General features: G+C 44.9%; 13 protein-coding genes and 1 long non-coding RNA gene across 31 annotated transcripts in view; 8 read left to right on the top strand and 6 right to left on the bottom strand.

The window, feature by feature from the left end:
• The window catches only part of LOC120663700 (CBS domain-containing protein CBSCBSPB3-like), a 5,741-nt gene extending 5,519 nt beyond the window's left edge, over positions 1-222 (top strand). The window contains exon 14 of the mRNA XM_039942593.1: positions 1-222. This exon is cut by the window's left edge and continues 315 nt beyond it. The gene's annotated coding sequence lies outside the window, so the exon portion shown is untranslated.
• A 7,583-nt stretch (positions 223-7,805) lies between these two features.
• LOC120666972 lies at positions 7,806-26,621 on the top strand. The gene is made up of 25 exons (XM_039946968.1): positions 7,806-8,332; positions 9,584-9,806; positions 10,770-11,097; positions 11,315-13,695; positions 13,866-14,215; positions 15,828-16,124; positions 20,368-20,422; positions 20,620-20,992; positions 21,147-21,256; positions 21,591-21,651; positions 21,765-21,958; positions 22,095-22,224; positions 23,898-24,123; positions 24,208-24,320; positions 24,417-24,492; positions 24,587-24,658; positions 24,763-24,805; positions 24,911-24,982; positions 25,064-25,144; positions 25,258-25,361; positions 25,443-25,535; positions 25,641-25,709; positions 25,856-25,920; positions 26,051-26,208; positions 26,327-26,621. The coding sequence occupies exons 2-25, from the start codon at positions 9,690-9,692 to the stop codon at positions 26,387-26,389; spliced, it is 5,631 nt and encodes a 1,876-aa protein (XP_039802902.1). The 5' UTR covers positions 7,806-8,332; positions 9,584-9,689; the 3' UTR covers positions 26,390-26,621.
• A 411-nt stretch (positions 26,622-27,032) lies between these two features.
• LOC120663698 lies at positions 27,033-30,654 on the bottom strand. 6 transcript variants are annotated; one of them, XR_005670585.1, is made up of 5 exons: positions 29,930-30,654; positions 29,211-29,322; positions 28,932-29,072; positions 27,627-27,731; positions 27,033-27,341 (listed from the first exon to the last, which is right to left on the bottom strand). It is a non-coding gene; the product is annotated as an uncharacterized LOC120663698 (long non-coding RNA). The 6 variants fall into 6 exon arrangements; XR_005670584.1 differs by lacking the exon at positions 27,033-27,341 and adding an exon at positions 27,421-27,456; XR_005670583.1 differs by lacking the exon at positions 27,033-27,341 and adding an exon at positions 27,421-27,451.
• Positions 30,655-32,201: 1,547 nt separating this feature from the next.
• Positions 32,202-35,218, top strand: LOC120663697 (V-type proton ATPase 16 kDa proteolipid subunit-like). The gene is made up of 3 exons (XM_039942592.1): positions 32,202-32,640; positions 32,951-33,236; positions 34,730-35,218. The coding sequence occupies exons 1-3, from the start codon at positions 32,217-32,219 to the stop codon at positions 34,860-34,862; spliced, it is 843 nt and encodes a 280-aa protein (XP_039798526.1). The 5' UTR covers positions 32,202-32,216; the 3' UTR covers positions 34,863-35,218.
• A 4,949-nt stretch (positions 35,219-40,167) lies between these two features.
• Positions 40,168-42,108, bottom strand: LOC120663696 (suppressor of ferric uptake 1-like). 3 transcript variants are annotated; one of them, XM_039942590.1, is made up of 3 exons: positions 41,946-42,104; positions 40,504-41,824; positions 40,168-40,473 (listed from the first exon to the last, which is right to left on the bottom strand). In XM_039942590.1, exons 1-3 carry the CDS (start codon positions 41,973-41,975, stop codon positions 40,424-40,426), a joined length of 1,401 nt encoding a protein of 466 aa, XP_039798524.1. In that variant the 5' UTR covers positions 41,976-42,104; the 3' UTR covers positions 40,168-40,423. The 3 variants fall into 3 exon arrangements, with proteins under 3 accessions (XP_039798524.1, XP_039798525.1, XP_039798523.1); XM_039942591.1 differs by having other exon boundaries at positions 40,222-41,832; positions 41,946-42,108; XM_039942589.1 differs by having other exon boundaries at positions 40,222-41,824.
• A 1,288-nt stretch (positions 42,109-43,396) lies between these two features.
• On the bottom strand, positions 43,397-48,604 carry LOC120663695 (long chain acyl-CoA synthetase 9, chloroplastic-like). The gene is made up of 12 exons (XM_039942588.1): positions 48,450-48,604; positions 47,311-47,830; positions 46,953-47,033; positions 46,433-46,705; positions 46,123-46,254; positions 45,867-46,040; positions 45,558-45,787; positions 45,352-45,469; positions 44,897-45,028; positions 44,663-44,797; positions 44,390-44,596; positions 43,397-43,856 (listed from the first exon to the last, which is right to left on the bottom strand). The coding sequence occupies exons 2-12, from the start codon at positions 47,758-47,760 to the stop codon at positions 43,692-43,694; spliced, it is 2,097 nt and encodes a 698-aa protein (XP_039798522.1). The 5' UTR covers positions 47,761-47,830; positions 48,450-48,604; the 3' UTR covers positions 43,397-43,691.
• A 1,000-nt stretch (positions 48,605-49,604) lies between these two features.
• LOC120663694 (chaperone protein dnaJ GFA2, mitochondrial-like) lies at positions 49,605-56,587 on the bottom strand. The gene is made up of 18 exons (XM_039942587.1): positions 56,447-56,587; positions 56,274-56,352; positions 56,129-56,179; positions 55,283-55,374; positions 54,819-54,902; positions 54,682-54,720; positions 54,391-54,486; positions 53,220-53,258; positions 53,049-53,136; positions 52,903-52,967; positions 52,537-52,611; positions 52,263-52,335; positions 51,769-51,860; positions 51,577-51,648; positions 50,504-50,560; positions 50,341-50,389; positions 50,089-50,155; positions 49,605-50,002 (listed from the first exon to the last, which is right to left on the bottom strand). Exons 1-18 carry the CDS (start codon positions 56,498-56,500, stop codon positions 49,909-49,911), a joined length of 1,266 nt encoding a protein of 421 aa, XP_039798521.1. The 5' UTR covers positions 56,501-56,587; the 3' UTR covers positions 49,605-49,908.
• Positions 56,588-58,704: 2,117 nt separating this feature from the next.
• Positions 58,705-61,446, top strand: LOC120663691 (RNA polymerase II subunit A C-terminal domain phosphatase SSU72-like). The gene is made up of 4 exons (XM_039942585.1): positions 58,705-59,048; positions 59,356-59,501; positions 59,620-59,738; positions 60,886-61,446. Exons 1-4 carry the CDS (start codon positions 58,816-58,818, stop codon positions 60,988-60,990), a joined length of 603 nt encoding a protein of 200 aa, XP_039798519.1. The 5' UTR covers positions 58,705-58,815; the 3' UTR covers positions 60,991-61,446.
• A 638-nt stretch (positions 61,447-62,084) lies between these two features.
• LOC120663690 (magnesium-chelatase subunit ChlI, chloroplastic-like) lies at positions 62,085-64,207 on the top strand. Of its 2 annotated transcripts, XR_005670579.1 has the most exons (4): positions 62,085-62,252; positions 62,342-62,430; positions 62,548-63,687; positions 64,030-64,207. XR_005670579.1 is itself a non-coding variant. In XM_039942584.1 (3 exons), the coding sequence occupies exons 1-3, from the start codon at positions 62,129-62,131 to the stop codon at positions 63,604-63,606; spliced, it is 1,272 nt and encodes a 423-aa protein (XP_039798518.1). In that variant the 5' UTR covers positions 62,085-62,128; the 3' UTR covers positions 63,607-63,863. The 2 variants fall into 2 exon arrangements, 1 of the variants encoding a protein (XP_039798518.1); XM_039942584.1 differs by lacking the exon at positions 64,030-64,207 and having other exon boundaries at positions 62,548-63,863.
• A 2,831-nt stretch (positions 64,208-67,038) lies between these two features.
• Positions 67,039-69,620, top strand: LOC120663689 (signal peptidase complex catalytic subunit SEC11A-like). The gene is made up of 8 exons (XM_039942583.1): positions 67,039-67,197; positions 67,763-67,875; positions 68,401-68,472; positions 68,613-68,648; positions 68,760-68,805; positions 68,949-69,036; positions 69,132-69,189; positions 69,376-69,620. Exons 1-8 carry the CDS (start codon positions 67,119-67,121, stop codon positions 69,424-69,426), a joined length of 543 nt encoding a protein of 180 aa, XP_039798517.1. The 5' UTR covers positions 67,039-67,118; the 3' UTR covers positions 69,427-69,620.
• Positions 69,621-76,013: 6,393 nt separating this feature from the next.
• LOC120663688 (ethylene-responsive transcription factor ERF110-like) lies at positions 76,014-78,763 on the top strand. Its single transcript, XM_039942582.1, has 2 exons — positions 76,014-76,441; positions 77,414-78,763. Exons 1-2 carry the CDS (start codon positions 76,114-76,116, stop codon positions 78,205-78,207), a joined length of 1,122 nt encoding a protein of 373 aa, XP_039798516.1. The 5' UTR covers positions 76,014-76,113; the 3' UTR covers positions 78,208-78,763.
• Positions 78,764-83,533: 4,770 nt separating this feature from the next.
• Positions 83,534-88,129, bottom strand: LOC120663686 (60S ribosomal protein L3-like). Of its 4 annotated transcripts, none has more exons than XM_039942578.1 (6): positions 88,023-88,129; positions 85,958-86,067; positions 85,267-85,377; positions 84,605-84,909; positions 84,106-84,515; positions 83,534-84,003 (listed from the first exon to the last, which is right to left on the bottom strand). In XM_039942578.1, the coding sequence occupies exons 2-6, from the start codon at positions 86,040-86,042 to the stop codon at positions 83,733-83,735; spliced, it is 1,182 nt and encodes a 393-aa protein (XP_039798512.1). In that variant the 5' UTR covers positions 86,043-86,067; positions 88,023-88,129; the 3' UTR covers positions 83,534-83,732. The 4 variants fall into 4 exon arrangements, with proteins under 4 accessions (XP_039798512.1, XP_039798514.1, XP_039798510.1 ...); XM_039942580.1 differs by having other exon boundaries at positions 85,499-86,067; positions 88,023-88,061; XM_039942576.1 differs by having other exon boundaries at positions 85,267-86,067; positions 88,023-88,061.
• A 732-nt stretch (positions 88,130-88,861) lies between these two features.
• LOC120667401 lies at positions 88,862-90,911 on the top strand. Its single transcript, XM_039947482.1, has 2 exons — positions 88,862-89,072; positions 90,216-90,911. The coding sequence occupies exons 1-2, from the start codon at positions 88,959-88,961 to the stop codon at positions 90,738-90,740; spliced, it is 639 nt and encodes a 212-aa protein (XP_039803416.1). The 5' UTR covers positions 88,862-88,958; the 3' UTR covers positions 90,741-90,911.
• A 492-nt stretch (positions 90,912-91,403) lies between these two features.
• LOC120663679 (60S ribosomal protein L3-like) lies at positions 91,404-97,507 on the bottom strand. Of its 7 annotated transcripts, XR_005670571.1 has the most exons (6): positions 97,406-97,507; positions 97,189-97,298; positions 96,416-96,685; positions 92,140-92,258; positions 91,959-92,053; positions 91,803-91,848 (listed from the first exon to the last, which is right to left on the bottom strand). XR_005670571.1 is itself a non-coding variant. In XM_039942573.1 (3 exons), exons 1-3 carry the CDS (start codon positions 92,756-92,758, stop codon positions 91,518-91,520), a joined length of 726 nt encoding a protein of 241 aa, XP_039798507.1. In that variant the 5' UTR covers positions 92,759-93,362; the 3' UTR covers positions 91,404-91,517. The 7 variants fall into 7 exon arrangements, 2 of the variants coding, with proteins under 2 accessions (XP_039798507.1, XP_039798508.1); XR_005670572.1 differs by lacking the exon at positions 92,140-92,258 and having other exon boundaries at positions 91,807-91,848; XM_039942573.1 differs by lacking the exons at positions 92,140-92,258; positions 96,416-96,685; positions 97,189-97,298; positions 97,406-97,507 and adding an exon at positions 92,459-93,362 and having other exon boundaries at positions 91,404-91,848.
• Positions 97,508-102,040: the final 4,533 nt, after the last annotated feature.

Genomic DNA, 102,040 nt, shown 5'->3' with positions numbered 1-102,040 from the left:
AAGGAAAATACGGAAATGAATATCACATCTGTGGTCTGTTGAACGCGCGGTCCACGGTCCAGACAGGTCATGGGACAAGATTGTTGCTTTTGGAGTAGGTGAATTTCTGGCAGAAGAGCCTGCCTATCCTCGTTCATTCTGCACGAACGCGAACAGTTTCACGACTAAGGTGTAATGTATGAGCATTACATACCTTACATATACGTTGACTGTTCATACTTATGTGCACTTGTTTATATAGATAAACAGATGAATTGAGCTCGTTTCGGAGGATGACACTGCTGTCTTAGATTCAGAGGTAACACTGACAGACGTTCATGCTGAGTTAGGTAAATCTGCATTGCATAATTCTGAGTGGTAAGATGACTTAGCACGCAGCATCACCCCCAAATCACCACACACCTGCATCAGTTGAGCAGTACGCACCTGAAGAGCCTATTTCACTACAGCAATACTCATCGTTTACTTGAAACGATCTAACTCGAGCAGAGTATCTTTTCCTCGCGGATGGGGACTATTAATCGCTATCCCAATATTTTCACAAACCCCCTCATGTTTTACAAAAGACCTCCTGTTTTGATCGGGATCAACAATACGATCTGATTTTTATATAAAAAAAATGATCTAGACTGCGACTTGGGAGGATTGATAACCTCTGCAAAGAAATATTTGCAGCAGGCACCACTCGCTATCTGAAGAAATTTTTCCCTCCCCCATTGCACGCCCATAATGAAAAGGGGATGGAGGAAAAACAAGGTCGCATGGCAAATGTCAAAACTGAATGTTCAGAGATGGCTGATTTTGTTAACTGAATTTCTTGCACCAAGCATTCAGAAGCCCATCGCCACGAGTTGCGTAGAGTTCCTACCTGGTTTGTTAAAAAAAATACAAGTCGCTTAGAGTAAAAACAATACCAGAAACGTTCCCCCTTCAAAAAAAAAACAGAAATGTTCCTAGTTCGTAGTAGTATACTATATTGTAACTTGTTTGCCGTCGAACAGAGGATGCGTTAACTGAAACTCATTTCAGAGGGCGATAAGGTGTTGAGGTTGTGAGGTTCAGGTAAGGTTAGTTGCTGTTACGTAATCACTTTAGCAGATAGATATACGAATACGATTACATTTGAGAATAGCATCGCACTGACAACAATCATCAGAATATGAATGACGTCCCTTTATTATTCACACAATAAAGATCATACAAGAGAACAACAGATCACTTGACTCGACACATCTACCGTAAGGAGAAGAAGTCAGAGCAGAAGCAGAAGTAGAGAAGGGAAAGCAGGGGGTGGGTGCTCTCATCCGTTCTTCCGCGAGCAGCGAGAGGCTTAGAATCCGGAATGAATAATCGTTGGCGTCCGGCCAACGGCGACGCCACGGAGCTCCATTCCTCGGGCCCCATGGCGTGGAGTCGTGAGGGAGAGAGACAGAGACGAGCTGCGTACGTCCCGGCCTTGCCCCCCTTCCGGGACGGAGGAGCGGGGCGCCGTGTCCTCCCTGGTCGGTCCGTCGCCGGTGGACGCGGACGGCGGCTCCGTCGTCTTCACTTCCTGCTCGAGCCGCCGGCGCTGCTCGAGCTACGTGGTGAGCTCCATGCTCGCTCGTCTTCCTGCGGCGGGCATGGGCTGCCTCGCTTCGTCGCCGAGCTGCCCCATTTATAGCCTCGGATCCGAGACTCGATCGCGATGCATGCAGTGTTCGTTGAGGCTCTCTGCCGAGATGATCGGAGACGCGCGGCGCGGCCGGGCGGTTGGCAGCGACTTGACCGAGCACTGCGGGCTGGCCGGGCTCCGCGAGCTTTGGGCGCCGCGCCGGCCACCGGCTTCCATGCGTGCCGTTGAGTTGAGCACCCTGCACTGAGCGCGCATCTAGTTGACCATTTCCTTCGCCTTAGATTTATCTATGGCTCTATGCATGCGAGGACCGAGGAGTTTATTTCCCCCACGGCCAAACGAGCCAATCAAATCAGTGCCATACCGCGCCACACAATACCAAGCAACAACAATCCAACATAGAGTTACGTACATTTTTTTCTCCCTTTTTTCCCCTTTAAAAAAGAGTGATCTTGAACAATGTTTCTCGGGCTACTATTAGATTGGTACACTAATTCTTTGGGTATGGATCGATAATAATGAAAACAAGATTGATACCTATTTGATAATTTGAGAAAATTAAATGGTGTGTGGTTGCAGCTACGGACACCTTAGTGGTGGAGCTTTTGGGTGAGCTCTTCTTTGTGCGGTTAGTTCGCTTCTCCTACCTACTATAGTATCTAGTTATTATGATTTTCCCATCCAGCAACTCGTGTGTAGCTTTATTGAATTGAAAGGCATGCACTTCTTGGATTATGCAATCATGTTAAATCTTTTTCGTACGTCATGTGAAGCACCTACAAGTCTCATCACCTTTTTAATATAGTATACCTACGTAGTATTTTTTTTTTGAAAGAAGATATAGGGCAAGATAGAATGTTTGCACATACATGTATTACAAGAATGAAGACTAAATTATTATTTTCTTTTGTAGCCCTTGAAGGCCCCTTTTTTTTTCCAATATATGCTTTTCAGAAAACATTCACCTATATGAAACTCCTTATTTGTCCCTACCTGTACGTAGGCCCACCATTTTTCCCCCTCAAAAAGTTGCTCTGAGCAAATTCCTTATTAATCTTACTATTACTAATTGGAGGCTTCTTTGGAGCCTCCATGTGAAGCCATCTAGGATTACTCTGAAAAAATAGAGAAATTCTATAAATTCTCACAAAAATCAGAAACATCCGGCCATCATCTAACAACTCTAATTATAATAACCATCGGATCTGTTATCTTTCCTAATAAACTACTCACCTCTGCCATTATGAAAATAGACTAAAATAACCCCCTAAATATGTATCTAAATTACCCACCTCTGTCATTCTAAAAAAATCTAAAGTAACCCCTAATCTGTGTGTAAATTACCCACCTATGCCATTATAAAAAAATATAAATACCCCCTAAATTTGCATATAAATTTTCCAATTATGTTATTATTATTACAAGTTAAATTACTCGTAAATCTGAATCTAAATTATATAATTATAATATAAAGTGCACTAAATATAAAATTTTTAAAATACTATTTCTACCATTACTAATATATTGTTTATATAAAAATACTATACACGATATATGTCACCATATATTCATGTATGATGAAAGAGATAAGGATACAAATTTACAAACAAATAATTCAAAAACAAATAGTTCAGCTAAATATATATTGAATACATATGGAGGTGCACAAAATAAAATCTATTGTAACTAAATAATGATAAATATGTATTTTAAAGTATGCATTAGAATATTTAATAGATGAAAAAGACGTGTGATAGATAATTATAACTATTCACCTTATTCTTATATTAATTCTAATTAACCTGTGCGGGAGCACGGATTGATAGATTAGTTTGTTCATAAATCATAATAGGCCATTTTAGCAACCACATGGCATGGATATTTTTAGATTCCTTTCCAAAACCCTCGCGATCCACAGTAGATGAGTAAGTTGGTCCCTAATCCTGGAAAAAATGGTAGTAGTAGTAGTAGTGGAGCTTTTGGGGAGCATGAGCCCTTGGTTGCTTGGGTGCAGTGTTGCTTCCTCGCTGGATGACTTTGATTTGGAACAATCTTGCACTTCTCCTGCATGCCTGACAGCTAGCTACTAGTTACTTTGCGTGTCCCTCCCCCGTGTCCCAACTATATCACTTGGGTATAGCTTGAAAGGCAATTATTTGATACGCAATAATGGTTCCAAACTTTCCAATCTTTTGCATACGGCATGTATTTTTGAATAAAAGGTCACCATTTACATAAGATTTATAAAATTGCATATATACTGTGAATATAAACATCGAGTCGATGCATGAGCTTGTTTTATTCTTTGGAATGACACACGTTTTTCTTATAAAAATATACTCCGATGATGCCATGATGGAGATATTATTAGGCACTTATGTTGTAAACTGTATGGTGATGATCAAGAGCCGGATCAACCGGAAACCTGCCAGTAGTTGGCGTGGCAACGACCGCTCCTCTAAGTCCTACAGCCAACAATAATGCAGCTGATTCTAGAATCATCAGGGATTGTAAATTGTAATGGCATGCTCCAGCGGTTCCATACAGTACACATGTCGTCTGAGATGCATGGTTGCGATGCGCATGGGAAGCTAGATTGCAGGTTGACAGCAAGGACTCCAAGATACATGCATGGGACCCTGTGAAGCAGGATGGGGGTTGCAATTGAGTGAGCTTAAAGGGACAGCCATGTATGTGTCACCTAGCTGGTGTCCGCTACTCCACTCCATCGTGTGTCTATCTTACTGTTAGCTGCAAGATCGATGGCATAGCTAGTGCTGCAACAAGCCTTCAATTCAAGCATATGATTGATGTGCGATTTGCAACCGGAGGCACAAGAGCTAGCACAACTTCCCGTGATGAGCACTCCAATGCTGAAGAAATTTCTTGTTCATGGAAAGATTCTCGGATCGGCGGCGTCGGCGCCATCAGGACGATCGAGTACCCAAAAATGAGCGGCACATGCTGCTGTGATGGATCATGGATGAGATAATTGCGCGTGCGGCGGACCGACCATCTCCGATGACGGCCGGCCGGCCGGCCAACGACCTTACCTTGTGTGCAACCGACAGCTGACAGGTGGGCCAGCTGCCTGCAGATGCTGCCACTGCTTTTAACTTCCTCGCGGGATGACTTGGATTGGAATCTTGCTCATCTCTTCTTCTTCATTTGTTTTTCCTGAGATGCATGGGAATCTTGCACACTTAACTTTGCATGCCAAGCTGCTAGAGTGCTAGCTACCACTATCTTATCTTATTAATTAATTTCCTTTTCTTTTTGGCGAGGGATCTTCTCTTAATCTCTTGGCTTGCGATGCAACTACCAACAACTAACGCTTGTGTAGCTTGGAAGCACTATCTTTCTATGTTTTGCACCTACGAGTCGCAACGGTTTTTTTTTTCTTGAAAGAAGTTCGAATTTAGATTGTATATTCACTCTGTTCGCTTGGTTTGTCAGCCAATCAACCAATCATATTTTTCTCTCACACCAAATCAGCACCAACCACTAACCAGCCAGTATTACTTTTCTCTCATAACAAATCACCACCAGCCACCCATCATAACCAAACGAACAGAGCGTACTCTGTATAAAATTGTAAAGTGCATGCAGATACATATCCAGACGCGCCACGTGTCTTGCAAGACCCGACTTGTGCTGACACCTGTGAATGAATGGATGACTCGCATGCAGATGCAGCGCAGAAGAAAAAAGACAGACCCGCCTTGCCTTGTCTGACAGGCGCGGGCCGCAGCCGCCACATGTACATGCAGACGATATGAAAAAAAAAAACGAGGCGGCCAAGAGCGAGCGAGAGGAACGTTAGGGTTGTTACTCGACGACAAGCAGACACGAAGCATCGTCGGTTCACGGGAACAGCCAACGAAACCTAGCGTACACACACAGGATCAATTCCTCCGATCCGATCCTCAATTTCTTTTCAACTCCCTTCATTTTAAATTGTAAATCGTTTTTGACAAATCTATATACATAATTTTCGTCATGTATCTAGACATAATATTTATCTAGATACATAGCAAAAATTATGCATCTAGATTTTGTCAAAATGATCTAGTACAATTTGGAACAGAGTGAGTAAGAAAGGAAGAACGTGTAGTATTCGGATCAGACCGTGTGTATAGGAATCATGCATCATCATTATCAGTGACAAACTTCTGACAATAGAATGAAAGGTCCGGATGGTACCATCAGCATGCATGATAGATACCGCGTACACGGGACAAGTCACAAGTACCATCAACGCAATAATGCAGGTACTACTTCTACACTAGTACAAATCATTAGCTCGTAATGGCACGTTGCTAGCTCGGATACGCTGCTGCGGCTGCTTCGCGATACTGTCGGCAGGCCACGATTTTGGACACGGTCAGTATAGGAAGCTAGGGATTGGCACGTGCAATGTTGATGCCTTTTGAGCTACTGAACGGGCGTGGAATCGATTAGTGTGCTAGGCCCTAAGCTAACCTCCTTATCATGCACTGGGCCATACGTATTAGAGTAAGGTTAATAATTTAACCGGCTGCTGGCTACAATGATCTTTAATTTGCAATCTATCTCCCAGCTTATTCCTATAGTAGTTAGTCCTTCATTATTAATATATGATCTATTTGTTATTCTCATAAGTTTTTTTGTTCTTATGTCGAAGCCGGCTGTAAACTTACAGTTTGCTGTTTCTCTTTTTTTCTCTCCTCTCTCTTCCACCTTAGCATTCAGCCTGCTTGTAGTTTGTTAATACTTGCTCTTTTTTAACTAAAGGATCCCACTAAACTACAAATACTAGGCTAGATATGACGAAATGTGGGATTTAGAAGAATTTCTGAGTTTTACAGAATAACTAAAAGTGATAAAGTAATTAAGTACCTTTAGTAATATAATTCAGGTGGGTTCTTCATCATATGGTGCTACTAGTCATGATACGTGAAACTCGACCAAGTCGCGCGCCAAGAAGATGTTTTCGTAGCGTTGCCTTTATATTTAAATGCAGTGTTTATTACAACAAGATAGTTATTAATAATCTAATAAATAAGAGAATTAAAGAACACAGGGAGTACTAAAAGTACCTAGTACTAACAATCATATCCTTCTAAAATTTGACCAGTACATGGAAAATGCCAGATGATGTGCAAAAAGGAAAAGGTTCGATCTGTTACCAAAAATAGTTTTTAATGGCTTTAATTAAATGCATAATTTAGGAGTAATTTGTAAAAGAGGTTCCAGGAGAGTGCAAACTAACAGTTTTATACGGGTGATAGGGGATGTTTTATTTTTTATCTTTATTTTGTAGTTATATGGTCCTTTTTTTCCCTCTTTCTCTTATTGAGGCCAACGGCTAGACGCAGAACGGTGCCGTCGCAGCTTGGAGGCAGGCGCTCCGTTCCGTTATGTTCTGTTCCCATGCTTGGGGCCGGCAGGGGCGCGACCGCCGGACACCCACGGCCGCCCGTACCGGCTGCGCAACCGCCCCCTCATCCTCCGGGATGGGCCCCACCCGGCACATGCGCCGAGGAGGAGGCGGGAAAAGGTCGCTGGGGCCCGCCTGACAGACAAGCGGACAGGAACCGTCGTCAGGGGCACGAAGAAAACAGCCAAAGCCCAACGCTCCTCCTCCAAAACAAGCTTTACGTCTCTCCTAAAAGATTAGCAAGGAAAAAACTAAAATTATTTTTTTGAAAATGATTGCATAACAAAAGAAGCCGGCGTCCCTAATCCGTCGCTGCAATCTCGCAATCAAGCGCCAGAGGCTGGAATAATCTTTAACGGCTAATGCAGCGGTGGTTATTATGGTAGCACCTAGGATTAGGATTAGATTAGGAGCACTAGTACTTTCACCCAACAATCAACAATGCACTATGCTAAATCCTATTTGAACTACCAGTCCACCACTGTATGAACTAGTTGAGGCTGCTGTGAGCTAGAGAGAGTGAGAGAGAGAGAGAGAGACGGAGCGTGGTAGCCAGAGGTAGGGGACCGAAAGGGCAAGGAAACCAGAATAGGTGGCCTGCGGGCTTGCCTGTCGATTTGAGCCCCCCCGCGCGGGAAGAAAGAACAAGAGCGAGCTGCTGATCAGAGGGAGCAGGAGGAACAAGACGCCAATGGCGCCGCGCCCAGTACTCCCCCTGTACTGTATGACTACTAATTACTCCATTTACCTTTTCTTTTGCATTTCGGAGGGGTGAAAAGGGCGGCCTTGGATCCTCGCATTTATCGCTCCCTCCGACGCATCGCACGCGCGTTGGGCAGGCATCACCATTCTCCTCGAGGCCCGAGAGCATTCGAGGAGGAGATCCGAATCCCAGCTCCTCCCACACCGACCAGTACCTGCGGGCTGCGGCCTCCCCACCTCACATGGCGAGAGAGCCGCAGGCCGCAGGTGGCGCCCGCGGCTAGCTAGTACTAGCGGTGGTATCCCCTTTCGCCTTTTCAGCTCGTGTTCCTGCGCGCCTTGTCCGCTTTGCTTGTTCGCCTCTCCCGGTCGAGTGAGCTGGCTGGCCGGGTCGGGGGCCGCCGCTTTCCCGATCCCTCCCACCTGCTCCGCGCTGTCCTACTGCCGAGCTAAAGCGAGGAGAGATAGAGGGGAGAGAGAAGGCGAGAGGCCATTGCTTGCTGGGCTGGCCTTCTTCAGTTTTCTCACGGAGAGCGAGTGTGTCCTTGTGTGTTCTTGTGATGCGCGGCAGTCTCCGTGCACCGGTTTAATTCCAGGTATCAATGCTCACATTCATCGCTTGCTCCCCACTTCGTCATTGACTCCTTGCTGGTACAAACAACGCCGCCATGGAGGAGAGCATTGTGTATATTTTCTCCTCTTCCTTGCTCCTCCTCCTCGTGGGTTTCTCTGCCCAGATTTCTCGGATTGAGTTAGGCCTCTGGATTTCCGGACTCGGAGGTGGGGTTCTTAGGGGATTGCTTCCGGATTCCTCCCTCGTCTCATCAGGGGTTTAGGTGAATTAGCTAGGAGGAATCAGATTGCGGATTGCCTTGCTTCAGGATACAGATTTTCCGTCTTCGCGCATCGCGCGCCTCTTATTTTTCCCGCCGACGGGTTTTGATTCCCCGGGTGCGTTTCTCCTCTCTTGGGGAATCGGGACTACTAGTCGGTGGCTATAATTTATTTATTTATTTTTATTTAGTCGTGCCCTTCAACTGGAAAGATAAAGGGGATTTATACTTGCACACTCTGTGCAACTATTTTTCAAAACTTTTTTTTTGGTACTACTATTCCTCCGATGCGACAAGGGCATACTCGACTGAATTTTGTGTTCATTTCTTTCAGCACAAAATTCTCCGCAGCAATGCTTGTTGCTTGCACATTGTGTTCATTTCTCTGTCGTTCTTGGTTGCTGGAACCCTAAAGAGGACCTGGTTGATTTGTCGGTGATAAAAAAAAGAACTTGTACTCTCGGTAGTTCTGCCCTTCAGCACTTTGGTTTTGGGTGTTGCCTGTTTTTCCTGAGATTCTACTCTACCGTGGTCGGATTTGGTGTTGATGATAACTATAGCGTGTGTGGAAGTGTTGCCAACTTGCGCTAAAGAAAGGAACCGGTAGTTTGCTGCACATGTTGACGGGGACCAATTTTCCCCTTTTCTTGCCGTTGCTGAGTTGAATCATCCTAGGCGAGATGTCATTTTCTTTTCCAACAGATGTGTGGAGCACACATATTAGTATCCGTTTGTCCTGATTCTATCAGGACAGAGGAATTTGGATGCTAATGCTCGATCAATGTGTTAGTTTTCAATGGGAAATTAGTCTGAGAGAGAAAGATCAGCTGCTCTCTACCTTTGGACATCATGCTGACAGTAGTTATATTAGTCTCTCCAGCTTTCACTAATTGTTTTTGTTGATGTTGTTGGAACTGCATCTTTCGCAATTTGTTGCTATCATTCTCAAGTGACAATTTGTGCTGCATGCCGTTTAATTCAGACTAGTGATCAGCATCTTTGCTTGTGGTGCAGAGCTGTCTCTCCAGTGCCAATGTTGATATCTGAAACCTGCACATGGTGGTAGCCCTCCAAAAGAGGCAGAAAGCAGAAGAGCCACTTTTGATCTCTTGAGTGGTTCATGGTTATGGATCGTGCGGGTTGGCTCTGGAGGCGCAAGTCATCGGATAAGAGCCCCGGGGGTAGCGACAGCTCTATGTCTGTGTCGTCGCATTCCGAGCAGTGCTCTGACGATCAGGTTCAGAACCCTGCCATAATTTTGTATCCTGTGCATCTTTTCATTTCATCACGGCAGCTTGGTTGCAGCTTATGATTAACTTCATGATCGATGTATTCTGAATTTATCATAATTTAAGCTGTGTAGTGCTCTTTTCAGTTGTGGGGGCACTGAAATTTTCTTAGGAAGAAGTTTCCTAATACTTGGCTGTTGTCGATTCGAATCTTACTCAGGAATCATGTATTTTTTACAAGAAAAATCCAAACTGGAGTTCTAATGGTGCTAGCTTTTCACCCTGTTGTTTGGTTGATTCATACACTGTTTATTCAAGTCCCATGTGTTTTCTAACTATAGAAATTCATATTTCGCTACTCTGGCTTCAAGTGAGAAGCTATTAAGGCATTCTTCTCAGATTATTTTTTGTTGTACCCCCCCCTCCCCCCACCCACCCACCCACACAGTAAGCAACCGATACATTTAAGGGATCCATGCTGGCTTAGCTTAAACTTAATTTTTTGGGCTACTATCTCTCTTAGCTTCCAATGAGAGTGTCAGGTGTTCTTTTGAATGGAAGTATGGAATTAGTAACATCTGTTTTTTTTACCACATGATGTAGCCTGCTAGCACTGGCAAAAAAAAAAAGAAGATAAAAATGCATTGCTAAATAAATAGATTTTACATCTGTGAAGTTATATGTGTTGAAACTTTGAATTCTATCTTCCAAGGGTATTAAGTTACTTAAAATTAATCACATTAAATGTAGCTTTTTGTTAACAATCTACATCTTTGTGCATTCATCGGAAGAAAGGTGAATGATTTTACAACTCAAATGGAGAGTATGGTAACTAACGACTTCTTAACATGGTCTAGACATACACAACTTCTAGTGCTAGCTCTGGACACAGTTTGGATACTGCAATGAATTATTTGCTCTTTCTATTGAAAAATAGTCTGTCTATATTATTTGTACCCTTGTAAATCCAGGAGATCCCGAGTCCCATCTCAAATAATGCTTTGCCCTGTCAGGGTCAATCTCCTGAAGCCTTTTCAAGAGATAAATATGATTACAGCCAAGAAACTGGAACCGCAAGGTCCTTGAACGGCAAGCTAGCAGCAGGGGTGAATTTAAATGGTTCCAGTCCAGAGCATGGTCAATCAGTAGGACCACATGTATCCTCCAATGTCAGAGACGAAGAGATCAAGGAGACCGTGAGGATTTTAAACGAGAAACTCTCTGCTGCACTTCTGACAATTAGAGCAAAAGAGGACTTGGTGAAGCAGCATGCTAAAGTCACAGAAGAGGCTGTTGCAGGTATCTTTTGCTCCTTAGTGAATTCACTTTAAGTGGGTGAATAAATTATTTTCCTTTAGAATTTCACCTGTAAAGTCACTGTGAGAGAACAATTTGATTCATTTCATTTGTTTCTCTAGTACCGAATGGCAATATTAAGTTTGCATGTGTGTGAAGTTTGCTTTCATCCTTCAATGTAGTTGTTCTCTTAGTCTTGTTTTGAAAACATCTTCTGTAGGTTGGGAACAAGCTGAAGCTGAAGTTACTGCTCTGAAGGGGCTACTTGAAGCTTCTTGTCAGAAGAATACTTCTCTCCAGGATCAAGTCAACCACTTAGATGAGGCCCTCAAGGAATGTGTCAGGCAACTGCGGCTGGCGAGGGAAGAACAAGATGACAAGATCCGTGAAATAGTTTCCAAGAAGTCTCAGGTGCCACAGTCTGAAAACTCTGAGCTCCAAAACCATATCGCAGAGCTAAAAAAGCGTCTGGCATTGACCAGATCAGAAGCATCATCGTCCATGCTATTACAACATAACCTACCAGAAAAGCTTCAGGTAATTGAGAAAGAGAACTTGGACCTTAAGGCCAAGCTTCAGGCAATTGAGAAAGAGAATATGGATCTCAAGGCCAAGCTTCTTGTACAGTCCAAGGATCTGAAGATACTAATGTTGGAAAGAGACCTGAGCAACCAAGCAGCAGAGACAGCAAGTAAACAGCACTTGGAAAGCGTTAAAAAGATTGCAAGGGTTGAGGCAGAGTGCCGCAGGTTACAGCATCTAACTCGGAAAGTAACATTGATCAATGATTCTAGGCCTACGCAAAACAATGGTTGCATGGAATCACTGACTGACAGCCAGTCCGACCATGGGGAGCATATGGTGGCTGTAGATAATGATCTGCGAAATTCTGACTCGTGGGTATCGGCTTTGATTGCGGAGCTTGATCAGTTTAAGAATGGCAAGGATGGTTCAAGAAATCTTGTGAACAATCCTGTTGAGATTGACATAATGGATGATTTCCTTGAGATGGAAAGGTTAGCTGCATTGCCTGAATCAGACCGCACAAGCTCTAACTTTGAAATGGAAACAGATTCTGACAAGGCTGTGGCAAGAAGCTTCTCCTTGAAAGTCGAAACTGAAGAATTGCAAAACCAGGTCACAGATTTGCAGGAAAAGTTTGGTGCCATTGAAAGTGAGAAAAGGGAGCTTGAGACAGCACTTATGGAGGTTAGAAATCAGCTTGACATTTCCTGCGATGCACTAGTGGCGGCAAAGAACAGGCTGGTCGAAATGCAAATGCAGTTGGACTTGGCAAATAGCTCCAAACTTGCAGCTTTGGAAGATGTGGAGCGTCTGGATTCTGAGAAGAAGGCTTTGGAGTTGCAGTTGGAGTCCAAGTCTGTAGAAGTTGAGGAACTACTTATGGCTGTAACTTCGTTGGAAAAGAATGCAGGGCAGAAAGAGTTAGAGTCGCAGTTAGAACTGATGTCAGCACAAGCCACAGAGCTTCGCCTTACTATGGCATCATTAGAAGAGAGAATTCACACTAAGAGGGTTCTTTCTGTGCAGCATAAAGAAAAGGAGGAGGCTGCGTTGAATGCTAAGGAAGAACTGGAAGCACAGCTATGTTTAGCAAACACTGAAATGGGGAAACTGCATGACATTGTCAAAGCACTAGAGAATGAGGTCAAAAAGGAGAAGGCATTGCATGAGGAACTAACAGCACAATTACAGGTGAAGATGGAAGCAACTGTTGATGCAGTTAAACAGTCATTGGAGGCGCAGTTATGTTCAGCAAATGCTGAGGCAGGTAAGCTGCGAGATGTTGTCAAAGAGCTTGAGAATGAGGTAGAAAAAGAGAAGGCATTGCATGAAGAGCTTGCAGCACAAATAGAGGTGAAAACTGAAGCGGCAAGAACTGCTGAGGCTGTTAAAGAATCCTTGGAGGCAAAGCTGTGTTCAGCAAACGCTGAAATACAGAAACTGCAAGATATCATAAAAGCACAACAGAGTGAGTTAGAAAAAGAGAAGGCACTTTGTGAGGAACTCTCAGCACAGTTAGAGATGAAGATTGAAGCAGAGAGAACTCATTCTGTGGAGTCTGCTAAAGAATCATTGGAGGAACAACTCCAGTTAGTGAACTCGGAAGCTGCAAACCTGTGTGATATGGTGGCTGCACTTGAGCACGATGTGGAAAAGGAGAAGTCATTTTCTGCAGAGCTCCAGATGCAACTAGAAGCTCTAGAGGCTGTGAAGAAGGTTTTGGAGTCAGAAGCAGAGTCTGCACTTCAGGATGCCAGAAATCTCAACCAGAAGGTAGGGTCATTGGAAGCAAAACTCAAGGAGCAGATGTCATCAGCTGAAGAATTCACTATCAAGGCAGAGGCTTTACAATCAGAGAGGATGGCTATGGAGCATAAACTTAAAACAGCAGACAGGGAACTCATAAAACTGACAAACAAGGTGAGCTTGCTCCATAGGGAGATCGAGCAGGAGAGATTGCTGTCAGAAGAATATGAACAGAAATGTCAAAAGCTGGAGGCTCAGCTGTCAAGAGATAGTCGGGACGCGAAGCTCTGGCGGCTTGCAAACTCAAATGGAGATCTGAAGGTTAAAAAGGTAAATTTCTCTTGATACCTATTTCCCCTTTATAACACCTGAGCTTGAAACCCTTATGAATCTATAGTCTTTGAAGGAGTACTTGAAACCCTTATGAGTCGTATAACTCAGAGGATAAATAAGAGTAGTAACATCACTGAATCCAAGTCGAATTGTTGTCACTGTTGTAGGAGAAGGAGCTTGTCAACGCAGCTGGGAAGCTTGCAGAGTGCCAGAAAACGATTTCTTCTCTAGAGCGTCAACTGAAATCACTGACAGACCTCGACAGTGTGGTGCTGGAGCCTGAAAGGCTTGAATCCAGCAGGGAGATGCCATTGCCACTGGACTTCGGAAATGGCGATGCTGAATTCGCAATGTTTGCGGATGACTTGTACGACTTTGAGCTTCCGAACAGCAACACAAGCTGCTTTTCTCCGCTGCCGTCGATCCAGCCCTCGCCCCCACCCTCAGAGATGTCAGTGTTCGCAGGGGGGCTCTCGACCCTTAGCAGTTACAGAAGCAAAAGAGCAAGTAGGAGGTGACCGAAAAGGCTGCCCAGATGCCATACTAACAAACAGTTCATGGATGCGGTCATATGTAGGTAGGTCGATGTACATTCACAGAAACTGATTGTTAGATTCGTGTGCTAAATTCCATCCATTCCAGCAAGCTCAGTTTTTATAGCCTGCTTGATGAGGTCTTACTGTATCCGTGAACAGTGTGATTGTGGTTGATTGCCGCAAAATGAAAACCTGGTATCTGTGTGTGATCCCTGACGCAGGAAAGTGCAGAGCAAAGTACAAATTCAATGTTCATCTGGTTTTTGCATGTATTGCTGTTGAACTTAATTTTCTTTGCAGCAGTGAGCTGCGATGAATATTTTTGGGGAGATCTTGTGGGCGCAGCGTCGACATTCAGTTATTTTGGAAGCTGTGGAACTGATCTTTTGCTAGCACAACAGATGGAACACGGCCTCATAGATTGAGCTGTGTACAAATTGGATCTTTCTTGCCTGATGGCCTCATACTTTTGGGGAGATCATTTCATTCGCAAAACAGGCGCCATGGTACGAATAAATTTGATTTGGTTGGTTGATTATTTCCTGACTTGTACCTAGTAGTGTTTTAACGTGAGTAATGTCGCATACAAATCTATGTTGAAAGTAAAATTCCTTTGATGCGATGTCCGTTTCTGTAAAAATTCATCAACTCCTACTAGCTAGAGTAGTTGAGTAGCAGAGGCACACCTGCGCTGCCAACAGGAACACCTACATCTACATGATTTAGGACAGGAAACGTGGAATGGCAATGCTTATGTTGAAGCTTTAGAAACATAAAATAAAACCTCCCATTGAGAATAACCTAGTAGTGACACTGTAGTATTACGAACCACTATATTATATTAACAGAATTCCTAGGAATCTGCTCGAGAAATGATGTGTGCATTGAATGATCTTTTTTTTTTGCCTAATTATTGACAATGTCGTCTCCTTATCACAAAGTCAGTGCATCTTTATCCGAGGTTGTTTAAAAATTGAAAAAAAAATCAAATTTCCATTTTTAGAATTAGACTTTAGAAATGGTAACGAATATTTATCCTAGTACACGATCTTGAACGAAACATTTGTCAGCTACAAAGTTTTGAATCTCATTGAACTCTATAACTTAGAGAGTTTTGCTCCGGTGGTCCCTTCCATGAATAGATAATAAGTTTTGTTTTCATCCTAAGTTGTCTATGAAGCTGGGCCATATTAGGACCGAGAACTGGAGCTGGATTCATTGTTTTGCATTGAAGGAAGCTAAAATCTGCATCAACCGTTGGATGGAGAATGAGTGGCATCCGAGGAGGAGAAAGTTACCTGTGATTTTGCTTCAGCAAGTCAGAGAATCCACGCCGGTGAGCTGGAATCCCATCAATTGTGTGATCGATGGATGGCAGTTGCCAGAGCAGCTAGCTAGCATTCTTAATGATGTTATTTGGATTTCAGTAGGCACGCCGTAAGGCGTGTATATAAGCAAAGCAAGCAACTCCTGCCTCTCACTCTCTCTCTCTCTCTCTCCTGTCCTTCGTTCCCCAGTAGTGAGTGCTACTTCTAGCTAAATGGCAATGGCGTCCGCCTTCATAGTTGCTACAGTAGTCTTGCTATGCTCCAGCACCCTCCTCTTCCTCTGCACCGATCCATCATCCTTGAGGGGCCTACATGCCGCCGCACCTTCTCCATCATCAAAATACAGGAAGTACATCGTGTTCCTCACGCCGCCACCGGACGCCGCCGCGATGGACGACGACGCTCGCCGGAGTTGGTACCAGTCTTTCCTCCCTAGCAATCTGACCGAGTCCGGTGAGCCACGCATCGTCCACACTTACAAGACCTTGTTCCAGGGCTTCGCCGCCTGGCTGACCGAGGCTGAGCTCGACGCCATGTCCAAGAAGCCCGGCTTCAGCTCCTGGTACCCTGAGATAATAATCCACCCAGCAACACTCTAGTTCACCAAACTGGAGTTGGTGGCAAATTCAGGGAGGATGATCCATGATATGAATAAAGTTGATGTAGTTGGTTGATTATTATTTCCTATTCTTAGCTAGTGAATCACTGACACCAAACCCGCGGCCACATTTCCCGTTCGTCAACATGCACATCCCGCGCGGGCATCTCGTCGAACATCCTGCGCGCGCTGGAGAGCAGCAGCGTGGAGCTCGAGGCCCTTGTCCGGTCGCTCCACTGCGGCGGACAGCCATCCGGAATTAATATTTACATATAGACTCCTAATTTGGATCGCGATCCGATTATTTGCAAAATGCCGCCCCTTATATATTAGCATAATACCCCTTAAAATGTTCATATAACACCCGGGTCTCAGATTGGGTAGCTCCACCCACCAATCCCCCTCGCTCAAGAAGATTCAAGCGATATCTGACAGCTGCTTTCTCCGCGCGACCGAACTCGCACCGGTGGGGTATGCAAGGCCAGCTCCGGCAATGGCGGACATGAACGCGAGCCTGCAGGTGGACGCAGCGTTGGCAGCTTGCGGGGTGACGAAAACGAATTAATAATCGCAGGCTCCAAAGTAAGTGACTGAAACCTTCCTACTGCTACACGATTACTGAACTGACAGAAACCTCCCGAATTTGCCAAGCGGTGAGTGAGTACTAGTATCAATTCCACACTCTCAAAGCTGCAGAGACTTGCTCCTTTCATTTCTTCATAATTGATCAAGGTTTCACAGCGACAATGCAACTCCTGTCCAGCAGGCACGTCCTCAAATGCCATTTACTGTGACCATGACCATATCTAAAAACAATGGCAAACCATTGAGCAAATTGTGACAAATAAACAATGGTGATACATACTCTCACAAACTTTGCTCAACTCAGGATCAGGCACCCACATATCTATATATAGGACAAGAAACGCGGAAGGGCAATGCTTATATGTGGAATTTTTAGAAACACAAAAATGAAACCTCCCTTTGAGAATACCTACAGTGATACTGTAATACTACACGCAACTCGCTAGTGGAACTACTACATTAACAGAATTCTTAGACTAGTCTCAATAGGGATTTCATGAGGAGTTTTATGGGCATTAATTACCATGCCACATCAGCAAATTTGCTGACATGTCGAGATCATTATGAGAAGAGAGGAGGGAAAGTTTCATGGAACATGAGAAGAGTTTCATCATTATGAAACTCATCTGTCACAGTTACCTAGTTTCTACTCTTGGAAACCGTACGATGAAATGTGCACTGAGACTGACCTTAGGAGTCTGCTCAAGAAATGATGTGTGCATTCAATGATCTTTTTTTTTTGCCTAATTATTGGCCATGTCGTCTCCTTATCACAAAGTCAGTGCATTTTTTAATTTTGGGGAGATTGTGCGCTGTTTCAATTCTACCACATTTTAAAGCCACTCTTAACTCTTTTAATTTTGACCTAGTCTCACGTGGTATGTCGACTTCTTTAGTTGAAAAATTAAAAACAGAGTTTGTGCACCATTGTACCATGTTTTCAAAGTCAGACCTTAAACTAGTCTTAATTTTGACCTACTTTTGCATAGTATGGCCAACTCAACTCTTTAGTTGAAAAGCAGAGTTTGACTTCCATGACTGTATTGTTTATTTGGAACTTTCAATATTTCTCTACTGATTTGAAGTTCCATTTTCTTGGGCATAGTATCTATTTTTCCATTTTCCTGGACAGCCAGACAGGCATGGTATAAAACTACTAGTACAAGTAATTTGATTTTGGAAACTAACTTCTAGTGTGACTTCATCCATAGAGGCAGTTATTAACTCCAATGATATGTATATAGTGTCCTTTTTGCTTACTAACAAACATTCACAACAGGAATATGTAACCATATATACCCATCAGTGGCTTTTTAGTTTACACCATAACATGCAAATAAATGGCCCCTGATGTAGCACATACAGTGTCACTCCATCATACAACATGCGTTGGTTAGGGTACACATTATGGAAGAACCACCACTCTTGAGCTATAAAGCCTTAGATCTGCCTGCCAAAAAAAAAACTTGGATCTGCTTGCAATCAATGGTCAATAGCACAACCAGATCACATACAGGAGAAAGAAGCTGAGCACCACAAGAATAAATTAGCCTCCGTTTTGGGTGAGCACTGCGTGGGGTTTAGTCATGGGAGGCAAGTTAATGCTCAAGGACTAGGAGAGGCGCATGGAGTGGTTTTGGGTTAACCATCTTGCAAGTGATGGGTTTGTGGAGGAGGACAATTAAATGGGCATGCAAGCAAGCCCAATCAATGGCTGGAACAGTTGGTTGCCAGCTTTCCTTTTCCACAATTTGTTCTTTCTTTTTTTTTTTGTATTGTGTATATAAAGCTTCTAGAATCCTTTTTTGTATGCTTGTGACCCTGGATAGAAAAATCGGCGACATTTATGGGCGATTGTTGATTCATTTGGAGTGTGAGAGGTGCTGGGTTGAATGTGCACACTTTTGGTGAAGTGACAAGTTGGAATGAGTTTGGTGGGGGAGAGGTTGTTATATACTATATATATTGCTCCATGCACACGTTGTGGGTGGTGGATGACGAAGACATCTAAGGTCTTTCCTTAATTATTTTTTGAGGCCCCTGTAAATCTTCAATCTCCTATTATAATCTAATATTTTAGTAATGCTCATTTAGGTTCCCTTGGAACTCGATATTCAGCTACCACTTCGCTTATTATTACAGAGGTCCGTCATTGATCAGTGCACTCAAAATATCAAGTTGTTTAAGGAAAAAAGCAAAATAAATATGCTTCAACAGTTCCACTATTATAAGAGCCTGTTTGAACTTTGAAGGAGCTGAAGTTGAATGCTAAACTTTAACACCAGTTAGCACTCCTACCTTTGCTCAAATTTTTATAGTCTTAGATAAACTTTAGTCCACCATATTAGCACTCCTAATTGGATACACTAGTGCTAAACTTTAGTCCACCATTAGCACTTGGGTCCAAACAGGACGGCTCTACCAATCTTTAGATGTAAAAATCGATATGGTTGGCATACTATTTCTTTTTTATGAAGTTTATTCGGGTGCAGAGAGAGACAAATCAAATTAAGACGAAAAGGATTTTGGCCCACTAAATAACTCTCTTTATCTAGGTGATTAAATTCTGCATACACTCTACCCTCATTTTATTGATGAAAAACGAGCGTGCATCTTGCTTCAATATTGGTCTCTGATAGGGAACAGAAATAAAAGGTTTAATTGCCCAACTGTTTTGCCCCATGAAATTAGTGTACGAAGCTTTGGTTTGACCTAAACAATCAACTTCAAAAAACAACAGGGCATAGTTTTCAAAGTGACATTATTGGTGCAACCTGATCCTTCAAGTACATAGTATTTCTTCCACACATTTGGTTGAACTCCGTTGCCCCTACGTCTCCCTGAAATGTAATACTGCCTCTGGTCATCTTTATAAGACATTTCGGACAACAAAGTATAGCTACATGCAAGCCAAATCTGGTGTCTGTAATTAAACGTCTTTTGGATCTGACCAAAGGGAGTGCCAGTCTCAATGTTTTATTTCCAATTTAACTAAACTACTAGGCTAAAAATTCAAAAATTCGCATGTCGTTATATCCTTACTTAGAGATTATACTATTTTTTTTACCATATATCACCCTATACATTATCGTAAATCATGTCTTATTGTTGGTTAAAACAATTTCAAATATGATCTACCTATAATAAAAATTTGATTTGTTGAGCTTTAATAATATTATGCATATGATTAATTTTATTTTCATTTTATTTTGATTGATTGTTGTTAGCTTTAGTTTTTATTAATAGTATATATTTGTAAGTGATACATAGTTAAAAGGTATTTATATTTAATTTTCATAATGATATTGGTGGGTGATTTTTAATTAGACACAGGGGTATTTTAGGCTAATTTTTATCATAATGGCAGTGGTGGGTAATTTTTCTTTTTCTTTTTTTCTCTGATTAATGTGGAAATTTCTATGTCTTGAGAGCGAACGTGGAGGCTTCGTTTGTTGGCGAAATAATAAGATAATAGATAGATTACCTTAGTTGCAGCGGAGTTTTATTTCATCAAAATGGTTCGAGTTTTCATCTAGTTACAACTTTATTTAATTTGAAATAGCAATCGACGCTGAAACTCCTAAGTTTCGATAATCATGTTTACAAATACATGCAAATTCAGCTCTACAGTTGGCAGTCTTCAGAGGCCTATCTTGCAAAACTGGACTTCAGGACTTGTATACGCAAGAACAGATGAATTGACGTCGATTAGATTACTGCATCGATATAGGCATATAGCACACAAGGCAGAACAACCTCGTGCCGGAAGACACCGTTGGAAACTCCGCAAGAAAGCATAGCCTGATTCCTCCCCCCGCCAAAATCGCAACAAGAAAACCAGTAGAGAGAGAGAGAGGATCAGTCCAAGCCTTAATCCTCTCTCTCCTATGGCAATTCCCCATCATCTTCTATCCTTTTGTCCTCTGTCCTCCGATTAACTCTGAACCAAGAAATCAATCACCTTCAACTCGTCCTTGTTCTGGTCGTCGCTCTTCTTCTTCTTCTTCGCCGTTACCGGCGTATAAAAGCAACAACCCTCGGCCTATTCACACAACAGCTGGCGACAAGCAGTAGTCCCTTCCCACGCTTTGAGAGTGCCCTGCTAGCTGTGGCTGTCTGCCTGCCGCTCTCATCGTCGCCGTCCTCCATGGGCCTCTTCAGCTCGCCAGCGAAGGTCTACAAGCCGGCCGCCGACGTCGACCTCGGCCCCGGCAGCGACGAGTTCTACATCAGCCCCAATGTCAAAGGTCTGCTACCTTGTTGCTAGTTACCAATTCTGTGAGGAATTTTTGCGAGAATTCTGAACCCCTCTGGTCTGAATTCAGTTCTTGGAGTACATAAGAGTTCTGCTGGTCCTTGTTTTCAGATTTTTTTTTTTATCTCTTGGTGTTTGATATTTAGCTCCTCGAGTTGCTGGGCTCCTGGTGAAGATCTTCGTGTGGATCCTGGAGATGCCGATCGTCGGGCAGATTGTACTCTACATCCTGAAGAAGGACAATCTCATCAACAAGGTGAGGTTCATGCGCCAGAGCCCTACTCTTCTGAAAATTCCATCTCTTTCTCTATAGAAAATGATTTTTTTCTCAATTCAATCAATCAAAATATATTCTGACAATGTTTCAGTCAAACGCATAGCAGTCACCATGTATTCGCATGTAAAAAAAAGGTGAAACTGGAGTTTGACCAAAACACTTTGAGCACAGCAGCCATCGGAACAGGAAACGCACTTGTGTTCCGTTTCGAACTTCCCTTGGCTGCACTTTTGCTAGATCAGTCAGCAGCCGGTCAGAGCAAGAGATTCAGAATTCACATTTCAGTCTCTGACATCTGATCCAATGTTGGCAGCTGGTATCTGACGCCGACATCCCGGAGCCGCCGTTGTTCACGGCAACCCACAACTGGGAAGGTTCTATTCTGGCTGACTGCTGCGCATCATTCTGTCTGGCGCGGCCTCTGACCATGCCAAACTCTTTACTTCTGAACTCTGAACCGACCAAACACACTGTTGTTTCTGTGCAGACATTCCTGAGCAGAACGTGGTGCTGACCAAGCCCGACCTGTCGGCGGCCGAGCGGGTCCAGGAGGCCGTCGGCTGCCTCCCGGCGCGGCTGGAAGCCACGCTCGCCGCCGACGCGCCGTTGTCGGGTCTGAAGCGGTGGACGATCCGGGACTTCTACGACGCGTACAGCTCGGGGGAGACGACACCTGTTCAGGCGAGTGACTCTCAGGTTGCATTGTTCTTCGATAAGAGCAATGATCCACGCCGGGAATCCCTTGCTGGTTACTGAACATGATGGTTGCAGTCAACGGCCTGTCCTGAACCATCTGAACTGTCGTGCACGCGTGCAGGTGGCGACGAGGTTCATGGCGGCGGTGAAGGAGAGCTCGGGGCCTGGCCTGAACATGGCCTTCTTCATCAGCTGCGACCCCGAGGACGTGATGAGGCAGGCCGAGGAGTCCACCCTGAGATACCAGAGAGGTAATGGACATCTTTTTTTTTTGTTGGAGGAGGAAGTTGCCATTCTTGCTGTTGCTCTCAGCCATCAAACACCTCAGCTCCTTTTCGGCGGATCTGAAGGTTGATGACGACCTCTCAGCTGTGACGCCTAGCTAGCTAGCCTACCAAACTCTAGTTTTGTCTGCAGCCCCTTGCTAGCTGCAACTGCAACCAACCTTCATTTCCAGTAGCAGTAGTAGCCTGCAGGCGTAATGAGAAGGTGTCCAGAAAAAAACGCGGCCGGGGGTGAACGGACCCCACCGTTTTTCATTAAGAGGAAGCAACTACGGCTTCATCTGGCCGCGGAAAAACCCTCGAATCCTGGTCCATGCCCGAGAGGGCGCGGAAAAACCCTCGAATCCTGGTCCATGCCCGAGAGGGCCAAGCCTGCGAGGGGATTTTTTTACCCACGAGCAGAAATTCGTCCCAATTGAGATTCGAACTCACCACCTCGTGGGAGCGACGCTACCAGACTGGACTAGCCAACTGGGCTGCCCAACCTTTCGCAGAAGGTGTCCAAGAAAGAGACTAACTGACTAGTAGTAAGAGAGTTCGTGACTCCCGAGTCCTCAGCACGGCAGCATGGGCATCTCAAAAGAGAAATGATTCAGCACTTGGAGGAGGAGAAATGAAGCCTTTTGGTTGTGGTTACATCACTACTAAAAAACAGCCTTTTGTCCCGGTTCCATATGGCCATTTGTCCCGGTTTTGGAACCGGGATTCGGCCGCCGGGACAAAAGCGCTGGAGGCTTTTGTCCCGGGTGGTAGAACCGGGACAAAATGTCCCTCGTGCTAAAAAATATTTGCGCCCTGCGGGATTGGAACCCAAGACCTATTGCCTAGCGCATGGCCTGCTTGCCAACTCACCTAAGTAGTACATGTGACTCAGTAAAGAATAACTCCCTTTTGAACTATCACGTAGAGGGGCCTTTTGTCCCGGTTGGTGGCTCCACCCGGGACAAAAAGGGCCTTTTGTCCCGGTTGGTACCACCAACCGGGATAAAAGGGTCACCCTTTTGTCCGGGTTGGTGTTACCAACCGGGATAAAAAGGGTTGGACCTTTTGTCCCGGGTGGAGCCACCAACCTGGACAAAAGGGGGGCCTTTTGTCCCGGTTGGTGGCTCCACCCGGGACAAAAGGCCCCTGTCCCCCCCCCCCGCTCCTTTGGACCCGGGACAAAAGCCACCTTTTGTCCCGGGTCCAAAGGTAACCGGGACAAATGACCTGGAACAAAAGCCTATTCTGTAGTAGTGCATGTTGCTGTCAAGACAAGAGTGAGACCCGGTCACACGAGGGGCAGCAGCCAGTTTTTTTCTCTTTTGGTTGAGCAATTGCAGCAGTCAGTTTGGCAGTTGTCACGTTCGTGTGAATTTTTTTTAAAAGAGACAAAATTGCAGCAGAGTGAATGTGTGAGCGTTAGTGAACACTGAATTGGTAGGAGAGGACAGAGGTATAAACAGACAAGACAGATGGTTGCCGCTGTTGGTGTCTGACATCGACACTGACAGACGTAGATACGGCTTGCTATGCCCCAGCTCCCTCCACCGGCATCTGCCGCTCTCATTCATTGCGGCGCCGCCGCCGCCGGCCGGTTAGATGTCAGCTCGGAATCTCTGGTCGTAACCGTACACACTGATGGTCTGAGCCTGGTGCAGGTGCGCCGCTGTCGGCGCTTGACGGCGTGCTGGTGGCGGTAAAGGACGAGATCGACTGCGCGCCGTACCCGACGACGGGCGGGACGCGGTGGCTGGCCGCGGCGCGCCGGTGCGAGGCGGACGCCGCGTGCGTGGCGCAGCTGCGGGCCTGCGGCGCCGTCCTCGCCGGCAAGGCCAACATGCACGAGCTCGGCGCCGGCACCAGCGGCATCAACCCGCACCACGGGTACGTAGTACCGTATCGTATACCTGCCCACCCAGTACGTAGTTGTATTCGGTATGTAACCTATACCACTGTCTGCCTCTGCAGGTCCGCGAGGAACCCGTACAACGCCGGCAAGATCGCCGGCGGTTCCTCCAGCGGCTCGGCCGCCGTCGTCTGCGCCGGCCTCTGCCCCGTCGCCCTCGGCGTCGACGGAGGCGGTACGTGCTGCGGCCACGCGGTCCTGCGCAGAATTTTTTTTTTCTTTCAACTTGCAACGACGCTGAACGATGCCGCCGTGCGTGCTTGTGCCGCAGGTTCCGTCCGGATGCCGGCGGCGCTGTGCGGCGTCGTGGGGTTCAAGCCCACCGCCGGCCGCCTCTCCAGCGCCGGGTACGCGCCGACGATGCACCCCTGTTCTGTTGCCACCACCAAACGTAATCCATGGCCACGTCAGATTTCTGAACACCATTGCTGCTGGCTGCAGGGTGCTTCCGCTCAACTGGACGGTCGGGATGCCGGGGATCTTGGCGGGGACGGTCGAGGACGCCCTCGTCGCGTCAGTCACCGTGCTCAGCTTCTTTACAGCACCAACAGCATTGCGAATTACTGCAGATCGTGGCCTCAAATCTGAGAAATCTTTTCATGTTCTGCTTCTTTCAGATACTCGGCGATCGTCGATCAGTCCCAGCCGTCCTACTTGCGGGTAAACTCGCTGATTAAAAGGCCTGGCCTACCATTTCTGAACTTTCTCTTGCTGCTTTTCTGTACCCAACGAGCCTGAATTACTGAAAAGCTTTTTCATCCCCAGCCTGAACTGAATCTGCCTCAGCTCAAGTCCAGCATGTCCATCAACAACATCAAACTTGCAAAATATGCAAAGGTCAGTGTCTGTACATTTGTACAAGCGTCTACGGTAATTCAAATACAGCGGTCAAATCTCAACAGTTTGCTGCATCCGCAGTGGTTCAACGACAGTGCCGAGGACATCAGGAGCTGCTGCGACAAGGCTCTCAAGACGCTGCAAGCGCACTACGGCTGGCAGGTGAGGCGCCCTGCACTTGCAAACTTTTTTGTACCGCACTGAAACAGAGACTGAATTCCGTTCGAATTTGCCAAATTTTGTTTTTGCGACACCGATTTTGTTTCACCACAAAGACCGTGGACGTGACCATTCCTGAGATCGAGGAGATGCGGCTGGCGCACTACGTCACCATCGGCTCCGAGTGCACGACGTCGCTCGCCAAATACCTCGACAAGCTGTAAGCAAGTTTGAATTCGTCGATGCTATTTTGAAAATTTCATGCGAATGTGGACAAATGGCATCCTGTGAATTGTGGCAGGAAGAGGTCTGAGATCGGCTGGGACGCCAGGGTCGCGCTGAGCGTCTACGGTTCCTTCAGCAGCAGAGCCTACCTGAACTCGCAAAGAATTCGGTGAGTTCCTGACAAATAAAGATTCAGACAGAGTAGTACTCTACATGTGTAATGTCAATATCTTAAACATGACATGAATCTGAAAACAAAAAACCTTTTTGACAGGAACCGGCAGATGTACTTCCACAAGGAGATCTTCAAGACCGCCGACGTGATCGTCTCGCCGATGACCGGGTGAGTACCCTTCAACTCTACCGCCGCCATTTCTCGTCCGATTAGCTTCATAATTAAGCTGAGTACCATCACATGTGTAAGATGTAGCCTACTAGCTCTGATCCGACCTCCTTCTCCTCCTCCTCCTCCTCCATTGTCATTGTCAGTGTGACCGCCTACACGCTGCAAGACGACGCGTTCGACACCGGGGAACTGGACTACATAAACGGAGGTAATAACTAATAAGAGACCAAGGATTCATCGGCAACATTTCCATTGACAGACTCCAAATCCAGCGCCATTTATGTTATGTGATCCTCTGCTAACTCATCGTGCTGTTTGATACTTGAATCATCAAACAGCCGCGCTGGTCCGCTACTCCATCGCAGGGAACTTCCTGGGCCTGCCGGCCATCACCGTCAAGGTCGGGTACGACAAGGGCGGGCTCCCCATCGGGCTCCAGTTCATCGGCCGGCCGTGGTCCGAGGCGACCCTGCTCCACATCGCGTTCGCGATGCAGGCAAGGGGGACGATCGATCTCTTCTGTTTCTGAACTTGCTGCTGAGACCTGAATCTCTGTGGCTGCTGTGTCTGTGTCTGTACAACTGAAACCTGACGGGCTGCAAACTGTGCTGCAGGAGGCCTGCGCCAAGGGCTACAAGAAGCCGGCGGTGTTCTACGATCTCCTCAAGAAAGAGTGACAGCGACCGACGAGCGCGGAGGGGATCTCCAGCTCCGTCCGTTGCCATTTTTCATGTTTCTTCCATCTGTTGCCATTTTGCGGGTATTCTGGGGAAACAGAGGCGATCAGCAGCTGCCATCATGCGATGGTATTTCACTGCTTCTTTGTTTGTCTCGTCATCAGAAAAAAAAAAGTGGCGGATGAGGCTGCATGTGGAGGCGTCTGACGTCGCCACCAATCGTGTTGTTCTAGTTCATATCAGAGCAAGTATTACCGTTGGCGGGGAGCACGCTGAATCCTCGCTGGCGGAGAGAGAAAAGGAGAGAGAACGCGCAGCGAGCGTTTTGCGAGACGCCGGCTTGAAGCGGGCGAAGACGCACTCGCTGTGCTCCCATTCGTTGCTTTCCTGCTGCGCTTCTTTCCTATTCGCTGCTTGCGCTGCTGGAAAGCTGCTGCCGCATTTATTGAAGGCCACGCTGAAGTTTATTCGCCGACGAACAGCTGTATCATAAACCATGCTCTCAGCGCCTTGAGCGCGCGGTACACGTGGGTGCGGGCGGCGAGCCACAGACGTGGGCCCGGTGGATACGTTCTGTCAAAAAAACACATACACACACCAGCGCATCTACGTACCACGCCACTGAGAGTTTCCACCTGAACTAGTGCATGACGCGTGCTATCGCACGCGGACCTGGAAAACAGACATCATTTTGTGGAACAATCTAGGCATCAACCCGATTATTAGAAGCGTGGTTAACAGATCGAGCAGGTAATGGTGGCAGGAGACATGCTATGTGCAAAAAGAATTGGAAGAGCATAGTAAATAAGAAATTAAGCATGGGCGTTCAATGGTGTTGATGCGCTTGGTTGGGGACTGGGCGTTGCGTTTTGCGGCTCTTCCAATGCTTGGAGTTCCTTGCCGAGATGGGAGGTGGTGGATCAACGAGGTGGTGGAGGAGACAAACAGGAACCTGGAGTGGGGGAAGAAGCACAGTAGCCTTAGGGACTTACTTGTAATTCTTGATTTTTCCAGGGGTCTGTTTGTAATGTGGGGGATGTATTGTGCTGCTGTTTAATACATCTTCCCTTTCGAAAAAAAGAAAGAAAGAAAAGAAATTAAGCATGAAGTACAGAATCATTCTAAGGTAGTTTTATCTGTCACATTTTACAATACTAAGAGAACAACGAAAATAAAGGGATTAGCTGACCGCATTGGATGTACAGAAAACAGGTTCAATCATAAATCGCACGCGGACCTGTGAGAGATGCGTCAGTTTTTGAAATGATCTAGGCATCAAGCTGTCTACGACAAGCGTTGTATAGAGTCAAATGATGTAAGAATGGCAGAGTAGATTTATTGTCTGCAAAGGTAACAGGAAGAGCAGGTTAAATAAAAAACAAAGCATATTTTTTGAAAAGGATCAAACCTCTACATCAGTTTATCTGCGATGGGCATTCTGGATGTGTGTTCCACATCAGTAGCAATGAGTAGGTCACAAACCATGTAATTGAAAGAGCATAATATTACAGTCTACTAAATAGATAAGATGCTAGATTGCTTCATCGGCGATAGTAACCTACATAGGTTATAGTAGCATTTGGGTGCTTGGCAAAACACTGGAGTCAGCTTCAATTCCTGTTGGCTAAAGAAGCCGCAAAGGAATATGTATGCCAGAAGTGAGTTCTTATAGTAAGTCTTAGGAGGCTGTAGTTCTTATAATGAAATGACTTTGTCTGTTGCAGTTAATGGGTGAGATATGTAGTTCAAAACAATTACATGTCGGTAGAAACTGGAAATGTAAAATTGGAAGGCATGCTAAGGTGCCATTAACGAAGCAATGATAATTACTTCATATCAATATTATTTAGACAGAGGTGCTATAAATATTAAATCTTCATACTGTTTTTAAGAGATTCCTAACCTGGATATATTTGACCAAGAAGAGCTATGTCCCAACTCCCAAGGAAAGGTATGTACTTTATACTTTTCCCCTGAGGAGCTAGTTCCTTATTGTGTCGCAAAAGTTCTGATGTATTTTTATTTAAACAGGTTGTTTCATAAAGCAGCAGTTTTAATATATCTTTAACGATTTAGTTGTGAGCAAAAACATGAACTGGCATAGTAAGTAGTAATACACAGGAGCACCAGAATAAAGTAAAGAGTCATTTACATATGTGAAAAGCTCAGTCAGGTACGCCTCCCTAGTCCCTAGCCTTGACGTATGGCTCTGAAGCAGAGTATAGCGTCCACATTCGAATAAGAGCTTGGCAAGATTGATAAGGACATTTTTTTTCTTTGTGTTCATACGTGAGCCAGGCGCTGTTGTGGAAGGACTATTTTTTTTTCTATGTGTTCATACTTGGATCAGGGAGGCGGCGTACCCAATATTTTTTTCTATACTTGGATGGACCCAATATTTTTCTATATGGTCATACTGTTTGTCTATATGTTTTTCTTCTGTGTTCATACTTGGATAGACCCAATATTTTTTCAGAGGATAAGGAAATAAGTAGTAGCAGTTAATGGTCCTAGCATAATGCATGGAGTAAGCGAAACTTACCGAGGCAAAGGTGCTGCATATATACTCTAGTTAGCAGGGTTGAGGCAATATAAATGTTGTTTTCTGGGCATCACTGCTTTGTGATGCGGAAATGAGGGTTTCTGCTTCCTTAATGGTGATAAGCTTGGCATGATGCGGTGCCTGCGAAGGTAAGATAAACAGATTTAAGATTTTAATAGTGTAGCCCCCATTTGGGGTTGAAATCACAGTTTGAGTGATGGCTATTAGGAGACATGCTGATGTGAATGAAATTATGCTAATAATCTGAAAGAATCGCACCAAGATGTGTTCCTTTATTCACCTCAGCAGCACCACTCTAGTATCTCTTCCGTCACTTTCAGAGCTTCAGCCCCAACCACCAGAGCATCTCTGTGAACTTCCTACTGAAGATCTGCCCAGAAAACAATGAAAGATGAGGCTAAACAAATGGTCTTGGTCGGAGATCAAGTTATCTTCTTTTCAAAGCACACATTGTTTCTTGCCCTCCAAAGAGCCCAACAGACCGCAGCTAATCCAACCATATGGTATTTTCCTCCCTGACCCATGAACCTCTGAGCAAAGACCCAGAACTGATCCACCGAGCAGGGTTTGCAGTTAACACCCACAACCAGGGCCACAATGCTCCGGGCATATTTGGCTAGGGAGCATTCTAAGAACAAATGACTAACATTATCATTGTCAGATAAAACTTGGCAAGTAGCACTCCCATGCCATTTCCTCCTTAACAGGTTGTCCTTAGTTAAGATGTAATTTTGCTGGGCTAACCAAACATTTTTTTTTGGTTTATCTTCAGAGGTAGATTAGCTTTCCACAGTATTTCATTAGGCCTGTTAATGACTGAACTGGACAGATGTGAATAAACAGGTTTTACAGGGAAGGCAAATGCATACATTAAATTTAATTCCTAGCTTAGAATCAATGGTATAAAATATAAGCAAGGAAAGGTATAGTTCTTAACTGTATTTGCAACTTTGGAATGGGTGGTTTGTATTGTTTACCTGCAACTGTAGTGTTGTTGTTGCAGACACCGTCAACCACAGCAAACGTAGCAAGCAAATTGTAATGTATCTCTGAGAAAACAGATGAGGACTGGAATCATACAAATCTCAATTCAGCCCGCACCAAAGGAGGCACAATGAGGAGAAACATCAGATCGAGATTAAAATCAAAGGAAGAAACAAATCAAATCTGAAGGCACGACCATGTATTCAAAAGGTAAATCAAGCTAATAACCATATATGCATAGGTATATTGTACAGCTAAGTTGCAAAAGCTGCAGGCAAGAAGATAAGAAAGAAGAGGGGAGAGGAAAGCAAGCAGCGACAGTATCACCAGATTAATTAGAAAAGTACAAAACCAGTCTAAATGTGAAGACTCCGTGAAAAAGAAAAGAACATGAGCAGAAGCAAAATTGAAAGGACGAAAACTTGATCTGATCTTGAGCCTCCAATGATACGAGCGTGAAGTACACATTGTCGAGCGCCGGAATCAATGTTGGAGCTACAGAGGAGCAGCCAACTGAACGGAGAAACAAATCACAGAGAAGTGAAAGAAGAAGCAAAGGAGAAAGCGATAGTAGTAGAGAAGAAGAGGGAGAGGGATCCCCGGCCCACTGGCCACTGCAGTCGTCGGCCACGCACGGCGTGGAGGCGGCAGCTGCAGAGGGCAATGGTGTGTAGGAGAACGCGGGTGCAGCCGCGGCAGAGGGGCGGCTGAGGCACGGAATTACCTGCAGCCCGCGCATCACGGCGGCGGCAGCGCACAGGGAGAATAGACCTAGCTCGTGGGCGTCGTGTCCCAGGCCACGCCCTCGCCGGTCGCCGCGGAGGGGAAGCGGTGGCGCGACGGCAGACACCATCGGGTTCGCGCGTGGGTAGAGCACAGCGGCCACCTCGTCAGGCGTCGGCGTTCTTGACGGCGACGGCGGCGACGCTCGTGTCCGCCGGCCTCTGCGAGGGATGGAGCGGATCGGGCCGGTGGGCGGGCGGCGGAGGAGAACGTGCGCGACAGTGGGCGGATCCGCGAGGGATGGAGCAGATCTTGTTAGGCAGCGGCCGCGGGGCCGGCTCTTGTGAGGCTCCGGCCGCGGGGCACGGCGGCCGCCGGAGGCCGCAACCGGCGCGCGTGAGGGCGGCGGCCGGAGGACGCAGCCGTTTCGCGGAAGGTGCGGTGGGAAAGGCGAGACCGAAGGCCGGTACAGAAACACACATCCACACCGTAAAAATGAGATCGAACGTTGTAATTTTTTTTGGACGACGTGGACGGCCTCCCCTTACGCCGTGGGAACGAACTTTCATCTATAGAAATAATTTTTCATTGATACCGGCAAAGTCGGAAATGAAAGTCGCGAGACACCAATACATAGTCAGGGCACAACCCTAGATACATTAGAGATTTAAAAACCTTATTTCAACTAATATTATATCGTCATAAACAGTCACATAGTTGCATTTCGACATGCTTATTTGTAAAAATATGTAGAGTTTGTGAAAAAAACAGTGAACTGTAACAAAGATCACAGGTCCAAACATAAGATGTTGGAGCTGCCACTAAGATTTGCATAACAAAGATCACAGTCCTTTTTGTTGTATAAATCAATGTCCTATGAAAATGGTTGTAATCGGGTGCTTTTTACAAACACAATCGAATAACCATCGTACTCAAAACAACGTAATTTGGCTGAATTTATCAGAAGCCAATCTAATTTTAAACCAAAATTGCCTCACTCAAAAGTCACATGTCCGGCTTGTCCCGCTATGGATGGGAATGGGTCGGGTCGTCCCATTGGGTAGTTGACCCGACCCACAAAAATAGGGTCAATCGGTTCTAGGGGGCGACCCTAAATTCTAAAATGGGTCAATAAGGCCGGAACCTATTGACCCAATGGGTATTATGGGTCGACCCACTTATCATATTAATAATTTTTTATTTAATTTATTGGTTTTCTTCATTCATTTGAATAAATACAACTGGTCATAAGTTGTTAGATTCTATATACTTCAAAATATAGTGAGGAATATCATAAGTTAGAAGTGAAAATGGATAAAATTAAAATCATGGATTGCTAGTAAACATATTTAATTTGATGCATTGCTAACTATTTTAATATATTATTGTGATATGTTTTAATCTTGAATCTTATCTTTCCTAAAAATGTTGATAGTATTAATGGTTTAGAATTATAAAAAAATATTTGGATCGACCCATAATACTCAATAAACCATCAAAACTATAACATCTAGAAAAATGAGTCGATCAATGACCCATAAAATTGGTCTCGAAGCTATGGGGCCGAGCCAGGGCCGGGTCGGCCCATTCCCATCTCAATGTCCCGGCTCGAGACGGACGGTCCGGCCCCTCCCCGGACGCAGGGGCAAAATCGTCCACATCACAAATCTCCCCATCCCCCCACCCCTCGCAACGCCGTGGCCCTCTCGTCTTCTTCCCCACCCCACCCCCGAGCTCCTCAGATCAGATCGGCGAAAGCCCAAATCCCAAGCAGAGGAGCGAAATCTCGAGCGCTCGTGCCGGCGAAGACCACGAGAAGGAGGCCGCGGCACGAGAGCTCCCCAGGCATCTGTTTCTCTTCGCAGCACCAGCGGCATCGGCGTCAGCAGCGGCAGCAAGAGGGAGATGTCTGCGTTCAGCGGCGATGAGACCGCCCCCTTCTTCGGCTTCCTCGGCGCCGCCGCCGCGCTCATCTTCTCATGTAAGTACCTCCCCTCCCCCCTGGCCGCCGCTCTGCTATACTTTCTGTTCCGGTTTCTCGAATTCGGGTGGGGAAAAGGTTGGAGCATGCGCGACCCATTCTCCTAATCTCTGATCCATTCGGGGTACTGAAGTGTCTGCCTCCTGGTGCACTGTTCGTTCGATCCGAGACGCTCTGATACTTTCGTTTTGCTCCGATCTGCCGCGATTCATAGTCTCCATTGCTCCACTGGGCTCAGATCAGATTGGCAATGCGCGGGCGAAATTCCTGATGGTGAATAACGAGATCTATCTCTGTGTGTGCCTTGCAGGCATGGGGGCGGCGTACGGGACAGCCAAGAGTGGCGTAGGCGTAGCGTCCATGGGTGTCATGCGCCCTGAGCTCGTCATGAAGTCCATCGTGCCCGTGGTCATGGCTGGTGTGCTCGGTATCTACGGCCTCATCATTGCCGTCATCATCAGTACTGGGATCAACCCCAAGGCCAAGCCATACTACCTCTTCGACGGCTATGCCCACCTGTCGTCTGGCCTAGCCTGTGGTCTTGCTGGGCTTGCCGCCGGCATGGCCATTGGCATTGTCGGTGATGCTGGTGTGAGGTAAAGACGCTTTGCTTGCTCTATCTTACCTGTGATGCGATGCACACGCTTGATGGTTTAGCAGCTAATTTGTTGGTTATGGTAGTCACTTCTAAATTGCATGTTGTCAATACCTGTATCTAGACAGATTTCTTCTCTATTACGATACTGCATTTAAAGCTGAGGTGAATGCTCCATTTACATCTTAAAGTGTGTATATGCTGGTTGTTGGGACTTTTTAGGAATTAGTATTTCGATAGGACTAACATCTATCACATGACCTGTTGTGGATTTGCATAGTAACGACTTTCTAGTTAACATCGATAACGTTAAACGCTACATTTTTGTTTTGTAAAAGGTGGACACCATCTTTCAAATAGTAAATGACAGTCACACCATTGACATAAACCAGCTTAGTTAAGGTGAACTATGACTGCTCGTCATTACTATTCTTAACTGTTCTCTACTAATGTCATGACTATCACAGCAACTAAATTAGGAAGCTTCTCTAATTATGTGGTAAAATGATAGTGATTCGCCTCAATATATTTATTTAACTCGTTCAGAATGAGATTAAGGGCAACATGTTCCTGTTTTTCCTTGTTTATTATTCATAAATCATAATGGTGCTCCACTCATGCCCACTATCATATTGTTTATCTTAGGAAATTATCCTGATCCTTTAAAAACTGATGATGGTGCCATTTCTTGTTTTTCATTGTTTATTTTTCATAAATCATAATGGTGCTCCACTCATGTCACACTATCATATTATTTATCTTAGGAAACTATCCTGATCCATTGAAAACTCATGATGGTGTCATTTCTAATTCAAGACAATGATGCCATTTCTTTCAGCAGTTGCTATATTTGGGAATGTACCTTGTGTGAGAACATAATTATCTACCTTGTCAACTTACTAAACATATCAGAGCGGGGCAGGGAGGGGGGATATCATTTGCTGATCTCTTTTATGATTTCATCATTATGCTCTGTTTGTCTTGGGCCTTGGTAGTTTCCTAGTCAGTAGGATCTTCTATCTGCACATTGTTGTGATTTCTGTTATGATTTCAGCATTCTTGTGAGTGAACCCTATGCTAAGCCATGAACCCAATAGAATGTTGGTTGCTTTTCATAGCTTGTATGCAGATCTAGTGCTTTATTGAAGGAATTTCTGAACTTTGGGAGTAATTATATAGCTATATACGGTAGAAAATTGTTTCTTGTAGTGTGTAAAGATTATATGGTAAGTGTTAGTGTTTATTTTAAAATTCAAAGCTTCAAGTGCTTATCTCTGTCAAAATGGTATTTTCATTTTAGTATAGTAATTTGATTAGCAAGTAATGTTGATAGTTATTTCCGGATTAAAACAGTCCTTGTAGAACATAGTTTTGTTTTCACTTCTACTTTTTTAGGTCATTTCAGTGTTTTAGACATGTTCCATTATCTGTGCTGCATTGAAATTGAATTATGTCACACAAATTTCTAATCCTTACTGTTTTCCATTCCCACAGGGCTAACGCTCAGCAACCTAAGCTGTTCGTGGGCATGATCCTCATCCTCATTTTTGCCGAAGCACTTGCCCTCTACGGTCTTATCGTCGGCATCATCCTCTCATCCCGCGCCGGCCAGTCCCGTGCAGACTAGGCACGTTCCAGATGTCGATACCATGCCTGGCCCTGGCTGGGCCCTGTTTTATATTCATGAGACAAGAAGCTGGAGCTCTTTAGAGGGTTATTTTAATTCTGTCTAGTTTTCGCTCTTCTGTTTGGGTCTGAGAAAAAAACGTGTGCAGCCAAGGGAGGACTTCCCCTTGTGGTGCCGATGCCATTCTTTCTCCAGTCTGTGGTGGTGGTGGTGGGCTGTGGTCGATGCTCATTATTTATGCACAGTTTCTTCTTTTTGTTGGGGTGTGGTATGGCTGGACGGCGTTGTAATCTGGTGAATAAGAATAAGCAAGGGCATGCGATGCGACTGAGTGTCGAGGACACCTTTTGTTCATCTGTTTCGTTCTTGTGATGGTGATGTTATGACTAGCTAGGGGTGTCAATTGGTGATCTCCAATTCTCTTTAGTTCAAAATTTTGTATTAATTCTTCAAAATGAGATCTCATTTTGGATAATTAGTACAAAATTTTAAATTAAAGATGATTGGAGGGGGGCCTAAGGGTTATTAATTTGCACCCCTATGACTAGTGCTGGGCAAATTATGCATTCGTGGCACTATACCCGGTTTAGTGCTAGATCTTTGGCAGGGGTTTTGGGGTCTGGTAGTACTTTTCTAGCTTAAATATGGGAGCACAGTGCACACAGCACACTTGTAAGACAGTGTGGATGATTTGCACAGTTTGCTGACCAGTGGATTGTGCCCAACAGGCAACTTGCATGCCAGCATGTATCGGTGGGGGTTCCTATTTGTTTTTAATCGACCAACAGCCCAACAGATATATACGTAATATGCCCAAAATAGCCTGCATTATGTGGAATTACAGGTTCTGCGTATTGTATATTCAAACAGGCAGCGTATGGGAAGTCTGAACTAATTATGAGTTGATTAACAGGGCACATCGGTGAACTGACGTGGCTAATAAAAAGATTATGAGCATATCATCACGTGGGGTATGGTACAAGTGATATTCATCGTTCTTTCATTAAACATTTTCTTATAGCAGGCTCAACATCTCTTGACAACAAATTTAACATTTCTAATAAATTAGTTCAACATATTATACGGATATATTATACAGCGTTGTAATCTCTTTAAAAGAAGAACACTCCTGATTTTCAAACGCAAATTACTCACTCAAAACTTCATGTATTTGAACAAAACTTCCAAAGAAGTGCAACCTCAATATCTAACAGAAAAAAAAAAGTTTGCAAAAAGATCAAGTAAATCTCTGGAATTGAAAATCACACGAAAACCCACCCTAAAATCACAGAAAAAGAAAAACGCTCGGGATGCAAAGATGATACACGAAATCAATATTTTGATTACTCCATGAGGTCCGGTTACAAACCACTTCTAGCCAAAACAAAGCATGGATGGCAAAAATCTCAAACAAATAGCCACTCTTCCTCTCTCTCATGCCCTAGCGCTATAAGACAAAAGAGAGGATCTCCAAATGAGAGATACAAAAAGGTGGGCTGCCCACAGTCACTCCGCACATACTACAACTTTAGTTTATAAATGCTATGGTATAATGCCAAATCTAGGTGTTTTAATTAATGCACTATATTTTTTGTACCTATGGCGAATGTCACAAAACAAATGCTATAATCTACTATTTACTTGATAAGCCGGAGAAGCGGCTCACCAAGACGAAGCTGTCCAAGGAAGGATTCGAGGTCCTGAGCGGCCTCCTCACGTGCAACCCGGAGAAGCGGCTCACGGCAGCCGCGGCGCTCAAGCATCCGTGGTTCGCCAAGATCGGCGCGCTGGAGCTGCTGCCAAAGGAGGAATTGGCACCGCAGATTCCCAAGAGACGGAGGCTGCATGCTGTGTGCGTGGCCTGACCGCCTGAGACTCGCTTTGATCGTCGTCTGATGTAAAGTTAGTTGATCCTTTCGGTGTAGAGCTTGCAATGTCTATAATGTTGTCAGTCAATATTACTATGTAAATGTGGATGTAAAAATATTAGTCTACTCTTCGGAACAGAGCTTGTAATGGTAGCATTTTAACCTAATCCTTTTCAACGTGTTTTTGTGAATGAACCTTAGCCCTGTGGTGTGTTCCCAAGCTCTGGGAAAAATTTCCCCTTTGTGTGATGGAGGCACTAACCACTTGGTCCTCGTTAGCCACCATGAGTTCATTGCTGGCTTGCTGCAGCCATCCATAATGGCGTATCACCCAGATGGCCTCGCCGGCCACAGCTGCAGGCTGCAGCTCAACCTCGCTTAGCCATCGCAGCTCGGTCACACTAAGCCACTAACAGTTGAAGAAACAGTTCTTCACGTGCTGGTTTCTCTTTTTATTTCTTCTTCCACAAGTTTTTATTCAAGCTCAAATTTCATGTTTACTCAGTGGAGCCAGAAGTAAGCACCCAAAAAAAAAAAATCATTGCAGTCCACCACCTACCAGTGTTGAACTCACCAAGAAATAACTCCCTCGATCCCTTGGGAACGTTGAATTTCTTGTAGTATATCTAGAATTTTAGAGTGGTATATCTGAATTGTTGAACTGGAATAATTAAAGTGTTGAATCTATTAGAAAATAAAAGTATAGGCATATGCGATCTTATTTTGTGAAGAAAGTTCAAAGAAACATTATGGTTTAAATGGAATTGAAATTGGATGAAGAATTAGAGAGAAAAACAAGATTGAAGTTTGAAACCTCATGACGGTAAACAAGCTGATCCATGTCCACCAGGTCGCACGTGCACCAGGTCCAAGACAGCTGCTGGCTTGATATACGGAAGATCCATAGGATTTCCGTGTATCGGTCGGAAGATCCATCCGGGTCCGGCGCGGCGAGCACCCGTGAAGATTGAAGGTGGCCCGTTTGCCCAGGAAAACCGGACGCGTGGAACTGGGCCGCCGGCCCATTCACGAGGACGCCCTTTTTTTTCCTCTCTCAAAAAAAAAAACTGCGCGCTCTATGTTAGTCCAAGTTTTGGGAAGCACAGCTCCCTCCTCCCGTCCTCCGTAGTAGATCCGGCCTCGTGGGGCGTGCAGCCCTTGCGCGTCACCCCGCACCTCGCATGGCCACAGCGTTGTCCCGGGCGGGGATGGCATTCTTTTTCCCAAAATCATCTTTAACGAGCCGGTTCGGCTCGGCTCGATCGAGCTCCGTATCATAACTTAGCTCGCGTTAACATAACGAGCAAAAAAAAACTAGCTCGGCTCGTTATTGTAATAAGACGAGCCAAGCCAAGCCGGTTGTGAGCCGAGAAAGTTAACAAGCTACGAGCTATTTGTCCGGCTCTAGTTAGTACTACTACTACGGAATATGGTTGTGATCCACCACTGACTAGGCCAATTTCAAGGAGGATTTGATGGAGGGTTTCATGTCATTAAATATCATCATTTTTTGTGACATGGCAAGCAGAGAGAATGATGGAGTTTCGTGGGATGTGAGAAGAGTTTCATCACCATGAAACTCATCTGGCACAGTCATTAAATTGTGTCATGAAACTGTACACTGAGACTGACCTACTGTCGTTGGGCTCAGGACCAATGAGATCTTTAGTCCCAGGTCCAATGACTAGCCGGAAGGCAGGGTGCAGGGGCCTTTGGTCCTAATTGGAGCCACCATCCGAAATAAATTAAGAGTCTTTGGTCCCGATTGGTGGTTCCAACCAAGATAAAATACCCACAACCCCTTATCCTCTTTCTTCTCATCCTTATCCCCTTTCTTCTCATCCGTATGATTGGTGGTTCCAACCGGGACAAAATACCCACAACCCCTTATCTCCTTTCTCCTCCCCCGCCCGAGCCATTCAGCTCTTGCCCATTTCCTCCATGATTTTTGTGAAGGCTCTTGATTCTCATCTTTCATTGCTTGTGTAGCTCATTTTATGGTTTAGAAATAGAGAAATGCGAAGTTTTTATTTAGATTGTGAAAGTTGGAGTTTTTTTATTTATACAACATTTAAGCTCAAATGTGGTATTTAAGGTTTGTATATGTAGATGCAATTTACTTGTATTAGTTGATCTAAATGAGTATAGAGAGTTGATATAATTTACTTGTATATATGATCATATATATTGTAAAGGAGTGTAGTATATTTTTTAAATTTTTAGAATGAGTGTGTGTGTTTGACCATATGTGGATCTAAATGTGAAATGTTAAATTGAATAATCATTGAAAGTAAAAAAAGGTATACTTGGTATTTATTTGTACCACGAATGAATTATTCAAATAAGTATAGTAGAATTTTTTATTTTTAGAATGATAATTTGTAAGTATGACCACATGTGGATTTAAAATGAAATGTTAAAATGAATAATTATTGAAAGTGAAACAATGTATACTTGGTAAGTATTTTGTATTACGATCGAAGCTTTGAGATCTGAATTTAGCCCGCATTATTTTGAAGGTGTCAATAAAGCACGTCGTTTTTTAGAGATGTACTTTCACTTTCTTTTAGAGACGGGGAGGTGCTTACAAGGACTAGAATGTACTTTCACTTTCTTTTAGAGATGTCTTTGTAAGTTTTGGACTGTAATCACCAAAATATGAATGAAATATAAATCTGGTTCGTCTAAAAAAACACAAAGTTAAGGTGCCAATACATGCTGACTATTGAGGACGCAATAAAAGACAATTGTGGCAGAAGTAAATCAAGAGATTGCTCACAAGCGCAGTGTATCCTGGTGAACCACTAGTTGGAGCTCAGAACAGGGACACGGTTTCCTCACAGTTCGGTGAAACATGGCAAAGAATGATCGCAAAGAATGATCATTTCATGAAGGCACGGTTGCAGGCAAGCATGCTCCTGCAGTCCTGCTGCATATATGACCTCTGTTGCACCATCACTGCCATGCACCATCACCTCCCAATTCGGTGAAACATGGCAAAGATTGGTGAGGTCATAGCAGGTGGCATGCTTTTCTGTTCTCTCTTGCTTTTCGGTGAAGAGAGAAGCATCACCGACCCAATCTGCATCTGCAAGCCTATGAATAGGTAGGTTTTGTAGGCCTCTGAGTCGGAGGGATTCAGAGGACTCCACCGGCACATCGTCTTGCCCAATTCGGCTCACTTCACATCGACAAGACTGGATGGAGTACCATTTGTGTTGTGAGTCATGAAAAAGGCACAGTTGCAGGCAAAGCATGCTCCTACTGCACGTATATACTCCCTCCATTCTAAATTATAAGTCTAAATTATAAGTTGTTTGATTTTTTTAACACTAAATTTGATCACTCGTCTTATTCAAAAAATTTATAAAAATATAGTCAAATTTAACTCATTATTGAAGAATTTGTATTGATGAAGTAAACCACAACAAAAAAAATTTGATATTTTACACAAATTTTTGAATAAAACGAATGGTCAAACTTGGAGCGAAAAAAATCAAAAGACCTATAATTCACGTATATCTCAGAATTGGCTGGAGCGTTGCTGCAAATCCTGCCACGATCAAATCCTACACGAAAATTTTCCGAGACAAACTGGTACACTCAACCAAATCGATAAAAGTTACCGGGAAAAAAGGTCGAAGAAGATTACTATTCTCATCTCAGCTGATTTTCTCTAGTTGGATAGGCTAGCTAGTCGACGAAGGGATCGTCTCCGTCGACGATCAGCGGCGCCGACGGCCCTTCGAGCAGCAACGGGTCCAGCGAGCGCCCTTCGAGCAGCAACGGGTCCAGCGAGCTCGGCGCGTCGTTTGGGTCATTATTGCTGCCGCCACGTCCTGGGGCCGGCTCGTCGACGTCCCCAACGTGTTGGTCGCCGGCGAGGCTGTCCGCCGGCTGCGGCAGAGGCTGGTGCAGCGGTGTTGGCGGGTACTCGTTCTTGTTGTGCCATCGCCGGGGCAGGAGCACGTTCATCGGGTCATCGCCGCCGCCGCTGCACGGTGGCGCGCCGGTCGGGTGGTCCACGGGTCGCGGCTCCTCCGTTGGCAGGGGTTGCTGGTTCTTCTGGTGGCCCTTCCGCTGTCGGTGAAGCTGGAGCACCTGGCTGTGCCTGTTGGCGTGCTCCGACGGCTCGAAGGTGGGGCTCACCAGCGGCCGGTACTCCGGCAGCAGCCGCCCCTGCCTGTACCGCACGCCGCACGCGTTGCACAGCGTGCTGCGGCCCATCGGGCCCTCCCGCCACTGCGGCGTCGACGACGACCCGCAGTGCAGGCACCGCTTCGCCGACTTCCGAGGCCGCCACGGCTTCTTGTTCGGCGTCTTCGGCGCCTTCTTCTTCTTCTTCTTGACCAGGAACACCGCCGGCGCCGGCGGCGACGCGGGCTCCGTCCTCGGAGGCGGAGACCTGCCCCGCTTCGGCGGCTTCTTCCTCAGCAGGTACACGTCGGGAACTGACCCGGGCTCCCAGATCGGGCCGTCCGGCGACGAGTCTGCCACCGGGCTCTCCGGCGGCGGCTCGGCGACCGTCCTCGCGGTCGCCGGCGGGGGCCGGTGCACCTGCTCCCGCAGCGCCCCGGCCGCCTTGAGCCGGACCCCGCAGGCGTTGCAGAGCGTGCCCGACCCCATCGGGCCCGACCTCCACTGCGGCGTCTCGATGGCTCCGCACTGCAGGCACCTCCTCGCCCTCTTGGCCGGCCTCTCCATGGCTGGCGCGGGGGTATGGGGGTCGTGGGGCGGGGCCTGGCACACGGGCGGGCGCGAGCGCTGGGGACGGGGAGGCCTCGCCTCCTCGGTCGGATTCGTGGCCGCCGGCGCTGTGGGGGCTGGGGTCTTCGCCTCCTCCGGCGCGGGGACGGGGAGCTCGAAGGTCCACCAGGAGCACGGCTGGGCGTGGAGGCGGGGGCGGCTGCGCGCCTTGCGCGGGACGGTGGCGTCAAGGCAGGAGACGGCGACGGGCAAAGGCAGCGCCGCCGCCGGGAGCGAGAGGATGTATCCGAGGGCCCCCTCCCGCTCCCCTTCCCTGCCGCCGCCGGCCAAGTCGTCGGTCGCCATGGTCGCCGCAGATCGCCCGGTTCTTGGGCCTAATCCAGGCGGCTGCGCAGCTAGACAAAAATGCTATCTTTAGCAGGCTCCCGAGCTGAAAGATTAGGGGAGATGCGATTGCGAACCCTTCACCCCCAACCACCAAAAGTAAAGAGAAATTAATGAATCGCACCTCTGTCTTGTACCCTTCCACCGTCGCCATGGCCGGCGGACGGACGCCCTGCGGACGAGGCGGCGGCGGGTGAGGGAGCGAGCAAGCGGCGACCGCCGGGGTGGGGCGCGTCAGCAGCAGGAGGCCGGGAGGAAAGAGAGTGCGGACGGATGACGAGTCATGCCTCTTTTTTTTTTGCCGTATTTTCTTGGGTTGCCTCGAGGGTCACGAAAACCGCAAAATCTTTTCACGAATTCCGGCAAACTTTGTCGGAGCTGAAAACGCGATCTTTGTGTTGCGTGTGCCCCTGGCTTGAATTTCCTTCCGTAAATACGAAATCACGTGGTAATGGCGCAAAGATGTGCTGAATATGGATTGAATAAGTTTGAATCAGGTTGCTGGTATGAAAATGAAAGTGCGCAGGTGAGACGCAACTCCGACTGAACAAGTCAATTTCGTGACGGGAGCATATATATAACCATCATGGAACTTTTGGCAGGATTTAGTACAGCTTTTAATAATTTGATTATTATAAGTAGCTTCAAAAATATTTTATTTACAAACATAAAAAGTAATAAGAATAATTTTACGACATATTTTTGGGGCACACGACTTATTTATCTTACAATATAGGGAACGAGATTTGTGCTAAACTCCTCCGCCTCCGTCTTAAGCTTGACAAATTCAGCAAGATTTAAAGTTAGAGTTAAGAAAAAATGAATGTTTTTTTTTCTAACCATGGAAGTACCACAAGATCCTCATCTTCTCAACCAACCGTCGACCTTCACGGTACCATCAACTGCTAGTTCAAAGGAGGTCGGTGTTGCAGCCATCGTCACCTATAACTTTATAACCTTCGGTGTGAATATAGCCTTGTGATTACAAGAAATTCGGTAGCACATCAGGTGAGGTTCGATTTCTTGGAAGCGAATATTCTAAAATTTAACGGCATTGTGCTTTCAGTGGTAGACAATGTTCTTGTCGCCAGCGAGATGCCTGTGATGACCTCGTCAACCTTGAGGATTTGTCGGCTTAATCTTCGAAAATGCAATTTGCGTTCATGTGTTCATAGCGTGTGTTATGAGTGTCTGAATTGTGTAATCTAAAAAATCATATAACCTTGGGTGGGAGCAATATCCTTTCCAGTGGTTGGCAAAGAAGTGGCAGGGTTTATCCAAACATATAGCCTACTGTACTTGTGTGTTTCTTTACGACTTAGTATGTATTTGAAATGTTGTATGTAACTTCCAAATTAAAAATACAACTCTCTATAATGTTGAATATAGCCCGACAAGCATGGTTCAAAAGATTTACATTTTGTTGTTGATGTCTTTTGCAGAGTTAAATTTACATCACGTACCTCTGCAATACGAACGAATTCAGCGAGGATTCCGACAGTATTTTCATGAAACCCGGTCGACCATATTGTTTAAAACCTCGGCGAACTCAAGAACACAGGCACCACACCATTCTAGATAAAAACCAGCAGCCAACAGTTATCTCAGGATAAGAGAACAAAAGCAACAAGAATCCAATGCCATTTTATTTAAACACTTGCAGGAAGCATCATATGAGGCTACATCGAAGTGCTCTTGAAACGGCGGGATAGCTTCTCGGCATCAAGAGAAGCCACAACTTAAAATTCAAGGGTACCTCCTCCATCGGAACAAAAAACACAGTCCTCGAGAATGGTCCCCTTTAACATCGACAAATTGGCCCTCTATACCATCTCCACAGCTGAACGTGTCAAAAAGAGTGGCAGAACCCTTAGGCATACAACTGAGCCAGATCATTCTCGTTCGTCTTCCTGATCACCTCCCTCTTGAGCTTAAGGGCAGCAGTGATGAGGCCCGACTCGGGGGTCCATGGCTCTGGCATCAACTTGATTTTGGCTGGGACCTCAAACTTCTCAAGTCGAGCTTGCTTTGCAGCCTGTGAGTGGCAAGTGCATCAGTGCTCAAACTACATATGATTTGTATTGCCTAACATGCTTGTAACTTTAAGTGTACATGAGTACGTGGATATGATCGTTGGCCTCAGGTATAAAGAAGTGTTGCCAATGACGTCAACATATATGAAACTACAGTCATGACTTCGTTTGGATCAAAAGTGGGAATAATATTCCTTCCTTCACTACTTTTTGCTTAAAAGAGAGAAATATCATGCTGCTTCAGAAACACACATAGATAACATGTATGGCGTTATTGAGAAATTATAACTGAGCACAATATGAATGAATGTGATGTATGCATACTTGTAGAGATGAACTTACAAATAAGTTCTGTCATCTATATGGAAGATAAAAAATGAATGCGTGTATGAGTGAAACCATGGTGGTCCATGGATGCCTAATCCTTTATTCCATATAAGTGCATATGCAAAAGCATTGAGCCTAGCATGAGACATCTGTAGTGATCCAACCACAGTATAGCAACCATATGTTAACAGGGATAGAGAACACAAACCTTTGCTAAAGATCCAAGCACTTCCTTGACAGCCTCTTCCTTCTGGCACAAATCTGAGAAATCACTATATTTAATTCCTTGCTGTGAAGCCCAGCTCTCCAGCTCGTTGTGTGCAGCTACCACAAGTGCAATGCAGAAGTTGTGGAAAGGATCAGCGTAAACCATGATGTTCTCCACATATGGGCTCACAATCAAAGCAGCCTCCACCTGTAATCGTCCAATCAGTTAAGCAGTCCAATCAGCCAGTCTGACTAGAACTTCAATATTGCTTACCTTCCCCAGAGATACATATTCACCATGTTGAAGCTTCACAATATCTTTCTTACGGTCAATGATTTCAAGGCAGCCATCTGGATGGAAACGTCCAATGTCACCAGAATAGAACCACCGCATACCTTTTTCATCATCCTTCACAAGATATATGAGATTTATGCTTACATGAATTGTGAAAGAAAAACTTATTAGTGCATTTCATGAAATATCCTGTGGAAATATTGGCAAGCATACCTTGTAGACTTCATTTGTTTTGGCTTCATTCTTGAAATAACCTTTGGTTACATTAGGACCCCCTATGACTATTTCTCCCCGAGGCATAGGTGAATCAGTTGTTAAGTATCCACCTTCAGGCCAGTCAATCAACTGAAAATACAATGGCCTATATGTCAGGAATTGCGTGAGGTTAACAGTTAACAATGACTATACAATCATGAGAACTAATCTCCACTAAGAAATAGGATCAAGAAGCCAGAAAATTTAAAGCACAAGCATGGACCTCAACTTGAAAACAAGAACAACAAACAACTTATTCCCCAATTAAGGAAGATATTCAATATAAAAACCTTCTTAGGTGTTAAAAAGATTATAAATATATCCACACAGATCACACAATGGGACAAAAGCAGCTTTGATCTAAAAAATCAATCCACCTCAAATTGATATATGGGTAACAAACCAAAGCTGACCTTAATATACGAACAAGGTAGTGGAGCACCAACACGGCCAACAGATGTATCATCATACTCAGAAAATGTACCTCCAGCACAAGTTTCAGTCAGACCATACCCTTGCCCTATTGGAGCCCTGAAATTGCACGAGACTGTCAACTTCAGACTAGGATAACCAAAACAATTGCCATCAGAGAACAAAATGAGGATTTAAATGATCTTACCCAAGGCATATATTGATAAATCTCTGAGTATCCCCAGATAGAGGTGCTCCACCTGAGAGAACAAACCGAATCTTTCCTCCCAAAATTGCACGCACCTTTCCAAAAACAAGCGTATCCCACAAGAGTTTCTCTAATCCCCAGGCACCAAGCCAGCTTCCATTGATTGCTGCAAGCCGGCGGTTATAGCCAATGTCAAACAATTTCTTTGCCACACCACCCGTAGCATCCACCTGGAGCCACCTCAGCACAAATCATAGCAGTCAATAACCAATAAAGAACACTGGACCAGAACAGTGTAAAGGGCATTACCTTTTTCCTCACACCATCACGAACGCGGTCAAGTATAGCAGGTACAGCGGTCATCAATGTTGGCTTCAGTGCAGAAGCATCACCTAGAGTTCCCTTTTTTATTTTGCTCGACGTATCAGTCAGAGTCAAAGGTGATCCGTATCCGATGGAGGCCCCGACAGCAGCCATTAGTGCCTAAAAAGCAGTGTAGTGAATGAAGATTAATAAACAATAATGTGACCAGATTTGGCCCATTCAGATGCTAATTGAAATCTACCTCAGCTGCCAACTCAAGAATGTGTGCAAGTGGGAGGTACGCCAAGTATATATCTTTACTACCAAGTGCAGGCACTATGGTCATAACTGCTGAAAGTGTAGCCAGGACATTGCCGTGGGTCATCATAACTCCCTACAAAAAATTGAGATACATGTCAGTTCAGCAGAAGAGATATAATTACAGAAACTGCACTTCTTTGTTTATTTAAGCATGTTATGAATCAACTCCCCTCGTAAATTCTAGTATGCAAGAAAAAGAATGGTACAGAAAGAACAACAAGATGAAAAGAACCATGATGTATAAAGCAAACCTTGGGTAATCCAGTGCTACCACTTGTGTACATTATCACTGCAACATCAGATGGGAGGGGCATGTTTGCTTCAACAGGTGCTTCAGTTCCTAACCTACCCACTTCATCAAATGTCTCAATTATCCAGCTAGTGCTGTTTCGAGCTAAAGAAACTTCATCCGAGATGCCTTCCTCATTGATATATACAATACGTGTGACAGTGTCAAGCTGCCCACTTATATGAATCAACTTTTTCAGTTCTTTCTGATCACAAATTACAGTAGTGACCTCAGCCTGGAGAGAAAAATGGACAAAAGAGTTAAACATAGAAGCACATCAAATAGCAGGCAGGTGTTAATTACTTGAAAAACAGCGGCATTAGGAATGGCACATACATGCAACTGGCACAAATTATTTTCTGATGTCTATTAGAAAAAACGCCACTAATAGTATGAACTGATTTGTCTTGATCAACCAAGAGAATCAGATCACATGGAAACTTAGCAATTAGAGATAACATGAGACAAGTGACAGTACTGACCTCATTTAGTGAGTGGCACAATGCTTCCTCTCCCAATGAGGCATAGATGGTGACAACTGAAATATTTTGTCTGAAGCATGCCTTGCAAATGAAAAGAATGTGTAACTCAGAATTTCAGGGATGAAAGGGTTTTATAACACAACATTAAGATGAGAAATGAGGCAAAGCAAAAAAGGATAACTTCACACTGATATGACTTAACACAGCCATCAACCATGTCCTTCCGTATTTGATGTGTTATAAATATAAAGTGGCCAGTGACCTTGGTTTATTTCAGTATTGCAAACTGCTAGTGAAGAGAACAAAAATGCATTCACTAGTCTATCTTTGTCTTGGGAGAGAAGACAGAAGAGGCTACCTGCAAAGCAATCTGCCATTCAGCTTTCGTCTCGGCAAAAATGGCAACACGCTCATTCTTCTGGTGACCTAATCGAATTAGGCCAGATGAAAAGTTACAGACGCTCTTGAAGACCTCAGCGTAACACTTCCACTCATACTCTCCCAGATGAAGCTTCTCAAATGATCTGCCACCAGGTGCTGATTCGATTTCCCTCGAAATGAGCTTCCTGGTGCCAAGGAGGGGCATGTAGACATACTCCTTGCATGATTGCTCGAAAAGCTCGGCAAGGGTGGACACCCCTTCCCAGTGTGTCTCAACAGGCTGTTCAAATCGATAGTTACGGACTGCATATCCAGGATCTCCACCAACCTCGACTCGCACTCCCCTCTTCATTTCAGCCTTTCTCCTCTTGCGGAGCAGCAGGGAGACCGCAACAGGGACAAGTAAGCCAACAAAATAAGGATTCATACTTCTGCAAGGGTGGTTCTTGTAGCTGCAGTAGGTAAACTAACAGAGCCACATGCCCTGAGGCGAAAACCTGCAGAGAAGTACTAACTATATTCAATGCTTCCGGTCCAGATTGTGACATCAAAGGAACTTTTTGAACATGATAAGAGACTAACTGCAAGATTACTCCTTTTATCTGACCTAGTCCATGGAGCAGCACAACCACCCCCACTTATCGACAGATAAGGGACCAGTTAATTATACACCATTCTGACCTATAAGGTGAAGCAGCCCCGTGTGTATAGCTAATCTTTGACCTTTCTAGTACAACGACAGCCATCTCCTAAAGACTCACTTGAATGCGTACGTAGACCGCACATTATGTATTCAATACCCCCCTTGTGATTATAGAACTGAATACAAGGCTACAAGCGCGTCCATCCTGCCTGGTCACCAGAAATTTGTGGGCCGTAACAAAGGTTACTGGACATCCTTTGCCTCAAAAGACAATTGCATAGCCACCACTACAGCGCGTTAAGCAAGCGACAGTAGAGCAAAGCATTCCTGAGGACGTAGGAGTCTCCCGATAGGCGAATCAGATCGCCCCCAGCCCCCAGCCCCCAGCAGTACCCCCATCCACGTACACATCGTCAACAGAACTCAAACTGCGGCGACAACAATGAGAGGAGAGTGAGTAGGTAGTCGCGTACCTTCCGGACGGCGGCGCAAAAGGGGCGCCTAGGTGCTTCGCGAGGGCGGCGGCGGCGGAGCGAGTCAGCGAGCAGGAGAATGGGGTTCCGCCTCTGTTACGTCACGGTTTGGCTCTCGCCACTTGTGTCGCTCTCGCTCTCCTCCGCTCCGTCAGGTGGGCCCTACCGAATCCGATCCCTTCCTCATAGCCGCCGGTGAGCCTGCTGGGGCCGGGCCCAGTTCCCGTTCACAAAGTTGGGCCGAAATGACGGGCTGCATGTGCAATCCTTCTCGCATGTGCGCTGGCCGCTGGCCTACTTTCTCTTTCTCCTATTTTCCATTCTTTTTCTAGACCGGCACTAGGGATGACAACGGGTCGAGTATGGTGCGGGTAGAGCAAATACCCGCCTGCGACAATACCCGAAACTCTAAGGCATACTCGTACCCGCGAAATCTAGCGGGTAAAATTTTATACCCATACCCATACCCACCGGGTACGGGTTGGGTTTCGGATACCCATCGGATATTTTAATAATAGCATAAATAACCTATCATTTGGTCGAATTGACTAGCATATTTTGAATTTACCATTCATATAAGCGAACGCAAAGCATTTTTAGAATTAAACGAATCATCTTACACCATTTTTTTTCCTATTTACAACATCTATTTTGTAGTTGTATGTAAGTATATGCGTTCAATTCTAGTGTATTTCATTTTAAAAAATATAACAATAGTTATACGCTTCACTACAAATAATAAGCAAAATGTAAATGTCATTTTTACATCTATTAGTTCACACAATCTCACTATCTGTCTATTTAGTTCATACAATCACAAGAAAATGAGATATAAAGTTTGTGAATGAAATGAGCTCACTAGATTATTTTTTTTGTATTTCGAGTACCTGTTGGGTACCCGCAGGTAAAATTTTATACTCATACACATATCCGTGGGTAAAATTTCATACCCATACCCTCACTCGTCGGGTACCCGCACCCGCGGGTAAAATTGCCATCCCTACCGGCATGTACTTGCATGTACCGAGCATTTTTTTAATAACAGTATATAAAGCAAACAGATTAGTGTCTCACAAAATGACATATACAAACTTCCTTGTGCCAAATTCCAAAGGCTCACTCAGTCACTCTTCATACACGGCACACATCAAAAGATTATTAATGAAGGCCATCATTCCATTGTGTCACAATCACAAAGGCTGGAAACTGTCGTTATCTTTGATCCGTCCCCTAGTTCAGAAGTTCATCATATAATGCATAGCTGCATCATAAAGAATTGAAATTGTTGCAATAATTTAGCGTAGCAACAGCGCGTAATGTATATACATTATACATCAGATAACTGCTATATAAGGGTCAAAATGTTACAAAGTTTTGGTGCCTACAGCACCTTATAGAGGGGCTGGGGCCATCAACTAATGGTGGCTCTATGACCAATGAATGGCAGGGGCCGAAAATTTCAACCGGTGGCAGCCGCAGCAACCCTTTCCCGATCTGTGCACTCCTCTTTATCGAACTCCTCTATCAACTCCCGTTGCCGTTTTGTGACCTCCCTGAAAACAGGAATATTTTTGTGATTACCCTACTGCTTTGTCAAATAAAATTGAAATGATAATTTGCTGGAGGTGGCAAGCCGTACGTTGGAATCCTGATATTGAAGTGAACATACTGATTCCCAAACATTGACGAGTTTCTTGCTTTTATTCCTGAAAATAAAAGTATATATGTTAATTACATTACTATCATCTGACAAAAGAACGGAAAAAAATAATATCTATCATCCAGCATGCTTTCCCTTTCACCAGTTATCAAGGAGCAAAAGGCCAGAGTGATTAATGAACTAATACAAAAATCCATTAAAAAAGGACATATGGTAACTCCAGTAACAAACCTTTGCCCCGAAGGACGACCTTCTCTCCCGGTTGGGTACCTTGGCGAACCTAGACAAATAATATGACGAGCATGGCAAGACTTAGGACATCAAGTAGAGGTATGCTGCAGTGATTGGCAGTCATGCAGGAAGAATGTGAAACGTCATAAGAATGAACACATACCTTGACTGTAACATTTCCAGTGAGGGTTGGTACCGAGACTGTTCCACCTAGGACAGCCTGTAAATGAGCAGTTTACTGTTTTAGAATTTAGTGCTCTTCGAGGGAGGGAGGGAGGGAGACTATTTAGACAGCATTCCAAAGAGAGTACCAAACTCTGCACTGGTGACCTTGATCATGCATGCCTCAGTATGCAGAATCAAGGACTCAGGGTGCTTGCGGCCATGGAACGCCCACATGCCTGCCTATCACTAACATGCCACGCCTCTGAATGGATATCCACCTCCACCCAACAGACCTACGCACTAGTCCCTTACACCATTGTGCTCTGGGCTAGTGCAGTGTGCACTTACCAATTCCATTGACTGGTATTTGTAAGTGCCCATGATAGCTGCTCTGGCATGCCTAGCCGTGTGAGGGACCGTGATAGCTGCTCTGGCATGCCTGGCCGTGCCTACTTGCCCTTGCCACCAACACCAAATCGTCCTAGTCCAGCCATGCACACTTACTGGTTAGATCTACTGCAAGTGGCGCCTAATAAAGATCAAGAGATTGTGTGGTCTGGTGTTTGGAAGAGTCAATGGAGACTTGAGTGGTGGGAATGCCAGTGTTGATAGAGGCTAATGGTCAGATGGCATATCTGCCCAGTTGCCACTAGACAAGCCTCAGAATGAGAATTCAGATTGAAGGGAAGGATGGATAAAGAGGTAACCGAAAAGATGTGTAAAAATAAATCTCTTGCATGTGGGAGGCAGTTTCTTGAATTCTATGGCTGGGTTCAAGTGGAAAAAAGGTATCCAAGCACTTTGTTAGTTCTCATGGTATACCTTTTGTCATTTTTCTCTCTCCAGAAAAGAAAAAAAACATATCTAATGTCAACTAAATCCTAGCTCAAGTCGGATACATCCATCATACACCATGTGATGGTACAAAAGAAAACAGGATTGCTTACTGTGTGCTTGCTAGTAAGATGTAAATTGATTTATTTGAAACAAAGATGAAACTTGCATACCGTCATGGACATGTACCTTGATCAGAGTGCAAACCAAAAAAAAAGTTAAAAGAACAAGATTGACCTGGGAAATGCTTAAAACAGAATCAACATGCACATGGTTGCCTTCTCGTCGAAAGATAGGGTCCTCTCTGACCTGTAATTGGAAAATGAAAATTAATTTCATCTTTTACTTTCTTGAGATCTTGCATAGTACTGACTAAGCTCAGGGCAAGATTTGGCATATACAGAGACGAAAGAAAAATTGAAATGGAACCTTGATGGTAACATAAAGATCACCAGGCTTATTGCGCTCAATATCTGCACCGCCCTTACCAAAAACCTTCATGGTGTCATTATCATCAATTCCTGAAAAGGGATTCCAGTTATAATATACCCAAAACACAAGTATGGTAATATTCATTTCACAATAAATACCTGTGATTGCATAACTGCAGAAATGCTTAATGATTTGGTAAAATTATATTTTATAACAGGGCAGCTCAATAATTTATTTGCCTTGTATATTTAACTTAGTAGTGCTAGTGCATAAAAGATGTTATATGTATAATACCAAGTACGCCAGTTGGAATCTCTTTTAAATCCACATAGGCTAGTAGTAGTCTTAATTATACCACTAGTTTACACTTTACAGCATACAAACCACCAAGAAAAAAGAAATATATGTAGTTAACATTTTGCATAGTGAACACAAAATCCAGATAGCATGTCAAGCATATGCATATATCAGTAAGAAAAATTCCACCTTACCTGCCATTATGTCTAGCTTGACTGACATTTTCCCCTTAACTACCTGGTGTCCTTTGCATGTCTTGCAAAAATTCTACAAATCATTTTTCAAGTTAAGCCATGAAGAAAAAAAACATCATCACAAGTGATAAACCACATATATAGGTATGCAGTAAAATGTTTGTCAGAAAAATTTGCCCCTAAAGAACTAAGTAGTAAGTATGCTCAAAACGACACGAACAAGAATGATGCTTAACATTTCAAGGCATGAATGTACTAGTGAAAAAAAAATCACCTTCACAATTTTTCCGCTTCCACTGCATATCGAACACGTACATTCAACAGTAAATATACCCTTCTGCATGAATATCTGCATTCATGGCAACATGATGGTCAGAGCACTCCTATCTAATATACTGTTTTTCTTTTGTGGTAATCCTATCTAATATACTGTTATTGGAGCTCCAAGCACACAAGACAGAACAAGGAAACAGTTAACACTTTCAGTTCCAGGGCTGGTGGCAAAAAAATTGCTTTGAATAACCAAAACAGAAGGAAATTGTGAACGGAATCAACTTGATAATATACCATCTATTATTAACTGGAGGTGCTGATCCGTAAGAAACAGCCATGGCAAAATGTGTTGACAAAGGATACTTACCATACCAGAACCTTTACATGTTTTACATGTTTTAGGCACAGTTCCAGGGGGGACACCACTTCCATCTGCAAAAACAAAATAGAAGTTCAGATTAAAAACAAGAACAAAAGGGGAGAATCATCAATGAAATGAACAGAAGCACATACTGCAAGTTCCACAGAAAGTATCAGCTTCATATGTAACGGTTTTTCTGCATCCTTGGACAGCTTCCATGAATGATAGTTCAACAGAAACCTACAGTATGTGGGATGAAGAAACAACCATTGCATCTACATGTTTGATTGGAAGCAAACAAATACAGCGAAAACTAATTGAACCTTGACATCTTGGCCTCCTCTGTATGCATTATCAAAGATCTGGTGGACAACAAAATTAAAATATATGAGGTGCGTATAACAGTTAAAATTTAGATAAACCAGGAGTTAATTATATGCATAAGAGAGTTGAAAAATGAGCAGAGGAATTTGCTAAATATTGAGAAGGTACTGTTCAAATCATGTTTAGCCTGCCACATGACAAATGTTAATATGTTGTTTATATTAAAATCAAAAGCTGTGTTCATTGCATGTTACAACATAGACAAAGGCCTAGGCAGAAGAAACAAAATAATAGAACTGCATATAAAAAAATTACAATCTTGTAACATGATTTTTCATGGCCACCTGCATACAATTTAGGTTCGATGCTACAAAAGGATAGCGACATTGATGAGGATGTTAGGCATATAATCTCAGCTGGTTGGTTGAAATGGCGTCAAGCTTCTGGTGTCCTCTGTGACAGGAGGGTGCCACAAAAGCTAAAAGGTAAGTTTTATAGGACAGCGATTCGTCCGGCGATGTTATACGGTGCTGAATGTTGGCCTACAAAAAGGCGACATGTCCAGCAACTGAGTGTAGCAGAGATGCGGATGTTACGGTGGTTCTGCGGGCACACAAGGAGGGATAGAGTCCGGAACGAAGCTATTCGGGAAAGGGTAGGGGTGGCACCAATTGAGGAGAAACTTATCCAACATCGGTTGAGATGGTTTGGACATGTCCAACGGAGGCCTCCGGAGGCGCCGGTGCGTAGTGGGGTGCTAAAACGTGTTGATAAGGTAAAGAGGGGTAGAGGTAGACCTAAACTGACTTGGGACGAGTCGGTTAAGAGAGACCTTAAAGATTGGGATATCTCTGAGGAGCTAGCTTTGGATAGGAGCGCTTGGAGACTAGCTATCAACGTGCCTGAACCATGACCTTTGTGTCTTTTGGGTTTCATCTCTAGCTTACCCCAACTCGCTTGGGACAAAAGGCTTTGTTGTTGTTGTTATTGTTGTTTTTCACAGTTGCAGCTGGCAAAACAATCGAACAGAAATATCGCATATTTAAGTTGTGAATCATAGGTCTCATGGATAATTTCACCAAATGACAGGTGTAATACAATGAGAGTATAGATCAATCTAGGGCAAATTAATGATACATAAAATAAAATACCGAGGACAATTACTCTTACATCAGTGAAGATGTCACCAAACGGGTTACCCTGAGGAAAACCCTGCCCTGCTGGGTCACCGCCTGATGCATGACGCTCATATGCTTCTGGTCCAAGCTGCCAATTACAAAAGTTATACTAAGCACAAAATATTTTACTGTTATAGCAAAAGAAGGTTTCATGAGTTATGGAAGTTAATGCTGCTAGCCTGCTACCGGCTATGCAAGTGAAGATAAACACAAAAGGTACAAGCTTATCATAGTTTTATATTATCACAATTTTTGTTTCATAAAAAAAAGACATGCCAATAACCTGATCATATATTTCACGCTTATCATCATCCTTCAAGATCTGAAAAATGCACAGATAATATCAGCATTTACAATGATCATGTAATACAAATTTATGTTTCATAAAAGGTAACTAAATTATCTGCAAGAACCTCATACCTCATAGGCACGGTTAACTTCCTGAAACTTTTTTTCTGCATCAGCATCATCTTTATTGGTATCAGGATGGAACTTCTTTGCAAGCTGGAGAAGAATGATAAGATCAGTAAAAACAAAAGTTTATCAGATTACACAAAGGAGATGAAACCAAATCAAGAGCAAAAATGGAAGAAATAAAATTATGGAGAGGATGATACAGTCAGCATGCAACAAATAAATGGTCAAACAAGTTTGTACTGTAGCATTTGCATTGGTGGAACAAACAAAAGCATATAAGCCAAACAACACACCAAAATTCATTTGGGCCATTCCTGTTCAGCACTCAAGTACACTAGTACAGTAACATTGTGGAATTAAGGAATATGAAACCCCAGAAGTATAATGATGTCCAATCAATAGACAATACCCTGGCTTTGTTCCCAAAGGAGGTGCACATCCGCACTAAGACAAATAAAGATGCATACCACATAATATGCCTTCTTTATATCTGGTGCAGAAGCATCCTTGCTCACTCCAAGCACATCATAATAATCCCTTGCATTCATCCTCCGTGTGGCTAACATCATGGAAATGCAGATGTTTTATTAAAGGCGACTAGTGCATAAAAAATATTAGCAACCACGTTTAAGAAATAAAATTTACAATTACTTAAGAAGCAACCCCAAGCACCAAAGAAAACTTAGTATCAGCAACCGCAAAGACAATCCAGTTATTTGTTTGTTAGTTGTTTATTTTCGTGCCCCTGTTGTTTTTTTTTTTTTTGAATATGGGGTGCCAAGTGTTGGGTTTTATGATCTCTAGTCTACCACAACTTGATTGGAAATAAAAGGTTTGTTGTTGTTGTTGTTTTTTATGTGTATGGATCATCATTTAAATTTTTGTTTTTGGGATAATCTTAAATTTTATGTAACCACCTCATTTAAGTATTAGCTCAGCTTTCTTAGAAGCTAAAGTCACATGAAAATAATTGTTCTCCTTTTTCAGAGAGAGGGGGGTCGGAAGATGATCTGTTCGTAGTGCAAAAACAGAGAAAAAAAACATAGCACTGGAGATCACTTGGGGTGGTGGCTCTTAAATTACTCAGATGATTTAATTACACGAATCCAACGAAGTTGTATGCAAATGGTAAAAATGCTGGCTCCCCGGCAGAAAGCAGAAAGATGGGCTAACCTTAACCAGAACATGTGGGTTGTTTTAATTGTCATTTCAGGACCAGCTGTAGCACATCAAGCCACAGCTACTTTCACAAGATGAACTACTGCGTATGACAAAATGGAAACGTGAGACATCATATCGACCAATGTACTCACCATGGAAAGACCTGCTCGGGCACCACCAGCTCGTGCTCCGCCGCTCCCTCCCTGCCCAGTTCACCGGATTAGCAACACACGTGCACAGGCCTGCCTCGAGCAATCCATTCGGAAGGCATCAAACGTTCCACGCAAAGCGGCTCACCTGGTTCGAACAGCCGCGACGGACCGGTCCACGCCGTGGCCGCGGCGGCGGTGGCGAGGTGGCGGGAGAACAGCTCGCGCTGGCACGGAGGCAAAGCGGTTAGCCGCGGGGACTCGGGGTTGGATGGAGGAGAAAGTAAGGAAGGGGATGAGAGACTGGGGGAGGGAGCTCACCGTAGGGGAAGACATCGCCGCGGCGGCGAGCCTTGAGGCGGCGGCGCGCGCCATGGCGGCGGAGGTGGGCGGTGGAACCCTACTTTGCAACAGGCACGAAGGCGAGTGGGGGCCGTGTGGAAAAAGGTTTTAGGGCATCTCCAACAGCCTATTCAAATTCCACTCTCTCTAACCACGTTTAGCTATTCATTTAGCTAGTATTCCCTATCCATATTTCATTTCACTCCAACAGCCTCTGTATGTCTGGACTCTCCATATCTATACTGCTAGTGAACCCCACCTGTCATTCTCTCTCCCCTTCATCTTCTCCCTACCGCATGCGCCATCTCCGACCCGCTGCCACACCGCCCGGCCACTGCCCCGCCGCCGCCCGTGCGGCTCCGCGCCTCGCCGCCCCGCGACCCACCGCCGACCCCGCTGCCCCGCGGCCGCGGCCCCGTGACCCGCCGCCAACCCCCGCCGCCTCGCGCCCCGCCGCCCCGCGCGCCCCTCGACCCGCCGCCGACCCCTGCGGCCCCGCGCGCTGCCCGCGAGGGAGGGCCCACCCGCGGGAGCGATTCCGAGCGGGGGGAGCTCGCCAATGATGCCGAGCGGGGGTCGCTTGGATTCCGAGCGGGTGGGTTTCGCGAGTCTGTTGGAAGCAGACTTCGGGCCTTCTTTTCTTTCTTTACCGATCCAAAAGCAAGTTCGCGAGTCTGTTGGAGCTGCTCTTAGAGTCCTATTTTGAAAATCGAAAGAAAGTCCATTTCGCTACCGAGCCCTCCGAATACAATTTCGGCTGCTTCCCAAACAATCTGCCTCACTTATTCAAAAAAAAAACAATCTGCCTCATAAATGAGATTTATCTTTCTTTTATCCAAGCATCAGCTAATTTTTGTATGTTTCAAAAAAGATTTGAATGGGGGCATAGACCATCATAACTTTATTCGAAATAGAAAATAAGAAAATCTTATGGATGTTTTGTATGCTAGAGCATTTAACACTAAAATAATCCTAAGAAACAAATAATATAATAATTACTCCCTTAATATAGGATATTATGTCATTAATCACCTCGTAAATTTTAAACCTAAAACTTAAATTAAAATTGAGTGATCAACCGCTTTCGATTGAGTTTGCTCAGAGTTTCAGTTGAGGTGGTTGTTATCTTCGCATAATACTACGTCCTTCGGTTGCGTTGCTTCTCCTCATTGTTGTTTCACTTTGCTACCTTCCTCTCAAGACCGCGAATGAAAATCAACTTCATAGCATGACCATAATTAACAAGACGTAAACTGATGTGAGCCATCTCACCTCCCTCTCCTTCGACAATCGACACTAGATCTGACATCCAAGTGTCTTATTAGATTATCACTTGTCTAGTTGTCTTGGATGACCGACATATAGGATGATTCAAAGCTCCTCCCCTCATCAGCTTACATCTCCATCAATTCTCCAGTAAACACTCCAATAAAATGTTATTGGATGTCCCAATACCATTTCCTTGGATTTAGGGGCGGACCCAGGGTTCGGCGACCCTGGGCCATGATTCAGACTTCGATGGATGAAGCTCTGCACCTACTGGCCTGTGGAGATGTTGTCGCCGCTAGTGCATACGTATTTGTTGCATGTTCTAGTGAGGATGAAATGCACTCAACGAAACTTGCATGACATTGGCCCAAGCTCTGCTTATTCCCTGGGTCCACCACTGCTTGGATTATTGGGAGGGATACTTTTACAATCTTTCAATAATTTTATCCCAATATAACTTGTATTGGAAGACCATGAACTTTTCCTTTATTTGAGAGAAGTTAGGGTGAAATATTGGAACAACCCAATAGTTATTGAGAAAGAGAGATGTATTGAAAAACTGCTGAAGCACCTACTTTTCACAATAGTAGAAGTTTATTGGGAAATAAAAAACTGCTAAAGATGCTCTTACCTCCGAGGCCACAAGGCTAATGAACCCTATTCCCTTCCACATAAAATTATAGTAATGAAGATTTGAGTTGTACTACTCCCGTACGGAGCATGTGCGGATGTGCCTACTGAAAATACCAGTAGAAATAGAGACAACCTAAAAAAGAATACCAGTAGAAACAGGCCGCATGATGTCTTTTTGAATCGGCTCAGGAGGCAGCCCATGAAAAAGGCTCTCTGTTTGGGCTTCCACACCACTACCCTTAGCGCGAATAAGGCACTTTAAAAAAGGCCTAATGGGCAGAATTGGGAAGCTCCGGTCCAAGACAACCGCACCCCCCCCCCACCCGAATCTCAAAGCGCATCGTCCCGAACCAGCCTCAGGTCAGAGCGCGGTCGAGAGAGAGAGAGAGCGGCCAGCGGCGAGCCTGACCCGACGGGACCCCTGCCTCGCCGGCGGCGGAGCCGAGATGGTGGCTGCGGAGGGCAAGAGGTGGCGGTTCGCGATGGTGTGCTCGTCCAACATGAACCGGAGCATGGAGGCGCACTCGCAGCTGGGGCGCGCGGGGCTCGACGTCGAGTCCTACGGCACCGGCACCCACGTCAAGCTCCCCGGGCCCTCCCTCCACGAGCCCAACGTCTACGACTTCGGCACCCCCTACGGCGCCATCTACGACGACCTCCGCCGCAAGGACCCGGACCTGTCAGTACAAACACTCTATTATCATCTTCCCTCTACTCAGCCCGGGGAGCCCCTAAAGCGTATTGATGCTCCTTTTATTTGATTGATTTGGGAAAATACCGTTGATTTTTTATGGTTTTGGATGGGGTTCGTGCGAGATTTAGCGTGCATTTGATGGAAACAGATAGCAATCATACTGATCTTATGCAATTTTTCTGATTGGGCCGTCAGGAATGTTTCTCCTCGTTTGTTTGTGTGTTCCTCTTGCATTCTCGGTCATCCTGCATGATAACTTCAAACTGCGTATTTTCTGTGGTGAACCATCCAGGTACAAGAGGAACGGGCTGCTGCCAATGCTGAAGAGGAACACCTCAGTGAAGCTGGCACCTCAGCGGTGGCAGGACAATGCTGGCGATGGGGTGTTTGATATGATAATGACATTTGAGGAGAGGGTCTTCGACTTGGTTGTTGAAGGTAAATTCATTCACCTCTCAACAGGAGCTTGATTTTGGTCTAGGAGAATAGATTCATCCATCAGGCGGTTAAAAGTGGGCATTCACTAATGGAAGCAAAATATGTTGTTTGTGTCCAGATATGAATAACCGTGAGCCAAAGCTGATGAAGAGCGTGCCGATAATCAATATGGATGTCAAAGATAACCATGAAGAAGCTGGTGTTGGGGCAAAGCTTGCTGTAGAGTTATGCCAGAAGGTATCAAAGTAACATAACATTATGTAGTGCATAAGCTGTCCCCACTGTTAACTGGATGAGCAGTCAGTATTCAGTAACTTGCCAAAGTACGGGGGATCTAATGCCACGTAGACGAGGGACCTATAAATGTGCTTAAGTTGGCAGTAGAATTAAAATTAAGTGTTAGTTCAAGATTTCAAGTAAATATAAACTGAATGATAAAAATCAAAGTAGATGCCACCTGAATGGGTCAAATGCCCAAAGGGAATCAAGCTTTCCATTACACTCCTAATCTTGTTTGAGGGTCGAAGTTGTCATCCACTGATCTCATTGCACTCTCAGGGAGGTAGGGAGGGAGGGAGATTTGCTAGTGGTGGTGGGAGTCAATTGATGGGAGCAAGGAGAATGGGAATGCAGAGATAGGAAAGGCTGCCTAGTGGCTAGGGTTTGGCAATTGAGTGGGAATCCTGCAGGGTGTGTTCCTGCATTTCCTAGCATGATCGTATACTGAAGTAGCAATAGAAGTGTCTTTGCTAACCAACGCTTTCATTCATTTCTTGCTCTGCCATTGTTATGGTTATAGCAAACTGTATTCAACAAGTGGATTCTCACGTAATTCAATTGCCCTGATTTGTGCATATAGTTGTGTTTCATAGGTGTTGTGTTTGATATCTACGGTTAATAAGCTCAAATTTGTGTAATTCCCATCATCCCATGTTTTGATTTTCTACTTGAATGTTGGTATTATTGGTAACATTCATAGATCTGTAGAACCCCCCGTTACCACTGATTTTGGAAATAAGGCTTCCTCTTGAATTTTGATCAAATATATAGTAGTTCATATCTTGAGACCTCTTGTTCCTTGAAAAATAGTGCAGGAGAAATCAGCATCCTCAGTGTAAAGAACTTTCCATCTTATTTGATAAAATGATGTTTATTTGAGGTATTTCTTTTGTTTCCTCATGTATGTAATGCCCCTAACCAGTTATCATTGCAGAATGCCCTTTTGTTCTTGTCTTTTTTTTTTGCCAAAATGATGTGCATGACTGCACCTCATGGCAAATACTCAGTTTTGCCAAGTTACTGCATACAAATTTGACTGTACCAAAGCAGCTGTGTTTGTTTTTGGTCAGGAAAGTTAATTTATGTATATCTTTTTCTGTTCTAGCTTGAAGCAATTGATGGCGACTGGGAGGAAATTATCGATGACCTGATTACTGGATTCGAGAAGCAGCACAAGCGGAGGCTTGCATACAGCATTGCATTCTACTAACTTGTATAACTCCTGAGCGGGACTCAAGAGGCAGCAGTGGACGGTGGATAACTCTTGCATTCTAGCAAAATCTGCACTGCAATGAAGCATCAACGTTGTGGCAGTGTCGCTCAGGTTCTCCCATGCTGAAGAATTAACTGGTAGCTGTTTTTCATTGTGTTATCAGTGTTGGATGGTACAGATGATGCTGATGTTGCATGAAGCCATCCTCTTGATTCTTGAACTCCTCATCCAAGTTGTAATATTGTTTAGATTTGAGTCATGAGTCTGGGTTCTGTTTGGAGTTGTTAGTAGGTAGTAGCAAAATTCAGAAAGCAAAGCCATGCAAACAGGACTTGCATTTCTCGCTGCCTGACTGGCTAAAAATCGCTTTGGATGCATTCATGTATTTTTCTGGTCACACGCTGCAGCAGATTTCAATGATATCAACATTGATGCCGACAGCTTTTCATGTCATTTTGCTTGCTTGCTGGTTTCTATCACGCCCAGACTAGTGTCATCTGCAAGGCGATGGATCGTCTGCTGGTGCCAGGATCCGGGTAGACATCTTCCAAGCTGCCTCTCTGTTTCTGTTCTGACTACCATCTTAGCTGTATGTGACATGTATTCGCCAGCCACAGTTGCTTCAGATTATTTGGCCCCTAACTCTTAAACATAATCTGTTGGAATTCGAACTGCCATCTTCCACAGTTTGTAAATTTCGGCGTTTTTTTGTTCCAGTGAATTAACCAGTTGCCTGAATCTCTTCATCCAATCATAATATGAAGAAAAAGCCATGATGCACGACTTGGTTGAAGTGTCATCTCCACTTCAAATTCTTTCCTCCATCTTCTGAACTGAATTCGACAATCTTAGGATTGATGACTGACGAGTGACGAAGAAGAAAGAGAGCCTCACGTGCGTCCACTGAGAAAGGCCCAAAAGGCCAAAATTCGTGGCGATGTCATCAGACAGCAACACACACAATCGCAGTTCCGAGCGGGCCTTGTCGTGGCGATTCCGCCCAGCAGGCCCAGCGCCGCCTCCTCCAATCGCAGCACCCCTCGTGGATCGCGCGGCTTATCCCCTAGCCCGGCCGCCCATCTCCTCCTCCTATCCCCTTCCTCCTCCCCTTCCACACAGCCTCACCGGCAAGTCCATGCGCCTCCTCCCCACCGCCATGGCCTCCCCATTCTCCACCTTCTCCCCCACCGCCGCCGCAAGGGCCCTCCTCCCGGCCTCCATCTCCCGCCCTCTCTCCCTCGCCGCCGCGGCATCCTCAGGTAACAACATCTTACATCCCCCCTCTGTTTCCCAGCTCACTCACGGGTGCCCAGTCGAATGCTCGCCTCACTCTCCAGCCTGCTCGCAGGGCGCATTCCGCCGTCCAGTAAGGGGCTCGGGTTCCGCCGCGGCCGGTTCACCGTCTGCAATGTCGCCGCCCCCACCGCAGCCGAGAAGGTAAGTATCCTCCCCCCCCCCCCCCCCCCCCCCCCCGGCGCGCGCGCTCGCATTTCGCATTCGCCGGGGCCGTTTCTCAAATGCGCGCGGCGCCGCGCCGGTTCTCGATTCGCGCAGGAGGCGACGGCGTCGGCCGCCAAGGAGAGCCAGCGCCCCGTCTACCCGTTCGCGGCGATCGTGGGGCAGGACGAGATGAAGCTCTGCCTGCTGCTCAACGTCATCGACCCAAAGATCGGCGGCGTCATGATCATGGGCGACAGGGGCACCGGCAAGTCCACCACCGTGCGCTCCCTCGTCGACCTGCTCCCGGACATCCCCGTCGTCGTCGGCGACCCCTTCAACTCCGACCCGGACGACCCGGAGGTCATGGGCCCCGAGGTCCGCGAGCGGGTCCTCCAGGGGGACACCAGCCTCCCCGTCACCACCGCCAAGATCACCATGGTCGACCTGCCCCTCGGCGCCACCGAGGACCGGGTCTGCGGCACCATCGACATCGAGAAGGCCCTCACCGAGGGCGTCAAGGCCTTTGAGCCGGGCCTGCTCGCCAAGGCCAACAGGGGGATACTCTACGTCGACGAGGTCAACCTGCTGGACGACCACCTCGTCGATGTGCTGCTGGATTCTGCCGCGTCGGGGTGGAACACGGTGGAGAGGGAGGGTATCTCCATATCCCACCCTGCCCGGTTCATCCTCATCGGCTCTGGTAACCCGGAGGAAGGGGAGCTCCGGCCGCAGCTGCTGGACAGGTTCGGGATGCACGCGCAGGTCGGTACGGTCAGGGACGCCGAGCTCAGGGTGAAAATCGTGGAAGAGAGGGCTCGGTTCGACAGAGACCCAAAGGCCTTCCGTGACTCGTACAAAGAGGAGCAGGAGAAGCTCCAGGACCAGATCTCATCCGCACGGAGTAACCTTGGTGCCGTGCAGATCGATCATGACCTCCGTGTCAAGATATCCAAGGTGTGCTCTGAGTTGAATGTTGATGGGCTCAGAGGTGATATCGTCACAAACAGGGCTGCCAAGGCGTTGGCCTCATTGAAAGGAAGGGACAAGGTCACAGTGGAGGACATTGCTACTGTCATTCCGAACTGCCTGAGGCATCGGCTTCGGAAGGATCCACTTGAATCCATTGACTCGGGTTTGCTTGTCATTGAGAAGTTTTACGAAGTCTTTAGCTAGAATGTTCTTGAGGTAAATGTCCTCGGCCACAAATTTTGGCTGGAGGCCTCCTGTTCTGCTGTTATAATGTTATTACGGATATCAATTTTGTGCGTCTAGTGTCATAATGTAGAATCCCTTGGAACGCATGTTATGAGGCGAGGATGTTTTTTGTGCATTTTGGTCTTCCTTGTAACTCAATCTTGTAGTGATTGGACTGAAGTAGAGCATAATTTCCGCAGTATATACTAATGCATTATCCTGTAGATTTGTTTGAATATCTAAGCGTATGATTTAGACCTTGTGCAACCGTAGTACCAATCTGCGGGTTCTGAGACAGCTGATATTGCTGTATCAAATGGGGGATGTTGAATGGTAGAAGTTGAAATAGATTTAGTTACTTTGCAGTTTTTAAGGTATTTAATGCATGCTTTTAAGGAAGTTTCATAGTGTTGGGATGCTGAATATTTTGAAAAATGAATATGCACTGCTTATCTGGTAATGAGAAAACTTAAGTGATCCTAGTTTGAGGCAATTAATTGATATGAAGCTAACTGTATAGTATGTGAGGTGTAATTTGGCATGTTTTCGTGATAAAAGGAAGGTAAACAGACTTTCGGAACATGGGTGTAGATACACAATTAGCTGAGATCTCACTGTATCAGTACTTTTGTATCACTCAAATGACATCTCTGTCGGGTTGTTCCATTTCAGAATTTGGGCAAATATTGCTCTCAGTTTAGTACTTTGAGCTGGCATATTGATAAGATTGTGTCTTTGCAACTTATCTGTGGGTTTTGTTATGCTCAATTGTATGCCAATTAAGATTCGGGCATCGTTCGCTTGTCAGCCTGATATGTCCTATTTTTTCCCTATATAGTTTCATCTCTCACCTTTCTTTTTCTAATGCTCTCTCATTCCGTATGTTTTCTGAGCTACTAATGTTTTGTCTGCCTCAGTATCATTATACCTTTTTTGTAAATATTTTTCTCCAGCAACCATTTATTTACTGCTTATTCATTGGAGTGCTTCGTGAGCATAATGCATGACTTAAAGTTGCCATGACCATTTTATTTGGTTTTCTCATTGGAGAATCCTGGTTTGTTGGGTATCTTTACCCAATTTTCAAGGTTGCTAGTTTTGTCTACAACTTTTCTCTAATGCTCACTGATATGAAGGTTTGTGCACTTAAAATTTTGGTTTGTAAATGGAGAATGGTATAGGTTTTGTCAGCCTCTATATCTCAACACTTTTTCCTAATTAGTTTTGTCAGTCAGCTATGTAACTAATATAATCGGTTGTCTTGTTACCTTCTGGCCTTATTTTGTTTGCTGAATCACTTAATGCTGACTAGTCCGGAATATTTTGTGTTGTTAGATTGAAGTTTGTCATGCACATTTAGCATGGATTTGTCAATTGAGAATGATGGGTTTGCCAGCCCTAATATCTGTTAGTGTTTTCCTAAATTGTTTGGTTAGGACTCATGTAACATCCTCACTAGATTGGAATTGATTTCATCTTGTTAGCTTTTGAAACTTCTTTTTCGCTCAGCAAATGCTCATTAGTCTCACAAGTTTTTTTTTAATGCTTGGATTAAGGTATTTCTTCCACATTTGTCATGGTTTCGTCGATTGAAAATGGTAGGTTTGTGGTGACCCAATTTGTCATGGTTTTTGTCCATTGAAAACAGAGAGTAGCTTGCTCGTTCTGATTTGTTCTGTGAAGTTGTTGTCTTGTTGACTATCTCTAACGGGCTTTATAGCTTGGACTGCAGATTATAGCTCGGTTATCGTCAGCGCCATAAAACATGTCTAGCTGTGATGAGTTCTTGTAGTTTATTTTCATTGTGGTGCCAACAAGCGCAGTGTTTGCATACCTAGCAGAGCAGGTAAGGAGTATTGCGCCTAAGGCCCCTACGACCAGTTGGCCGGCTGGGGCTGGCGGCACCCTCGCGGCGCGGGTTCGAGTCCTGGGGGACGCAAATTTCCGATGCCGCGGGGTAAAAAAATCTCCCTCGCTGGTGGGCCAGGGTTCGGGGGGTTTCTCGGTCGGGTTAAGAGCCGAGGCAGTCGCTTCCTCTTAATGAAACACGGGTGGGGACCGTTTCAACCCCCCCCCCCCCCCCCCCCCTCCGAGATTTTAGGTAAGGAGTATTGCAAGCTGCTAGCATCTCCAAGAGTGCCTAAAAATTGAAGTCCTAAAAAACTAGTTTTCAGACCTTGCCAAAAATTATTGGGAGGGAAAAAGACCTTCTCTTCCAACAGTTTCCCAAAATTTACTTCCAAAATAATTTAATTGCTGCCACATCATCCACTTATCTCTCACCCCTTCGTCCCTAGCAAGCCTCCAATGCCCCTCTCCTCCGTCCTCCCTTTTGTCTCTACCGAAGCACCCACTCGTCAGTTGCACCCATCATTCCACTTTTCCCAATCCGAGCTCCACAGCCATCAAGGCCAAGCATGTCTGCTCTTCCTGTAGCAACTCGCAGCCCCAACATTCACTAGTCATTCCTCCACCTGCAAGCTATGGCGGTCTAAGCAGAGCTGCACGGCATCACCTATGGAGGTTATCCGTTGCGTGTTGCGGGAGGACAGATGAGGAGGAAAACTGGCGTCCAGGGAGAAGAAATAGTGCAGGATCTGCTCCACTTCAGCGATTGGGAGGGCAACCGAGTGAGGCAAAAATGGCTTGGATTTCCGTCAGGATTGGGCCTGCGGGAATATTGGGCATCAGTTTAGGGACTGTTGGAGCTGATATTTTCGAGTTTATTTCGAAAACTACTTTTTGGGAGTGTATATTAGGCACTAAACATCTTTAAGTAGCATGCATCAGTTTGCACGAGAGTGACGAGGTATTGTAATCGATGAGCGGCAAGTTGCCCCAACCACCGTACAAGGCTTTTTAACGAGTATCATTGCGAAATGCAAAGTGACAACATTCATAGGCTTGTAGAGACCTGATGGTATTTTAGGGTGTGTTTAGTTGGTGAAAAAGTTTGAGTTTTGGTACTGTAGCACACATTTCGTTGTTAGTTAACAAATAATATCTAATTATGAATTAATTAGGTTTAAAAGATTCAGCTCGTGCTAATAAGATAGTTTTGTAATTAGTTTTTTTCAATTACATTTAATGCTCTGTATCCGAAGATTCGATGGGACAGGTACTATGCAAAATTTTTAGGAACAGGCCTTAGAAAGAGAGGCGCATTGCCCCGTTTCTTCAGCATACATGAAACCATTACAAAAAAGATTTCTGTACACACCTTTTTTATTAAAAAAATACTGTACACATTTGGAGGAAATCAGAGGATTTGTAAGCCGGCCCGGCCTCAAATGACTGGCCTACCTACCATGGCAGGCTGGAGTTGGGCTGCACCAAATGGCCCTGAGGATTTTCCGGCCCAAAAATACCCCAGGCGCTGGGTCGGGAGTTCTCTCCTGGCGTCCACGACTTCACGGTCCATCATCTGGGCTTCCTTGTTTCCCGTTCCTTCCCCCGCTCCTTCCCCCGTCGTGACCTCGCCGCCGGGCGAGATGGGGTTCGTCGGCGACACGCTGGAGTCGATCCGATCGATGCAGGTCCGCCACGTGCTCTTGCAGATTATCAACCTCGGTCGGTGACGCTCTCTGCCACAGCCTGCCTCCTCCTCTTCGTCTCTCCTGATTCTGTTTTCTGGAGTTCAGATCGATGCGTTGCTACTTGGGGAGCCGTGTACTTCTTGGGTTGTGGTCAGTCCCGTTATATTCAGATTTTGGGAGGGTTTTGGCCTGTAAGATCGGGGGTGCGAAGGTTCTCTTGATCTGCTGCCGCCGTCTTCTTCTTTCTTTTTTTCTTTTTCCTCTTTTTGGCTAAAGAATCACATGGTAATGGGAGTGAAATATGAATAGCAAATGCACTGGATGACAGTCGTAGAGAGCTGACCTGAGATTTTCCTTCCTCCCTGCTCTCGCTTAATGCGTACACTCTCGAGAAATGTCTATACCTCTCACTATTCTTTTGCTTGCAAAAGTTTTTTGTATCAGACATTTGTGATATTTTGGGGCTCAGGAAGGGTTGGCTTGTTGTTACCACGTTATTTGCCTTTGCTAGTTACTGGTTGGGGTATAACGCGCTGCAATTAGATATTTTCCCTCAACCATGATGGAGTTTTATAACTCCTAAACGTTCCTCTTGGCAGGCATGATTGTTACCTCAGCATTGATCATATGGAAGGGATTGATAGTTGTGACAGGGAGCCAGTCCCCAGTGGTAGTGGTTCTTTCTGGTAGCATGGAGCCTGGATTTAAGAGGGTGAGTTATCTCCTTACACAAATTGTCAATGAGCTCAGTATGTTTGCTGTTTGCATCATATTTACACACCGGATGCTTAGCTGCTAGGACATGGGACTGTAAACAGTGATACTGGTGGTTTGCTATTTTAGTTAGTTGTGGGCTTGGGCTTTAGTTGGATGGCTCATGCATTTTTTTCCCTTCCCATGATAAAATACCTCTCTAGAAATGACTGATCAACCATGATTAGCTAGCACCAATCTGAACTTCAGAAACTACTGCGGAAAGAGGAGAATTTCCATTCTCTTACAAATGTATGTGGTCCCTTAGAAGTTCTGGTAGTTTGCAGATGGTGAATGGCTGCATAGTTACTTGAAAATTAGGATTTTTCCCTTTTTAAGATGTGTGCCATTCTAGCTGCTGATCCGTCATGGTGAATATTATCTCCTGCTTAGATTTGACTTCAAGGTTTATTATCTGTATCTTTATGAAGTGCCAGCATCTTTTACATCAGTATGCCTGAATGGCTATTTATCCGCTTTACAGGGTGATATCCTGTTTTTGCACATGAGCAAAGACCCTATCCGCACAGGAGAAATAGTTGTTTTTAACATCGATGTAAGTCTACTGCTTAGTTGTGAATAATCAGATGGATCACAAATTCATCAGTTTTTATGTATGCCTCATCGTCATGTCTAATGTCTGCCTATACAATTCTCTGGAAACACTAACATATCATTTAGCTGTTATCTATGTAGGGTCGTGAAATTCCAATTGTGCACCGTGTGATTAAGGTAAATACATATTGGAGTCTTAATAGTTCACATCAAGCAATGATATTTGCTCTGAACTTTCATGTTTGCTCTGTTTGCTGACTCAGTTTGTTTACTCTTCTCCCTCTGTAGGTCCACGAACGTCAGGACACTGCAGAAGTTGACATCCTCACAAAAGGTATCAATTCTTTTGCGACCAATGTTGTTTTCAGATTATTGAACTGCTGTCTGATATTGAATAATGGAGAATGATAACCAACAACTGCTAGTAAATGATCTACTGCGCATGTCTCTACAATGTATACTTAATTGGCCTTTCAGGCGACAATAATTTTGGGGATGACCGACTTTTATATGCACACGGTCAGCTTTGGCTCCAGCAACATCACATCATGGGACGTGCTGTAGGGTGAGAATCCTCAATGAGTCAACATAGACAGCATTGACCTGTTGCAACACCTGGTTAAAAATGATATTTGACTTAACCTTTTATACTGCGAATAGCTTTCTTCCATATGTCGGCTGGGTTACAATTGTCATGACCGAGAAGCCAATTATTAAGGTATGCTCATACTTGCTGTTTTATGCCTACCTGAGAAGAGAACATTTTTTGCTATATGTTGATAGGGCATGTTGCGTATTCTCCTTTTTAGTGTAGATTAGGCAAGTAGATGGGTTATTTATTTTCTAGATTGTTCTCAGAATTAGTATCGAAAGGGCTGCTTAGATGTGTTGTCTCTTACTGCAGTACCTGCTGATGGGTGCACTGGGCTTGCTGGTCATAACATCGAAGGATTAAAGATATCAACCTCATATGGTGTGAGCAGTGACCCTATGATGTCATTCTGTTCTACCATGTAACAAATGGAAAATTTCATGTATTTTGAGCATGACATTAATCTAATAGTCAGTTTCTCTTACAATGTCTATCTTTTGATACTTCATAGTTCGTGAGTTGAATCTGTAATTGCAATTGATAAGGGTTACTTCTCATTTCTGGAAAAATCTTGGCATGCCATCAAAGGGCAGTCTAATTCTGATAATACCACTGAAATTTGACTGATTTGAATACCAAGCTAAACTTGAGGTTATAAGAACCTAAATAAGAAGGAAGGAAAACCAAGATGCTTGAGGACCTTTGTAAACTACATGTTCAACAAATAAGCATTAAATTAAGAAAAGAAACATTAGCATGGCTTGCAAATAATATTCATAGAGGATATACAGGTACAACACTTTTACCTTGACATTAGCATAGACTGAAAGTAACCTAGCCAACAGATGTAGAATTACACGTCATCATAGGGGTTGCATTGGCAGGTACTCTGTGGTTGACTGGGGAGGCTTCTAGACTGAAGCCCAAATTGCAATGTGATCTAAAACATGGGCGGCAGATTGACAGGCACATGCATCAGAATCAGAAGGTGATCCAATTTCTCCTAGACAGCAGTACCCAATTTGCGTGCCATCTCAGCATTCAGGTGGTTTCTCCAGTCTCAAACTTTTCCGACCTTGGAATAATTGGAATTCTCTCCATTGGTAGCGAACCAGTCCAACCCTGATTTTGAGTTATGAATCAGATGAGTGATCAATTGAAATTGTCAGAACATACTTTATGGTGTGGTTCCTGGCCTAAAATTGCAGACCTGCAATTTTCAGTTGTCAACTGTCATGCGGGAGCAAACTTTCTGAGATTTTGACATGATGAAGTCGACAGGTTTCCATGCCATCTGTTTGTCTCAATCTGACTGGTCAAGAGTGTCACTTGCAAGGCACTCGATCATCTGCCGGTGCCAGAATCGACATGATGTTGAGATCCAATTTTGGAGTTCTGACTCGGTTTGAATTCCAAACTGTTCTGCAGGTTTCATTTTCGTTTCATCCCATGGTCTCTGCCTCTCTGGTTGTCATTGCTGGGGCGGCACTTTTGGGTCGCAGTTTTGCTGTACTTTTGCAGTACCAGGGTTACTGGACCAGCCGTCCGGAACCGGATCCGCTGACTTTAAGTCAGCGGGACACTGTGGCTGATGTGTGGGCCACGCTCACGTGGAGCCCACACATCAGTGGCCCGAGTCAGCGGAGACTCATCCCAGCCGTCCTGCATTGTTGTTTGGTCTTTGGTGACGGTGACAGCCTGTCAGTAGCTGGCAAATCTTTGTAGTTTTGATAGAGCTTTGACCTCCTTAATTTTCCGTGGAACTTTTATTGTCAAAAGTGGTTAGGTGTTTGCCAGAATGGTTTGGATTAATTGCTCCATTCTCTTCTAAGCTAAGGTCAAATCCTCTGAATGAAGGGTGCATTGTTTGAGGATAGATAGGAGTGCAGCTGCATATTTTATTGTTTTGTTTGTGGAGAGATTTTGTTTTGCAAACTAGAAAAATCAAGCTCGATTTTATGTGTCTGTCCTTCAATTTCTCGATGATAATGAAAATTTCTTCCTTGCAATTCTCCTGTTCTTCTATAGTTGATCAATATTGAGTTATTTGAATGTCAGACTCAGATGGTTCCTACGCAGACTCTGAGAAGATTTTTCATTTTTTTTATACTTGATTCTGAGAACATTTAAGAAGTGGACGGCAAACTGGTTAAGTTTCGAGTACCAGCCATAATTACAATGCAGCTTTGACCCGCCAGAAACCTAAACGCGCAATTAGTTCATACACATTTTCTTCAGCTGCAAGCCTACAACTGCACTACAACATGACATGTCCAACACGGCACCAACACACGTACGTACTACACGTCTTCTTTAATCTTTTCCTAGAAAAGAAGGAACAAGTAAATGAAAGAAAGGTTTGTTCGTTTCTCACGACCATTAGGTTTGTAGTATGCCTAAACATGAGTGCATGCACACGCATTAGTTTATTGCGGCACACTAATCTTATCAAACCAGTCTTTGACCAGATTCAGTGCAGAAGCACATTCACACGCATCCTTACCATTCCTAGAATGAGCCACAAAAAGGAACACTAAGTCCCAACTGTTCACTCCGGAACTGGCTCGTCTTTGTTCCTTATCAGGTTGAGGGAGTCTTTGAAACCCCTGTCCAATTTGTGCTAAAACAGAGGTTCGGTTCATATTTCATCTTTTAATCCATGGTTGTTTGTGATTTTGCAAAAAATAATTCCACATCATAAGAGAACTAATTAAGAATCTCGAAATTCATTGAACTTATGAGCTGTAAAAGTACAGAAAAATAAATAAATAAATAAAAGAGGAACCATTCTCGCATATTGTCCTCTTGAATCTTGATGTCGGCAACATAGTCTTTAGTACAATCACTCAATAATCTATGTTGGGATGTTTAGCTCGGGCGAAACATCTTTGCTTTCTGATAAATATTTTATGCACCATGTATGCAGATTGATCCAGCAAAGGTTCATTTTCTTTTTAAAAAAAAAAATAGAAAACACACACTAATTGTGCCAAACTTGGCCACCTTTCCTGATTAAAATACCCAACACATGTCGATGTTGCTTGCCATTACCAAGCTATACTTTATGACAAGTGGTTTATGTAAATCCAAGTGTCGTGCAATTTCACACGTGCGCATGACGTGGAGAGGCAGGAGTACAGTAATGAAGTGCTCCCTCTTGCGACACGTGTGGTTGTTGGGCTAGCGGACATGGAGGGCCGGCCTCGTGCGACACCTTTCGACGAAAAAGTGCGACACGTGCTGGGTGCGTCGTGCATGACGTGGCACTTTCCGGAACAGGTTCGATCCCTAGGTTCCGGTGGCCTGGCCTGGCGACACGTAGCCCATTAGGGTCGCTATTACTGGCAGGTAGGGTGATATAGGTAAAAGCTGTAGGATCATGTTCATGTAGCCTTATTTTTTCATGAGTTAAATACACCAACGGCCCTCAAACTTGTCCCCAGGTGCCACTTAGGTTTATGAACTCGCAAAATCGAAATTTGGTACCCTGAACTTGTTAAGTTGTGCCACTTAGGTTTATAACTCCTGACGTGGCGCCACGTGGCATGAATATATGCAAAAAAGCCCTCCAAATTTAACTCAAAAGAAAAAGTCGTCGCTCGCTGTTTCGTTCCTCCTCTGGGCTGTCATCTCCGCCGGTGATTGCACCTCCGCCGCGGGCCGCAGCTCCGCTGCCAGCGGTCGTGCCGCGCCTCTCCGCCGCGGCCCCCACCTCCACCGCCGATCGTGACCCCAGTCTCGAGCTCCACGGCGCCGGAGCAGGTCCCGCAGCCCCTGTCCTCCACACGTGGGGCGGCCGTGGCGCGCGCAGCAAGCGCGGCGGGCATGGCGGGCGAGGCCGCCACCGTTGCTGGTGCTGGGGCGCGGCCGCCGTGGAGCGCGGCAGGCATGGCAGGCGAGGCAGCCACGGCGCGCGCAGCGCACGCGGCGAGCATGGCGGGAGAGGCAGCCGCGGCGCGCGCAGCGAATGCGACGGCGCGAGCGGGCATGGCGGTCCGCGCATGCTCCGGCGAGGAGCTCGCGCTGGCCCTGCTCGCCGCTGGTCCTCCCTCCCCACTCGGATCTTCTTGGTGCGGCGGAGGGAGGAGGGAGGAGGAGGGAGGAGGAGGAGGGAGGAAGGAGGGGGCGGCGCGCCGCCGCCACGAGCTCCGCCATGCCCGCGAGGAGGGGTGCGCCGGCACGGAGGAGGGAGGAGCGAGGAGGTAGTTGGGACGAGAACGGCGCAGCGGAGGGAGGAGGGAGGAGGTGGAGGGAGGACGGAGGAGGCGGCGCGGCATGGAGGCACTGGGGAGGAGGTGGAAGCGCCCAGATCCGCCCAAGCTCAGCGCGGCGGAGCTCGAGGCGCCGGCGAGGGAGGGAGGGAGGGAGGAGGAGCACCGACGGGGGAGAGCAGGGGCCTCCTGCGGCGTGGCGGCCTCCGGCTGCAGCGGCGGCGCTAGTGGGGGACGAGAGAGAGGCGAAAGAGACGATGAGGATGTAGATATAGAAGATGAAAAAATTCAAGGGCTTTTTTGCATATATTCATGCCCCTTGAAGGGTTATGGATCTAAGTGACACAACTTAATAAGTTCAGGGTGTCAAATTTCGATTTTGCGAGTTCGTGGACCTAAATGACACTTGGGCATAAATTCGAGGGCCGCTAGTGTATTTAACTTTTTTTTCTTTATGATAAAAAAAACTAGTTAGGTGTGTGAGCTTTGATCGAAGGGCAGGTCTCGTCTCTCACGAGAGATCAGATGGATAGTTCCGTGTTGTTTGTACAGCACAAATGTTTTCTTTCTTTTTGCGAAGAAGATTGTTGAGTCTAGTCTCTAGTGCCAAATTTAAACCAAACTGCACTAATCTCACTATCGTGCAAGACCAGTGTGGTATCAGTTTCATTCGCACCTTAATATATCCGTACCTGCATGAAGCTTTCTTTGTTTAACTTGGCCTTTTCTTTTTCCATTTTTTACTTATATAAAAATCCCATGAAAAATATAAAGCATGTGTAGTCTGTGTAGATCACACCCAACCCTACATAAGCCTTGCTTTAGGAAAATTCAGCTAACGTGGAACTTGTGCAGTTGATGTTCATTTTGCAAGCAAGGACGACCTGCTAGATTGACCGAAAGCATCAGGTGTCGTGTATTTGGACAACAAACATAAAATTGACCAAACCTTTTAGCTCAGTTGAGTTGGGCCAGTTCAATACTCCTAGCCTCCTAGGTGTAGTAAATTTCCTAGAACTCAGGAGAATGTGTAACGCCACCCACTGTGAAAAACTAGGCAACTAGCTTCCGTTACTACGCACATTGCGAGGTGACACGTGTCTCACGATTTGATTGCTGCACGACTCAACCTCCATAGTGTGTAATGAAGAACCTCCATAGTGTGTCATGAAGAAATCACTGTGTGGACTCCCTGTCGCGCACATTCTCTCAACTTTAGAGGCTACTAATAATACAAATTCACGACGTGTAAATATCGCTTTCCCCTTTTCTTGTATCCATATATTTGACCGGCAGTAGTCAAATTATATGCATCTGTAGTGCACAAAACTTGTATCCATATATTTGTACTTTACACGATGTTGATTTCGTATAGTAATTGATAATAAATATGTTGTACGGCATTGTTACTCAATCAATTCCACAAGAAAGTATGTCCAACATGTAATACTTTACCTTCTGCTATTATATTCTGAACTATTCAGACCTCATTTTTCAGTGCTACGCAGAAATATTTTGGCTAAGACGATGCATCATAACCAGCTCAATTCATATTTCCTAGTACTCCATCTATAATTATATTAACATCCCTTTTCTGCAAAGGCTCCTCTTTTTTAAGTTCTTTCCAGCCAAACACCTACTCCCCCGTTTCAAATTGTAAGTCATTCCAACTTTTTTGAAGAGACAAACTATTTTTATATTTGACTAGAATTATAGAAAAGATGGCAAAGATTTATCGCATCAAATAGATATACTATGAAAGTATATTTAATTAAAAAATTTAATAATATCTATTTGGTATCATAAATGTTAGTACTTTGTTGTATAATTTTGGTTTGAAATATTTTGACCATCCAAAAAAATTGGAATAATTTACAATTTAGACGAAAGGAGTAGCATGTAACCAATAACCTCACTCCTGCGGCGCCACGTAGACAAGTGTAAGTCGGATATGAATATGATGGTATGACCTCTAAGGTTTCATTCTGAAATTACGGGAGCCTACCCAAGTAAATATCCATACACCGACCGGCTTTTAGGACAGTAAGGGCGTAAGGCAGACAGGTAGAGTAGCAAGAATGCATTGCACCAACGAAATCGATGGTCAAACGGATGTGAAATCTAACCTACTATGGTCAGAGGAGCCCATCACCACTGCAGATTCCTGCATTTTCTTTTGTCGAAAAGAGAAGATGAAATTGAATTATGTTTTGCTTGAGCAGTATGCTTTCTTTTGAAAATGCTAATTTCAGTATGTAGTATTTCCTGTGACCACATGTTTGATAGTAGTATTTTTGTTACTGTAAAGAAAAATGGGAATTTTTTGTTATCCTTGCTACAAGGTAACTGGGTTTTTTCTAAAAAAATAGAAGTCCGTACAAACAAAAGGTCGTGTGCAAGTAGGAACAAAGTTTAATTACTCTTAGTAACTTAGACGACCCTAGTAGCGCATACATGCATTGCATCTTGGATAAACATGTCCGATGGTCACTGACTCACTGTTCCATTTACGGCACACAAGTTGCATTCATCTGCATGTCGACTGATACTTATCCATCCTAGCGATATTACTTCTCTTCCTCTGTTTGTGAGTGTTCATCTGCCTACAGATATTTTTTCCTACTCTCCAGCTCCTTTTTTTTTTAATCTTCTCTTCTCTTGGTGCCTAAGCTAAGCTTTTGATCCGCATGCCGTTCACATGAATCACATCCGGGCCTTATATAAATGGACACATGTTGCTCGCCAAGGAGACCCGGAACCATTTCTGAGAACAAAAGCTCGCGCCTGTCACGTAGTCGCTGGGGCGGCGGCCGGCCAGTGCCTACTGGATAGATCGTTCATGTGCCACGCCGCGGTGGCGGAATCGGGGGAGCAGCACGGCCGGCGGCGTCTCGCCGCCGGCGACGTCGGCGGCGGCAGAGGAGGAGACCGCCAGCAGCCCCTGCAGCCGCTGGAGCCCGTGGTGATGGAAGCCAACACGGCGGCGTCGCCGGCGCTGTCGCGGGCCAGGCAGGCCCAGGAGATGTCGGCCATGGTGGCCGCGTTGGCCAGGGTGGTCGCCGGCTCGGCGCCGCCGGCCAAGGCCGTGCAGGAGGCCTCCGCGGAGGAGGCGTGGTGGCCGTACGACGAGCTCGCCGCCGAGCCGTCCCCTTCCTTCGTGCTCGACGGTAAGGACGCGCGGCGCGGCAGCATCAATCTCAAGTACATGCGTGGCTGCGTTTGGTACTTTGGTAATTGGTATCATAAAGTATCAACAACGTGCATGGGCATGTGCTTTTTTTTCAAACTTAGAGTATTTTTTAACTGCCCCTTCATCTGCATGGTAAGGGCTGACGACACCACTATACAATTAGCATTTGGTTTCCTTAAAAAAATTAGCATTTGTCTTTAATTGTTTTTACTAACCCGCTTGTTATTTAGATTTCGTGACACAAGAACATAAGACGTTGATTTGTTCTAGTACTATTTTATGAGCTGCTTTGATGTGCAACATGTTTATTGCTTGTTAGTAATTGTTATGGCCGCGTGTGCGTTCACACGCACGCAAGTGCTCGATCTTGTCTATGCAAGTAAAACAACGCTACCAACTCAGCACGTTTAGTTCATTTGTCTTTTCTTTTCACACTCTTTTTTTTTACGAGAAAAGAAAGGTGTCTACAATCTGCACGCTTCATCCAACTGGAACCTTTCGCTTCAAATGCATGAAATTTATTTGTTTGTTTATTTGTGTATTAAGATATGGGGGAAAACGAACGATTGAAACCAATTTGGAAAAGGTCATCGTATCACACTAACCATGTTCTAATAAGTTTGCTTTGGAACCTTAAAGCAGCAGTTAAAATTTATGCTGTAAGTGCATTAGCAATCACTATGCTTCTTCGATGGCTAACAAAACAGAGCAAGGAATGTGCAAAACAGAGGAGCTAAACTAGCCGATAATAAGCTTGTGGGCGCTGTCAGTTTTTGATTTGTGCTGAAATTTTCTCTCTTTTTCTTTGTTTTGAGCAACAGTCTTACTCTGAAAGATTCGAAACGAGATTGTTTCAGCTGAGATGAAGATATTTTCTGTTTAAGAACAAAATCAAGATATTTCTCCCCTGAATAGCTAGCTAACCGATCTCCTCTGACCCTTCGTGCAGGCTACCGCGAGACGCAGCCGCCGCCGGAGCACTACTGGCCTTCGGCTGCGGCGGCAACAGAGGCGGTGACCTCCTCGCAGACGCAGTACCGTGCGGCCTCTGGCGCCGCGGCCGAGGAGGAGCTACCCTCGCCGTCGTCCGCCGGCGCCGGGGCGAGCGGCAGCGGCAGCGCGGCGCCGCGGAAGCGCTACCGCGGCGTGCGGCAGCGTCCGTGGGGGAAGTGGGCGGCGGAGATCCGTGACCCGCACAAGGCGGCGCGCGTGTGGCTGGGCACCTTCGACACCGCCGAGGCCGCCGCCCGGGCCTACGACGGCGCCGCGCTCAGGTTCCGCGGCAGCCGCGCCAAGCTCAACTTCCCCGAGTCCGCCACGCTCCCATCGCCGCCGCCGCCGGATCCGGCCCCGCGAGCATTGCCGCCGCCGCCCAGGCCGGACGCGCTGCTGGAGTCGCAGGCGCCCCCCACCGGCGGCGTCATGGAGCAATACGCGGAGTACGCCAGGCTCTTACAGAGCGCCGGCGGCGACCCCGGTGGCTCATCCGGAGCACCAAGTGGCACGTTGCCTCCCCCTCCTCCTCCTGCAACGTCAACGTACAGCTTCGCGGCCGAGGGCGCGACACCGTTCAGCTACCTGTCGCCGCCGCAGAGCCGGATGGAGGCGCTCCGTGACATGGAGGAGGGGCACGGGCCGAGCAGGCGTGCGGCCATGGCGCAACGGGAGGTGAGGGGCCAGGCGTGGCGGCAGGGCTACGGGAGGCACGGCCCGGGCCAGCATGGTGGGAGGCGCGGCGGATGAGCGCCCTGGCCGGGCGGCGGGAGTGCAGGAGGCGCGTCCCTAGTAGGCGTGGAGAGGCGGTAGCGATAGGGATGTGCGGCAGCCGAGCGCCCTGGCTAGACGGCGGGATAGGGAGGTACCCAAGAACGGAGGTTTCGTTCAATCAAAGATCCCGGACGGACGGCGGCGTACAGAGGGATCAGGAGAACACAGAGGTGCCGTCGGATCAAAGATCAGATGGTTCAAAATTATTAAGGTGATGTGGCTGCACCATATGCTAGAGAAATAGCAATTAATGACTTGTAGTGGGGAGCTTTTTTATAAGAGTTATAGATTACAAAGTAGAGTTCTGGGAGGAGTCCGATTTCTTCCTTCCATGTGTGTATCCGGAATCTTCCTCACATCTATACGGTGTGCACAGTCCCGTTGGTTCGGGTCTGACACCACCAGCTTTACAACTCCTAGTTCACAACCTCAACTTTGAAGGCTTCCCATTTATGACACAAAGTAGCACCATATGTAGGAACAACAGATACAAAGGAAATGGTGAGTAGAATTCATTTGCACATGCAGCCCAGGTAACGAGCCTAGCACATGATGGTGGTTGTTGTCTTCACTTGATTCAAGTATGACAAATGTAAGATTGATAAATAGTAGTAATTGAGGCAGCCATAAGTAGTATCAATCACAGGTAACTGACCTGACAGTGTTAAGAACCGAACTTGCTTCTGAGGCGAGTCAGGGCTGACCTTCACACATTGAGCATTCAGAAACACTTCAAGCCTTAAAACTAAGCAAGGGCAGAAAGGTAGGAGTGTAGGACATGCAGGAAAGTTTAAATAGAATGATTGAACAGACTGATTTAAGTGGGCAAGGATTTCATGAGGCTTGAAAAACAACTAAGAAAACCACACCGAGATGCTTGTATTGAAGCTGATGCTAAAGCACAAGCTGTTGAAGCGAGTGCTGAAACTGAATACAGACCACGACTCTGGATGCATCTGTATTCCGGCAATTGTTGTCAGGCAGTCAGCCATACCATAACCGTGCTCCTGAATTTGGATCAACTGCAACAGACCCAATCACAATCAGATCCACTTTGATCTTCTCATCTAGGCCTATTGGTCTCCCATATTTTGCTGCACCAACAGGAGTGCATGCCTCAGGAATACATCCAGTGGGTATCATTTGAGAATTGAGAGTCCAGAGCTGAGAAAATTTCTGTCGTCAGTCGAGGTTGTGGAGTCAACAGCTTTTTATGGCCTTTTTTTTAAGATGTACAGCAGGTGCTCTGCTTTTTCATTATAGTAGAAAGCAAGGTGCATAATTACAAGAGAAGGCAAACAAAAAAGAGAAAAGAGAGAAGTACACAAAACAAGGAAAGCCACCAGCTTTACAACTCCTAGTTCACAACCTCACTCTGAAGGCTTCCCATTTATGACACAAGTAGCACCATATGTAGGAACAACAGATACAAAGGAAATGGTGAGTAGAATTCATTTGCACATGCAGCCCAGGTAACAAGCCTAGCACATGATGGTGGTTGTTCGTCTTCACTTGATTCAAGTATGACAAATGTAAGATTTATAAATAGTAGTAATTGAGGCAGCCATAAGTACTATCAATAACAGGTAACTGACCTGACAGTGTTAAGAACCGAACTGCTGACAGTGTTAAGAACCGAACTTGCTTCTGAGACGAGTCAGGGCTGACTGTCACAGCCCAAGGAAAAAAAAGGAAATAAAAAAAATCCCACGCCGGGCCCACCTGTCAGCCACCCTTCTCCTCCCCCCTGCTATGTTTCGCGGCACGCACGCGTCGCCCATCGCCGGCGTCGCCACGCGCCGGCCATCCCCGGCTTCCGTGCCGCGCGCGACCTCCGCTCGCCCTTATCCTCCCAAGACGACACCGCGGCCTCGTCCTTCCCCTTCTCCCCGCAAACCCTAACCCAATCCTCCATTGCCGCGCCGCCCCCGAGCTCTTTGCCGCCGCCGGGGCGCCGCCTCGTCGCCACTCCTCGCCTGCGTCGCCGCCGGTAGGGATCACCGCCGTCCCCTCCACCCCGTGCGCGCGCCCTTTGCCCCGCTCCGGCCCCGCCCCGTCGTGCCGCCTCGCGCCGCCGCCGTTCGCCGTCGCCGCGCACGCGCGTGCGCGCGCGCACCGCGCGACGCGCGAGGCCGTGGCCGCGCCCACGCGCGGGTCAAGGCACGTGCCTTGCCTTGACCCGGCGGGTGGGTCGCTGGCCCATGGGCCCCGCCTGTCGGCCTCTGGGCCGGCTCAGTGGGGTGCACCTAGCGTTTTAGGGCTTTGCATTTGAGCAGCAATCTTTCAAAATTTGTAGAAATTCGTGTATAGCTCCAAAAATTATGAAACTTATTTTGTTGGATTCCTATAGCTGAGATATACTTAGTAAAAATATTTTTTTGCATGTTAATTTGCTGTAAATTTATCTATATTTTTATCTTGCAAAAGTGAGTTTAATGCTTATTTATTTGTGTGTTGCTAGAAAAATCTCAAACCAAATTTTTTTAGACTCCTTGTGAGGTTTAGTTTCCAGTGGTACTACTTGTTCATATGGTTATTTGCTGTTTACCAAAGTTTTAGCTTGTTTTCTTATGCTTTGTCTGAAAATGGTTTATTGTAGAACTTCTTTCTGGAAAGTGATAAAATGGCAAAACCAGTTTTGTTAGCTTTGTTTTCATACATAGTATCTAAGATAATTTTCTGGGATTTGTTTAGATAATTTTGCATTCCTTTTCCGATTTATCTTGCTTAGAGTAGCTGAAAATTGATCTATTTATGATTACTTATAGGAAAATGCTTTTACTGCAAAACCAATTTTCTTGAGTTCCTTATATTGTTCTCTGCATGCTCATTTATTTCCATGATTTATGATTGTTGTTAAGTTCATTTATTAATTCTTGCATCGCATTCATGCATTTTAGTGACCGAACCGCCGGAGGTCGAACCCGTGGAGCCCGCCGAGTCCGTTGAGCCTGAGCCTGGAGTCCCGTTCGTGGTCGAGTCCGAAGTTAACCCAGGCAAGCAGCTAAGCATGTTCCTTGCACCTATCTAATTTGACTAGCTTAGTTAACTCACTTGGGTAATGTTGGGTTATATATATTATGTATGTATTGCATTCTTGTACCTATCTGCGTGCATTATCCTTCCTTGATTTGCCATCCTTGTTCTTGGCACTAGTTAGTTAGTTAATTACTTAATCTGACTAGATGCTTAGCCCTGCTTAGAGTACTTCTTTTGCTCGCTAGACAGAAATGTTCTGGAGGATCACATTTACCGGTTACCCTTGTTCGCACTGGCTCGGTTTGGTTGTTAAGGGTTTGGTAGCCTCGAGGTTCAAGCGGAATGGTAGGGCCTAGTAAATGGAGTCACATAGGCAGGTCCGCTTGGATCGTTTAAGGACCGTCCGTGGATGACGTCGGCTTTGAGCACCTTTTCGTGCTACCACATATCCAATATAATGGTACGGATAAGCCAATTACCTTCCTTGACTTGATCATTGATGTACAGTCCTAGATACGTGGCCAAGGGCTATGCAGAGAGGCTTAGAGGTGTCCCCGGGTGGACCTACGAGTAGGAAAGTTTAGAGATGTCCCCGGTGGAAACTAAGTCTCTACGCGTAAGCTAGGTGTGAAGATTTCAATGATCGAGCCATGTTGGGAACGGTTGACGTGAGTACCCCCTTGCCCGGCGTGATCGGTTGGGTGAGTCGCATAGTCCTCGCGTCGTGTGGGTAAAGTAGTACACCCTTGCAAGATTATAATCAATTCGAATTGCCGCGCTCTCGGTTATGAGCAAGCTTTTTGTCCGTTGAACTCTTCGTAGAAAGTTTCGGTTATAATGGATATGGTTCATGGCACCTCTGTGACTCATTTTATTTTGTATACCCTTAATATACTAAAATTGTTGGGGGTTTGGGCAATGTTAATTAATTCTGATAGGTGACAGTGTAGAGAGCTACTGCTTCTGCAATAATTACTTAACCTTAAAGCTTTTACTTGAGCCTTGCATGATCCTTGTTTATTTAATCGCGTAAGTCTTGCGGAGTACCTTTTGTACTCAGGGTGCTTTCTAAACCTAGTTGCAGGTGAGCCAGAAGTGGTGTTTGGCCACTTTTACCCCGCTGATCCGAACGCGGGGGAAGAGTAGGTCGTGGTGGCTGTAGTAGTGATGTCCTTAAGCAAGGCGTCATTAGTTTAGTAAGTCTTTATCGTAATCGAGTTTCGTGAGAACATGAAAATACAATAAACTTTATGTTTCTGTTTAATATGACTTTCGTGAGCCCAATGCTTGTAAGTGAAGTTTGAAACCCACCTATATTGAACTTGTAATATTAAGTGTGTAAAACTGTTCTTTGTGGAATATTGGCGATGTATTCGATTGTAAACGGTATGTGCATATGCTGATCCTGGGCGTATGTTGGAGCACATACCGGGACTACCGGATTTGATATTATTTTGGATGAATGACGTGTCGGTTATTCGTGTCTCTAGATGTGGGATAACACGTGGCACGCTCTCCGGCAATCACGTGTTAACTCTCATCTGGATGATAATGACCGACGGTTCGTTTAAAATAGTATCAAATTGGGCGGTTCTCACACTGACCTTCACACATTGAGCATTTAGAAACACTTCAAGCCTTAAAACTAAAGCGCAGAAAGGTAGGAGTGCAGGACGTGCAGGAAAGATTAAATAGAATGATCGAACGGACTGATTTAAGTGGGCAAGGATTTCATGAGGCTTGAAGAACAACTAAGAAAACCACTCCGAGATGCTTGTGTTGAAGCTGATGCTAAAGCACAAACTGTTGAAGCGAGTGCTGAAACTGAATACATGAATACAGACCACGACTCTGGATGCATCTGTATTCCGGCAATTGTTGTCAGGCAGTCAGCCATGCCATAGCGAAGTAAGAAACTTATCTGAACTCTTACTTCTCACTTAATATATTACGTGTATTTCAACTTTCTTTGAGTTGAATTGTTTGAAGTTTTAGGGTTAACTGAAAGGGACAGAAGTGAGAAGTCCGATGAAAGTTGCAGGAAAAAAACTCCATTCTAAATTCATTTCAAATTATGTCATTTTGACAAATCTAGATAGAGTTTTCACTACGCATCTAGACATAGCATTTAGATACATAGTTTTCACTTATCTAGATGAATAGTTTATATATCATAGTTTTCACTTATCTGGATGAATAGTTTATATATCTGAATCTGTCAAAAACAACCTATAATATGGATGAGGGAGTAACAATGGAAAGGCGGAAATGACAACAACATTAAAAAGCTTGCATAGCCGGGAAATAATCTCACACGATTGTCTGCAACGACTACACTATCCAGCATCATGTTCCAACATGTTATAAAGTTCAAAAATTGTAATGACTTTCATCATCTGCAATAGAGCAGCACATTTTTGCAATGCAAACTGGTTCTCCAACTATCTACAACAAAACTGAGGGGAAAAAATAACTGAACAGTATCTAGTAAGACTTTCTGCTTCGACAGCAGGGCCAGCAGCTCAGGCCTTGATAGGTGTCTTGATCTTGCCGTAGAACTTCTGCTTCTCATCGGTGGTCTGGAAGCGTCCGTGGCCGAACTTGGACGAGGTATCGACGAACTTGAGGTTGATCTGCTCCAGCGCCACACGTGAGGTTTGCTTCATCAGGGACTGGCGGAGTGTCACCACCCTCTTCTTGGGGCCAACACAGCCCCCCTTGATCATCAGGTAGTCACCCTTGACGATACCATAGTGGGGGAAGCCACCCATGGGAGTGATGTCCTTCTCAGTCCTGTAGACATCAAGCAAATTCGGTAATCAGTACTGGTATAAATAGCGGAAGCAACATATCCATGATCGTACATCAACATGTAAATATTCAAGAAAATGTTACCTGTCAAACTCTGTAGAAGCATCGTGGCTTTCCTGTCCAGCCTTGCCGATCTTGTAAACCTTCTTGTTTATCTCAGTCCGGTGGTGGTATCCATTCTGACCAGCTCGGGCAACAGTGTATGACACCCTAGCAGGATGCCAGGCACCGATGCAGGCCACCTTGCGGAGACCCCTGTGGGTCTTGCGGGGAAGGCGGGTGACACCCCATCGGGTTACCACACCTTCATACCCCTTACCCTTGGTGACGCCAATGATGTCAATCATTTCGTCCTTCTGGAAGACAGCATCCACTGGCACCTCCTTCTCAAAAAACTTGTAGCCATAGTCAACCTTGTCTGCGATAGTGCCACCGTTAACCTGGATCTCCATGAGATGGGCCTTCTTCTGCTTCAAACCCTTCATCTTTCTAATCTGAGACCAGAAACAGTTGAGCATGTGAGAACAGAACACCGTAAAATACTAAATTACTGAGCTGTGATGACAGTGAATGCAAATATCACCTGAGTGTGGGCGATAACACGGACAACTGAAGCATACTTCTTCATCTTCTCAAGCTGCAACTGGATTTCTTTCTTGCCTGCATCACTGTCGTATTTGAGGGCATATTTGGTGAAGGCCTTCTTCTTTCTCTTGCACCAGTTCTTGTAGAACCTTCTCCTTACTTCTTCGCTAAGGTGCTGGGCCCAGACAGAGTTGAGGGTACGCAGACCACGTGGGGTCTTAACGTACGCCACAAGTCCAACAATGACAAGAGGAGGGGTCTCAATGATGGTCACAGGCTCACAGGTTTCCTTCTTGTGGAGCTCTGCACAAAATCACACAAGGTGATTACATCTCGTACCCATTAGCCCATACTACAAACAAATAATAATTTGAATTGGAAAACTCAAGGGCCAGATATGGGGATAGAATAATCAGGTAGCATTCTTGAGTTCCAAAAACAACAGTAATCATTTTCTTAAGGGAACATTTCAAAGAAGCTGCTTCCTCTGACCAGGGTTTTTAAGGCGTCGCCTAGGCGACAAGACGGTTTCCCATCGCCTTACTTAAGGCTCGCCTTAGCCCGCCTAGGCGTCGCCTAGGCGACTGAGCGGCTCCCTATCGCCTCGCCTCGCCTCGCCTTACCGCTTTAAAAACCTTGCCTCTGACAGAGTTTACTTACTGGAGCCAGACTTCTCGACCTCACGCACGATATGTGTCATGCCAGCCTTGTAACCAAGGAAGGAAGTGAGGTGGCAGGGCTTCTTCGGGTCATCCCTAGGGAAGGACTTCACTGCAGAAAACGAGAATCGGCACATCAGACACATATTATCATGCCCATTAATTGAACTGCACAGAAGCAACAGGTAAACTAATATATTAAAGACCATACATCCATTTGGAACCACTGATACCTAAAATTTCACAACAGTGTATTTCCACAGTATTTCCACATTCAGTGTTTGCAGCAAACACTGACATAAACTACCACCGTGGTTCAAGAACACTAGCAGACACGATCCCAATTGCAACATACTAGTCATTGAATGCATCTAAGATCTGAAAATGACAGCAATTTTACTCAATTAGCAGTCTCGAAAATTTACCCAACGCATGACACAATCAGAGTACTGGTACACAACACAAAACGTGAGCTACGAGACAACTCGAGCAGTTCATACCCAATCCCCACAGCCCGATTGCGCGAAACCCACACAGAGTGAACCGACGTGGAAAACACAAAGTAGCCAGACTAATGGATCGGTGTGGCAGCCCAAGCAGTTCTTACTCAATCCCCACAACCCGATCGCAAAAACAAGCTATAGCAAAAACACAAAGTAACCAGACGAATGGATCGGTGTGGCAGCACGTATCCTTTCCGCGGTGGCGGGAGGATCGCTTCCTAGGGAGGTAGCCGAGGGACCCATGTCTCGGGTGCTCGAATTTACGGTGCGACATCCTCGCCGACCTCCTCCTCCCTTACCTGCAGCAATCAGAGCACACATAAAACCATTAGATCGGCGTACACATACAGAGTGCCCCGTTTCGCACAGCAGGAAGAGAAGAGAAAGGGAAGGCATCTATATATCTTATATAAACACAATCCACTATCTATCATTTATTGTATTTCTCTTGACATGCAACCTGTCCACATCATCTCCATGTCATGGGGTCCTCCGTCCTGCCCCTATCGCTCCCAACTCACCACGCCTGCACGGGCAACACATCTGTCCATCCAAGTGGTAGGCAGCCGTTCATCATCCAATACAGGCGATGGTTCACTTCTGCTGGCCGTTACAATACTTGCATATTAATTTAATTTCTTTCATTAACCTTTTGTGCGTACCAGCCATATGACTTTTTGTTTCATCTCCCAACAGGTATAGTGCATGCTGCCCATAATTTTTTAATAATATATCAGGCCATAATGACGTGAGATGTAAAATGTGCACGCGTCCTTCAATTCCTCCAACAGGTAGTGCCACTCCGCTCGCCTCACACTGAATTGAGAATACTCCCTCCTTCCCCGTTTATAAGGCATACACGTATATCAAGATTCAAACTTTCTCATCTTTGACCAATAATTTGACTATTAAATTTTTGTTTTTATAATATAAATTTCATATGATTGGATTCATAATCAAATATAGTTTACAATGATTATAAATTTATAATAAAAAATGATATAATATATGATAAATAAATGGTCAAAGTGTTATTTAGAAGACCGTGTCATGTTCCACCATGCCTTATAAACGGGGAAGGAGGGAGTAGTTCCCAATGACCCTTCAGCGTCTCGCTTTAGTGCTTAACTACCGTTACCATTTCTCCACTTGCTCACCTGTTATTTCAATAACTCATTCGATTAATCATGGCAAGATAAAAGCAAGCATGGGCTCCTCCGAAACTGTAACGGGCGGAATGTGGAGGATGGCATTGAGTAGCCGAAACGGTGGGAGAAATGGATGGTCATATATATATATATATATATATATATTCATATAGCAGCTTCGACCACACCAGCTCAAGCACCCTCTTTCCTTTCCCGTCACTGGAAGCACGCTGATACTGCAAGTGGTTATTCTCTGAAAGCAAACACTGTGCTCCTGTATGCACTAGACAGCGATGCGCGCATCTACTAGGCAAGTTCTTTGTCACTCTCCCCTCATCTATAAATTGTTCCCTTAAATTATTATACATGAAATATGTGGTGAACCACTTGACAAAAGCCATTGAAACTATTGTGCGCTAAATATATTCTAAATTATAGATAATGCAGTACATATACGGGGACAAAATATCGTTAAAATAATTATATCTGTTCATCTTAAAGGTAAAATTATGTTCGATGATAGAATGTCAGCAAATGCATAAACTTCAAAAGGTGTCATTGTGTCGTGGGAAAAAAGGATTGTAGTTGTAGTATAAAGCAGAATAGTTTTTTTTATGGAGTCAGAGCAACAGAGGGCGTGGGAAATTACTGGACATGCCAGGCATGAGGCAGGTGGAGATGGTATAGACATAGCGTGACCTGGGGCCGAGCGTGCCGACGGTCTTGGTCATCGCCTGTGACGGGATCCATCAACGGGCGAAATCAGGCAAGAATCATATCCTGATAGTGTTATTATGTGACAATTTAAGTACTCTATATATAAAATCAAGTATTATGAGATGGAGAGTCTTTTTCCTTTTTCTATTAAAGCCACCTGTATTCCAAAACTCACAGATTATACATATGTCCATTAGAATGGATATAGTCATCTATCATTCATCATTCATAAATTAATTTGTTGTCTTCATATATATATCCTTAGGAATATTTTATTTAGATTTTTCTACATTAATCTCCAAATATGTTACCTAAACTATAACATCAAACTATCATCTTAACTATAATATCAAATTCCCGCAGCAACGCGCGGGGAATTCAACTAGTACCTGGTGGATTCTCGTCGCCGGCAGGAGATGGGACTGCGGCGGCTGGGAAGCCTTGGAGGGGGGCTTAGGGTTGGACCCTTGAGCGCATGCGCAACCTTTCATATAGGGCCATAGGGGAGGGGAGGCGTGGGATGGGCAGGGAGTGCGGGCCATTAACGGGCTGTGCCACACCAGTGGCCCAAGCTCGGCACGACGATTGGGGCCGAGCCGGCCCAGGAACTATCTGGACCGGCCGGGTCGTGCCGCCGTAACTCGGCTCGAATCGCTACAATAACCTCCATTTTTGTTTAGGTTTAGAGCCATTTTATTTCGGCAAAAAATTGTCTAGGAAGGCCAATAAAGATTTTGGCACCCAATAAAATAGTGGCGAAATTTAATCAATTTTGGCTCGACAATCTTGGGTAGCTAGGGTAACAAACCAAACACCATTAAACTCGACTATGCCTTTAAAAATATTGGCCAATCTAAAAAAAACTGCATTTTCTTTCTCTTCCATCCTGTGTAAATTTTTCCTTCGATGCTAAACACTTCTTTTTAGTGAAAATGAATATTTTTTGAATATATATTTTACATCTATCATTTTTATAGCTCTGGCCCTTTCCTGCTTCCTCTCGCGCGACTGACTGACTGGAGATCCTGAATTTTGAAATTCGAATTTCAAACTCTTCCTGTTTTTGTTTTTCAATTTAATCCTCCTTCTCGCTTGGGTGGGAAGAACCACGACCACGGCCCTCCGGTCCCACCTGTCAGCCTGCGAAATACCGCCGCACCGCACGTGTCCCGAGGCGCCGCGCCGCGCCGCGCCATGTCCATCAAGGCGTCGAACCAACCACTGCGTCTCTCCCGGCGGCGCTTATTCCCCCACCGCTCTCCCGTTGCTCCCCTACCAAGCGGCGATTCAGGAGAGACCCGGACCCGAACCTCTCCGGCGGGTGGATGGAGTTCTCGGCGATGAAGCGGAGGGAGCTGTTGGAGCTCTGCCGGCAGCACGGCCTCGCCACCCGCGGCTCCAAAGCCGACCTTGCCGCTAGCCTCGCGGGTGCCATCTCGGTACGGCCTTCAAAACCCTCGCTCTTGACTCTTGTCTAGCCCATTGCAGAAAATTTCAGATTGCCTGGCCGTGTATTGGGGGAAAAACTATATTTTTAGAAGTGGTTCTTTCGCCCGAGGGTGGGGCGGATTAGTCATTTCGATTTTTTAGAAATATTAAAACGCACCATGGGTATCAAAACTTGCGTAGTGGGCGCAATCCATCACAGTGCTTAAATTGAAAACATTGAGCGAACCATGTCATCTGCGTAAATGAGCCCAAGTGCAATGACTGGACTGTCACCACTGCAGGCTGCAAATAGTTTCCCTGTGCGTTAAGAACAACTGAACGTATATTTTGGTTCTCCTCTGTTGTATCCGTTTCTTCATTTGCATGTTTGCCTCACTCAGCTAAGCACAGCTTGATGGCACGCATGGCTCCATGAAAAGATTTGAGGATCCACAGAACACATTATGGTTGCTGATTTTGTTTGCCCCAATAATTTTGGAAGGTTTACCTATTAGAAGGCAGCAAGAAGAATGGCCTTTGTTCTGCACGTTCTATCTTGTTGCTGGCTTGCTGCACACTTGTACCTACGTAATATCACAACTAAGACATGTTTTCTTAAATTCTATGTTTAGAGATGACCAAACCAGTAGCTTTCAATTCACATGTAGATTGCTCCTTTGCATAAAAAGAAAAATACATTAATAAATATTACAACCCATGGTGTATTTTACTCTTTTCAGAAAAGAAACAACAAAACACATGCTGTTTCCACTTTTCTTACTTGACGTAATGAGTTAAGGTGTGCATATTATGGTCTCTGTTTGTATGCACAATCCTTTCTATACTAGAAAACAACAAAAATATGTTGCAGGTAAAACATTTTCCTTTTGTTTCTCATTTCATCAACCTGTGTTCTGCGATTCTGGGTGCTGGATGAAGAAACATCAGAGAATCAATAAACAATGACCCGTGCATGATCCTAAGAAGAATGTGACCAAGGTGCCGACTGCCGAGTTTGCTTCTCCATTCATAGATGTGACATGCCGCCCTCTGGACAAACCAAAATATTTCTAAATGTAGGAAGCAGCGCTAACAAATAGTGTAGTACTTCTGTTCTGATCTCTGCTGATTTTGGGTTTGGCTCCTTGTTGCAGGGTGCAGCTGCTGCTGAGAGTGTGGTTGAGGTGGTGGTGGGGAAGGGGTGTCTGAAGCGGCAGGGAGGTAGTGCTAGTGGTGGTACTTCCGGTGTTGCCAAGAAGGTGCGATTTGCATTGGACCAAGAGTCAGAGGAGAGGGCAAAATTAGAGACCAATAAGTTGTGTAGATTACCAGTAGCCAAGGACTTGAAGATAGTTCACCCATTGACATTTAATACTGCTAATAACAGTGTGAAAGATTTTGTGGCGAAGGCAGAAAAAGAGCTGGGTTTCACAAAGAGGAGTAGCGGTGATAAGAGAAAAAATGCTGGTGGAGTTTCATTCTCTGGTGACAGTGGTAGTAAGGCTCCAGCTGCAATAATGACATTAGGAGTGCATGATGAAAGAACCACATGCATGCATGAAAGTGTTAGTGGTGAGGAGTTTCAAAGTGCCAAGGGTCGAGATGTGGGTAAGCAGCCAGCAATAAGGGGGCCTGTTAGGCGATCAACACGTAGATGTGTGGTGGCAGGTCAAATCTGAGGCAGCCTTCTCTTTGACTGGATCCATCATCCCTATGATCCACCACCCGGAGCTCAGAGGCAGGTGGGTTTTTGTTAGCTTAAGTGGTGGAATTCTAACCTAGTGCTTGATCATGTACTCAAGAGTATTTATGTGCTCACAATTAATATTAACCATGGCGGTTACCTATTTGATTTGAGCCTCACTTGTATGAACTCCATTAAATCGTAATTGCACAATGTCCAGAAGTAACAAAAGTTTATATAGAATATTATACTTGTATTTCTTCATTTTAAAGAGATGGTAAAAAAACATCCAGATATAGCAGATCTACCAATACTTTTGCACGGAAGTTCGGATATATCAAGAGCTTTGTTATTCGTCCTGATCTTTTGCACGGAAGTTCAGAAGGCTAATGTCTTCACTAAATCTTTTGCAGGTTAGCTGTCGCTTTGTGAGGATCATTGTCGAACATGCAAGTGAAGATTTTACTTACTGTTGTCTGATAGCAGTGATTTTAAATATGATCAGCTCCGTTGTGATGTTGGTGCTTCATAGCAGTGCTTGTTCTTTGAAACTAGAGTCGTTTTACCACAGTTTTTGTCATCTAACCACTTCACCCGCCAAACAGAGTGGGAAACAACAAAGGAATCCATCAGGAAGCGTGGCGAGTAAACAATAGCGTTGACAGGGAGCACAAATACACCATCCAATAGCAGAATAAAAAATGCTACAAAGTTCAAATATTTTAATAATTCTAATCATCTGCAAGAAAGCAGCTCTGGTTCTCTGAATATCTCAAACAAAACTGAGGAAAACAAACTGAACACATCTGGTAGAATGTTTTGCTTCAACAGCACAAACGGGAGACCAGGTCTTGAGCTTGCCGTAGAACTTCTGCTTCTCGTCGGTGGTCTGGAAGCGCCCGTGCCTGAACTTGGACGAGGTATCGACGAACTTGAGGTTGATCTGCTCCAGAGCCACCCGTGAGGTTTGCTTCAGCAGGGACTGGCGGAGTGTCACCACCCTCTTCTTGGGGCCAACGCAGCTCCCCTTGATCATCAGGTAGTCGCCCCTGACGATACTGTAGTGGGGGAACCCGCCCATGGGAGTGATGTCCTTCTCAGTCCTGTAAACATTGAGCAAATTCGGTAATCAGTATACTGGTATAAATAGCGGAAGCAACATATTCATGATCATGGATCAAACTGTAGTTGCAAATATTCAAGAAAATGTAACCTGTCAAACTCTGTAGAGGCATCGTGGCTTTCCTGTCCAGCCTTGCCTATCTTGTAAACCTTCTTGTTAATCTCAGTCCGGTGGTGGTATCCATTCTGACCAGCCGAAATATATGTATTTTGTACAGAATTAAAATGCAAACATGATAGCACAAATTAAATTTGGCAAGATATGGGTATACCTATGCAAGAACTGAACTTGAGAGCAAGAGTTAGCACGAGGACTGAACATGCAGGAATAGCCAGCAGCTTTGTACATACAAAAGAATTTTACAGTAGCTTGGCTTGCATACGACCATATCTAAGGAAATTATGAAGCATTAGGGATAAACCGAAAATTATATATGTATTTTTTTCATAGAAAAAGTTGGGGTAAAGTGAACCATAATTATTCACAACAAACTTATGTGATCCTCCCTTGAATTTGAATCAAAGTCGTATTTTTATGTTTTAACAAGTCCTACTCGGCTACAACTCCTCAAAACAACATTCAGTGAGCACCTTAACCTTAGAGCCTTTGGGGCATTTCCTCGAGCAGTTGTTGGGCGTCGTACTGGCTGTAGGGGCACTACCTGTCGTGCTCAGTAGTGAGGCCCCAAGGGGCCCAATTTGCACGCAGGCTGGTGCGGGCCGTGCGGCTCGCCTTCTTCGACGCGCGAGCCTTGATCTGAACTGGCGCAAACACCACAGCTCCTTCGCCCGCCAGGTGTGGAGGCCGACGGACCTTGCAGCTGGCAGAAGAATATCAACCAGCAACTGCTGGGGAATGGAAGGTGCTTGTGGAGTGGGGAGGAGCGTCATCTAGCTGGGTGAAAAAGATGCCAGCACGGATGGCGCTCGCTGGAGAGAGTGATGAAAGAGAGACAAGGTTAGGGCCATGGCCCTTGGGAAGAGGATTGGGAGAGCTCCTCGTGCGCCGGCAAGGAGTCTGCGGACAACGGCAGCGGAGGCGCGCACTCGGGAGTCGGGACGAACTGTCTAGAAACACTAGCTAATTTGCCTGCGATTGTGTATGTTGTGACAGAAACCGCCAAGTTAAAAGGCTTAATTAAACATAATGGTCATTATTTCAACGCATCAGACACATTAGCTTAATTAAGTGTAACTTGATAGCCTGTTTTCAACCCACGGCCCGATCGAAACACACCAGTAGTCTCGCACGACAGCGAGCGCAGACGGTACCAGCATGATAAAATTTTACAAAATAAAAAAATTAAGATATTTACAAAATGATATTTACAAATTAAAGTTCACATAATAGATAATAGCAGCGGTAGAGAGAGTCTAACCTGAGGAAGATTTTCATTAGAAACCAACTAAAATAAAATAAAATAAAACGATAACTACGGAGACGTGAGGACGTCACATCGAGCCCACCGATGTTAATCCTGGTTAGCTTTTATACCTGGAACAGGGTAAACAACAAACCCTGAGTATACTAATACTCAGCAAAACTTACTCGACTATGGGTATACATAGCTCACTATCTAGACATGCACGACTTTCTGGCTGTGGGTTGTTTTGTGGAAAAACAATTAAGAGTGAGTCCTTACTTTCAATATTTTAGCTCAAAATTAGGAATGAGTACCTATTTTCTACTGTTTGCATTTCTACACCAATCAATGTGGAAAAACAATTGATTAGGCACAACCATATTGATCATTTCATTCCCTTCCATGTTCTTTCTACGATGTGACTCGGAGATTAAGGTGTTCATGTCCGAGAGTGATTGACGGCGAATCGATCCGATTTACCCTTGCAATGCAAGGTGGACCTAACCAACATGGCACGCAAAAGCCCCGTCGGACCCCACGCACCAACATTTCCCCTCCCCGCCTCGAACTACAGGAACCAGCCCAACGTCATATAGTCAGCCGAGCCCTACGTGAGACCACCAAAAGTAAACATATGCAACCCCTTTCTCCGTGGCCACTCGACTCGCCCTAGGAGTTGGGTGCGAGTTCATGTACTTTCGAAGCAAAGCAGTACTCGGCTTACCGGTTTCGACTACCTCCTACTCCAGGTATGCGGTTAGTACAATTCAAACATGATCAGCAGGGCCAACAATGGTACGGTCCTCAATCGACTCGGACGGGGCTAAGACACCCAGAAACCCTGTCCAGCTGCCATACCTATACATGGCACAAAACAAGATAAATTACACATGCTAGGAACGAAATAAGTTGCACGAGTACAATTTAATAGCACAAACTAATTCTTACTGATTATATCCTGTAATTATACTTAACAAAGTATTTTACATAAATTTATCATGATCTTATATGTAAAGAAACTATTATTTCTATTAGAACAGGCCTAACTACTAATAAAAATTATTTTTATTAGCAACCTATATGTTCCGAACATAAAATATTTACTAGTGATAAAATAATAGAAAACAACCCTAGCATGAAGTTTTCATGATTTATCAGCAAGCATAATTATTTATGCATATTCCTATTACTCATAAACTATTTATTAAACACTAACCAATTTAAATCAATAACTCATGCACACGTGCACTAAAAATCTGAAACTTTTACCACATCACATACATCACATGACTAATCTACCATAAAAATTTCACAGCAAAAAGGAGCAACATAACTACATATATGATTTTATCCCTAACAAGCATGAATAAAATTCTAGGACAATATTTTTCTACCAACACATGTCATATTATAGGTTCATTGCATAGATCTAATCACAAGGATTCCAAAACATCTTTATTTTCTATTTTATAATTTTTCCATGATTTAATATACATTTTCAAAGTTTACAGCCACTTAAACTAATATGTAAACTAGAGCAAAAACTATTTAGAAACTAAAGATCAACCTATAAGGAAATTTGTAGATCTTAGAACAAGGAATCCAACAAATTTTAGTTTGTATTTTTCTGATTTTTCTATGATTCTATACGAATTTTAGAAGTTAACAGCTAATTTATGCATAAAAGAAAAGACTACTTTACAGCAAGGCCCCTGAGTTTTTCTAGAATTGCACTGCACTATTTAGAGCTATTCATATGAGTCACAGACTTCGCAAAGAGCCCCCAGAATTGTTTCTATTCTTGCGCAGGGTCCCTGACCCAGTCAACCATGGCCGACCGGTCTTTGACCGGCCATAGCTCCCCGGCCGGCAATGGGAACGTCGCTGGTGGCACCAGCGGGGCCGAGCGCACCCGCGGCGCACCATGGCACAACACAGGGCCGCGCAGGGGCGGTCCGTGGCGAGCAGAGGCATGGCGGCGGCGGCATGGCCCAAAAACGAGCGCGGAAACGATGCCAACGTGATGGAACGTGGAGAGCACGAGCTTTAGGAGATTACTTACATCCGATTTGAACCGCTGTGTGGGCGAAACGATGGTCGGATGATGAAGTTCGACGGTGAGGGGCGGAGCTACTGTTCATGGTGGTCCGGAGCTTCGATTCCCGTCGATTGGGCCAAGGAGGACTTTGGCTAGTGGTTGGGGAAGCTGGAGGGGGTCACGGGCTACCTCTTGGTGCCTTGATTGGGGCTCGGAGGTGGCCGGAGGAGGGAGTTCACCATGGAGGGGCGGCGGCCATGGCAACGCTCTGCTCGGTTTGAGCAGAGGAAGAAAAGAAGAGCGAAGGGAGGAGAAAGGAAAAAGAAGAAGAGGACGCAGGTGAGAGAGAGAGGAGCTGGTAGCTCGGATGAGGATGGCGAAGGAGGCAGTGCGGCATGGGCGGGGATGCGCGTCGCGCACGGCGTTAGCGGGCGGCGTTCGTGGCCAACTTCGGCACGGCTTGATCTCTGTGTGTGTGGATGCTTCCACAATTAGTGCTGATGATTATATCAATCTCTCAATTAATCCTAATTAAGGTAATTATTACGTGGGTTGTTACAGATGGTGTGATCAACATATAAGGGCTGTGTTTAGTTCCGCGAAAAGTTTCCAAAATTTTTCACTGACACACATCACATCGAATCTTACGATACATACATGGAGTATTAAATGTAGTTAAAAATATAACTAATTACACAGTTTGATTGTAAATGACGAGACGAATCTTTTGAGACTAATTACTCCATGGTTGGACAATAGTTGCCAAATAAAACCGAAACGTGCTACAGCAACTTTTTCGCAAACTTTTCGCGAACTAAACACACCCAAGGAAGAGAACGGCCAGGGACGTGGCCAAATGAGCCGCTAGAGCCTATGGAGCAGATTTCGTTATGTGGAGATGGAGATGCCAAACAACCTCTTTATCAGATGTCGATGCCAAGCCGCTACAGTATTCACAATATTTTATTAAAACTTTTTTGAAAGAAATTATTAATTTTTTTGGATGCTCCTTAGACTACCATGGGTAAATTTTGAGCTAGTTTCTTCCTAGCCGTAATTTGTATAATTTGTGAGTAAAATAAAAAGTTGGATGAGATAGTGACTCGTGGGTCCGACTTTCCCGCTCCGATATAAAGCCCCACATACCAGTGGATCAGCTCCAACGCCTTCCAATACCCTCTCGCACGCGCACGTGCACGCGCATGCGCCTGCTCTCCTGGCCCCACACCGGGCGGCCCCACACGGGGCGAGAAGTCCCAAAATGACGAAATTCAAAATCGAACGCCTCCTTTTGCTGGAAATTCAAAATGCTAGCCCCAGCCGCGGCTCCTTCCACCAGCCGAACAGGGCGATTGTAACTAAGAAAAGCAGGGAGGTGATAAGGCTTCTTGGGGTCATCCTTAGGGAAGGACTTCACTGCAGAAAACGAAAATTGGCACATCAGAATTCAAACACATATTATCATGCCAATTAATCGAACTGCACAGAAGCAACAAGTAAACAAATATATTAGAGAAAAGACAATGTACATCCATTTGGAACCACTGATAATTACCTAAACTTCACAACAGTGTATTTCCCCATTCAATGTTTGCAGCAAACAATGACATAGGTTCAAAGAACACTATTAGACACGATCCCAATTGCAACATCATCAAATGCATGTAAGATGTGAACACGACAGCAATTTTACTCAGTTAGTAATCTCCGAAATCTACACAACGCACAGCCAACAAGTGAAATCATGACACAATCAGAGAACTGAAACACAACACAAAACATGAGATACGAGGCAACTAAAGCAGTTCATACCCAAACCCACAGCCCGATTGCGCGCAGCCAACACAGTGTGGGAATATTAGCAAAAACAACCGACGGGGAAAACAGCCACACGAAAGCATCAGTGTGGCAGCACTTACCCTTTCCGCGGTGGCGGAAGGAACGCCTCCTAGGGAGGAAGCCGAGGGACCCATAGATCGGGTGCTCGAATTTACGGTGCGACATCCTAACGGACCTCCTCCTTCCTTACCTGAGCGCCCGTGAAACCATTAATTAGATCGGTGCACACATGCTGATGCTGGATGCTCCGTTTCGCACAGCAGGAAAGGAACTAGGGAAGAAAAGGGAAGGGCATACCTGGTGGGTGCTTGTCGCCGGCAAGAGATGGAACGCGGCGACGCCGGCGGGCAAGCCTTGGAGGGGGCTAGGGTTGAGCGCAAGCGCAACCTTTCACATCTACAATTTTTTTGAGATATGGTTACACCTTTCATATATATGGGGGAGGGGACGTGTGGGATGGGGAGGACATACGGGCCGTATCCGGGCCAGCACACTGTGCCACATAAATGGCCTAAGAACGGCACTATCGGGCCGAGGCGGCACAGGCACCAACTGGACCGGATCGTGCGAGATTGCTGCCTGATGAGTGAGCTGCCTGCCATTCGATTTTGATCGTCTGGGGCTGAGATTGCTGCCTGCCAGGTCTCCAACCAAAAAGGCTCTCCTCTAGGGATGGCAACAAGTATAAACTAGGTGATTCCCCATGGTTGCTGCGGGTATTTATGAGAGCTTTTCGATAGATTTTTGTGTGGGACATAGTATTTATTTTCTCCTGTTCTTGACTTCTTGCTACTTAGAAAGGCAACATAATAATATCTGCCGCCGCTGTTACCATCGTCGCCTTGGTGGACGATATCAGACTGCGCGCCGCCGCTGTTACCATCGTCGCCTTGGTGGACGATATCAGACTGCGCGCCACCGCTTGTTCCCTCGTCGTCGTCGCTCTCCATGACGTCGGCGTTCCCAGCAGCGTGACGTCGAAGACGTCGTAGTTGCTCGGACACGATTCGTCTGGTCTCGAGACAGCTTTCTCGGCGGCAGCGGTGGCGGCCTGCTGCTGCTTCTTCGTACGTCCCTTCTTCGCCTTGCTGGTGACCCTGATGCGCGAGAGCACGGCGCAGACTATTTATAGGGCTGGACAGAAAATAGAAGGATCATGCAAAGGAATGAATGGCTTGTTAGTGGAGCACTTGAGCCTTATGTTAATTAATGTTAATGCCATTACGGTTACTGTTTGCGTCTGCGTTGGTGGAGATTGAAGGAAGATCAAGTGGGCCGCTGATATTGATTGTTGGTATTTGGTGGAAGATGGTGTGTCCTGACGTGGATTGCTACGGATAGTGAGGATGTAGTTTGTACCTAAGATCGAAGGCTGAAACAAAAAAGGTGACGTGACTCAATGTGGTTTCAGAGAAATAACAATCAATGATCCGAAGTGGGGAGCTTTTTTATAAGAGAGATAGATTCATCAGGTTTTACCATCCCAAACCCAAATCTATGAAAAATATTTAGAGTCATTAAAAATCCATATCCATGACGGATTTGAAATTTCGCCCAAACTCGTACCCTTCGGATTAACGGGTACCCATGTGTAACCCGTGGGTCTACACTTTACTATCTTAGTTTTTATCATAATCAACAAATTTAACATCGCAATCATCAAAATTATAGCGTATAGGGATACAGACCATTCTGTAATAGTCTTTAAGTAGACATTTAATGGTTAATTCCACTAATCATTCTGATATTGCATTGTACAAGGCTATACATGAATGTGTATAGTTTGACAGAATGATATGTCACATACTGAAGATATGTGGTTCTGATTCTATTGAATCAAAGGTCATTATTTATAAAAGTAATGCAGTTTGTATTGTTTAGATGGAGATAAGTTATACTTAATGCAATATTTTGCATTAAGATGGTTCTATTTCATAGGTCATATGGGCATATGAACATTTGCAAACTAAGTACTTGTGATAATCTCGAAGAGATATTCACAAGGTCTACTATACTTCACATTTCATATGTGTAGAATATATTGGTATGAAAGGTTTGCAAGTTTCAGGGGGAGAGTCTCTCGCCTCTCTGATTAATAACTTGTTGAAAACATCATATTGCACTCTTTTCTTTGTATAAGTTTTTTCTTTGGGTTTCTCATATAAAGTTTTTAATGAGGCAATATCGACACAAGACTATGTCATATCATCCATTTTTCTCAAAGAGGTTTTTGGTGGATGATATTGAGACATGATACATTGTACTCTTTTCTTTATGTGAGTTTTTCCTTTTTGAGGTTTCTCATATAAAGTTTTTGATGAGCCAATGTCAACATAAAATTATATGCTATGTCATCTAGTTTTCCCCACAGAGGTTTTTAGAAGATGATATTTGAAGCATATTGACCATAGGGTCAAGGTGTTATTAGACTAATACTTTGAATTTATCTCAAGGGTCTACTAACATTGGTAATTGTATATTATGGTGTTTCTCCTTATTTTTCCCACTGGGTTTTAAGGAGTTTTGCCTAGTATATTGGAAATACTTTGGTTTTTCTCACAGGGTTTTCCAAAGATTCTCCTCACATTTTCCTGAAAGGTTTTTGGGGGAGATATATTGTATTGCATCTCCTTATTTTTCCCATAGGATTTTCAAGGAGTTATTCGATTGATTACAAGACCACAAGAAGATCAAATTGATTACAAGACCACAAGAAGGACAAATTGATCAAGGGGGAGTGTTATGAAGGAATTAGGAATTAGTGATCAATTCTGTAATTAAGTAATTAGATTAATGACATCATTATGATGTCACTAGGAAGTTACCATTCATGAAGAAGTCATCCCAAAGGGATATGTTCCTTGAACTCTTGTCTTTTGGTTTTGTATATAAGCAACAATCAATTAATGGAAATACACATCCATTCAGTCTACAATACTCACGACCTAGAGTGGTCGCCCGGCCTTCGACGGACCTGTCACCACATAATTTTAAAATTTTTTGGATGCTTCTTTAAAGACGTATCATGGGTAAGACCCTATTTGGATAGGGCGTAATTAAAATTAGTCAGCCTCTTTTAGTCATTTTTAACCACCTATTTCTCAAACAGAGGTGACTAAAAAATTTAAAAAAATCTCTAGTACATTAGTCAGGTGGAAGACTAAAGCCTTGTTTAGATACAAAAATTTTACATTTCAAAACTTTACATTCCAAATGGCTGTAAACTTTACATTCCAAATGGCTGTAAACTTTACATCAAATGTTTGGACACATGTAAACATTTTTTAATGATAAATTAATTAGGTTTAATAAATTCATATCGCAGTTTACAGGCGGAATCTGTAATTTGGTTTGTTATTAGCGTACATTTAATACTTCAAATGTGTGTCCATATGTTTCAAAAACTTTGCACCCCCCTAGAACCAAATCTTTACCAAAATTTTACAAAGGCATGTTTAGTTCCAAAATTCTAAAAAGTGGTCTAATTTCAAAAAGTTTTGTAATTTTGGGTGCATCTAAACAAGGGCTAATGAAAATGACTAAAGTGATCTCTCCTTTTTAGACCATGTGTTTGGCTCTATCTCTCTTATTATTCTATTTTTAATCCCACTGTTGAAAAGGGAGTACGTATTTACGCTCTAAGGAGCAGATTGGTTCCCGTGCCAAGGCTGGGCAGGCTGCTGGGATGCAGCATCCTCAGTTTGGTTTTCTGCACTACCTCACGAGACTGGCTCATGCAAAAGGCATCACCGGGCCTGGCTCTTGGGAAATGCCCGTGGAGTCCGTTTCCCACGGGCCAGGCTCGCGGGATGCGGATGGTCTTCCGCTAATGATATTACTCCCTCCTTCCCTATTTATAAGGCATGGTGGAACATGACACGGTCTTCTAAACAACACTTTGACCATTTATTTATTATATATTATATCACTTTTGATTATAAACTTATAATCATTGTAAACTATATTTGATTATGAATCCAATCATATGAAATTTGCATTATAAAAACAAAAATTTAATAGTCAAATTATTGGTCAAAGATGAGAATGTTTGAATCTTGATATACGTGTATGCCTTATAAACGGGGAAGGAGGGAGTATTAGCCAAATAATTAGCATATATTATTCAGTATTAATATTTTCCAAAGATGATTAAGGTTTAATGAGATAAACTAAGATCTGTTCGAATATATTTATATTAAATAAACATCATAATAGTATTTGTTTTCCTATTTTATCTGATACAACATGTTTTCAAACGGGCAACCAAACAACTTGTTTCGGTAGTTTGGGTGAATGAATAAAAGCAACCAATCATACCACCTTGCATGTGCATAGTCTGGCTCACAAATACGAACCATGCTACGCCCCGTTTAGTTCCCAAAATTTTTCCTACAGTACCCGTCACATCGAATCTTTCGACAGCATGAAGCATTAAATATAGTTGAAAAAATAACTAATTATACTGATTTTCACGAGATGAATCTAACGACGTTAATTAATTCATGATTGGACATTAATTAACAAATAACAACGAAATTGCTACAGTGTCAAAACCTAAACTTTTTCGCGAACTAAACGGGGCCGCACGTTGAGAAGCAAACCAATCAGCACCGTGTTTGGTAAAATTTTACACAAAAAGACGAATGCGTGCATGAAGTACTAAACAATGTTTATTTGCGAAACCTTTTTATGGATGGATGTAACTTTTCGTGACGAATCTAATGAGCCAAATTCCATCATGATTGGTTACAGTGATGCTACAATAACTATGTCTAATCATCCCATAATCATACGGTCAAAGTCCTCATTAGCTACAGTAACAGTTACAGTACCATAGTTGTGTGGTTGATTTTATAATTATACTTTATTTAATACTCTTAATTAGTAGGCCAAAGGTTGAAAAATTTTCATAAATTTTTTTACATGAGCCAA

This window comes from Panicum virgatum, chromosome 3N (assembly GCF_016808335.1).
Source record: "Panicum virgatum strain AP13 chromosome 3N, P.virgatum_v5, whole genome shotgun sequence".
Lineage (NCBI taxonomy): Eukaryota > Viridiplantae > Streptophyta > Magnoliopsida > Poales > Poaceae > Panicum > Panicum virgatum.
The sequence above is the reverse complement of the archived record's forward strand: the minus strand, read 5'-3'. Positions and strand labels throughout refer to the sequence as shown.

Coding starts and splice junctions, on each gene's coding strand:
- LOC120666972 (XM_039946968.1), top strand. CDS start 9,690: ATGGTTATGGATCGTGCGGGTTGGCTCTGGAGGCGCAAGTCATCGGAT. Junction 22,225..23,897: donor CACCCTGAGATACCAGAGAG/GTAATGGACATC, acceptor AGCCTGGTGCAG/GTGCGCCGCTGTCGGCGCTT. Junction 25,362..25,442: donor GCCAAATACCTCGACAAGCT/GTAAGCAAGTTT, acceptor GAATTGTGGCAG/GAAGAGGTCTGAGATCGGCT.
- LOC120663697 (XM_039942592.1), top strand. CDS start 32,217: ATGGGGCCGAGCCAGGGCCGGGTCGGCCCATTCCCATCTCAATGTCCC. Junction 32,641..32,950: donor CGCCGCGCTCATCTTCTCAT/GTAAGTACCTCC, acceptor TGTGCCTTGCAG/GCATGGGGGCGGCGTACGGG. Junction 33,237..34,729: donor GTCGGTGATGCTGGTGTGAG/GTAAAGACGCTT, acceptor CCATTCCCACAG/GGCTAACGCTCAGCAACCTA.
- LOC120663694 (XM_039942587.1), bottom strand. CDS start 56,500: ATGGCGCGCGCCGCCGCCTCAAGGCTCGCCGCCGCGGCGATGTCTTCC. Junction 54,487..54,681: donor AGCGTGAAATATATGATCAG/GTTATTGGCATG, acceptor TGTAATTGGCAG/CTTGGACCAGAAGCATATGA. Junction 51,861..52,262: donor CAAGCTAGACATAATGGCAG/GTAAGGTGGAAT, acceptor ATCCCTTTTCAG/GAATTGATGATAATGACACC.
- LOC120667401 (XM_039947482.1), top strand. CDS start 88,959: ATGGAGTTCTCGGCGATGAAGCGGAGGGAGCTGTTGGAGCTCTGCCGG. Junction 89,073..90,215: donor GCCTCGCGGGTGCCATCTCG/GTACGGCCTTCA, acceptor TCCTTGTTGCAG/GGTGCAGCTGCTGCTGAGAG.
- LOC120663688 (XM_039942582.1), top strand. CDS start 76,114: ATGTGCCACGCCGCGGTGGCGGAATCGGGGGAGCAGCACGGCCGGCGG. Junction 76,442..77,413: donor CCCTTCCTTCGTGCTCGACG/GTAAGGACGCGC, acceptor CCCTTCGTGCAG/GCTACCGCGAGACGCAGCCG.
- LOC120663691 (XM_039942585.1), top strand. CDS start 58,816: ATGGTGGCTGCGGAGGGCAAGAGGTGGCGGTTCGCGATGGTGTGCTCG. Junction 59,049..59,355: donor CGCCGCAAGGACCCGGACCT/GTCAGTACAAAC, acceptor TGAACCATCCAG/GTACAAGAGGAACGGGCTGC. Junction 59,739..60,885: donor CTGTAGAGTTATGCCAGAAG/GTATCAAAGTAA, acceptor TTTCTGTTCTAG/CTTGAAGCAATTGATGGCGA.
- LOC120663695 (XM_039942588.1), bottom strand. CDS start 47,760: ATGAATCCTTATTTTGTTGGCTTACTTGTCCCTGTTGCGGTCTCCCTG. Junction 46,255..46,432: donor GTAGCACTGGATTACCCAAG/GTTTGCTTTATA, acceptor AATTTTTTGTAG/GGAGTTATGATGACCCACGG. Junction 45,029..45,351: donor TACCTTGTTCGTATATTAAG/GTCAGCTTTGGT, acceptor TTGTATTTTCAG/TTGATTGACTGGCCTGAAGG.
- LOC120663690 (XM_039942584.1), top strand. CDS start 62,129: ATGCGCCTCCTCCCCACCGCCATGGCCTCCCCATTCTCCACCTTCTCC. Junction 62,253..62,341: donor CGCCGCCGCGGCATCCTCAG/GTAACAACATCT, acceptor GCCTGCTCGCAG/GGCGCATTCCGCCGTCCAGT. Junction 62,431..62,547: donor CCCCCACCGCAGCCGAGAAG/GTAAGTATCCTC, acceptor CGATTCGCGCAG/GAGGCGACGGCGTCGGCCGC.
- LOC120663696 (XM_039942589.1), bottom strand. CDS start 41,975: ATGGCGACGGTGGAAGGGTACAAGACAGAG. Junction 41,825..41,945: donor TGGAAGGGTACAAGACAGAG/GTGCGATTCATT, acceptor CTAGCTGCGCAG/CCGCCTGGATTAGGCCCAAG.
- LOC120663689 (XM_039942583.1), top strand. CDS start 67,119: ATGGGGTTCGTCGGCGACACGCTGGAGTCGATCCGATCGATGCAGGTC. Junction 67,198..67,762: donor CTTGCAGATTATCAACCTCG/GTCGGTGACGCT, acceptor TCCTCTTGGCAG/GCATGATTGTTACCTCAGCA. Junction 68,473..68,612: donor TAGTTGTTTTTAACATCGAT/GTAAGTCTACTG, acceptor TTATCTATGTAG/GGTCGTGAAATTCCAATTGT.
- LOC120663686 (XM_039942576.1), bottom strand. CDS start 85,474: ATGGTCTTTAATATATTAGTTTACCTGTTGCTTCTGTGCAGTTCAATT. Junction 84,910..85,266: donor GGTCGAGAAGTCTGGCTCCA/GTAAGTAAACTC, acceptor GATTTTGTGCAG/AGCTCCACAAGAAGGAAACC. Junction 84,516..84,604: donor GTGTTATCGCCCACACTCAG/GTGATATTTGCA, acceptor TTCTGGTCTCAG/ATTAGAAAGATGAAGGGTTT.
- LOC120663679 (XM_039942573.1), bottom strand. CDS start 92,758: ATGACGCTCCTCCCCACTCCACAAGCACCTTCCATTCCCCAGCAGTTG. Junction 92,054..92,458: donor CCAAAGGCTCTAAGGTTAAG/GTGCTCACTGAA, acceptor TCGGCTGGTCAG/AATGGATACCACCACCGGAC. Junction 91,849..91,958: donor GCCTCTACAGAGTTTGACAG/GTTACATTTTCT, acceptor CAATGTTTACAG/GACTGAGAAGGACATCACTC.